The 119072-nt window shown below is 42.3% G+C and overlaps 1 protein-coding gene across 2 annotated transcripts; it reads right to left on the reverse strand.

Annotated features, from left to right (window-relative positions):
* Positions 1-6749: 6749 nt before the first annotated feature.
* JAG2 (jagged canonical Notch ligand 2) lies at positions 6750-74841 on the reverse strand. 2 transcript variants are annotated; one of them, XM_061464161.1, is made up of 26 exons: positions 74541-74841; positions 73966-74289; positions 48817-48871; positions 42242-42496; positions 41164-41224; positions 30374-30504; positions 29882-30001; positions 28834-28947; positions 27848-27961; positions 27154-27267; positions 26553-26599; positions 25511-25684; positions 23071-23221; positions 22662-22826; positions 21950-22063; positions 20470-20583; positions 20007-20120; positions 19028-19144; positions 17958-17985; positions 16862-16947; positions 15239-15352; positions 14919-15034; positions 13049-13294; positions 12503-12634; positions 11281-11437; positions 6750-9052 (listed from the first exon to the last, which is right to left on the reverse strand). In XM_061464161.1, exons 1-26 carry the CDS (start codon positions 74619-74621, stop codon positions 8580-8582), a joined length of 3717 nt encoding a protein of 1238 aa, XP_061320145.1. In that variant the 5' UTR covers positions 74622-74841; the 3' UTR covers positions 6750-8579. The 2 variants fall into 2 exon arrangements, with proteins under 2 accessions (XP_061320145.1, XP_061320146.1); XM_061464162.1 differs by lacking the exon at positions 27154-27267.
* Positions 74842-119072: the final 44231 nt, after the last annotated feature.

The following is a 119072-nucleotide window of genomic DNA, read 5'->3' on the forward strand; positions in this document are numbered from 1 at the left end:
AGGATTTTGAAGTGTAGCCCAGTCATGTAAACATACATCAGTGAAGGGACCACAAAGAGGGAAGGACTAGATAAGCCACGTGGCAAGAGAAGAAATATACAAACTGTCCCTGTATTTCTAATCCATAGAGAGGTCAGTTCCTGGGTCTGAATCTAACAAGAGACCTCACTTGGAGTATTGTGCACAATTCTGGTGTCCTCAACATAAAAAGGACATGGAACTGTTGGAACAAGTCCAGAGGAGGGCCACGAGGATGATCAGGGGACTGGAGCACCTCCCGTATGAAGACAGGCTGAGAAAGTTGGGGCTGTTCAGCCTGGAAAAGAGAAGGCTGCGTGGAGACCTCATAGCAGCCTTCCAGTATCTGAAGGGGGCCTATAGGGATGCTGGGGAGGGACTCTTCATTAGGGACTGTAGTGACAGGACAAGGGGTAACGGGCTAAAACTTAAACAGGAGAAGTTTAGACTGGATATAAAGAGGAAACTCTTTACTTTAAGGGTGGTGAGGTACTGGAACGGGTTGCCCAAGGAGTTGTGAGTGCTCCATCCCTGGCAGTGTTCAAGGCCAGGTTGGACAAAGCCTTGGGTGACATGGTTAAGTGTGAGGTGTCCCTGCCCATGACAGGAAGGTTGGAACTGGATGATCTTAAGGTCCTTTCCAACCCTAGCTATTCTATGATTCCATGATAAAAGGAGCGACATCCCCTTTCTTCACGACAGTTATCATATTCTATTTCAAACCAATGTAACACTTAGAACTTTATATGAAACTGCAGGTCCTAAATATACAAAATGGTAATTTTTAGCCGTGTCTGAGTGATGTCGCTGCTTTTTCCACCACTGGCAGGTACCAGGACCTGGAAAAGCCCTGCCAGGCTATTTCGTCTCTTCCTAAAACCATGAGCTATCTGCAGCAGCTCTTAGATGTGGGCAAGCTTTTATTAACAGGCAGCCCAGTGATGATGAGGAGCTGCTGCTCTCTGCCAGGTAACAGTGTGGAGGATCCATCCAGGCTGCTCTCCTGTCTGGAGCAACCATGTGTCTGCCCAGGGCTGGGCACAGGACAACAGCCATCCCACCAGCCACCCAACCCTTCTTCCTTCTCTCTTTTGTTTCTTCAACAGCAAACCAGGAGTGTTGGTGGTGCAGCATGAACATGGCCACTGCGGCCTCACTTTGGAGAGCACAGGGCTGTGAATACACCACTTTGAGAAAGACTGTGCCAGATGTGACTTGCTGCACAGCTCTTCAGCAGCACAGAAATTGAGGGATGAACCGATGTGATAACTACCTAACCTTCATCTCTGGATCCTGCTGATGTTCCCTGAAACACAGTCCTCTTTCACACTCACTGATGCCCATGTTCTTTTTAGCCTCCTCTCTGCTGAGGAGTCTGTAGCATTAGTTTTTCCAGTAGCCTTCTCTACACAAGTTCTGGCCATTGACATACCTGCATATACACTACCCCCACAATGAATAGGATTGCAGTGCTCAGGCACAGCATGGACCTCCTCACCCCACCTCCTGGTGCTGCTCCTTACAGACACTCATGGGCACAGTAAGCTTCTCCAGGGACCCCAACACTCCAAACTGCTTTGCAACCTCTCTCTAATGAGAACCAGGCACATGAAAAGCCAAGGCATGAAACAACTGCCTTCATTTCCCCACCAGCCTTGAAACCAGAAGGGGCCAAGAAGTGACCAACCCACCAGGACTGTCAGGAAAGGATCTGAACCAAACAGAGAACAGTGCTGGTTTTTGTGGGGTGCCCATGCATCAGATACTGTTCAGTTTGGTCATCCTGACTCAAAAGTGGCAGAGAATAATTTGGAAGAGCAGGAAGACCGGCTAGAGATGTGGAACAGCATCTCTGCAAGTGGAGACATTAGAGACTGGGATTCTGAACCCTAGGATTTAGGAAGTAGAGGAGTGTCTGCACTGTAAATCCTAAATGTGGTGGAGGTGGTAGAGAGGGAATAACTGCTTGCTGTATTTAAAAACACTCTGCAAAGGAATAGGTTCACAACGGAAGCACTTTTCCACCCAATGAAGACCTAAAGCGCAAAAAGATTATATGATGCCCTGGAGAGGCATCAGGAAGCCCCTAAATCACTAATTTATAGAAACTGGATGGCTACAAGGACAGCTAATGCCACAATTTGCTGCTTTCTTGCAGTTTCTGTAAGAGTCTTCCGCTGGCCACTGCACGGCACAGGATACTAGGTAGATGGGCCTTTGATCTGCATCAGTACAATTGGTGGCTGAATCAACTCCCACCCACAGGTAGGGCTTTGTTCATTAACAGGCAAGGTTATGCCCAGAATCATGGGCCAAGCCTTCAAAGGGCCTTATGTAGGCTGCTGCCACAGCAGTTTCCAAACCTGCTCCACAGCTCCCTGCTCAACCTTCTTTCATATGTAGCCTATCACACAGCAAATCTGCCACAGGGAGAAGTCCTCTCTAAGCCAAGCCTCCTTCAGATGGGTGGGAGAAAAGATAGAATAGCAGCTGAGAAAGATCTACAAGTTAACAAGTCCCTCCCTACCAACCAGGGCTGAAGGGTTTGCATTTGGTTGTTTTTTTTTGACAGAACACTTGAAAGCAATATTCTAGCTTGAGAACACATAGACCAGAAGACAGTGTGACTAATCAGTTTTGCATCCTTACAGGATTGTCACACATCTGCAAAGTGATTCTTCTGCCTTATCCACCACTGAAAAAGAAGATTCTTTATATCTCTGCTGTTATGAAGAGTAATATGGATGGAGTCTCACAAGAGCAGAGAGGGAGAACCACCTCCCTGGACCTGCTGGCCAAGCTTCTTCTGATGCAGCCCAGCATAGAGTTGGCTTTCTGGGCTGCAAGCACGCACTACCAGGTCATGTTGAACTTCTTCTCAACCAACACCCTCAAGTCCTTCTCCCTCAGGTCCTGCCCAATCCAGGTGCAGGACCTTGCCCCTGGCCTTGCTGAACTTCATGAGGTTCACATGAGTCCTGCTCTTGAGCCTGTGGAGGTTTCACTGGATGGCAACCCTTCCCCTCCAGTGTGTTGACCACACCACACAGCTTGGTATCATCGGGAAACTTGCTGAGGGTGCACTCAATTCCACTGTCCATGTCGCCAACAAAGATGTTAAACAGTGTTGGTCCCAATACCAACCCCTGAGGTACACACCACTAGCCACTGGTCTCTATTTGAACACTGAGCCATTGACCACATCTCTGAGTGCAACCATCTAGCCAATTCCATATCCACAAAATGGTCCATCCAACACAGAAGTATAACACCTCCCAAACACAGTCTATTTTTTTCCATGATTTTTTTGCCCGTCTAGGAAAAGTTGAAGCAGCTTTATTGCCAGGGGAAGAAACTAAACTATCTCCTATGAGTTTCTAAACACCTGGTCATTTTTCACCCAAGCTAGTTGATTTATATACACCTTTCATAAAGATACTTCAAGGTACTCTGAGGCGTATGTGCTCCATCTGCACAGCTGTAGGAACAGGTTATAGGTATGAACTATGGGACTTGTTACTGGCAGCAAGAATCACAATTGCAGTGTTTAAGTCTTTGGGAAATTGCATACCTTGTGCAAATCATGCTGATTCTCTACAAATAACCTGGATTGTTAACTTTGAGGCAGGAGCATTGGGTCTCTGTCCAACGAATTGGTAAGACTGACTTACCAGTGCTCGTAAGTGCTATGAACACACACACTTCTCTGTACAATCTGTTTTTTTTTTTGTGATTCAGAAGTAGTACATACAGTATAAAAAGGAGATTAATATAAACCACCCAGATTTTAGTAGTTTTTGCAGGGGAAAAGTTGACCCAATGAACCATGAAACTTAGCTATGCATGCAGGGGAAACAGAAAAAACCAAAACATCCTATTTAAGAATATTACTTAGGACATTAATTTATAAACACTTGATCACAAGCAGATGTTTACAGTCAAGTGCTTGAAGAGAGAGGTTTTTGCTCTTAGTCCATGTCCCTATCATGCTGAAAGAAATCACTTGAATACAGAGCAAAAGCAAAAATTTCCACATATTTGTATTGAAACATTGTGTGCATGAGAATGGGTGCTTAAAAGGGATGAACGTGGGAAAGATTTAGTCATATTTTATTCCCAAGGCAACCTTTTGTTCCTTTACTATTTTATAAGTCACCATCTGTGATGAAATAAAGACAAGAGGCTAGTTAGGAACCGCTTTGCAGCACTGAACAGAGCAAGTCTGAGATTTACTTATTTTTTCCTAAAGCAAGAGTAAGATTCCAACCAAGAGTAACTCAAACACCTACTTTACTGCTGAGAACAGAGAAAAAGCAAAGCCAACCTCCAACCCTCCTCACTCACTAGCAGCCCCCAAAGGTTACAGCTAGACTGTCTAATAGAAGGTATGAGAACTGCCTAGGACGGTTCACAAGCTACTCAAGCTTTTCTTCATATTCACCATTCCTCTGTTGCATCCAAAGGACTATGACAACCATCAGCACTTCTGAACAGCGAGACGGAGATACAGTGCATGACCAAATTAAACCTAAATTCCTGTACAATTTAATTCCACAATACCAGAATCCTTTATTGTCCAAGCTACCTCACAACTGGCATTGCAACTAGTGTCCTCTGCAGCTTTCAAGTCAGTGACTAAAATGCCTTTCAACTCTTAGGCTGTTCTTGAAGAAGTATGGGGCAGCAGCAAGCTTGCTCATACAGCAAAATAACTTCCATCCAAGCACTGCTTGGCCTCAAAAGGACCAATTACATGGTCTGCTGGAGAACAAGCCAGACAACAGCAAATAGTCAAAAGAACTGAGCTCACCAAGGGTTTCAGGTTAGCATCAGATCCTGAAAAGAACATCACAGAAAACAAATTTACCCGGAACCACTCTTTACTTAGAAAAATCTCAAAGAGGAGCCCATTCACTAATTTTCCTCATCATGTAGATTTCAAAAGACATTATTCTGAAAGTAACATATTGCTTAGCACATGTGCACCAGCAAAAACTTGACACATACAAGTTCAACATTCTGTGTAAGAATAAGTAAAATAGAAACAAAACTACTGAATAAGGTGATAGGGAGCAAGTGGAGAAGATATGCAATTAATTTAGGAGCAGCACAGAAATAAAATCTGCATTTAAAAGATCCAGGTTAAATAGAGCAAATTGAAGTTTACTTTTTGTTCACCCTCCTCTTTTATTAATCTTATTTCATATAATTCATTTATCTCAGTCTACATAACTTGCCCTTGGTCATCATATGAAGGTGGCATAAAATAATTCTCCATTTTGGCGGGCAAGCAGCACTACCACATTGAACACTTGCTCATGCTGGCTCTGTGAATCCCCAGGGGATCACGTCCTGGACACGTTATCAGCCACAGGGGAATGCTCTGACCCTTTGTTTGGAGCAGAGGCGGATGACCACTGTTGTGATGCCACTACTTTACACAGCATTTCAGTAATGGGCAAGAAGCCAAACTAGTACCTTCAGGAGCAGTGGATGAGCTCACCGCTGCATGACAGAACAGCAACAGCCTCATTTTCAATGTATATAAAACCCCCTACTATTTCTCCCTTTGCTTACAGCAGCGACACGCACTACATTGATTTGCATTCACGTAAAACTTCCAACAAGAAGCATTCTCTCAGCTATTTTAAGTACATTTTGAGTATTGGAAGTTGCTCTCTGGAGCAGGGACACACAAGTAACTGCAGCCTCTGAGAATAGCAAACCTTACAAAAAGACATTGTTCAAACCTGTCACTCTCCTGAGCAGTTATAGCATTGCTCCCGCTATTTCTGAGGAGCTAACAGCAGTCACTAAGTCTTTTTTCAAGGCACCATGGGGTTGATTTTAGGAAGTCACCAATGAAAAAAAAAAAGTTGGTTCTTTATCCCATCTTTAGATTCCTGCTCCCCATCAGCCATTTGTCAAGGACAGGAGACACATTTGAAAAGTGAAAATCAAAAGATAACAATAGAATTTGATTTTCAAGATACAGACATGCCAATACTCCAAGAAAAATAGCAAGGTAACTGTATGATGACCGGAATAAAAGCTCTGCTAAGGTCTAGAATTCTACTTTGGAGGTTGACAGCTATTACAGAAAATTCCACTTTCATATTCCACATTACCCTATGTAAGATTTTACCTTTTACTACAGAGAATATTCTATACAAAAGCTATTGAAGTCACCGTAAGAAACAGGCATAGACCTACTGAACTGAAACATGACAAATAAAAGGCTGGAATGGCTGCAGAATAGAATAGAAAGGTATTACTTTAAAACCCAACTGAATTTGTCAAGAATACCTCACATCCCTGCATGCCTGAACTGCTCTCTTATCACCCAAGGAAGTAAGGCGATAGTGCTCCCACAAGCCTCTATTCAGCAGCTTTCAAAAAAGGCACATCATACACACAGTCAGTACCTGTCAGCTAAAACCAGTCTTTGTGCTTTTTAAAGAGGCAGCGCAGGGAGACTCCTGGGTCAGGTACTGGAGATGTCCATGTCTCTAGACCCATGTGGGATGATACCACGTCCTGTGCAGTCAGTGCTGCAGCAGTGGGCAGAGGACAACACTGCTAAGCTGGCTGGGGAAGTATTGGCACTTCTGTGCAGGCTATAAGGTTACAGGAAGTACCCTGTATTAAATCAGGACTGTCACTCGTCCTTCATTTAGCCTCATCACATCAGAACTCCAAGCGCTTAGAAAGCAAACACAATCTGAAGTATCTTACACACAATGAGGGAATCATTTTATTAGATTATGGAAGACAGCAGCATTACAGTACAAAAAGTTACAAGAGTAGCAGAAAAAAAAAAGAAGTGGTTTTGGTTTAAATACTCAGGATTATACTGGGGAACATGAGAAGGATAGTACCCTTTTCTAAACTAACTCCTAACCAGGTTATCAAAATAAGTTCTGAATATTTAGCACAAGTAAAAAAGTTACAACAAACACCATTATAAAATGCTTTTAATAAATAGTTTCTTTTCTGAAAGTTTTTTTAAGAACATGTCAAAAAATGTACTAAAACAGAAGATCCTGCAAAGCAAATCCTGCGTTCCTGTATAAAATAACTGATTTCAAAACATTCATGTTTACATTGTTCATGGGCCAGAGTTTATACTCTCAAACGTCCGCTTCTCACACTGGTAGGGTAACTAGGTGTACGTAGTGTTATGTTTCTTCAGTAAGTAAAATAAACTTATAGTTTGCCCAGTTAATAGCAATAATAAAAGCCTTTAAAAAAAAAATAAAGCCCCAAGAACAAACGCATAAGCCTTCCGTGACAAATACCCCTCTCTAATGTGGTACTCCCATCCTCTGAGCTTGCCAACCTTTTTTCTTTAGAGCAAAAGATGAATAAAGCACAACAGAAACAAGATTGAGGAAAATATTGTTCCCTTCATTAGGCCTGTATTTAAACGCAAAAAAAGTAATACCACATGTAATTAACATATTCACAAAGAAAAACAATGCCTCGCCATGTTGGTACTGTACAGTAGATGCACCTGTTAGTGTTCTTGAGATGGACTGAACGTGGGGATAAACAAACATTTCTGGATCTATTTACACACAAGTGGTTATGCTCCTAAATACAAATGACCAACAGATTCCTAACATTGATTGTATTAACATCATTTTCTAATCTGGACATAATACCAAAAAAAGTCTTATAAACTGCCATAAAGCCTCCTTTTTCTGCAACATAAATTAAAAGGAATGACATGTAAAAAAAAAGACCAAAATATTTAAGTTATTAAATCAAATATACAGAGTGATTCATTTAATATGTACATATTTACAGAAAAAAAGCACTTTAACTATTAGAAAATAAACTGTGTCAGTTGGGGAACCTAGAGTTCTCACAATTTTACTATATTGATATGGCAGTCTTTGACAGTTGCTATAGAAAAAGTTTAATCTCAAGGCACTTGTCACATGCTTCAATACTGCAATTCTAAAGTAATTCAACAGAAATAAAAAGGCCACTTTTAATCCACAGTTGAAAGATCTCTATAATATTTTTTGTTCCTATTACAAAGTGTGTAAGGCAAATTTGGAAAAATCTTAGAGAAGCTACTAACGTAACAAGTGCAGTGAGCTGCCATTAATAGAGATTTAAAGTCAAGAAAGCAGTTTAAAGTTCACACAATTTCCTCAACCAGGAGGTTTTAAAGCCACCATTAAATTAGAGCAAGTAATAAAAAGAAATACATTCTGTAAACAGTGTACAGTCTTTTGTAATAAACTTTACACATATTGAAAATACAACCTCTCCTCTGCCACACAGCGAGTGTATTATAAGTAAACTTTACAAAAATAGCAACTATCAAAGATTACTCATTTTTTTCATCTGACAGTCATTGAATAATTTATACAAGGCTAAAGAAACAAAATAAATTTTATTTATTATTTTTATTTATTTTTTTTACGCAAAATAAAGAAACTATGAACATTTGACTCCAGATATTTTTAGTCCTTGATGCAAAGTGGAGATGTTAATTTTTCCCCTCCCCAGTAAGGGTAGGCACAGTCTGCCTACATTCCAAATACAGGTTAGTCTCTACTGCCTTCAAAGTTTGATGCATTCACATTTTTTACAGATCTGTTGTCCATTTTGCCTATTTGATGGGATTTCTTTACTGGACTGCTCTCTGATGTGTCAGGTGCCTTTGTGGGCAAAGGCTTTGCAAGTTTGTGAGAGAGGAATTTGTCCATTTCCTCATCTCTTTCCTCCTCTTCATCCTCCTCTTCCTCATACTCTACATACTCCTCTACTGCATCACAAGTTCTTTTTTGAGGAGATATGAAGTTTTTGCATTCATAACGAATGTCTTTGTTACTGTAAGATCTGTCTATAGGATTTCGTATGGGATTTAAAGGTGCCCACTGATTATTGGCACCCTCTTCTCTGGGAGGACGACTTCTTTCTCTCTCTTTTCTTCTCTTCCGAGTCCACCACACGCAGATGATTATACAAGTCAGCCATACAATGCTAAATACCGCACAAAGAATTGGAACTAAATAATCTAGAAGGCAAATGAAAGACACAAAAACATCAAAGACTTGAGTTAATAAAACTAGATATATAGCACTGGGCATCTCCAAAAGAAGTATCCATACATAACTACAGGTTATCACTAGAAAGATTTTTAGGAGGAAGATGCCATTACAAGCACAACAATAACTGTTTGAACACACTACTCCATCTAGAGATGTGCTTTACCAACTTACACCAAGGCAGAGTTTTTCCTGCTTAATGATGTTACACTGGAGATTTTTCCCCTCCAACAGACAAACTGGTTGTATGAGCAGCACCTCTTTGACAAGCATCTATGCTAACCAGCCAAGAAAAACCTCAGTAACATTCTTAAGAAAAAAAATGAGCCTATCCTTGTAGGAGGTAGGCTAAAGAGAGTACTATGCCTCTAAATTGCTCTAGAAGAACTAGCACTTGCAAGAAATATATCCTGCATATCAGAAAGAAGAGTCCTTTGCCATCAAGTCCACAGACATTTATGTATCGGCTATCTCAAAAAAATTTCAGGTTAGAGCTATGTAACCAAATCAGTCATGCACTTTTTAGGGTATTCTTGTTTTACTTCAGAGTAAGACACCATCAGATTTTCACTAGAGATAAGAGTCTTCACTGCTCAATGAATAAACAAAATAAGTTGAGGCAATTGCTTTTCTCCACATTCCAGTTACAAAACCCCACTAGTGCTCTCCCAGCCACACGGACCCAGGTTATTTTTTTTAGAAAACCATTCCTGTATGCATAAAGATTCCAGATTCAGAATATTTTTTTCCTTAAAGCTAGAGGAAATCAATTATGTCTAAATGATCACCCCCATCTAGATACTTGTGCATCCCACAGAAATGAGATTCTCAACACAGACATAGGGCTTTATGCCACATTTTATAACAGGTTTCCACCTACCTCACCCAATTAAGGGCTAACAGGAAAACAAACCAAGTCAGGGAATACTAGTCCAGGTTACAGTTTATTTCATAAAATCTCCTATTAAAGGACTAGGGGCCAGTAGTCAGTACTGAGCATCTACGTTAAAGTGAGGAGTCTGGAAACCATTCTCTACCCCTAGCTACAAGATGTTGAAGTCTATCCACTTCCTTGGGAGAATCTTTGAATCGTATTGAGGTGGGAGACAAAGTAATCCCCATCCCTTCTGGCCTAGCATTTAACACAGAATCAAAAGAAAGCAGCTGAGGTATGTCAGAGACTCAGCTTGAATCTTCATGTCTACACAATTTCTGTTCAAGGAAAGAACAAAGCTGGTACACTCCTTCAGGAGATCTGAAGAACTATCACTATGGCAAAGGCCTTAACAAATTAAAGGCATTCCCTAGAAGGGAAACAGAAGGGAAGCAGAACCTGGCAATTTACTAATTGTTTGGACTATGGGTGGAAGACCTTCCAGCAGATTATGTTTGGGAAGGAGTTGGGAGGGCCTCCCACCATTGTAAGACTTCCACTCTGGGGCTTAGTTGAACTTGAGCCTATTAGAGATCTTCCAACAAGAGCATCTCCCACCTCACCTAGGCAGAGGAACACAAGCATACAAAATCTTCAATTGCTTATTCTGGCATCGCTCTTGGAGAGGCAGTATTCAGAGATAAAGATCTCTCCAATCACACCATATCCTCATTAAGAGAAATGACCATTACTTTTTAAACCAGCTGTGTACTAGTGAGAAGCACATGTTGAAAGAGAACAAAGTTTTACATTATCATGATTAACTATTGGAAGATATTACACATCTTTAACTCTTTTTAAGGCAAAAAATACGTAAGTGCTTCAGAAGACAGTTGGTATCACACTATGTGTCCTTGCTCTCACCATATTTTTATTACTTCAGAGTCTCAGCTCCTACAGCACAGCAGCCTCAAGTGATGAGGTTGGGTTAAGGTTAACGCAGGAGAACTGGAAAGGATTTGAACAGTCCATTAAAAGAACTTCTGATCTTGTGAAAGATATGCTTAGACTGGAGAATAGGGTTGGGAGTCAGGGCCAAAACAGTGGCAAGGGTAGGTGGGAATACTATGTAAGAGACGAGGTTAAGTTTAAACTTGCGCATAGGCACAGAACCTTGATTTTAAAGCCACTCACTTCAATTAGTAATAGCAATTAATTAAACAAACAACCCAACCTATCATTTTCCCCAACATGTAAAGATAAGACTGACAGTAAGGGAATAGAAAATGCTCACACAGAGGATGCATGCATTGGGAATCTTACCTGATGATGAATTCCCAACAACAATGGTCTCTACTTTAACTTCAGTTACCGCCAACATAACAGTGCTGTTTTGCCGCTTAGTGATCGCATTTACTATTATATTAGCAGCATTCTGTATGAGACTATTATCTTCTTCATCTCGATGCGGGACAAAAGACTAAAAGGGAGAGAAGAGGAAAACCAGGAAGTTATTGTGATCGCCTAACTGTGGAAATCTACTTCTTAAATCTAGCTACATCTTAATTGAATTCACTAGGCTGAATTTACAGTAGTTACAAATAGTACCCTCAGAAAGTTTACTGTAGCAATAGCATGGCTGTCTCTATCCAGACTGCAGAGGCAGCATCAAGACCTGGTGGATAACATGCCTACTTGATAATCTAGCATACCTCAAATAAACGGCAGCTGACTTCCATGTTACTTACACTGCTGAGCTAAACTTAGTCATAGTATGGACTACTTCAAGACATGTGGATTATCTAGATAGAAGCTTGGACTAGTAACAGTCTGCTGTATTTATACCATACACTTTGCTTTTTGCATCATGGCTCAGCACATTATTTACAGTACTCAGAGGCAGACAATTCAGCTTTTGCCTGGATAAAACATTTTATAAAAATTAACTCACTCTTGGAAATTAAGCAATTCACAAGCACTGAGAGACTGGGTTCACCTGCTTCTAAAGCAAGTCTTTATCTCAATAGGGCAACGGTTACTTTCATCTCAAATTATACCTCCTTCCACTTCCTACTTATGTATTTCATACAATCACAGAATGGTTTGCATTGGAAAGGACCATCTAGTTAAGATCATCTAGTTCCAACGCCCCCTGCCATGAACAGCTCCAGCAACCATACTGCATATGTACAGCAGAAACTTCTTCATAAGATTCAATCCAGCCACCTGCAACTGTACCTCCTTACTGAGAAGGTCAGTAGCCCAGGATTTCAAGATAGGCAGCTGTTCACTAATTTCAGCTGAATTAGACTTCAGAATAATTTATCAGGAGGTTGTGGTAGCTTTCTGTCATTAATGAAACCTGCAGTTTTAACTATCTACTATTACAGGAAATAGCCAGATCACAAAATTGCTTTGCAGTCAGACTAAGCCACAGATTGCAGCAACTGCACTGAAGTGAAACAAGCTTAAACCACCTCTTCCCCAGCTCAAACTAATAAGAAAAAAATAATTCTATGTATATTAATACAAGACTCATACTTACAATAGCAACTTCCACTGCATTCTCTGTGGAGTACGACAGATCACATAATATTATCAGAGCTCTGTCCCTAGAAACACTCCTAGTAGCTGGTAAATACCGGATTTCAGAACAGATATTTTCAGTTGTAGTACCCTGTTAGAAGCAAAGGAGATTGTATGACTATTTTAACTAAAAAATAGTACAGAAAATTAAGCATCTTCAGGGTTTTTGCAGTTACTGAGACCTGATGAAGGCAGCAAAGAGGGCAGCAAGAAAGGGCTTTAAAATGAAGGGTGAGAAACTGATCTTACACGACTACCACAGTATAGTGTGAGCCCCTCTTGAAATGTGAGAAAGTAGTTATTTCAGATTTAAAGAAAATAAAATATTCAGCACAAACCCTTATTCTGCCTCACCCTTTTAGACAAAGCACAATTAATAGCAACAGAAGAGTCTAACAATAAATTTAGCAAGTTTATGATGGCAAAAATCATATTAGAAACATTAATCTTCCAAGCTTTGACAGGGAACATATCCCTACATATCTTGTCATAATTTTGCCCTCACCTGGGGGACTTTGTTTCCATTAAAAATTAAAGTAATTCTAGCACAGTCATTGTCCAAGTATCCAGAATTAGGCAGACACTTGATATTGGCAGGCAGAGGTTCAGAGGCACTGCATTCTCCCCAGTCCGTGCATGGTGGCTGAAAACATTTCATATACTTCTCCCGGCATTCTTGACCCATGGGACACTGGTTATTTGAATTATCCCAGTGTCTATGTAACAGGCAAGGCTTTTTCCCACACCACACCTAGAAATTAAAAAGAACAAAGTACTTTTGCAGTTAATTGCATTTATGCATCAAATCAAAATAAGCCATTCTCATAAAATGGTCATGATCTACTACTGACTGCAAAAGAAAAAAATTAATTCTATTTCAATACTGCTGCAGTCCTAGTAGGAGATGGAGTTGCTCTTGCACAAAGATACATTCTATGGACAAAAGAGTAAAAACTGTAAGAATTACCCAAAACATCACTGACTGGCCATATCTCCTTGGAGGCTTACGGATTTGTCCCCCATAACAGAGTTATACAGAAGTTCAAGCATTTATTTTAAACTAGTCACCTAAGCTTCTATAATCTAGAAAGAGACACACCTCTCCAAAAGAATTAATTTCTCTTCAATATTTATACTGCAATCCATGCCACAGAACACTGAAGATATTAAGAGCTGATGCACATTGGTGATAAGCACTATCATTGCAACCACTCTCCCAAAAGAAAACAGTATGCTGATACCAAGTCACTGAGGTGTAGCAAGCTTCCAAACCACTCTATTTCATGATGTAGCCTTGAAGATTCTATACAGTAAATTCTATACAGCTATTAGTTTGGGTACTTACGGATTTCTTAAAGCAAAATTGTCAGCAAGAAATCATGTTTATTCCATGAAAGAACTGAACACCACATATGGGCGATTTGCCCATATTTACCACACAAAAATTTCTGAGATTCTAGTTACCTTCATGTACTGTTATCTTCTGAAGATATCTCAAACTTGAAATCACAACACCACAAAGGGTCTAAAATAGTGTTTCTAAATGACTAACTGCAAGAGTTATAACTTTACCTACAGTGCCCACCTAGCTAAACAAAGTAAGATTAAGGCTGGATAGAATAATAATAGGACCCAGAGGTTTTTAAACTGGTGCTTCCAGTGAAATGTGGGAGACTGTCGTGTGAGACAGGGTTTCAAGTGCTATTTCTGCTCATCTGAAGCCACCCACTTAGCCTTACAACTTGTCTTACTGATTTTGTCTCTCTGCATCTGCGATATAAAGCTGCACAGGTACCACAAATCCACTGAGGAAGCCTATCTCAGGAGAGCTGAAAGGCTTAGAGCACACATTAACACGTTCAATCTGCATTTAGGCTAGTCTGATTTTTCCTAAGTCACAACCACCAGGATACAGTTTATAATAAATACACTAAAGAATAAATACACAAAAGTTGCCATTTGTCAATTCATAAACCTTCTGAAGCATAATACAAAAAGGCAACTATTACCTGCTGAAACAACTTTTCTGCCTACATGTTCTTTATCTTGGAACTAATGTTTCACAAGATTAGGAGCTCTAAAACTGTGTTTGCAAAGATTTAGCAGAGTCATTCGTTATCCTTTCAAAGATCACTATTCCATTCGAGTTCATACTTCCTTTTCTGCAAAAGTGCCTTTCTGCTTTTAGACAGCTTGTTCTAGCAGGTAGAGAGTAGGACAGTAGCTTATGATTAGAGACAATCCCACAAGTATTTTTTACAGGAAGTCATTAGATTTTTTAAAGGCAGTTTGGGACACACCAATGAACTTGCACATGAAGAACACTAAGCTTGTTTCAGCCAGAAGGATTTAAAAAAATTGGTCAAAACACCTACCTTGGTGCAGTCAATACGGCCATCCAAACAGTGGCAGCTGTTGCATTCTTGATCCCACCTGCTGCCATGGGGAAATGTCATTCCCTTAAGCCAGCATGGCTTTCCAATTCCAATCACTAGGAAAAAAAAAATCCAAAAGGGAACAGACACTCATTCAGACACTTCACCACTATGAGTTACTGAAGCTTTACAAATTTAAATAAAATAAAAATACTAGCTACTGTTTCTTCCACATCAGACTACTGTATGTAAACTCTGCACTGGCTATATTGTACCCTACTGGGTTTGGGGTTAAAGATTGATAGTAGATATAGGAATACCTTCTTGGCACCTAGGACCAATTCTTCCAGGAGGACAAGTGCATCGGTATCCATTTATTTCATCTATACAAGTGGCACCATATCCACAAGGCGAAGACTGGCATTCATCAATATCTAGACAGAAAGTAGGTAAAACTCAATGGAAAGGGCATAGAACATTGTAATTAAACATTTACCAAGATATAATCTGGTAAATACCTGCTTTCTTAATAAGCAAAAGGCAGTTAAGCTTCAGAATTAATCGCCTAATTGGATAGCTCTACCATTTCAGCAGTAACCCAACAGATTTCTCATAACTGCACCCTAAGTGAGGTTCTGGTGATCAAAGCAGCAGTCATATGCTGACTCACGTCACAGCAGAGGTATTGGACAGTTGAAGGTGCCAATGTCTTCTCCACATTCAGCTACAGAAATTAAGTCCCACATCTTGTTCTGGCACCAATCTCAAGACATTTAGGCTTCTTAGAAAAGCGCATGCTTTCAGGAAGTTATCACAATGCAAGAACTGAACAATGAATTGGCTCAAAAATGCTCAAAAGAAGCGACTCTTATACTGTTCACCATAAGGAAGAAGTAATAGTTGAGTTTGTAACAGACATCTGATGTTACTTTTTCTTAATAACCATGAAATAGCGAGTAGATTAATACATACAGTTAGCACAAGCCTAAAACAAACAAACAATATGCAAAGATTCAGAGATTTGGGCATAGCAATCTATTGAAAGAGGCAAGGAAGCAGAGTTCATTCAAATGCACAGTAATGTGTTGTTATCCTGAGGAAGTGACCAATAGTAATTTATACAACAGTTTACCAACAAAGGCAACAGAAACCAACCTGTCAAGTTGTGAGCCACGGACACCAACTACTTCATTTTCAACCACAACCATTCCCTTGCAAAGCATCTTTTGAAAGGTTTCCTTCTATTGTAAATGAAGGCCCATCTAGTCCCTCAAAAACTGTTTAAACACCAGTTCTTGACTGATGCACAGTATCAGTTCATCTTCTGTGTTTAAAGGACTGGACTTAGAAAGCGAACATGATAAATGTAGTGCAATTGTCACCCATGTCAGCAATACAAAATACCAAATGGTTGTGGAAGGGCATTTGGTTCTATTCTAGCCTCCTTCAGAAGTGTAACAGATTTTATAGCTTTGACGGACCTTCACCACACCCTGCTCCATTATTCATATGCCAGCAGAACACTCCTGATGTTTTTGTTTTCATTTGAGGTGTCTCAGTGTATTTCAGTTTCTGATGTTAAACAGGACACCTGGCCATATTCTTCTTCAACTTCTTTAATAAGTTGCTTATCAAGAAGAATACTTAAAACTTAATTAAGCTTCTATGAAGTCAGTACCCCAGAACATTTAGAATTGTCAAACAAAATCCAGCAAAATCCAAGCTTTTTAAGCAACTCATTTCAGTTCCATTTAGTGACATGAAGAAAGGAAAATAACCTGCCATTATTCACAAGTATTACTACCTGGCTGACTGGCAGGTGGGTTCTGCTTCAGTATTTAGAATTTAGCCAACTTAATGCAAAAAGGGTCACAGGGTGTTCTTTCCGATTTGTACATCAGAATAGTACAGCCTTTGAGGTCTTTACCCATACAGGTACTTACTAATTCTGCAGTCAGGGCCAGCAAACCCAGGTGCACATTCACATCGAAACCAATTCACACCATCAACACAGATGCCTCCATTGTAACTGTAAAAGTAACAAACCTATTATTACACAAAGCATTCACAGAGTAGATTCAGTCATCTAAAGATGAGCAAAAATGACAGTTCTCATGTGGTGTGTTTAAATGCAAATTTCTGTTGTCCCTCTTCGTGTACTTTCTCACCATTCAAGAACACAGAATTAAAAAGTCCTTGCTAATTCAGAATATAAGTCTACTTAATAAGCCTTCTACATTGTTTCATTGGTCTCTAATTAAAGCTTTGTTAATTAAACCTTCTGGTGCTGTTCAGGGGGATGGTCTATTCCCATCAATAAAGAAAGCATAATATTAGATAAACAATATGCCTTAGTCACCTGTTAGAACAGCAACATCCTATAAAAGTGCATGCATGGCGAGGGGAAGTGTATTAACAGAACTCAAGGAGATAAAACCTCACTGTAAAGTGAATACGGAGAAAGCCTAAGCTTATGCAAGGCTGGTTTTCTTTAAAATATGAAGTACAGGTTACTGCATCAAAATGGATGATAGAGAAAGATAAGGTAGCTGGTTCTCTTCATCCACATTTTTCCCCTACAACTGTAATAACAACTTCTGAAATACTCCCATTGCATACTCCAGAAAATTTTGGTTTTAACATATTTATACATAAGATTTGATCTAGCAGGACATTTTTATATTATCTAAAATCATTTAAACTAACAGGTTTTAATTTATTATTTTTTATTCTAAAACCAAGATGCAGGTGCTTGAGATGTTCACAGGTCTCATTCATTTCATATCACAGTAATTTACTCTGGCACAAAGACAGCACTAAATACTTTTTCCTTTTCACATGAATCAAGTAGGATTGTTTTGTAGTCTTTTTTTTCTGCCAAGGAATAGATAAGGCATGGCAAAAAAATATGTTTTAAGACTTTTACACAGGTTGGCTTCAATTATTTTTGGACAGAGTTCTCATCTGGAATGGGAATCCGTATTACAGTGCTCACTTTTATTTTCACAGTAGGTACAGAACTGAAGTTTGCATACTTACCATGGATGGGGGTTGCAGTCATTGGTATCTATAAAAAAATAATACAAGCTAATATAACTGGTGGCATATTTGTTGTCTAACATATTATATTATAGCTCAGGGAAGCAAAGAAGACCAATATAGAAATAAACATTTTCTTCCACACTTGCCAAGAAAGTTCAGTTAGACCTAACAGACCTTAACATTTATGAATAGACTGACAAATGCCTGACTTCACAACTTCAGTGTATTTTGATATATCAACAGCACAATCTTGATAGGCAGCATGATGGCAACATAACAAATAGAAAAAGGTACTGGTTGTATTGGTAGTGGGTAATTCAACCAGGCTCTAAAAGCTTTCTAAAGAACTACTACTGCTTTGGCACTTTATACATAATGTACGTGGAACTAGCCAGATTTCTTAAACAAATCTTTCCCACCATAAACTGCTCCAAATTCATTGCTAGCATTTATACTTAGCACTCGTCAGCTTTAAAACAGATAACTAGGGCATACGTCAATACAACAGTAATTTCACAATAGATTTAGAGCAAAAACAGAGCTCAAATTTAGACTTCCCCACTCCTGCTTTATGTTACACAATGAGAAAAAAAAACAAACAAAACCACAGCCCCCAAAAAAACAAAAAAATTCCCCAACAGTAATAGAAGTTGCAAGCTTTACTCCACCTAACCAGCTAATTGGATTAGTATGTCAAAGTAATTAATTTCTAAATTCAGAAAATGATGGAATATACACTACTGCCTGCCTTCCTACACAGTTTTCATTATTAAAATTAGTATTTCTATAAGGACTTGTTTTTTTCACGCTGCATATTTCCAAAAATTTGTATTTCTGTAGAAAGGCTGAAAGTTTTATTTTGGCACAGACTAGGTACAAAAAAAAATCATGACAAGTTGTTCATTCATTACGTGAGCATCATCATCTTTACCTACCTCCCACCCTGAATGATTCAGATATTTTGGCATGTGAACACTATAAACTTGCTTTGTTTCAGTTAACAGCTCTGTGCCAGACACTCCTAATAGCACAGGGGAATTCAGGGGAAGAAAGGAGAAAACCCTTACTCTGTGTGCATGTACGTCCTTCCCATCCTTCTTTACAGATGCAAGAAAAGGAATCTCCACTGCCAACACATGTTCCACCATTCATACAAGGGTTTGGAATACAGCTGCTGTTTTTAGCTTTGAAAGGAGAAAAAAAAATCTCTATTTAGCACAGAAAATAAATGGTATTTATCACCTAGATATGTTAATATCACAGCCCTGAACAGCATTTAAGTCAACAGTACAAGACTTACAAGATGATTCAAAGACTCCATAAATTCTTACATCACAACTCTCACCTCCACCATCATTTCAATTCAATTAATTGAACCATGAAGTTTCATAAAAGATATTATCTAATTTTTCCCCATCTGTCTAAACATTCCTCAAATACTGCTACATTCTTACTTTAGCAGTGAGTTAAAGTTCAGATTTTGATTGAATGTTGCAATTGTATCTAAAAATCTCTTTAGTATCCCTATTAAGTTACCTTCATACAACTTGTTGGTCCTGATGGAAGTTTCATATTCAGAAAAATGTATCATGGAGACTACATTCAAAGCCCCAAAAGATCAAGAGTAGCTCCCTAGAGCAAGCAGTAACCCTGGAAGTCCACAAGAACCACTTTATTTCCTTTCTCCCAAGTCTGCCTGCACATAAGCTTCTCAGTCACAAACTTATACACATTATAAACCTTCAAGCAAAGCAGGAGACTAAGTTCCTAAGAAAACTTTTACACATGGTATCTAAAGACTAACAGAAGACAAGACACAGGTGTTCCAAATCTGCTTAGAAGATAGTAAAAGACCCTGTAAACAGCCTGAAGAGAACAGTTTCCTGAAAATCAGTACCACCTCAGGTGAGTGGAAGAAATTACTCTAAACCTCAGTCACCAGCCAACTGGAACAGCTAGAACAACAATGTGCCTATTTACAAAACAGGCATTATTTAAACACTTCTCTACTTCTGCCTTTACCTGTAGAAAATTTTAAAAGCTTACCAGTGTTGCAGGTGCTTCCTATCCATTCTGGAGGACATGAACAGCGGAATGTATCTCCATCATCATAGCATGTTCCACCATTGCTACAAGTATTGGCATCACACTGGTAGTCACCTATACATCACAACAAAGCGGTTTCAATTTCCATTAGTGTTGCTGAATTTTAAGACCAGGTACATGTTAATCGCAAAATTACTTTTCATATTTAAATGCAACAGAACTAGAAATGCAGAGTTCCACTTGCTGTATCACATCTAAGGCGTCTCTTGTAACACTTTCACTATATGAAGGAATAGATTTCTTAAATGTTCCATTTTGTTGCTGGGAAACTGAAAGAGGTAATGAAAATATGCCTATTATTTCAGTGCAATTGTTTTATTTTAAATTTCAGGAACTCTTGTCTCATGAGAAGAAAGAAAACAAATCTTTGGCTAAACTAAATATCAAAGTAAAGAACACTTACGTGAATGGCAAGTTTTGCCTTTCCAGTCATTCTTACACTCACAATAGAAGTCGTTTACTAAATCAATGCATCGGCCACCGTTGTGACATGGGTTAGGAGAACAGTCATTGAAATCTATAAAAAGAGTTATTCAAATTAAATGATCCAGCCTAGCCAAGGCCATGAGAAAAATATAAAAATACTCATTTATAAAGACAATACATTGTATACTGTTTAGGAAGAACATTCCTAATTGTTAATGGGGTTATCTTTACATAAGCAAGGAAAAAAACCTCTGATTTAATACACAACAACATGAATTATGAGAGATTCTTTGACAGCTTAGGAGAAAAAGTATTATTCACTGCAGCTTCTTAGTAGAGCACCAGTGCAGATTTATTTTTCCAAAGGGCCATATTCTGCACTTCAGAGAAAACTTTCTAATAGGGACCACAATGTCCTGTAAAAGGAGCCCCAACCCAGGACATCCACATGAGGCAATTAAGTCTCCCTGTCCTGCTTTATTTCTAACACACACCGAGAAAATGCTGTTAGATAGCTTAACCATCTATATACACATATATATGTGTATACATATTAAACATATGCATGCATTAAACACATACATGGATTTTAGAGAAAGTTCTCCTTACTTGAGACAAACATTTTAATAGGTAGAACATTTTTTCCAAGCCAAACTTCATCTAGACCACACAAAAAGCTCTTTTGACAGTGACACCTGCCAAAAGCTTCTCAGTCTTCATTTCATATCTTATCAGTACATGTCCTGTAATACATCTCAGCAAGTCCTTGTAGTCATGTTTTAGAAGCAGCTTCATTCAGAGTAGAAAAAATAACAACTGCAGTTTCCTCAGAGGTAACCATGAACTGGCCTAGTACACTTCTCTGTCAGCTGAGGCCCAATATGTCTCAAGCCAGGGCAGCAAGAGTAAACACCTGCTTCCACAGAACCCAGACTACAAAACACTGACTTATGATATAGAGTAAAAAATCAGGCTTCAGTTATTATTTTCTTAATAAAGAAATAGGTATGAAGATTATAAATTCCTTCAATAAGGTGAGAGCACATTATAGCTTGAACTGGCTTAAAGCAAAATAACTTTAAGTTTGGAAACTACTATGTATGAGTAGTTTGGGTAAGGGACAAACTTTTATGTACAGGAAGTACTAAAAAGTGTATATCCTTAAAGCAATAAAGGCAGTATGAGTTGACCCCTAACAGGGTATATTCACTTTTGCTTCTGAGGAAAAAAAAAAGCAATTCTCTCCTCCTGAGGTCTCTTGTACTATAACCAAGAATCAGGTTACATTCCTCTTAAAGGACTTTTAGAGCTGCTACCCCAGAGTCTTCTGAAAACACTGGGTAGTCTGTAATTGCAGAACAGAGAAACCATCTCATTATTATTACTCATGTGCCAACCATCACTAACTTACAGCAAAACTGTTAATATTTGACCCTGTTATGTTTAGCAGTACTCACTCGTGTCACACAACTCTCCTTCCCAGCCACTTGAGCAGAAACACCTAAATGAATCAACTTCATCGATGCACGTCCCACCATTCTTGCAAGGTTTTCCAAGACAATCGTTGATATCTATGACAAAATCAACAATTATGGCTCATAGCCTGTCTTCACCTACCTACAGGAGTTATACACACTTGTGTCTCTAGGAAAAGGAGCAAAGTTATACTCCATTTGTACCTCCATTACAACAACTCAAACATCTGTTTTCAAGCCTGGTAAGGTATCTAGACTTATTTTCTTTCACATATCAAGTTGAACCAAAAGCATTAAGTTTACCTGGCAAAAGTATCCAGGTGTTCAAAAAAACACCTGAACAGCACTACACATGCTCCTAAGCTGCGCTGTTAATGTGTCTGTCCCTTCTGCATCACTCCCATATTGGAAAAAACCATGGCTTCTCTTAAGACTGTACATAAAGGTAATGGGCACAGACACATTTGCATTCAAGTTGGACTAAAACCAGTTTTCCTTCACAGAGGAAGTATATACCACTACAGAGACGAGACATCTGTTACCAGGAAAAAAAGAAAAGCAGATTTCAAGCAGTACAACTGAAACAATGCTCTACACAAATTTTTTAAAGCCTTGATGTTTCAAGCTTGTAAAGCTTCGTAACAAAAAAAGAGTTTTAAAGCAACAAAGTAATCTAAAAGAAATTCTTACTTACTTTCATGACAGTATATTCCAGTAAAGCCTCTTTCACAGGCACAAGTAAAATTCCCTCCTGGCTGACTAATACACCGTCCATGAGGCCCACAAACATTAGATGAGATGAAACGGATTCCTTCTTGAGTAGCATTAGTGAAGACTTCTATTGTACAGCTGTCTATTACTAAGAATGAGAAGTACATCAGACTATTAATCTGTATCACTATTCAGTCTTTACTTTTTAAAATGTCAACCAAAAATTAGAACTAATCACAATTTAAAAGCTATGTTCAAGTTTAAGTTACCTCTACCTCTTTAAAACTTAGGATGGCTACAAGCATTTCTTCTGGCTGCCTCACTTCCACAAAGTCCAACTGAGTACAATAAAAATGTTTCTGCATTAAGCATTTCTGGAAAACAGCAGGTACCTTTACAAGAATTGTTCTTGCAGTGGTCCTTGAGATGAGAACAATTCTTTCCATCATAGTCATCAGGGCAGGCACAGTAATAATCTCCTCCCAGATCATAGCATTTAGCCCCATTCTGGCAAGGGTTAGGTTCACAGAAATCAATATCCATCTGTAAGAGAGGCCACAGTTAGCACCAGCTGCTTCTTTTCCCAGGAGCAAGCAGCATTATCTGTGCACCAAAGATGCAGATGAAGCTAATGTACAAGGAACCTCAAGTTTTAAGGTTTATGAATCATATATGTTACATTCCATCCTGCAGCTGAGAAATTTCAGGCTACTTTAGTCAATCCTAATATAGATCATTTCTGACACTCCTAAGACAACATTCCTTTGCAGGAGGCTGAATAAGCACATTTGCAATAACTTAGCAAAGAACAAGCCATGAAAAGACATCTTACTGTGATGATTCTGGATCATTACAAGTCACTTCTCCGTCCTTCACACCTACATACTAAGTGCTATAATGCAAGTTAAATAGAAATGCACTTGTCAACTTTGGGTCTACAACACACTTAAAATACAGAGAACTCAAAAATCCTACCAAACAATAAACCCTGTTCTCCACAGCAACTTCTCTTTCCACCTCAAGTAATACATAGAATTTATTATAGAACCACATAGCTTGGAAGGGACCTCTAGAGGTCAACTACTTCCAACCTCCTGCTCAAAGCAGCTCTAGTTAGACCAAGCTGCTCAGGGGCCTTATTCTTGCAAATACTATCATCATACCAATTTACACACAGAAATACTAGGTATGTTTTGAATACTTCTTACCATCTGATTCAAAAAGTAAAATTCAAACCTAGCTTTCATCACCCTTAAAACAGACAAATAGCAAAACAATCCTGCTTCTCTACATCTTAGACTGACATACAAGATCACTGACTGGTGACGCCCTAAACTGGCCTCAAAATCCACAAAGCGGCCCCAAAAGGGATATAGTTACATCACAGTATCTTTCCTCCAAGTTGTTATTCTTAAGGATTGCCTTTTCCCCTCAAGTAATTTTTTCCTACTTCACATCTGTCATGATAATTTTATGTCTGTAGGGTTGAGAAAGCTAAGTCCAGTGGTGGATTTGCTCACTACTTTTAGTAGTTCTTAGCTAAATACATTAAATATCCAAAGCTAATTAAAGCAGAAGGAACACAAATAGTCTTTTTAACTGAGAGCAGCATGTACAATTCCAGCTGCAATAGAAAGATTCTTACATGGCTATTTTATGTTTTCATGTGGACATTCAAAGCAAGCTACACAAAATAGCTAAGGTCTGAGAAAGATTCTCAGATCTCCTCTATCAGATGTCTCCATTTGTTTCCTTCCATTACAGTAAATTTCCCCTTTGCAATGCAAAGTAGCTGGTACTTTAGCATCTGGAATCAATGGTAGACATTTCCTGCAACGCACAAGGCAAGCACAAGGCAAGCAGCCAACTCCCCCCTATTATTCAAACAGATTTGCTAAAACTTTAATTACGTGGTATGGTATGAATCAGCCAAGAGTAGAGCACTCAAGCTATGATCTTTATGTAATGGTACATGAGCTTTTAGGTACTGTACCAGTTTTATTACACTGGTCAGTATCTGCAACCCTTTTTAATTTTGAATAAAAGGAGGGCATTGTTCCTTTAATAATACAAATATAGAATAAAATTACTTCATCATTTAAGAGAGGTCATTCCAATGTCCTCCATGAAAAACTCTGGAAGAAATCCAACAAAACTCCAACCCAGTGTCTCCACTTGATGTCTGTCTTGCAAGCCATAATACTTAGAAGAATTTTGCTATCAGTGAAAGCCAGAAAGTACACATTTTGGGCAATATAACTTTGCATTGAAAAGTCTAATGTTCTCCCTAGGAAGAACTAGAATTATCTCTAGCACTTTAGTATTTCATATCTTATTTAAGCACTAGAACTACATGTTTCTCAAAATGATCTCAAAAAGAAAGATCTGAGAGCTGATACTTGCATATCTGCCTGCTTTTAATTATGTGGATGCTCTTACCAACAGCAGTAGGATTACTTGGAAGGTAATTCAATTATACACTTCAGAGTTATTAGGATGAAGACCTAAAGCATTCTAGTGGAGCAGAAAACCACAGGTCCTGAAAACTGCAAAGGTAAAAGTTTCAAGCTTAAGCAATACTTGCAGTCTTAAACATTTAGGAGTGCCAACATGTATACGCAACAACTTGCACTTTGTCAGGCTGCAAAATCAAGTGTTACAGCTACTATGACAGCACTGCACAACAAATTTACTAATTCAGAGTATCAAGTAACAGCTACATTAGTTAGTAATGCCTTAGCCTTGGGTTACTCCCATTTAAACCTGCTGATATGTTTCTCTAAAGAATTCAATCCATGAGAAGTATCGCAGTAATTTCACCACTGCCCTCACCTCACAGAAGACTCCTGAAAAACCCTGTGAACACAGGCAACTGAATCCATCCACCAGGTCTTTGCAACGGCCTCCATTTTGGCATGGATTGCTTTCACACTCATTGGTTTCCATCTCACAGTTTTTTCCTGTGAAACCACGAGGGCATAAGCAATGGTAACCATTCACTTCATCCTTCACAGAGGGGGGAGAAAAAAGAAAATGTAGAAAGATTTGTTTATTGATAAAACCTGCACACAGGAAGTCAAGTTATTTCTATATTCTGGATTTGTGAACAGCAAGAGCACCACAAAATTATTTTCTGAAATGGTGCAAGAGTCTGCAAATCACAGAATAGTTAGGGTTGGAAAGGACGTTAAGATCATCCAGTTCCAACCTCCCTGCCATGGGCAGGGACACCTCCCACTAAACCATGTCACTCAAGGCTCTGTCTAACCTGGCCTTGAACACCACCAGGGATGGAGCATTCACGACTTCCTTGGGCAACCCATTCCAGTGCCTCACCACCCTTACAGTAAAGAACTTCTTCCTTATATCCAATCTAAACTTCCCCTGTTTAAGTTTTAACCCGTTACCCCTTGTCCTATCACTACAGTCTCTAATGAAGAGTCCCTCTCCAGCATCCCTATAGGCCCCCTTCAGATACTGGAAGGCTGCTATGAGGTCTCCACCTTCTCTTCTCTTCTCTATGAGGTCTCAGCCTTCTCTTTTCCAGGCTGAACAGCCCCAACTTTCTCAGCCTATCTTCATACAGAAGGTGCTCCAGTCCCCTGATCATCCTCATGGCCCTCCTCTGGGCTTGTTCCAACAGTTCCAATCTAAACTTCCCCTGTTTTTACCTGTTACCGCATGTCCTATCACTATAGTCCGTAAAGAAGAGTCCCTCCCCAGCATCCTTACAGGCCCCTCAGATACTGGAAGGCTGCTAGAGCACTATACTTTTATATTAAGCCTTATTTAACCAACCTGCAGTTCCAAACTATAGATTTCATAACTAGAACAAGATTAATTTTCAACATGGCATGAAATAAACAAAAGTTACCTTACAAGTCCCTCCATGTTGACATTGTCCATGACAGTCATTAATATCTATGGATAAAACATGCAAGGCATTAGAATTCACACTGGAACACTAAGCTGTAAAGTACATCTCTAGCATAAAAATGGGGAACAAATGATTTTCAGGAAGGATTTTTCTAGTTGTTTCAAAGGAAAGCAAGGATACTTGATGTCTTAGATTTCTTATTAAAAAAAAATAATACAAAGATACATTTTCCATATGACATTTCTATTACACTAACAGAAATCTAATTAAGTGCTATCAGCTAATTTCATATCTAGCATTTTAACTAAAAAGTATTTTAAATTGAATCAGTATATGACACCTTTCAGAATCAAGGGTGAGTAGGGAGATATTAATATTAATAGTTATGTGTGTGCATATTTAAATTCATACCAAATGCACTTCCAAATAAATTTTCAAACAGTATTTTTAATTTACATTGCTGGAAGTTAAAAAAAAACAAAACCCTGCCAACAGGTATTTTTCTCTTGTATAAGTATGTGTGCTATGTTCATCATAATACCCTTTTGTAAATAATTAGGCACCCTATGGTCAACATATATACTAAAAAAATACTAACTGATATGACAATTTACTCCTGTCCATCCTGGAATGCAGTCACAGTAATATCCACCAATGAGATTTTTGCAAGAATAAGCATTAACACAGGGTTTCCCTTCACACTCATTAGCATCTGTGAAAGAAGATAAAGAAGAGAATAAAGAACAAACCCAGAAACAGATTACCACAGCACCAAGCAAAGTTCCCATGCAGTCCAAGCATCAGAAGCTCATATTATACATAGGTAGGGCAATAAAACCATTTACATACCAGAGAGTTTTAATGCATACTTGTCTGTAGTAGCACATGCATGTTGTTTTACTTTTCCTTTGGCCAAACCTCAAAAAGGTATTATGTTAGTCAGGGCAAATCCCTTCCTTGCCTCCATAAGCTTATAGTCACTGTTTTGCCACCATGAAGCAGGAGCTACCATCACCAATGTAGTATTTTGAAACAGGAAAGTTATCAGGCATTCTAGAAAAATTATTGTAAGTAAGCTTAAGTTGGGGCTTAAACAGTTACAGGTTCACTTGAAACTTCTGGCTTTTCAATCTACTAATGCAGAGCTACAATACCAGTAGCAAAGCACATCTTCCATTTTTTTTTTCAGTGAAAAAAAGTCAGAAATGCTTCCAGAGTTATTAATTATTTAGTAATAATTATTTAGGAATTATCTTCAGTTGTCTTCAAAACTTTAGAAGGCAATTACTTACCAAGCTGACATGTTGCTCCAATCCACTGTTGTGGACATATACACTCAAATGCATTAACACCATCAATACAGGTCCCTCCTTGAGCACAAGGGTTAGATGCACATTCATCAATATCTGGAAAGTCAAAGTGTGCCTTCCATTACATGGTTTAAAACTCGGCTTAACCTGCTTGTTTCTTATTGTGTGGAGGTTTTTGTTTGGGTTTTAAGTTATTTTGAGATTAAGGGGAAGAATGCACAAACTTAGGAAAAGACTAACATTCCTAACCTAAATTTTACTTGGGCTTTTTTCATATCTTTGAGTTTGAAAAATTCAAAGTTCCTTTTTCCCTTATCTGCAAGCAGCAAGAAGATTCAGTTAATCTGCCAGTGATGAACACGCTCATTGACAGTCATGTTACTAGATCATGACACAGTAGCCAGTATTTAGGGGGTTTTTTAGCATAATTGCTGTTGAAAAATGGATAAAACCCCTGCGCTCCAAATCACAGGCAAAATGCAAACAAATAACCACAATACATTTCTACTATTTCCCCATCTTCCAAATCAGGCACTTATATATTTGAGTAATCTACTCTTCTATTACTTTCAGAAGGGGAGAACTTTCACATCTACACAAGATGATCTTTAAGGTCCCTTCCAACCCAAACCATCCTATGATTCTCTATTTCTTAAAATAAATCCATTCTGGATTTTGCTTTAACTAAAGAGTCGGAAATTGTCCTACATACTTTGGCAACAGGGCATTTCTTTGGCTATGGTCCAGCTGTGCTTTTGATAACCTGTAGACCTCAACTCCATCAAATGGATACTGCGGGCTGCACAGTAGTACCTTTAATCTTTTCAGAGTACCCCAAACCATAGCCATTAGAAAACTAAGGTAAAAGACTACCATCAAATCCGTTACCAAGAGAGCACGATATTATCAATTAAGCTGTATCAGCCCTTCCAACCAAACGGGTCAGTCATCAGAAGACGCATACCCACCAATAGCACATGTTGGTCCACTCCACCCCGATGGGCAGTGACACTTGAAGCCTGATGAAATTTCATGACAAATTCCACCATTAGCGCAGGGATTAGATACACAAGCATGCTCCGCTGGAAAGAGAGGAAAATAAATTCTTCCTAATTGCTCTTCCAGTAACAGTTAAGGAGAACTTACAGTTATAAACTGTGTTCTGATTAAAAATGACCAAGAGCACGAGCAGTAGAGAGGTGCCCGTACAGAAGCTTGGAGCCTCCCTCTCCTACCTACAGAGAGCAAGATTCCTAGTAGGAGACCAAAGCACGATTTTACTGAAGGTGCATATCATCCTTCCTATCTGTTGACTAGAAAGCTTAAAGACAGGCCACTACCTCAATATCCCAGGAACTAGAGAAGTTCCCCATTAACCTACTGCTTCCAGCTGTGCACTTCCAGCTCCAGAGTCCTCCAGCACTTTGCTCTCCCACCCCCAGCTCTGTGAGACAAAACAGACATGCCAAGTGCAGAGGTCTGAACGGTAGTAGCAGTTCAAAGTATCAAAGGTCTGTTTAGCTTCATTCTAATACTGTTCCTTGGAAACAACAAAGAACAGAGCTTGCAATTATAGGCAGCACTGCTTGTTGTCACCCCATGTAGGGCTGTAACACTTGCAGAAACTGCACTAAGCAACCAGGTTGAGCAGGACAAGTTGCATGCTGTCACTTTTGATATTTTCTCACTCAGAAGGTAAGGAAGCTTTGGGAAACAAGAAAACAATCCCTTACTAGGAGAGTACTTACTAGGTAATGCTTTCTAATTGTTGCTATCACTTTTCATTTCCCTTCTTGGAAACCAAGCTGGCTTTTGAGAAGAAAACAGCTCCTCTACTCTAAAAAAACAAATGAAACCCAAAACAAAACAAAAAACAAAAAAAACCTCAAACAAAAAAAAAACAAAACCAAACACATGGGTAGCAATGATCATAAAATACCATCTGGCCAACTACGATGTAGCCATGCCTGAAACAGTTTCAGATTTCTGAAGATACACACAATACCCAAAACTTACCAATTTCACAGTTCTTTCCAGAGTAGCCATCTGGGCAAGCACAGCGATACTCGTCCGGTTCAGTATTCATACAGGTTCCACCATTCAGGCAGGGATGATGATTCCCACAGTAATTTAGATCTGGACAGAGAAAAGTGCCAATCAATCAACAGGGAACACAAATCTCACCATTTTAATTCCTAGTCAAACAGATGCCTTTCTGGCTCGAACATCATTCACCCACATCATCCCCATATTCCATGAGCTAGCCTGTCACCTGCGGACTAGACACAGAACAGGGAAGGATAAGCAAGGGCCAACTACATGAGTTGAAGAGTCAGGACAATTCTAAGCCTTTTGTCTTAAACTTCTTACACTTACAATGTTTAAGCATCATCTGCCATAAAAGAATTAGGCACAGAAATACTCAGCTGCACACTAGCAGAAAAAAATGGTTAATGAGTTATCAGTTAATCATGCAACTTTACTTATTTTTCCTGTAATGTTAAGTACCTTTGTTACAGAGCAGGCCACCCCAGTTGGTTTCACAGTTACACTGCCATGGTTCATTACAGCTCCCATGAGCACAGCCTGGGTAGCGGACACACTCATCACAGAACTGTCCTTGCCAACCATAATGGCACCTAAGATGTAAGTTCACATGTTAAAAGTTAGCAACATGATGCTTAATTATCAGCATTACATGTATTTGGAACACTACACTTACCGTTCTCAAGAACAAGGTCAACCACTCAATGTGCAATAGATAACAAAACTTTATTTCTCCTGTTTAGAAGGAACATACTAGTCCTGTTGAACACCCTTATTGGAACTCATTTTGCTCAACCGCACTACATACCATGGCAACAAGCAACAGCAAGTACTATGCGGTATGAGAACTGTACATATTCTTGTACAACAAGTCCCATCTTCATATAATCATCTCATAGTAGGACAAGAATTGTGATTGATATGAAGAAGTTGAAATAACTTTTCAAAAGAAGACCGCTGGCTCACTGCATTAAGCATTAGTTTTTTAACGTCTGCGAAGATTTCAAGATGTTAGCTACCTTCCTCTAGAGTGCTAGTTTTGAAAGACCAGGGTAGCCAGAAACACAGCCATCTTGTCAATTTACTCAGGATGTAGTTTGTCAAGAGAATCTTTTTTACAGATTTATTCTTATACCCTCAGCATTCTCTAGTGACATGGTAAAAAATAAAGTGCTTTTTAGAGAAAGGAGGAGAACAGAAACAAAATCCATCAATAAGTCATTTGTTTTAAACAGTTGAAATTTTGATACAAGATTTTTTCAGGGATCAGCATCTTTGTGTTACCTGTAAGATAATTCTGGTAATAAAGTACCTGCTTATGCTACAGGAAAGGCGATAAAGTCTGAACACGGGGGGGGGGGGGGGGGGCGAAAAATAAAATGGACAGATGCTTTTTTTCCTTAATGTACATTTCATACACATTTTAATAAAAAAAAAGAGACAGTAAGCTTGCTGTACTGGGCCAACAAAAACCTCTTATGCCTGTTGTTTAAATAGTATTTCTTACAAACAACATAAGAGCCATAGTAGCAACAAAGAGATGCATAAAAACCACACTGAATGGGAACCAGGCACATGCATGCCAGTAGAGCCTAAACGCCTAGGGGGAAAAAAAGCCTTAGAAGGTAAACTACTTCTTTTCGGTTTAACACCATTACTCTATTATCAACATGCTTTAAAAACCATAAAAGAACAGAAAATAATTTCTTAACTCTTTGGGGTGTAGTAAGAGAAGACAAGGAAAAGTATAAACAAGGAATCTTGGTTCCCTGAGAATCAATACACTTCCACCCTTTCAGCAAGTTGCATCAATCCCTGAAGCAATAGAGCAGGTTATGGTGGCAGCATATTATTTAAATTTCTACTATTTGCATAGACAGAAGGAGTCTAACATGCAGATCTTTGCAAGGCAATCTTTATTTTCATATACATAAAGTTCTAGAACTCCTTTGAGTTCTTAGTCCCAGTATCTGTTCTTCAAAACCTCACAGTTGTGGGATCTCTAAGACAAGCCTCAGCTGCATACCTAGTCCAGAGGCCTCCGATCGCTCATCTAAGCAAAGCTGTCAGAAGCCTGGAGAATATCCGTATTTCAGAAGCAGCTTTCTTTTGCTGTATTAGCAGTAAGAGGAAACAAATACTGCTCCTGCTAAATTTGATCTCTTCCTCCTCAAGGACAGAAAAATCTTTTCGGGGCTGGTAATAAACAATAAAAAAAAAAAACACTTTAACTCACTTTACTGGCCCCAACCCAAATCTCCATCCATGCCAAACCTGGCAGTACTGCCAGTGATTCACCACAATATCCTAGCCAGGGCCAACTCCCCACCCACATATAACAAGCATTTTCAAGGGCTGAAAGACTGCATCACAAAACAAATAATCACAATAACTTGGTTTGTTTTCCATACCCAATGGACAACAAGTTTCTTTAACTCTTAATCACTGCAGTGGTGATTAAGAGTGCAAAGAAAAATACAGCCACCTTCTTAGAACTTGCAGGCATCTTAAGCACCTACTTGAGTTTGTAGGTATGCTTGACTGAATTAAAATTAGTTTAGCAGAAAAGCTTTGCTGCTTTTTCATGACATTCAACACAAAGTTTATTGTTGAAGTTACCAATATGCCTGAGGGAAATAATTTCTAGAGGCTAAAAGCAGTCCAAAAGGAACACAGTGTTTACAAGTCAAAAGGTTACTATGTGGTAAGCTGATCAGCCTTCAGTTTACAAGGAAGAGTAAATTAGGATTTCCTCTTGAACAGGAAGTCTGGTTGCATCCTACATTAGCAGGTGCTAGAGCAGCTTTAATTCCACTTCCTTCTAAAAAAGATAATGTTTACACAGATCTCAACTCACCCCTATAGCAAGATGTGATCAATAAAGTTCAATAAATTCAGAGATGGGCACAGTCATTTATGAGAGAGATATCAAGACACAAGGATGAGAAAAGGTCAATGATCCACTATGAGAAACCCAAAGGGCACAGAGACAAAAGCAACATCAAGAAAACCAAACTAGAATTTCTTTTCAAGTAACAACCACTTATGTAAAAGCCAAAAGGGAACAGCTAGTGCAATAAACAGCGGGCTAATATTACTTCTTCCCTGCCTCCCTACCCTCAGTTGAGAATAATTTGTTGGAAGTTTCTGCAATCCTAAATTTTTCACATCTGACTAAGTTAGAAAGCCAAATGTACAGAATTCATAAGGATTCCCATTGTTCAATGGACAAAGAAAACTTATTGGAATCAAGATTCTACTTCCTTTGTCCTTCCCCTCTACTGACTTCATCAGCATTAACTTGTCTTTACAACCAAACACACACAAAACAAAATCAGAGATGGCTTAATCTTAGCCCTTGCTGGGTTATTAGCAGTACAAAAGAGGCTACCATAAATAGATTGTTACAGTTTAGCTACTTCCTGATGGAAGGCTGAAGCACAGGCATCTGCTCTCAGTCCAAAGCATCCCTTCAGGTCAGGATTAACACAGAGAGGGTGCAATAGGAACAGAAGAACAATTGCTAGTTATCTTGAAACCAAGAACTTGCCAAGAAGATCCTGGTAATTCTACAGGCACACTTCACAGCCTCCATTTTCCTTAGGTGAGACACTAATGGCAACAGAAAATCAGAATTTACGTACAAGACTGGAAAAAGGGGAGGTGGTAGGAGTTAACCTTAGAAAAGCTTCTAGATAATATTTCAGTATTGAGATCAGAGAAACTGCAACTGTGCTGGAAAAATACTGTATGTAAACAGACTCACCATTTGCAAGAATAAGACCCTGAGTAATCTGGTCTCACTGGACCAGAGGTGGGACAAGATGATCCTGGAGGTTCTTTCCAAACTCCAGGATTTAATGGGAAATCCTACAATAGTACTTACACAAGTGATATGGAAAGGAGAAGAAACATACCCAGATCCTGATGGTTTGTAAACCATGATCCCTCAAGCATTTCACGTGATCAACTCCTCCTTATCCAGAAGGAAGATGTCTGTTACATAGCAAAAAGTTAGAGTGTTCTCAATGGTCAACCAACCTGTATGTTTCATACTATCTATCTTCACAAATGGTTTATTCTCCCCATTCAATCCCTTCTGGTTATTTAAAAGTCCAAAACTTTCTGTGCAGAGAGATTAGATAAGTAACTTCATACTCCAGGTCTCATCCAATCACTAATCTACTCTGGTTAACCTTACAAAAAGGCTCATAATACACTAGAACGAGAAGATACCTAAACAAACTGTCGTATGCCTTGCTGCAGAGCTTTGTCAGCACTTAATGCACAAACACACATAAGGAAAGGAAGGAAATGGAAAAAAAACCAAAAAAAAACCAAAACCAAAACCCAACCCAACAACTAATTCTGAAGTCTAGGTCAGAGTAAGGGACCTAAAAATAAATTAAAATAAAAAAATCCCAGAGAGGATGTAAGCAGTGTAATATAAGCCTTTAATTACCAAAGGTTCTACATACTGGTACACTGCACATCGTACAAACGCCAAAGCAAAGGTCCTCATGACATATTTATACATAATTTTTTAGGCAGGCTTTTTAGAGGGAGCTTCTCCCACTCATATTTCAAGTGGAAACTGTGGCCAAAACACTCAACACAGGAAAAATGAAGCAAAACAGTGACATTAAGAGCAGAAGCAAAATGCATCATTAAGGGGTGGGGGAGAAATAACCCTCTTACATGGAAAACCACTACATTTTCTAATGACGTGAACAGGATGGTGTTGCATAGGCCAGAACAATAGCTTTATATTAGTTATTTACTTAAAATAACTATAAAAAAGTCTGTTTAATCTTTTAAGAGATTGTTGCATAGCAGGCAGCAATATGGCCTAGCTGTTAGATCTTACAATTCTTAGCATCTGGATTCAGTGTTATAGCTAGTATGGTACTCATTCACTAAGACATCACAGAGGCGCTTGCACCACTTTTCTACCTTTGAAACAGGCATGATAGTTTTTTGACTAGGGAAGGAAAAGATGCTCATTAATGAACTGCAATAATTTAGTTACCTGAAAGCCTGCCATTTTTATTTCTCACCACCACCATTCTTGTTAGCTCAAAATACAAAAACCTTTCCCTACAAACTTTTTTCTCCTCTAATAAAGGAAGCTATAAGAAAGGTAACATTCTCATTCCAATACTTTAGAGTTTTGTGAAGGAGTTGATAGAGATGGTTCAAAATTGTTCAGCCGGAATATAGGAGGAAACGTTCAGTTAACTTGCAGTAAGTGACTCTAAGGGTATGCCTACATTTGCATTGGTTCACACTAGAAGCATACTTTTTAAGTGAACTGCCTTATAATTCCTGTTGTTGTGTTGGTTCACAACACAGAGCTGTTCTGGAACAAAAGAATTAGATGCCTTTTAGGTTAAACTAAGGTAATGTAAGACAATGTATGCCAGAAGCACACCTAATGTGTTCCAGCTGCAAACAGGCATTCAGTCCACAAGAACAGACTAAAGCTACTTTAAAATTAAGAAAAAAAGTGTTTTTAGTATGGCCATTGGCTTCTCAACACTGCTTTGATCTACTGTTCTAATTTGTCTGCACTGCCTACTATTGTCAACACAAGTTAAAGCATTACATGTTTTTACTTCCTGTATGCTCACACACTCTTCTGGAAGAGGCATACACCTTTAGGGTATATTCTGTGCCTTCTTACCCACTAACCCTCCAAGGAAGTGAGTGCATCCAAGGAAGCGTGCCTCAGTTCCTTGACCAATAAAGAAACAAAACATGGGATGCTTTGTCTAACTTAGTATGTCTATTTGCAAAATACTTGCCAACAATCCCAGAAGGCTTAAGACTAGGATATAAAAAATGGTAATAAAAGGATACTGGTTATGATAACAAGGAGAACTTACATGATGTGACACATAGCAACTGAAATAATTTTACAAGTTCTTTGAAACTTAAAGCTGTGATACAGCATCTTGCAAAGAGAAGAGAAGATGTCCAGGTACTAGTATGAAGGGCATTCCTGTACGGCCAGACAATAGACCTGTGCTCCTTAGGGATCAAAGCTAGTCCAGGATTGCAGAAATTTAAATGGTGAGATGCCACAGCAACTAGCACACTACTCAAATCTTCCTAGTTTATTGTTTAGAGCAGTTTATGAGATTTCTCATAATCCCATTCTGCAACAGTTGGGGAAGGAAGCCATATTGTTCAGAACTGGCTGATATCTAGCTGGTATGAAGTTCTTCATCTCTTGCTTTCTCTCAGTTTTAAAAGCAGACATTGTATTTCCTTCCTTTATCAATCTCTAAACACTTCTGTTAGTCTTGTACAATCTTTCAAAAGCATCAGATCTCCTTGTACCCAAGAGTAAGTTTACAAGTATTCAGTTTTTTGTTGTTGTTAGTTTAGGCAGAGTTTCCCATGTCATGAAGACAGAAATAAAACAGTGATATTGGTAGGCCTCCTACTGAAAAGGACAGAAAGACTATGCAGGTCTATAATGTTTAACAAAGGATATCTAGAACAACCCCAACAGTCCAGGCAGTTGTAGCTCACAGAATCACAGATTAGGGTTGGAAGGGACCTTAAAGATCATTCAGTTCCAACCACCCTGCCATGGGCAGCGACACCTTCCATTAGACCAGGTTGCTCCAGCCTGGCCTTGAATGTTTCCAGGGATGAGGCAGTCACAACTTTTCTGGGCAACCTGTGCCAGTGCCTCACCATCCTCACAGTAAAGAACTTCTTCCTAGTGTCTGATCTAGATCCACCCTTTTTCAGTTTAAAACTGTTCCCCTTTGTCCTACCACATGTTTGCAACTCAAGCTTTTGTTCCTGCATCTTCATAAAGTAAGTACTGATTTATAGCTGAGGTTCTGGCCCTCGTAGTGACAGATTAAGGGAGCAAAACCCCTTAGGAGAGGCCTACGTCATCTGCAGGCACTGCTGGACACAAATCAGCCTCGCAAGCAGGGCTGAAGTGGAATACAGGACTACAAAAGGCATAGAACTAGACAGGAAGCTTGAAAAACCTGTTTCAACAGGACAAACCTAAGATGTGATAAAATAAAAAAAAACAAAAACAAGATCACCAATCTTGTAAATATCAAAATTTTGTCACATAGCTCAAAAGTAGTTCTAGAGTAAGAGTTCAAAAGCACAAATTCATTTACTTCAAACGTTTTTTAAAAATGTATGCTTGCACAATTTCACATTAGAGTACCATGAATGACTGCATTTCTAGTTCATTTCAGCTACTCTACACATTCTAAAGAAATGTTTTTACTACAGTTGTGTGAAGACTTGCATTTTCCAGGACATAACACGGGTCCTACTGCAGCTCCAGAAGCTGAACGCAAGCTGAGTAGTATTAGGGATTTGACTCCTTTTTTTTTTCTAATTTTTGCTTTGGAAGAGGAATTTAACCATTCAAGGGCAACAAGAAAAGTAGAAAGGCTTCTGAAAATACCATCATCCTGGCAGGAATATGACAATGTAGGCCAGATATGAGGCATATGTGGACTTCTGCCAAACCCATACCATTCTGGATCACAAGGAAGAGAAAGATTAAGTCTTTAAGCCTACTGATGTTCATGCATGGTACCAAACATGCTCAAGTCAGCAGTTTTAATTGAGGAAGGAGACTGCTACTTGTGGTTTCTCTATATTCAACTCTGATAATTTCTTAAGGTGATTGAGCCTAAGCCAGGTATAAGCCATTAGATCAAACTTCAATCTTCTCTAGACAGTTTAATGCAATTTAACAAAGTACTTCAGATGATGCAATAACATACAATAAGCACCAATAACATACAATAAGCACCAATTATCATGGCTTGGCAATGTTGTTTCTTTGACAATCCTTCCACTACTTTGGGCTGGTGAATTCAAACAACACCATTTGGTCTGCCATTGTAGGTTAAAAAAAGATTACACTTGTCTAGATGTAGATTAAGGTTGGTTGGGTTTCACATTAAAAAACAACAAAACAAAACAAACCACCCCCCCCCCAAAAAAAAAACCTAAAAAAAAAAAACCAACCCCAAGCAACTATTTAAAGAGTATAGAAATTTCCAGTCTTTGCAAGATTCAGCCACCTTGCTTTTGCTTTCCTCAAGGATGTATTTCTGCTCATTAATCAGTAAGTTTCTACTTTTGCTGAACCGCCTCCATAATTACACAAACCTATCACCCAGACCCAGCCACACCACAAAATCATTACCTACATCAGGTCATCCCCAACTTATTTTCCATTTCTTTGATGAAAGCTCAACAAAAGGAAGGGCAAACTTTACAATACCATAACTTCCTCAAAACAATAGTTACATGAACTTGCCTAACAGATGCTGTACAGTTATAGCTAATGGCATATTCTTTATTAACAGTCTGCAGTCATTTAGCTATTTTTAAGATTGTTTTGGTACAACATTTAATCCAAGAGTTCCAAATTACACTGGAACATCAAAGTATGGAGGGTAGATCTTTCCTATTAGTTAGGCTGAAGCCTCAGAGCCATTGCTCAAGTTACCTGCATGCTCATGCAAGTTGAAGATTGAAACCACTTTCCAACTTTTCTATTTATAAATGCCACTGCAGATTTTGGCAATCAAGTAGCTATTGGCACCAGCAGATTTCCATACATCACACACACATGTTTTTCTCACATTTTCATTTTCTTTCTGAATTAAAAAAAAGACATTGTTTTCACCTGTTAAATGACAGTGGCAACTGTCCAAAAACCAGGATGAAGGAATCTAGATTATAATTCAATAGCACCAAACATAGCAGTTTGTTTTAAGTAACAGCTTCCTTTGTACTGCTGAAGATAAAGGTCACGTCTGTAAGCCTTGCTTATTTTTAGTTCAGCATCATTTTTCTACAGAAAGTATTATCCATTTGTGTTAAAAGCACATTACTAATTTACCCTCATAACTATTGCAGAATACCGGTTAAAGATATCTGTGTGAACAAGCTCAAACTACCAAATCACATTTAAAGAGGAAGCTAAGAACTTTCTGCAATACTGCAAACAGAGTAGCCATAGAAAGGCTACTCATTTCCTTCAACCTGTTGACCACAGATCTATCACTGAAGCAGATGGGCAGTAAGAAACAATGCCAATAGCATACAAGCCATCCGAAATATTGTTCCCTCTTCCTTCCAAGGTATCTTCTTTCAGATGAGAGAATCCATCCAACAAAATAGCAAGATTTCTGCTCAGACTCCAATAGACTCGATGGAGGGGATTTTTTTTTGTGAGCTTAATTTAACAGGGCAGGTTAGAAGGGGGCACTTGGACTTAAAACACTAGATACTTCTAGTATCAAGTGACATGCTGTAGGGATAGGCTTTGCCCATGAGACTACCTATTAACAGATACCTTAAAGCACCACAGTGATCCAGCCATCTTTAAATGTTTTGTATTTCCTTTTTTAAACCTTCTTCTTCCTCTCCAGCTTCTGTTTTCCCAGATACAGCTGGTATCAGAGAAATGAAAGCCAAGAAGGAAACTGCATCACCACCTCTCACCTCCCTTGTGCTGCCCCTCCCCACCAAGGGTACTCATGTGTATTTGCATAAATGTTGCTTTTCCACCTTTATTCAAAGGCTCCCTGCATTCGAAAAGCAAATATTCCTAGGTTCCTAGGATACTCCTTTGATACCTACTGAACTCTAGAAACCTTTACATGAACCAAAATGTACCAGAATAGGTTCTCAAGTAGAAAAATGTGTTCCTGGAAGGCTCAAGAGAAAGAATACTTGTTACTCAGACAGAAATGATACTGGCACAACTCTCAACCACAATTTCTACTTGTAACCTAAAACAAAATAATCACCAACAGCAGTAGGAACACACAGTACTTTAAATCACACGCAAAATATTTAATGATATGAAAATATCACAAATAACATGAAATAGAAATATTCTCTCTCACAGAAAGGAAGCTGTGATTTAAATATCTGCCATGAAAAAAAAATCTTTTAAGGGAGATTTTATAGCTCTGCAGAAGTGAAGCTGCACATGCACTTAAGTGCTGAACTTCACATACTGGAATTTACAGTTTTCAGTCAGATTTGAGAGCTGCTACACACCACATCTACAAGTCAGCAGCATCTGATGAAAGTTTCAGGGCAGTAAGAAACATCTCTGAAGTGCACTGACTTAAGACTTTGTTATCTGGTATACCTCACTGCCAGAAACTTCAGGCTTTCCAGCAGGATGAGACTTGTTTGTACGTCACCTACCACGACTCAAAACTGGCAGTTCAACCCCAGCATAGCTCTAAGCCCAGCAAAGCTAAGTGATCTGCATCTTATTTCTACCACTTCTGTGATGACTGGCATAGTTCCTAGGAGGAGGAGAAGGCAGAATTGCCTTAAACTATCATGGCTTGCCACAAATGATATTTGTTAGCTCTCAGGGGTTCTTGCAGCCAGTTCTGTTTCACATTGTTCCAAGCAAACAGATTCAACAAAACTTAAGAAGGAGCCACTTCACAAATCTACTCATACAACTCTGACCACCATAAAATTGAGAACTTACACAGGATCCCCCAACTTCCAAGCAGACCTCTCCCTTGTCTTCAACAGCCAGTGTAAAAATAACACTCACTTCCCCTTGTCCTACTACACTGGATGCCTGAACTTTTACAAGGAAACAACCAACTCTTGCTACCGCAGTCTTCACCAAAAAGTTAAGGGAACATTTCAGATACTGTTCTCTTGTATTTAGGACCAAAACCATTTACCTGGGTTAGAAAGTTTAGTTTGGGGTTGCTAATGTGTATCTATTAGTACTAAAAAAAAACCGAACAAACCAACCCTTTTTTTCTTGGAAAAGTTAAGTTCACTATATTTTGGTGAAAAAAACCACATATATTGAGTGTTCTAGGAGTGTGAGCATTTCTTAGTCATGACAATCCAAAGAAGAAGTTCCCTGTTTTATTTGAGGGGTACAATTAGTACATAGAGATCAGAGCTCCTAAGGATTTTCAAAAGAGGGGGGAAGGAAAAATATTACTGTCATTTGATAAAGGTATAGTTTTGGATTACATGAAGCAAATCTGTTCAGTCTTATATGTAAAAAATAGGATTGAAAAACAGTACAAAGTATATGCAGTTCTTACATGAAATTTATTTCAGATCAATTTCCATTGATGCTCTCACATAGATTTTTTTCCATTTTAAGCAGACTTTTAAAAATTAGCAACATACATGGAAAATGCTAGAAAGATCAGCACTCAAAAAGATACTCAAGCACGTAGACTTACTTGCATTCCCCAGGTGTACTGCAACCCCCATGGAGCAAATTACATCCTTGTTTACATACAGCTGTAAACAGAAACAGATTTAGGCATCAGTTTGAGCAGTTAGGTACCCATTTGTACAGCAGCAATGTGGAACTGTTCAGCTAGAGCTTCTGTCATTTATCCTGTTTGTTGTTCATGCAAAGCAGACTGTCTTTTGCCACATTCAAATAGCTTTTGTTTACAGCTAGCTATTTCACAAAACAATCCCACAGCAGCTCTTTATGAAAGAAATAACTTAGGATAACTCTTTGAAAAACTTGCTAATGAACAGGTTTGCAGCAAGACTGTCAGCACTGAAACATTCAAATACAGTTATTTTTTAAACCCGGTATTATTCTAGAAATCCCAAGCTTCCATGCTTCCAAGCACACATGACCTTGCATAAGCCTTAAAAATGGTCTCCCCTGTCATTAACAGGCTTTTTACTGAAAAGAAGCAGAAAAGAAAACCAAAAGTCTCTCAGAAGACTATGTCAAGTAATGTTAGCATAATTACTGAGACTGAAGGCAAAACGCAGAGAGATTTGATTGAGTGGTACATTATAAAAGGGGTGACTACACTTAATTTCTGTTCACATTAAGAACTATCAAAAAGCTTTCAGCTTTGCATACATTACACTAAAACTTTTTCATTTGCAAAAATAGTGCTACAAGGGAATTTTCACAGGATGAATGTCTATAGTACTACTGATATAACTGTTAAATAAAATCTTACATTAACAGACGGCAATACATCATTTTGCTTTAAAGTAACATCAACTCTGAATAAAGTTGATTAGTTAAAAAGACGTTTCATTACTTGGAATACTAGATTTACTATGTATCCCTCATAGCACAGGCCACAAGTAATACTGTATCCTGTGCTGGGCTCCACTCTTCGCAGAGGATTTTTTTTCAGAGGTTCGCATTCAAAGGACAAAGTCCATATGTATTAAAATTAGTATGCTACAGCACCAACACCACAGAAATATCTACACTTTATACCTATTATATATACACACTAAAGCTAACCTAATCTGAAATAAAGCTAGCAATACTACCTTGTTTACATTCTTCTCCCATCCAACCTTCCATGCAGGCTTTGTTTCCATTTTGATCACACGTGTAGTGACCAACAAAGTCATCTCGAGGGCCACAGAATTTATTGCACAGAGCACTGTAGTAATTTTCATCACACTTCACTCTTATTTGTACTTCAAAATGGGCAACAGGACCATTAAACTGTAGTGTCTTCCATCGATCTTCTGGGTTGATCATGCCAGCATGTGCCACTCGTTCTATTAGCAAGTCCTCACCTTTTTGAAAATGGTAAATTCAAGAGGTTATAAGTTTGATAGCACACAAGAGCATATATATTCAAATCAAAATCATTCAAACCATTAAGAGAAAATCTAGTAAAGAAAACATGAAGATGATAAAGATCTACTGTATAACTGAATTTTCCTTTGCCTTGCAAAGTTCATTACAGGAAGGCCAATTTAAAAAAGTGTCCCAAAGGAAATATTAAAAAACCCTGGAACATAAGCCATAGGAAATAGCTTATTTTTCAAGGCAGCCAAACATACCACACCCACATGCTGACAACTAGCAGCTTTATCTTGATTTGAAGCTCTTTTTGCCTCCTTTTTTTTCCTTATAAAATTGCAAAATCTGCACAACTTTGTAACTGAGACATTAAAGTTCTCTGGTGCAAGTTTAATTTTAAAAATAAAGCAAAACATATCTGCTGCAAAACTACTATGCAATAGTAAATGCTCTGGTAGACCTGTATTATATACATAAATTAGCTTGTTTCCATGTAATCATTCTCTCTAAAGGCAAAACATCTTTAATAAGCATTTCATGGAACACTGCGTAGCTAGTATTTGTCATTTTGACAAGAAATATACAGGCGAACCCAGGATTGCCAAGGGGCTGTTCTCAACTCTGCATCCTGCTTACCCTTATCCCCAGTGGAACTACTCATAATTGTGATCAGTGTCTCAATACAGTCTTATAAGCAGCCTGTCTTGCCCTCATAGAAAGCAGTGGCACTGCTACTGCCAAGTTCCATTAACCGAGACCAAATGTGTTATCACATAAGACAAGAAGATTCTAGGACATAAGATTATGGAACTGCCACAGTATTTTAATATTTATAGATATCTACTTTGTATTTTTATTCATTTTACTCAGTATAGAAGCACAGACACTTCAGTACTAGGAGATGAGATGCCATTATAGTCAGCTGAATTAAATTATACAACAAAATTACACAATTGCTTCAGCAAATGTTAAAAATAAGCAAAGCACAGTAAGGATTAAGGGTAGACAGTGAGTAACCCCAGGGACAGAAGTCCTCAAAAGCTTTCACTACTCAAATCTGGTAACATCCTACTGCATGAGTTTTTCTAGGTGACTGCAAGCTGCAGCTAGAACTCCAAACACTATTTCAGGACAAGAAAAAGATATGAAAGCTCCACTGGTATACATGAATTTCATACCCATTTATGAAATAGCTGTAGTATTTCCAGCTTGGAGTTTCAGCATCCACTTTCTTTAATTAAGAGATTCTTTAAAATGCATGGTAAAAGAACCACCAAACCCTTGAACACTAATGGTAGTGAGATGAAGTATAAACTCCAGATTATTAATAATATAAAACATGCCAAGCTCTTAGTAAGCAGTATCAATTTCAGTATATAGATTTGACCTTCTTACTTTCCACTACTCATTAACCTAATTTGTTTAGAAAGTAAGTCAAAGGAGTGACTGTTTCTCACCTAGAAAGTTATTGATGGCATAGGGGTATCCTGTGCATCTGTTACCAAAGCTGCACTTCCCCCTCAGACTGTGAAAGGATGAGCTAGAATTTTCAGTCACTCCAACGTTAAAGAAAAAGAAAAGGTACAGAAGTAGCAGACTCTAGAATGTATTCTGTTAATGTCTTTTTCTCAAGTTTGCTTCTACTGTAAGAAAAAAAAAAACAAACCAAACAACCAACTTTCTCTTAAAATTACTGAGTACTGAACTTTAAAAAAGCTGGTTTAATTAAGCATTGACAGTTTCTCCAAATATTTAGACTCAAAGCATATCTCTGCTTTAATACTAAAGTGCTATTGCCATGTATAGGCTACAACTCATGCTTGTCTGGACTAGTCTTCATAAAACATTTTATGGCTAGACATGACACACTGAAGTCTATCCTTGTTCTTTAATTCTTATACAAGAAGACCTCTGTCATCAAGCAGCACATGGTCAGTAGCAACATGGACAAGAAACGTGCAAACTAGGAAAGGCTGCCTGCATTTTATTTTTGACTGAACCAGATATCTGTTATACCACCAGTCACCATTAAAAGCTTTGTGATTAGATTCAGCATCCTTTTATAATCTTATTCTTCTCTAATGACTATTGATCTGAAAAACTATAAAGAAAAAATGCTGAATCATGAGTGGTCAAGAAATTTGAACAAATAGAAAATGCACATTATTAGAGCTGTTTTCCAGCTATAAGCAACACAGGCTAATGAAAAATGGCTGCAACAGCCACTGCTATAAAAGTGTTTCCTCAAAGTGCATCAGATGGACTGAATAACAGGCCTGAGATTATAAACCACTCCTTTGTAATAAAAATCTTATCAAGCATCTTCAGACTAAATTCAGAGTCAGTTAAACAACTGGAACAAGCATTACAGTTACTGCAAATATACCTATGCAGAACAGTCCTCTTGATACCTGGCGGTCAAGAACAGGGAAAATAACCCAACAGTGCCTTTTTTTTTTTTAAGCACTCAAAGTTTATCTTCACAAACTCCTCTGAAAAAGATTTTGAATCTTAAGAGCTTTTCCTCTATCTTACACAAGTAAAGATAGGGCTTAACAACCTAAATAAGCAAGCCAAATAATTTACCCTGAACTACAAAAGGCATCAGGAAATCAGCTCCAAGCCATCTCATTTCTAATACTAAATTCTTAAGTACTAGAATGAAAATTCTGGTTTACTTTCAATTTAAGACTGATCCCAAAGAGAAGCTGCATCTTCCAAAGAGATCAGTAATTGCAGGGAAGAACATGTTTGTCAAGGTTCCTCCCCCACCATGCCAACGTGTTTCTGAAGATATCCACTCTCCCACATTTAACTGTTTTGATGAAGCAAGTTTTCTCCCTGCATCTGGCTTTCCATTAAAATTCATCTTAGGAACTCCCATTACTTTTAGGTCTCAGTAAAGACAATGAGCTACATAACTGAATTTGTCTGGTTACTGGCACACACTACTCAAAGCTCCCCTCCACGCATCTCAGAAGCAATAAGGCCTATTTTCCTTAATCACTAAAAAAGTTTTCTACAAGCCTTTCTAGAAAAGCAGACTGCTTTTGCACAGGTATTTGCACAAGTCTCATACAGGCTAAGACAAAGGAGGAAGGAAACCACTGCATCCCTGAGGTAGACAATCTAATGGAAGATCACTTTATACATGAAGATGCCAGCTTGCTTCATAATGGCAGTACCAGGTTATGCATTGCTAAGACCTCTGCTAGGGTCCAGAAGTTTACCTAGTCAAATGATTTACCTAGAAAGTAGCATGAACTGCTGTGACAGATGGCACAACAGGCCCTTTACAGTGACTTTGTATTTAAGACAGTTTCCTCTTCCTGTCCCACATTCCCCCAGAGCAAACAAGTGGTAACATTATACTGCCACAAGCTTACTTCCAAGTCAGTGCTGCAGCACAGAGGAGGAAAAGCACAGGAGTAGTTCAAGAACTGGGGTTTGTAAGTCTCTTGGTTTGTAGTTTGAGGTAAGTACTGGGGAAACATTGCCCTGACAGACTGGTTCTTGAGATGGTACTTCACAGATCTCTGAGCAACCCTGCCTTGCTTTTAATGAGCACAAGGAAGGAACACAGGATGCTAGGACAGAGAGGGAGGGAAGAATGGCAACTGTTCTAAAAGCTTCAAGCTGTTCACTGGAAACTCCTCTTTCCAGATTTGGGGATTTTTGTGTTTGCTTGTTACTTTGTTTGGGTATTCAGGGTAGGTTTTGGTTTGGTTCGGCTTTGTTTTGGTTTGGGGTTTTCTTAAATACCCACTTGAAAGTCCAAGCTGGAACACAGGACCTGCATGTAAGTTTCAGCCTTACTCCTCCCCACTAAAGGAAAGCAAAACCTGACTTTGGAACTAACTAATCACGTTATAAACAGACTCTGGCAGTTTACTTTGATTAATCTTACAGTAGCAACAGAAGACACAGGTAACCTGATCCGAAGATCAGCACAGTGTTCAGGATATGATAGGGAGTTCAGATTTCCACAGATACTCTCTTCACCCCTCCAGGATACAGATATTGCTGTCTTTTTCCTGGAGAAGTTGTCATATTCCCTTTCCTGTGCTTTTACACATGAATTTTTACTGATCTGTGCCTGTCTGACAGTTCAGTAATCCTTGCAGAAATACACAGGAAGTGTCTTTGCATCTTGACAGATTCACAAGGCAAAACCTACTGGTTTTGACCTGCCAAGACTGCAGAAGAAGGAAAAAAAAAACCTTTCAGCATTAAGGAAATCCAACATACAAGTCTAAACTGCAGCGTGGCAAAGCAACAGGTCTCTATCATGGAATCAGTACACAGACTACAGAAGCATTTAACAGAGACAAGTGTTTAGCTAGCGTTCTGTCAAATTGCAGGCTTACCAGCCTTCTAGGTTTCAGATGCAATACAATTTAACAGCTCCTCTCTGGTAGCCTATATTATAGGGAAATTCACCTTCCACTAGCAATTTCTCATGCGAGCTAAACTGTGTAACATGACACTTGTATAGACTCCTGTAGTTCATGGAAACTGGTAAATTAAGAAGATGGCCCACTGGGCCTCCAGAAGATGCTGTATATACTGTGGGCCGGAAGTTCAGGAAAAAAAGGGTCACCAATGCAAGTCAACAGATTTGTCAGTGCACGTTAAAAACCTAAAAACTACAGAAAAACTTAACACAAGCCTAAAGCAACTGTCCCCTTATCAAGCGTATTTAAATAGAAACCTGGGTTCTATATCTACAGGCTTGCAAGAGGATTCTGCAGGTCAAAAGACATAAATATAGCAACTTACAAGACCATTATTTATTAAGCAGCTTATTAAAAACCAAAATTCACCACTTAAATGGATACAGGATAGGCTCCTCATGTTCACTCCTTTCTACACCACTTCATGAGCTGATCTGCCATCTAGAACTAAGGCATGAATATTCCAACATTTTCTGTACTATCTACCCCTGGGTAAATTGTTCTCAAAATGGAAACTATTTAAAGGAATTAGTTTCATGTAGCACTTTGTGAACAAAACATTCAAGAGGACTCCTCCAATCTGCTGCTACATAGGATATCTAAACTTACTAAAAATTCAGGCTGACTCTGCTTAGTACTCAAGATCTCATTTTGAATACCATGTCCAGATTTGGGAAGTGCTATTCAAGGTAGCAGTGAACCAACTAACAGCAGCAACATGAACTACCAGAGATCTAACGAAAACATACCTATTATAAAAGGTTGAACCAGCTGTTAAGACAAAAGCTTAATTTTAAGAGAAGGAGGGCTCAGGAAAAAACTACAAACTCATCATGAGGTTGTCTATCATTGGAGATAGAGTATGTTAGAAGAATCTCTTAAGTTAGGAAAGTTTGCCAGGAAAATGCAAGCAGGGCTGATCCCAATCTTCAAGGAAAAGGGCCTCGAAACTCTAACATCACCTTACTATCAGTTGAGCTTCACCAATTTTTTATGCTTGATACATCTTGGTAAGAATGGCCAGGAATGAAGCAGCAGAGAATGGAACCTATTAGAAACTGATCATGATATGGGACATAAATCTTTGCTATCTTAATGTCCAAACACTTATCTTCCTCTATATTGATCCCAGCCAAGATCAAATAGTTCATCATTAACCACAATGAAAACCTGAAATTCACTTAAAACTTGTAGCCAAAAATCCTTATTTGAAGCAGGTTTGTAAACCAGTACTAAGGAGTAGGCTCAAGCTGGAGTCCTACTTTTGTAACAATAAGGCAACCAGCACCTTTCACATGATTTTTGAAGTATTTAGGCAATAATCTTGCTTTTCCTTCAGATCAGTAGCCCTGCTCTGATACCGGGATTACATTTTCAGACTATAAATGCAAGGTAACTTTCAGTACCTGGGGAGAAACAGGAATTATCCCATTACTTTCATCACAAACATCAAGCATGGTTTATCAGAAGCAAGAATGCTTATTTGTTTACCTGATCATGAAAAGTATTGCACAACATGGTTACAGGTAAACTGAGAAAGACTTTAAAATGCAGCTCTGCAGCACAATTTTCCTTAAAAAGAAAAAAAAGGCCTACCATGATTTTTAAACATTTTTCTTTTAAAGCTAATTATTAAAGTATTACAATATTGACTTACTATTCTCCATTCTTTTTCCTATCATCAGTAATTTTTCACTGTTCCTAACCCAATATTCACTGCTTCGATTTATAGATGCCCTTCACTTAGATAGCAGGCGTACATTCAGACAAATTGCAGCAGCACACCACTTCTCCCCTCTCCAATCTGTGTACCTACAGCACAAAGTGAAAACCCCAAGTTTTATATAAATACTCACCAGCTTTTGTATCGTTGTCCCAATCCCATGCTTCTATTATTAACGTGAATGATCTCTGAAAAGAAACAAGACACCAGTTAGTAATAAAAAACTACTGTTATACACCAGACAAACAATGATTTGGAATAAGCAGATACTGCTGCTACAAGAAAGCCAGCTGAAAGCTGTTAACGTTTTCACTTCTCTGCTGCCATGTGAAAGCCCTTGAAGGCATCTTCTCAAAAGCATGGAATGTAACAGCATTAAAAACCATGGGGCAAAGGATGCTAACAGCAAAACAAAAACATCCCCACACACTCCAAGGACTGAATTATTATTCTCCTCCCACTCATCCTCAGCTTTGCTCAGCCACAGAAATAATTTTCATAAGTAGCCCTAAGGTTTGAATGAAGTGAGGGGTTCTTAACACTGGGAAACTAGTAGGATACTTAAGACTTAGCAACAAAGATCAAAAAAAAACAGGGAGTAAAATCAGAGCCATCCTTTAGAAAGCACACAAAAGATCAGTCTACATAACTGATCGATTTGCTGCTTTCTAGAAAAATATGAAGAAGAAACACACAAAAGACCACTCTGCATCTATAAAGAATTTAGACTTCTGATGAAAGGGTTCATGTGAAAAATTGACCTCCAAAAGACAGGAGAAATGTAACTGTTAAAGGAAGCACACCCAGTAGTATACTTTTCCCTGAGGAAAGAAAAACATTTCAGACAACTTAAAAAATTATTTGTAAAAAAAATATTGTCTTTATTTCACACTAAAGCAAGGCTTCAGGCATCTTAGTTTTACAAAGAAATATGCAAGATAGATACTGACATCCAAATACTAAATTTTTCCGAAGTTACTACATGCACACATGTAATGTTTACCTGGTTTGCATTTCCTTGTTGTCCAAGTTAACAATGGGATTCTCACATACATTTAAAACCAAGCAAAATGCCTCTAACAACAGAGAAAGTTACTGCACCACTATCCCAAAACCCTCATATACACATCTCTGCACTCAGAGGAAAGCCACACCAAAACCTGAAACTGAGTACTGCAGAGCCAAGCATTAATGTGCACAGAATCCACAGGCTGATGATCTACAAATTCACATGGAAAGAGCACCTTGTTAGGAGGAGGATTATGTAAGAATTCAGTTATCTTTTCTAGGGTGCTTAGGATTATTTAATTCTTACATCAGAAGATGTATATTTTTTACTTTGAGATAGCTCATCAGCGCTTTGTATGCCCCTCACCTCCCCACCAAGGAGGGTTGATCATAACACTGAAATGTTCCCATTTTAGAACAGCAGCAGCAAGAATAAAGATCAGTGCAGCACCCTAAGCAGAAAGGCTCTTTGCCCAAGGTCTTTCGTGACTACAGCAAGGGATCAGTCTATTCAGAAATGTTACTTAACCGAGTGTGTATTTTCCTACGGCTTAGTTATAGAAACATATAAACCACAAACTATGCCTTTTAAAAAGACTCTCTTCTGTACTTTCAGCTTCAAACAAATATTAGGGAAGGTGTTTTTCCATCACTGAAACAGATAGAAAGTTTAGTGGCAAGCATTTAGATTATGCTGAAGGAAGGAGGGCAAAAAGGAAGCTCAGCAGTTGCAACACTGGACAGAGGCATACTTGAGCTTGAACTGCCTTTGGAAAAGGACAACTGATAGACGAGCTGAGAAAGTAAAGGCCTCTGCTTGTGAGGTATGACAACACAGCACAACCCACAGCTCCACACATTTCTGGAAAACAAATGTTAATGGAGCATTTCAGTATCTTCACCCTCCAACTCCCTGCTCTACCTTGTCCCCCAAAACTCACATTTAGGGAAGGATAGGTAGGGTCCTACTATACTCTGAAAACACTACCTGCACCCCTCTCCCTAAACTGCTACCTGAAAAATAGATGTAGAGTGAATAGTATTAGAAAATAATATGCAACATTGCTCTAATTTTATTTTCTGGCAAGTGCAAGTCTCCTTATTTGGCAAGGAAATTGTTAGCCTAGGCAGAACTGTGCAAATCAGCACATGATCTAAAGCTTTGTTATCCACCTCTCCTGCCTTTAACAACTGATCTTCTAACATATCCCTCAGTTTTCCTGTGTTACACTGATTCATATTTGAAGTACAAAATGGTGCTCAAGTGCTTCCAGATGTCCACTTACTCATCTTATGTAAGGGCTGGTCTTTTCTACTGCAAATTGGCTGTTTCATCTGACTGCCCACATAGGCTAAGGCAGGAAAAAAAAAAATCTAAGCTGGACTTGCTGTCTTAGGAAACAGTTAACTATGCCTTCCCGTCATTCCACTTGAACAGATTTGTATCTTTGCCTAGGATGCTAGGGAATTTTTGTGGGTAAAGAGAGTTCCACGCAATACACTGTTCCAGCATGCTCATGGTGGAAGGTATAAATAGGCATTCTGCTAGTTTTAGGACACTTGAAGTAAGGAGTCCCATAGCCCCGGTGGCAAATCCAACCACCTAAGCTGCCACACACTCTGCAGTTGAAAGTATTCCTCTACTACTCTATAGTTCCACGATGTGGAACAACTGAATTTCTGGCCAAATAACTGGCCCCTGACGCCCACACTGCCTCCTGGTGGCAGGCAGGGCAGGGACACAGCTCTGCAAGCCCCATGTTGCACAGGCCTGGTCTCAAGCTTTTGCCATCCTCCCACTAGCGACCATTAAAAACTGTAAGCCCAGCTATAAAAAGCTTGAAGAATGTACATAACAAAGACAATCTTTTTGCTTACTGCTATCCCACAGCCTCAGTTTCCTCATGTCTACTTATGGGTAAGAGGCTAGCACTTGCCAATTTACGTATGAGTAATGGAGTGCAGCAGCATTTCAGGAAGGCTTCCAGTTATACTTGCAGGATATTAGAGATGTTACTCAAATGGTAGTAAACGGTATTGATGGACAAATGCATATTTCCTGGAAGATCCATTTCAGCTGGGACAGTTCTCAGTTGTGCAACTTCCTGCTTTCTCCTACAGTTACACAGTCACCCTTTAAAACTCCCTTAAAAGAAACAGTAAAAACAATAGTGAGAGAAACTGATTTTTGTGGTTATTCTGCCTCTAGAGAAGACAGTTAAGGTTACCAACCCAACTTGATTATCTCTTCCTCACCTCCAGCTAGTCAATAACTTTAAAGAAGAATTCCTCTCTGTGGTAGCACATTGGATCATCATGTTACAATTACTACGCCTCAAAACAGGAAACTGATTCTTAACCTCCCGATTCAAACACCACCATCACCACTCCCCCCTCAGAAGTATCAAGTCTCACACTAACCTTCTGCACTTCAAAGCAGCTAAAAATTCATGAAGAAGCATCCATGTTGCTGAACACATTCATGGTACGCTGCACTGACAGCTTTCCAGTGAGTGCTCAACTATCAGAAACATGCTTGACTACCAAAAACATTTATTAGTTGAAATTATAATATGCATACACTCACCCATACTGTCACCTTGTCCAATAAAACCGAAGAGCTATAGGCTGAAAAACACTAACAAATATGAATTCTGAAGAATATTTTGAGCTTACATAATGGACACTCATTTATAAAAAGCTCTACCGTTGCCTTGTATTAGCCATTATTTGTATGGAATTCTAATACAGACTACCCAGCACACCCTCTGCTAGCATCAGCTGCAAGTAATTCTCCTACAGTACAGATACTTACACCAGACAACATCTTCCTTCAATTGTACTTACAATAAACAATGACAGAACTCACATGAATTTAGCTTTTGTCCAGAATATAAGGTCTGTCCATACTGCAAAATCTTTAAACCCATCACATCATCCAGTGGTGTATTAGCTCTTTGTGTCTTTAATAAGAACAGGTTAGCTTAAAAACTATTTAAAGTACAAAGTTCTCCACAGAGACTACTGATACAGATGTGTGTCTAGATTCCTGCATAAAGCTAACAGAAAATGCTACAGTTTTCTACCAAGTATCCTAAGAATGCCCCAAATTCATGAGCCTTTTATGAATAATGCACATACACAACTACACTCACTTCTTTTCTAACTTGCACAGAACTTGCTACAGGGTGATATGACTAGCACCTCACAACAGCAGGACATGCACATTCCAGTCTACTCTCATATATCAAAAAAGCTTTGTGAAGTAGCACCTAGTAACAAACAAAATATTTAGAAAATATTTGAAAAGTGACCATGTCACAGACTGGAGTGGGAGTGGATAAGGTAAGGGTGAGCATACAGCACTGAAAATACATTTGATCCTAGCCACCAAAGTCAGTAGATTTGTCTTCCAGAAAGAATTAAACATGACAACATTTGTGCTTATCAAATGAAAAAAAAACAAACCAGAGGACGTTAAGGCTACCAGTCAGAAGAGCATCAGCACACTTCTGCAGAAGAGTACAGCTTTATGAAAGAACCATTTGGCAGGAGTTAAATAAATAGATATGCCAAGGAGTTTGGAAAGATACAAATTAAGCATGTTTGTCCTGGTTATGCTGCTTCTGTTGTTTTGTTTTTTTTTGTCGTGTCCCCCCCCCCCCCCCCCCTTGGTGTTGACAAAAGCAACTTCAAAGCATTATTCCACTGTTTACACTAAACAAAACACTCCCATGCTATCCCAGCGACCTCCTTTCTGGGGAGGGGGGAAACAAGACCTGCAATAGTGGTTTGGCATTGTCTTTTCGTGAACTATTACCTTGGTATTTGCAAAGCAGCATTTAAAAGGTGGGATTTTATTTTTTGCCAACCGGCCATGTCAGATTTTTTTATCCCAGAAAAAATGATCAATCTGCAGACAGCCCTTTCAGTCCAGTATAGAATTTAAATTCTCCAAGTCTGAAAAATGCAAAAAAGGGAAGTTTGAATTTTCTGCATTGATAACATGCTATTGTGTATTAAAATACTTTTATTCTAACAGACAAAGAATTATCAGTTTTGTCTGAATAAAAGGACTGATGAGAGTTCCTACAAAGAAAAACCTCAAATCAGGAATCAGCTATGAAATAAGTGTGGCTCCTAAACAAATCCAGAGCTCACCTTCTCTCCCTGTTCCACAGTCACAGAGTAAACACAGGGTTTCATCAAAAGTCAATATAATTTCCTTTCAAACCTCAATCAAGGATAGGCAACATGTGGTTTTGAACATTCCTTCTGTAAAATCAGGTCCAAAACCTGCAGTGTATCACTATTCTTATTACTAGTCTAGTTTTTTTGTGACTTCTGGAATAAGTAATCAACAATATTCCTTGCAACCAACTCCATTAAGTCTTGATCAGCACAGTCAACTCTCATACTTGGTTTCCTTGTGAAGCAAGCACAGGTCTGGGGGCTTCCCCCCTACCTTTTTTCAGCACTTCTCCCCCTCCCCCAGGCAGTCTGCTTCCCATGGAAAAAGCTGACTTCAAGGCAAGCATATTCCACTTCCTTCCCCAGGAGCACTGCAGCAAGTTCTTACAACTTCCTCATGACTAACTCAGAGGTCCAAAGGGAGTACAGAAGAAATGAAGATAGATTCTAAGAAGGTCCAGGACTCATCATCAACACAAAGATGTTTTAATAGCAGACAGACGGAACAAGCCTGCAGGTCAGTCTTTTAGAAGCAGATGTTATAAAACCATAATGGAGACTTCTACTGAAGGAATAAATGTTCCCCATTGAGGGGAAGTGGAGGAGAGAGGGCTGTTTTTTGAAACCTGTGGGCCACATTCACATGCAAGAATTTGTCTGCTGAACTCAAGAGGCCATTTCACCACACCAAATTATAAAGATGCCTATCCTCCAAACTTTCATTTTTCATTTGAGAAGTAAGCACCACCGGCATAGCAAGTCCTAAACAAAAGCCTTCCCTTTAGAAAACATGGCTAAACAGCCCCATTTTGTTAGGAGTGCTGTGGAAGGCCAGGGCAGAGTACTGCAAACAGCAGCAGCAGACAGCAGAAAGCAGTTGAGCAAGTTGAAGTTTTCTATTTGAGAGTAATTACTGCAGTTATACTCCTCTTGGCCCTGTCACAAAAGCAAGACGATGTTTACAAACTTTGGAGCCCTACTGTTGTGTGAGGGTGACTCCTCATAAATTAGCTCCACCTGATAATCTTTAGGAAGCCTGCAAAACCAGGAGGAGAGGGGGCTACTTTTTGCCAAGGTTAACAGCCAACAAGCTGGTATCTCCACCTACACGAATTTGAACACTTCATTCCCCTCCTCCCCCAAAGTAAGTTAAGTCAAAACTGGAGGGGTGTGTATGTGTGCACACATATGGGGCAGCAGGGGGAAACCTAGATGTCTAGACTATTAAGACTCATTTCATTGCAAAAGGAGCACAAATAAAAACAACAGGTGAATAAGTCAAAATTAACAGCCAGGTAGATACTCACCTTCAGTTAAAGAAAATTACCCAGCAACTAGGTAGAAGAGTCCTACCATCAACCAGCTGCATGCATCTAAAAGATGAAACAACTTCAAGGAGGAACTCAAAGGGGTATGTCAACATCAAATTGGCAGTGCCTACTGCTTTGTGAAACAGGACTATAGCATGCTTCTTTTCAAGGTGATCAAGCTACTAGATCATGACATACCTATACCTTAACAGACTATGCATCTGTAGAAAGATCTTCAAGTGAAGGCTTGAAGATATTCTGATCCTTGTGCAATGGCAGACTGCAACAGGAGTTTCCCAATATGAGGGGGTCTTGACATACCGCAGGACAGCAAACATTTTACCTGTAGGCTCTAAAAATCATCTGAAGACACATAGTAGCTTTAGCTAACGCCTGTAGAAACAATGACCCATTTTCAGGTAGATCACAGAAGGCCAAAATGCCATGACTGACTAGAGCTCCTCAAGGAAGCACATCAATACAGCCACCTCAGACCACACACAAAGCAAAGGGAAAACTCTCTGGAGATCCATCTACGGAAGAAGCTAAACCACGGGAAGAAAGATTCCACAAGCTTCTCATATCCTAGCACCCTAGACAAAAACCCAAAGCAAATCTCAGCCAATTCAACCTTGTGACAAGTCTTAGAAACAGAGTATTTGTTCCCAGTACCTAAGTACTAGCCCTGACCTTTTGCAGCACCTTCTGTCAGACAGCTGCGGCAGGCAGAGCAGCAGTATCCCTGAGTAAATAGGAAGCACACAGCTCACTAAGTTTCCACAGTGCCAGAAGCAAGTCAGTAGCTTCTTTCTTAGAAGGTCTGCAGGAAATATGACCAGGCAGTAGTCATGCCTGGAGTTCATCTGAAGAAAAGCTGTTCTGCTAGCTACTCTCAGGTCACAGGACACAACAGGTTCTTGAAGAGCCCATCCCCATTCTAAAGCAGGGCCTTTCACCATTACACACATAGCAGCAGTGCTAGTCCTATGAAATAGAAGCAATTCCTGCCTCTGCTTTTTATAGCTATCTGCTATTCATCTCCACCCTACTCCATTCCCCCATCCCCAACCCCAGCATATACTCATTTCTGCTGCACTCAAGGAGATTAAGTTCCAGCTCTGAAGTCCAAACTATCAACTGTGGTCACTTCAATTTGAGCGAACAGCATAGGATTGACTTCCAAACCATTTATTTTCCTTACACTTTCAGAACGACAAACAACAACAACCACCAATGAAAACTTAGCTACTCAGGTACACAGGCTCCAGTCATAACTTGACTTTGCTATGATTTTCCAGCAAGAAAGAAGAAAAACACTATGTTTAATACCAATCCATGCTATCAGCTACCACATTTACCAGTTTTGTTGAAACACTTCTATATTACTGCAAATGTCTTCCATTTCTGCCATCTCTAGGGACCTCCTGTGCCACAGGTCTCAACAAAAGTATTGGTTTCTAAAACTAATCAACAATGACACAGATGATTTTTTTCCCCCACTGAACGAGCAAGCATAATGCTTATTAAACAAGTAAACAATATAATCTTAGCTGAATGATCAGGAACTACAATTTTATTCTAGTGACTAGCAAAGTGGCATTCTAGGAAGCCTTTAAACTAGTTCTTCGAATAACATATACAGTTTCATCTTACCATGGAAAGAGAGAAATAATTGGCATCTTTTAAAGAATTCTATGTACCAGCTGTCAGAAGAGCAGTACAATATTTCAAATCTTGTGATTTGAACTTCTGACTTTGCTGAAAGTAAAATGATTTTCAGAGAGCCCCACAGAACCCTGCGTTAATACCTGTGACTTTGTTCTTCTGTGCAAATTTGTACTGATGAGCAAAGCTTCAAAAAAAATATATCTTGTGACCTGTCAATTCCATAAACAGATACTCCTTCAACCCACGAAAGCCAAAAGCTCAACACAAGTTCTTTGATCAGATCCCAGTATGCGATCTGCTTCCCACACTCATCCATGCCTTGACTACTTAATATTCAGAAGTGATTTGGAAAGTACACCCTGGCTAGAACAGGAGACTAGAGAATCAAGGAAGACTACATTCAGTGTTATGCCACTGTATGATTCTGTAGCTGAAGATGGAGTGAAGCAGTGTGGCTCTCCTCCCTCTCCCAAGAGAGGGTATGAGTAACATTGCCCAAGAGGGGAGATGTTAGAAATCAAAGGTCAAAAGAAAAGCAACAAGAACAAAGAATCAAATCACCTCCTTGGAAGGAATGAAAAAGTTGGTCAAAAGTCCTCAGCCTGAAAGACAGACAGCAGAAGTATGTGATAGAGGCCCACAATGCTACAAAAGGCTATAGGGATGGTTAGAAATAGATCACGTCTTCTTGTTCCTGACACGAACTGAAGGGCATCAAACTAAACCAACAGGCGCCATGGTCAGAAGAACAGAAATAAGAGAAGACAGCAGTTCATACAAAGCTTGGCAGAGTGTTACACAGGTGACCTAAGGCTGAAGTGGTTTTAGTAGCTTTTTGGATCCAATGGCAGACTGAGACAAAAATACTTCGGAGAAACCAAAACTAGCTCATGAAATTCCCAGGTTGAAACAAAGCTTGGGAGAAGAGAAATTTTCCATATTCTTGCCCTTAACCTTCCATGAACATTATTTTCCCTGAAGTCTGCTTTCAGCATGGGTGCTGTTCTGAAGCGATTATTCCACTTTTTCTGACATTAGAACAAGGGTAGTAAAAAACTCAAACCAGCAAGTTACACTGTGGAATCTTGCATGCCTGCCTGAGACATTATTATCTATCCCAGGGTAATAAAAATTATGACCAAGGAACTTTACAGGAAAAAGGGAAGCCAGGAGAAACAGAACAGAGTTCTAAGCTAGATTTATAATTATGGACTTAGAACTCCTCTTTGGATTTTTCAATTATGACTTCTGTCACAGATTTTAATCAAGGTTCTCCTTTCTGCAATACTGATGTCACATAAAATTGCAAAAAAAAAAATCAAACCATGTATGCGATAGATGCATAGCAAGCCAAGTACCTGTTGCAGTAGATGCAACAAATGCTATTCAAAAAAAGACAAGCTGAGCTAGAGCTATTAACAGGGAGATCTTAGTATTTGGAATAAAGGGATAGAGGACTATAGGCTTCTGAAAGTTCCCCTAAGGAAAAGGTAATCCAGACTGTCTTTTAAGAGTGATTAAGTCAGGTGACACAAAGCAGAACATACTGTTATCCAAGCCAAGACAAGAGGAATGCACAAATACAGCAAGCATTTATCATTTAATAACTAGTTGAAGATTGCTAAGTGCCAAGTGAAACACTAAGCTTACCGATTTTATAGCATTTTTTCAACACTAAAATCTGTCAGTACATTTGTGATAAAAACCGGTATTCATCTTGCGGGAAATAAAACTGAGCTTTACAGAGAAAGGCAACTGAAATAACTAGGCAATTCGTCTCCAAATTTCAGCTATCTTCTTTACAGTACTCAAAACCTACTGTAAACCTTTCTATTTAGCATGGATAAAGGCTGGTGCTAGCCCTAGTTACTCTTTCTCCACTAAGAAAGTGATTCTGCACTATGTTGCTGAGCCAAGTATCACAGTTCCAGACAGACACTAGCTGTAGAGCAAGCAAGAAGTAGCTCCTGCATTAAAAGCTGGACCTCTTAGTCACTCAGGAGCCAGCCTGTCTAAAAAGGAAAAAACCCTAAAATCAAACAACAAACTAACAGCTTTCAAAAAACCACTTATGTTCTCCAGTGGGAATTAGGGAAAGAATAGAATAGAAAGGGTGAAGATCAGGTTAGTATGAGGGGCAAAAAAGCTGTGAAGTCAAAAGCATCTGTGACAATCTGTAAATACCAGCTAACAAGAACTTTGAAGCTGGAAAGGAATATAAAGCGACAAAAGTCACAGATTTACTGCAGAATTATCCCCAACTTGACCGAACTACCTCAAATGCAACACTGCTATCTATCAAACCTGCCTTCAAATGTTGTAAAGAATCCTTGTCTTTACTCAAGATACCAGACAAACTACAGGAAGATCCAGTCTCTTCAGAGCAAGCCATATTAACAGCCTAGATTTCTAAAAAATGCTCCTAAATACACTGCACAGATACCTAAAGTACTCTCAATAAGGTATACCCACATGGCCCCCTGGCATCTGCTGCAATAGCTATGTACCTGCCAGTGCTATAGGCTCAGTCGAGGCTTCAGACAACACAGATTCAGGATTTGAGTTGAGATCAGAATCCTCAGTGACCGCAGGAAATCAAATTTTGAACCAAAATGAGTAAGGACTGGGAAGCAGGAATAAAGACACCACAAGCCTTCTAGAGTCATAGCTACTGAAGTAAACCTATTTTAGGTAAACTTCTTTGATTTGAACTTTTGCACACTGTCCAGTAGGAGAAAAAATGCCTTTTGTTCAGTACCTACAGAAGACCTTCTCCTTCAGGTCTCTAAAGTCATTAGAAAAGACTTGCAGAAACTCAGTACCACTCAGTAAGTCGGTAAAGCTGTTTTTCTTCTACATAAAGGAAATCCATTCCTCCACACACATTCTAATCTGCAAAGAGCACAGCAGATTTTACTTCCCTCTTGGAGGAGATTCTTGTATCTGTTGGACAAAGGCCTAGTGTCCCCCCCCCAAAAGCTTTAGGCATGTGGAAAACGGGCCTCAAAAAGGACAGCTTCTCCCACTTGCCAGCTCTTCTACATCTGCCTGAGCGCTGAAACGCTCTGTTCATCATGACCACTGTGGAAGAATAACTAACACTACTGAGAAGGGCGATATGTACACAAAGTAAAAGCTACCTGGAAAGAGACTTAAACCACTCTGCTCATCACTTAGCTTTGTTTCAAACAGCTGATCAGAGTGATGAGCACAGAACATGAAAAACTAATACAACCAGCAAATACCGGTGCTCAGAAGCAGCATTAGTTACCCTTCCTACTGCCACAGCTCCTCTCTGCTAGTCAATTTACCTAGCACATCTATATACTTGAAATTTTTAAGCAACCTGATTAGAAGCTAACTGATCTTTAAATATCCTTTAATATAGGTGTTATTGTGTCTGTTCTCAAAAGCAAACTAGGATATAAAATAGCATCAGCAAGCTTTCCTTCTATACTTTAGAAGAAATTACATGGTAGAAAAGCCAGCCAATTACCAAAACTAAACTATTTTAAATATAACAGCTACTAAAGCAATAGAATTTGGTATGGTATACTACAACCATAGCATGCAAAGAAGAGATGTCTTACCCATTTACCTGAATAAATGCCACACACAGTTTGTGCTGTACCTGTCTCTCAAACATAAGAGCCTAGAGCAATCTCCCCAGGTTTTGTTTCTCTTTTGGCAGTTCTAAAGCCGAAACAGTAGGAAGGAAAATTAATCACACCTGCACCAGTATCAACCCTGCAAACCTGATAGAATCTTAATAGCAGCCTACCGTCCCATCCTATTCAGGAAGAACACAAGGTGTTGATTTTTAATTTAAATTAGAAATTGAGATGAAATTGGAAGCTATACACAAAAGAACAGCAATTCCAGCAGATGTTCCTCTGCTAATATCCAATTTTAGTGGACAAAAAAAAAAACAACAAAAAACCCCACTGGTTTAGATAGAGGGTCACAGGATAAGCTTCAATAGTCATTTTGCCTGATCATTACACAGAAGAAAATAAACAAGCTATTTACCTCTTAAGATACTTTCATGATTTCACAACTATTAAGATAGTCCGCTCCACTGCTGGAGTTTCCAGAAATCCACTTAGTTAATCCAAAGAACAGAAGAAAGTATTGATGAAATTAGAGAAGAGAAAAAAGCTTTTTAGAACAATATGTGTACACCACCAGACAGTTTTATTAGATTTAAGCAGAAGCTTTCAGCCTGGCTACCACCTTTGAACTGTTTCAGACAAACCTGATATTAACCAAGCATTCACATCCTACTATTTTCCTAAGACTTGGAAGAAATCCAAGATAAATTAAGCCCGTTATACATATACTTTCTTGCTGCATTAATGAAAGTGTAGCTAGTCTCTTTTGAAGTATATGTAACAACCATGAAGACCCATTAAGAGTTAGTGCAAGACTTGTTTTATGCTAATATTTAGAATTCAAAGATGAACTGGTAATTAATACTGTTCTTCCCCTCCCCTACACACTCCATGTGTCACGGATATTAGTGTCCTCTGGGCACTTCAAGCGAGGCATCATTATAATTTCAACTTGAAGTCAAGAGGGAATTTAACTAACTATGTAATAACATACTTTAATTATTGTTCTAAACCCAGAACACCTGCATGCACTCTTTTGTATTGGAAATATGCATATTAAAAAGGTAGGCAAATACAAAAAAAAAAAGATCCCCAAGTTCTACGTATGCAAAGTTTCTGGGAACAGAGTACTGTTTTAATCTTAACCCTTTTGAATAATGTTAGATGTGATAGTACTGCAATCTTCCCTTTTCTTTTTGAAAAAGCAAATGCCCTCAAAACCAATTCAAGCTAATGAGCTTAGAAGTCTTGCCCAGGGAAGAGGAGAGGCCTGTACTCAACCTTTATTCCTAAGGGAACACAGATTAAGGCACTGTTTTTCTAAATCCTCTTCAAATCTCCCATCAGTCCTAGCCAACTGAATCAACTCTAGAGCTAGCTAGCAGCATCAGTCCCACCTGACAGAGGACAGGTGAGGCAAAGACTTTGCTGTCCCACAGCAATAGCAACAGCTGACTGATTAAACACCCATATAGCTCCAAACAAGATGCAATCTTTTTCTCCAAGGGCATTAGCTCTGAGCACAGGTATCATAGGTGTTTTCACTGTAAAAGAACACAAATGTCTAGGTTTTACTGCTACATGAGTTGCACAACAGTTTCAGTCAATCTGAATTTCACATTTTCAAAAGAGACTTTTCAAACAGTTTGCAGATTTCCTCACAGCTAGTAACAAGTGTCATTAGTCCAGAGAAAGGATATAATGCACTAAGGCTGTCCTTCACTTGGTCTCCCAAATGAACACCAGCCCAGTTCTGAATTTCTGCACATGCTAAAGAGACTGGCAGAGAAACAAAGAAAGAAAACACCTTATTTCATCTTCACAGACACCTGCTCATCTTCCCTTACACCCTCCCTCAGCAATTTGGACCAGGACACTGCAGATGAAACCAAAGCTGTATGTGTGTCTTACTGTTCTCCATGAATTTACAGGAATAAGTTGAGCAGAAAAAAAAGTCACCACTGTAAAACACAGTGTAGTTCTTTAATGTAGACCAACACACAAAAGGAACTTAAAGGATTAAACAGGGATTCTGCACACAAATATGAGCACTTAAATATATGCTGTAGCTCCAGAGTTTAGGCATGAAAATTCTAAATTCATATGTATGCTCTCAAAACAAATACTTGTATCGTATTCAAACAGCAGGACTCAATCTCCTGAAAATACCTCATGGCTGCAGTAATCCTCTATCCCATGTCTGCAGCACCAACCACTATGTTGTATTTAACTACTATTAAAAGCAAACTACTTACACCAGCAAATAAACACAGCATACAACAGCCTATGTAGACTACAATTACATGGTATCCATTTGAATATATGCCAACCAAGGCTTGAAATCAATCACCATAACGGCCTCAGAATTTTAATATCAAATCATGTCTTTCAGATTAACAAACCGGAGGGGATCTGACATAGCTTTGTATTGCTACAAATCAGACAAAACTCACAGACTGGCATGCCTTCAGAAGGAAAGGTTTGTAACAAGTACAGCAGAGTACATGTAACACCCTCTGAAAGCAGGCGCTTGCCCTGTAAATTTACTCTAAGCAAGTGAATAAGAGTGCTTCTCTATTTTTTCCCTTCTCCTCCCATCGACATGGATATGGAACCTATGAAAGGGATATTATCTCAGCAAATCTTCAAGTTAATTTCATCCTTGACCCCTAGTTACTCCTCTGGTGGGAGCCAATCCTACAGCTTTCCTCATAAGGAAGAGCATTAATGGAAAAAAGAATAAAGCCATATAAAATAAGCCAACATTAAAATAACCTGGAGACTAATTTTGCTAGTCCAAAACTGGGCTCATAACTGAAGAATGTTCTAGCAAATACTATTCAGTTTCTTTAGTATTTCATTTGCCACCAACTCTCACTGCTCTGTCTTCTCCAGATTCCTTGGCTAGCTGAAGTTTCACAGACTACCAGATCTTGAAAATCCATCCTAAAGGCTTAGGGACAAACAAAGTATCACTAATAGCAAGCTGCCACAAGTCAAGACTCTCTTTTCCTGCCAGCTAAAGCTTATTTCATTTACCTTACATTTGTGGTGATCTGGGAGTAGATATGAACAGATTGACAAGAGCTGTTAACACGCAACAGTTTGTTCTTCTACGCAAGCCCTGCGACAATTACATTCTGACAGTCCGCAGTTTAAGTCCAGGTCATGCAGAGTTATCAAAAAGGGATCTGAAATCTGGAAATCAACCTCTCAAGAATTGCTGTCGGTTGGGTTTGAGAAACCACTTTCCCTCTAACTCTTAAACAGCAAGAAGAGATATGAAGTGTCTACAAACTGTAAACCATACAATCCCAAAGCTAACACAGCTTAACAGCAAACATCACAAGGCACTGAAGGGGCACTAAATATTTGACAGGCAGCATCTTAAGTATGTATGCAAGTCTAAGTGTTTCAGTTTCTCTACTTCCTTCCCTTTCTCACTTTCTGATAGAAGAAAGTACTGGTCTGTGTGTATGAATCACTGAAACAATACTTTGTTCTACGAAGTTTTCCAACAGCCAAACACAACACTAAAGCATTTTGTGCCTATTTATAAACATATGGTTAAACAGTTTATAACCAACACAGGAGGTGCTATCAGTTCACTATAGTGTACAAAACCTAGTCACTGGTGCAGGGCAGCAGATGGCTATATCTGTTCTTAGTAGTCCAAGTAAACATGGTCTGACTTCCAGACTTTGCTGATTACATGCAGCCAGTTATAGTAAAAGCTCCATGTGAGATAACAAAAATCATGTTATTGTAACATAAGAGACTTGGAACTATCAAAAGCACTCAAAAAATTGTACATGGTGTAAGAGAATAGAACTACCATTAAAATCTATTAAGCAGCAGCATAAGTTATCAGACCAGTGCTATTAAAATTGTCCTCAATCAACAGGAAGAACAGCGAGTGGTACCAAGAACTGCACACCCTAAAAAACCTACTTCAGTTTTGATTGGAGTAGATCAATAATTAAGCTATTGATGTTATTCCTCAACTTACTGCTTAAAGCAAATTTCGGTCAAGCCTTCCAAGTAGGAACTAGCTCCCTAATTAGAATTTCAGTTCTCCAGCTGGAACCTGGACCTTTAATATTAAAAAGGCAGACAGTGTTTTAAGGTAGACATTTCAACTTGACAGTGCTATAAACAGAAATATATTTATTGGGGGGGAGGGGTAAGGAAGACTTAAAGAATTTGATGGTTTAGGTTCACTGCCAGCACATGCAATATTTCACCACAAGCTGCACGTACAGAACTGCTTCAGAAGGAGTAAGGAAAGTTAGCTCTACCTCAAACTAGCATTTTTCTACCACCTGTTGGATACTGCATCAATATTAACATCACTTGCTCACTGAAAGTCCAGAAAGGTAACATTTACCCAATTCAAATGTTAGATACTTAAAGTTACTTAACCTGGTACATTCAGAGAACTAGGAAGCAGCAGAGAGACTAGATACCTAATGGGCTATCTGGAAATAGAGCCATTGGAAGAAAAATTTAAGTGTAATAATAAGCAAATCATTACATACTGAACAAAACCCATGAGAACACACCCTGCTGGAAACGAGAAATGTATATTCAGGACTTTCAAGCCTCAAGCAAGACGTAAACAGACTGCAGTTTATATACTGATATTCCAGTCTTATCTCAAATTTTAAAAAAGGAAAAAAAACAACTTCAGAGAATGAGCACCTGTGCATCTGTCCAAGGGGCATATAATCAGTTACTCAAGGACTATTAGGCTGTATCTTAGCAACCTTTGCAAGCTCTAATCGAGTAAGACTAAGATTGCCATTTAGCCTTGAAATGCCTTGCACCTTCCATCTACAATAGCATACTGTTACCTAGGCTGTCATTTCAATCACAGATAAAAATCCATGCTTACTATGTATTTCAGCTGAGAGTTCCTCTTAGCACTTGCTATCAGATGATCTCCATGTCAAATATGCTTTTTACACTTTATTATCTGAAGCAGCAATTAATAAAATAAACCTTTAATTTTCATGCTTTTTATACAAAATAAAGGCTAACTACAACTACAAAATAAACAGCCTTGAGAATAAAGTTTAATAAATGAGCATAAGCTGTAGCTCAACTCTTAAACAAGATCTTCAAATATCACTACAAGAAAAATGCTTAATATCAAAGCAGCAGTAGACACATTCAGGTAAATAGCAAGCATTTATCTTGGAGCTAGATGGTACTTAAATCTTAGGTGATGCTGAAATCCACTTACGATGTTCTTCGCATTGGTTTTCTAAAATCAAGTATCCGAGCTTTGGCCATCAGACCAGAAAAAAAAAAGCCAAAAGCATTGAGCAATTGAAAAATAAACTCATTGGTTCAGCCCTAGTCTACCATCACTGCTCACTTATAACATCAATGGACTACCAGTGGACAGTCTCCACTTAAGACAGCAGTCTTAAAGATTAAATTTTATATTTTTCCTAATACAGAAAGCAAAGGGACCAAAAGTCTCTGGTTAAATCAGGGATGGCCACTTCTCCTTGACTCAACATCATCTACACAAGAGCTACCACACAGCTCTCTGCAGCTCCCACCCTCCCAGTCTCCCTGGGTATATACAGCAGGGGAAGACCACAGCTCTGAGAGGGTCCCACCACCCCACGGGTTGCAGAAGTTCAGCAAGTGCCCATCATGGCCTAGCACAGATGGTCTTAAACATCTCTACTGGCTCACTCTCCAACCCTGGGGGCAGTGATCAGGCTACATGCCTGCCTCTTGCTCACACAACAGCTGAACGTGCAGCTCAAAACTCACCAGCTGGTTATGGCACAGTACTGTCAGCAGCCACCTCTGGCCAAAGACTGACTAGTTTTAGACACCCAGCAGCCAGAAGCCAGAGCAGGTTTCTAGCAAAAGGCCCATCAAAAGTAGATCAGAGAGCTGAAGAGGAAGAGAATGGTGGAGTTACTGCCAAAAAAAAAATGATAGTGACTATCCTTTGGGTAAGCATCTGGCTAAGCTTTAAGGAGTCAGAAACAATGCAGGTATACCCTTATCCCTCATTCCTTTAAGTAGCCTCTCTTTCTCCAAAGTGAACTCCCAAGCTTGGTCCAGATCAGAGGTTTCCTAGCAGCTAGAACTGGAGAGGTAAATTGGCTCACTAGCAAGAAAGTTATCCCCTTTTTTAGTCTTTTCAGTAGGCTGAGCAGCTCTGAACTAGAGCAAGCAAGGCAAACAGGACCCACACGGAGTTGACAAAACACTGGTCTTGTTTTCAGAACAGGAGGGAGAGAAGCTTTCAGGCACACAGTAATTTAAAGCTTCTGCAGATGACTAAGTATACAGTGTGATCACAGCTGCTTTACAGACTTAACAGTAGTTTCTAAAGGATGTTCACAGAACATATTTCAGAGCCAGCATTTGCACAAAGTAACACCTACGGGGAAAAAAAAGAGAAGATAGACTGCACAAAAAGGATGAATTCCAGTCATTTCACATACAGGTAATGACTTGATGGCATTTCTCAAAACAGGGGGCAGACAGCCATGGGCCCACATGGACAACACAAAAGTAATTTTAAAAGTTAAAAAAATATCATTTACCTTGCACATCTGTCTCAAATACAATCCTCCCTACACAAGACAGACTTTATAACAACTGACTAACAAGCAGGTTAGAAACGCACTACAGCATTTTTTGCCTTTTTTTACATCCAGAAAACTTATTTCATATCATTTATTGTTTGACAAAAGCTTAATTTTCTGCAGTTTTTTGTGCTGACAAACAGCGAACTCTAGTAGTAACTCAAAGTGAACTGTACTCATGCAAGGAATACAAGCATTAGCATCAAACACAGAAGGCACCTTTTACACCACAAAGCTTCTCAACATCTGCAGCAACAGATTTCCTTGAACTTCAGAGGATCACTCAAAGCCTACAATACAGTGGGAAGAGAGCACAATTAGGGCAAACATCACAAGCTTGATATAAACACAACCTATTATGGTTTTACTCCAACCACCTATGTTAAACGTGACTGTTTAAGATTAAAGCTTTAAGTAGTCATGTCTTTAGCAGACCTCTCATATACAGAACTTTTTTTTTAATATAAAACAGTGTTTGAAACATCTTCAAACAACCCAAAGCCAGTGTTACAAAGCCTCCATCCTACTGCAGTGAATTGAACATGCTCTGTTTCTACCTCACCCTCTTCTGCAGCTCACATCCTCTAGTGTAAGAGTAATCCTGACTAATACCTATTCCATTTTCAGTCAAAGATTTAATGCCCACACCAGCTGCATGGCTAAGAGTGTAGCATTTCACAGATAGGCTGGCTGGAGTACTTTCTGGAATAAATATTAGAAAGTTGACAAGAGGTGTATCAGCATACCACTCCCAGTGTCTGGGAGGTAACGTAGCTTGTCTGTGAGTTCTGAGTTCAGCCTCAGTGTTTCCAATAAATAAGCAAGTGTTTATTTAAGGAAACTTTCAAGGAGTATAAATAGAAGTGTTCTTTACTATCTGACCATCTCCATGACATTCAAAAAAACCCCAGAACTTTAAGGTATAAAAGCTTAAATAGCTAGCAGAATACTGCCCTCTGAGGTGTATTAATTTCAAAGACATTAGAAATTCTAGATTTAGTGACATCCACATACAAAAGATTAGGAGTGCAAAGAACATTTCTGATTAAAATTAGAAGATAGATTTTCTATAGTTACATGAAACATAAGCCTTTAGGCTTCCTATTTTGGGCAAGCTGCAAAGAGTTGCTGGCACACACAGCATGCCAATAATAAATCCCTTTTTCAAAGTGTGGTTCTGAAGTGCTCACCATTAAGGCCTTGATTCTTTTTTAGAGGTGACACCTGCAGCTGCTACTGAAATCAACTAGAGTTGTCACTACCCAGCATCACTGAAGTCAGCCCCTAAAACATCACCCAATTACCTTACTTTAAGGCAACACAACAAAACCTGAAAGCCACTCTTTGCATCTGTGTCACTTGACACTAAAGAGATACCACTTTTAAAATAAACCAGTCCCCCAACCTCAACCTTTCATTTATGTTTGCCTTAAAAACTTTTTTGGTCACAGTACTGAGCAGGTAAAAGCATGCAATTGTCTTATCTACAGCCCCAAGACTGAAGAAGCATGAATCCATGTTTTCTAATCCACAATGTATCTGTCCCTGAAAGCAACAGGCAGGGGAATGTTTTACAAGCTCAAGAACCACAGGTGCTTTGGCATGGCAGGTCCACAGAGCCCAAGTCCATGGACAAGCCCATCAGGCAGCCAGCAAGCAGCAAGTTCAGGGAAGAACAAACAACAAAAAAATGTTGAAGTATTAAAAAGGAAGCTTTGTGCCATCAGTAGAGGCTTCCACCTGGGGGAAAAAAGTTAGGCTGCTGACAAGTCAGACACTAAACTTTTTTGTAGCTGCTAGCCATATATTGATGAACTACATTCTTCCCCATCCTGACCTCCTCTTCTAACAGGTGTGATGCATGCACACTAACCTATCGCTGTACCAGGTGAATTCTGGTTGAAGGTCTTGCTCTCACTTATTCCCTGCCCTCAGGTCCTGCTTGGGACTGTGCACTTGCACACACTTTATTCTTTAACAGGAAGTTTCAATGAGGCAAATAACTATTTAGAGGTAAAGCTTGCTGTGTTTAACTTGAGAATGCTTCACTTGTGAAATCCTGATCTTCTTCATAATATACCTACTGCTCCTTAGGTACAGCTGTATACAAGTGCCTTTTTCAGTGCTAAATGGCCAAACTTTAACCTGGCTAATTTAAGTGTATCTGCTATGACTGGCTGTCATTCAAGCTGACAGGATTCATGTTTACTCTGTCAGGGAGCACACAGTAACCTATTTCAGGATATTTTCATGACAAACCCTCAAGATGCTGATCAGAGTAGTGGATGGCTATTAAGACAAGGTAGATCAACTGCGTATCTAACCAGCCAGACAAAAATAGAGAAGAGCATTTCCTGGCTATCTAGTTCCCTACCAGCACCACAGATCCCAGATGACACACTCCAAGACTAGATGCCTTCCAGGGCCTGACCACCTTTGCTTTTCAAATTAGCAGAACTGAGCTTGATACAGAATCTTATACTGAAGCAGACATCTGAAAGTGACAAGCAAAACACTGTATTCATTAAGTAATAAAAGCTATAAGGTCAAGTATTCCTGCTCAGGTTTTAGCAGAGGAGGGGCTGCTTTCTAAGAAATTCAACATTTACTGCTGCAGTCAAGTTATCCTCTCAACAGCTTTACACATATTTGATGTCTCACACTCCTGTGTATGTTTTAGATCAAGACTGAACCCTTCCAGGCATCTGGATGGGATATGTAGACTGCATGTAGATGAAACTCACACAGAACCTGGGTATTACATTTATATACTTTCACATTTTTATCCACCCAAAAGTTAACAGTACTTCAGAAGCTTAGAGAAAGGTGCTACAATCACATCTGGAGTAGGAAAAACGTAAGATCAGTGATTACAAAAATAATAAATTAGTGCCCACATTCTAGTGGGGAAAGCACCCTTTACCCAAGCAAGTTGCAAGGGCTGCCTGAACCTCTACTACCCCTTCTTCAGAGAAGTCCTAGCTAAGTACCAAGGAAAAAGAAGTGAAACTGCTTCTTTCTGCTACTTAATGGCCAAGGCCCTGAATTTGGAACTTAACCTGTAGAGCTCAGTGCACACTGAGCCCCACATGGACACTGCCCTGTCACACTGGAGTATCAGAAAAAGAGGGGCTGAAGGGATACAGTGATGCATACCATAACACACGATTTCAACATCCACAACTTGTCAGAACAATTCCTCTATATGACTAATTAGCTGAAGTAATAGATGCCATACCAATATTTATGGTGCTGGAAAAGCTGTGAATTCCCCGAGGGAAGGAACAGGGTGGAGGGAAAAACCACACACACACACAACTCCATTTCATGGCATCTAGCAAAGGAGTATGAAAAATGGTTCCTCATAACCCATCCCGCAAAATGTCTATAACTTTAAAACATCATCTTCAGAAGCAACCGTCAATTAAATCCACACCTAAACCTTTGCCAATAACCTAACTGTAATTAATATTGCTGTGCAAGGTACTTCTGAAGCTTCAGTCCCTGAGCAAACAGCTCCATTAGAAAAAAAAATGCTGAAGACTAACAAGCCTGAACTGTGTGAGTGATCAGAACCCTTCAGAGCTACTTGAATTCTTTTGTCTTCCTTTGTTTTAGAGTTCCACATATATTTTAATTGCATCATTTATTTGTTAACAGTCTCAAACAAGCATTAAGCTTAAAGTTTTACAGCAGGAGGCAAAAAAATATGAGGTAGGTGGGTGAAGAAGACAGCTGTATTGTTCTAGCTGTTCCTCAGCCTCTCCCACTGCCAGATTTCTGTGGATGATCTATCCCAAGGTAGCAATTTTAAGAACTTTTTGGCAATATCCCAATCTTCTCTTGCAAATCAGAGATCAGATTAATGATATTAAAAAGAGAGACAGGAAATAGGAATAAACTGGATAACTGACACTGTATCAAGAAGCAGAAGTCACTAAGCTCTGGTACTATAGCTTTACAGAAGCAACTTCTCCAAATTTTAGAGAAATTTTTTACCGTATGAAATAAAAATGAAAAAGAAATCAGTATAACAAAACCAAGGCAAAGACTCCACCTTTCAAGATACTACTTTCCTTACAGCTACTGCTAGCTCAGGACACTGCAATATCAAACAGATAAAGAAAGCCTCCCTCAAGCAATTTATACATTTGCCTCCACACATGAGGGAGTTATCATTCAAATGCTGTTTAATAAGAAGTCTGCATACACCAATGCTGGCTTCCATTAGGGTTGGATTCCTCAGTCTTAAAAATCCAATATAGAACTACTGAAATAAGTCCTTTGCTCACTGCTGGTACCAAGGCAAATGTGTTTCACAAGTGAAGAGCATAATTTCTGATGCTATTTAGTCTTGTTCCTTCCCAGCATATTCAATAAAGGAACATTAATTTCATTACAGCTGCACTGCGAAGAAAAAAAAGCATTATATGGAAAGATTATGCCCATATTGTTGTTGTTTCTTTGCAAACGTGAGTAGAGAGAATATTATTTGAGAACAATTTTGAGATTACCCCAGGGAATTGAAACTCAACTGAGGAACTCAATCTACTTTAAAAACCCCTTGTGTTAAACTAGCATTACAATTGAGCATTACTCTCCTTGCAGAGTCTGTATGGCTTATCGACAGTCGTGATAAAGATGCCACATCCCCCAGGATGCAGAGTTCAACGTGTAACCACAACATAAAGGAGAATATCTTTCCATAGGCACATCTGCAGACTGCAGTACAGGGACTGTTTTTAAAAGTACAACTACTCCACAGCTTATTTTTAGAATCAAGGGTGGGCAGGGAGAGTATTCAGTAAACCTTCCAAAAATCAGCCAGCCACCCACTGAACTGCAGTGGCACTGTTTAAATAACTTACAGCCTGACCTGTAATAGCTACACACACAAAAAAAATCTAAAACCAAACAGTGGAAAGACTGACCAAATACCAAGTCCTTTAAAACACTGGAGGCAACAATACAAGAAACAGCAGCAGATGAGGCACTGTATGCTAGAGACACTGTGGCAATTCACCTGCAAGAGGTAGGTCAAACAGGCCTTTCTTCGGACTGGATGAGCATAGAACAACAATATCCGGCAGCTGCAAGGTAAGAATGTGCTTATTCCAACAGAGAAAAGCCAAAGGAGGTTGGGCTTCGGGACCTGCATTGTACGGGTTATCAAACTCTCCTTCAGTTTCAAGTAGCAATAATAGAACTGGCAAAATAAAAGTGCGAGTTAAGTTACCTTTACTTCCTCATGTAGATAACATATAAAGTTTGAGGTGCTAATGGTACAAAAAACTCCTACTGAAGAGTTTACGATTTCATCAAGCCTGCATTAAATGGTCAATAAAGATGAGAAAGAATCTTAATTTTCCCTTTGATCTTGCAACTTGCAAGTGGAGTTCTAAATACCATAGTTTTACGGTATTGACTATACCCATTAACAGAAACCTAAGTTCAAGAGACCACAAGACAAAACAAAGGCAACCAGAACACCCCAACTTGGCAACCAGAACACAAGCGCCTCTGTGCAGAGAAATTTATTGGTTGTATTATTTAACTGTCTAACTCCAGCAAAACCCTTTATTGCAAATAGCAATCAGTTCTTAACTTGAGGAGCATGAGCATCAGGTTGGAGGGTCCCTGGCAGCACAGAAGGTTAAGCAATGTATGTGGACTGGTTTCCTTTAGCACAAAATGCAAGCGAGCAGCAGCAATTTTCTAAGTAGCAAAGATCCCAAACGTTACATGTCTCGAGAAGAAGGCAAGGGCTATTTCACACTGGTCACCAGGTACCAAATGCGACCCGCAGGTACCGGGGCTTCCGATACTCATCTCCCTCCGGAGCTGCACCATCCCCATTCCTCGGCACCTCCCAACTTGCCAGCTTCCACCCCGTGGCCCACTTGGAAGGGCGGCGCGCAGCAGCTGTGAACCTCGCTGCAGGGCCCTACCCGCCTGCAGCCAGGCAGAAAGTCCGGCCCTTCCTCCGGCACTGCCCCTCTCCGCACCCCGCGTCCCCGAAAGGCAGGAGGAAGCGCTCCGTCCTCCAAGGGCCGGGACAAGCCTTGGCCCGCAGCCCCTGCGGGTGTGCGCCCTCGAGCATACGGCGCACGGGAGATAGGGCTAAGCAGCAGACACCCCCTGTACCCCGGGGGCCGGGAGCTGCAGAGAGAGATGGGACAGCAGCACAGCCGCAGCGCCCGCCGCCACGGAGCCGAGGCATGGAGCGCGAGAGGAGCGGAGCGGGGCCCGGCCACCCGGAGGGGGCAGCGCTGCGCAGGCCAGGGGGGAAGGCTGGGGGGGGTCGCTGCGCGGGGCACGCGCCGGGCCCCCGCCCTCTCCGCCCCCAGCGCCAACGGCCCGGCCCCGCCCGCGCCCCAGGAGGAGCTGCAGCTCGCGCCCTTCGCGAGCCGCGGCACGCGCCCCGCGCCCCCACCTGCGCCGCCCGCCAGCGCCCCCTACCGGGGACCGCGCCGAGCGCCGCGGCCGCGCCTCTGCTCCCGGGACGGTTCCCGGCGGCGTTCTCCTCGGAAAACGTTCATTTTCCGCGATTTCTGGCGCACGAGCCGCACCTGCTGCCCGCGAGGGAGCCCGTCATGCGGCCAGCCCGCAGCCGCTCCCCAGCGCCCCCGGGCCGTCTCCAGAAAAGCCCCGCCGCCGCGGCCCCTGCGCTCCTCGGCGGGGCGAGGGCTGCGCATCCTCCATACCGCCGGCCGTGCCCTGCGGCCCCGGGAAGCGGCCGGCCCCGCTCAAGGCAGCGCACCCGGTCTTCTAACGGGAGAGCGGGCAGCGCCTAGGAACCCACACCAGGTAGGGGGGCGGTTATACGGGACACTAAATAGGGTCGGTAACAAGAGCACGATCATCAACAACCTACCGGCCACGCAAACTGAAAGGGAATAACAATCCTGCCCGTCTCGGGGGTTCTGCCTTGATAGGAGTACTTGTTGTTGTTCAAATAGAAAATATTTCCACCGAGAACGGGGGTAGATCCGAATCCGTAGTTGCAGGGTCCGACCGGTGTGATCTTGGCCTGATACTCCTTGAGACAGACTTTCACGTAAGTGTCGCACTCGTCCCGGGCGCAGTCCAGGTTCTGGGGGCTTCTCATGCCATCGCAGCATTCCCCATTGAACAACTCGCCGTTTACATTCCGCACCGAGTTAAGCTGCAGCTCGAAATAGCCCGTGCACCGGGACACCTAAAAATAAAAATCAAAGGGAAAAGAGCCTCGTTACTATCGCGGCCGGGGCGGGCAGCGCCAGGAGCGCGGGGCTGCGGCGAGGCTGCGGCCCCCGCAACTTTCGCCGGCTGGAGATTTAACCCCGCTGCGGCAGCACATCTTTATAAAACAAAAATATCACGCATGCATAGAACATGCGCAAGGTGGAAAGGGAGCGGAGATAACCGAGCCGGCTGCGGACAGGAGCGGAGCCCCCCGCGCTCCCTTACCTGCACACAGGAGCCGAGGAGCAGCGCCAGGCCGAGCGCAGCGGCGCAGGGGGCCCGGTTCCGCTGGCCGGCGCCCCGCATGCCTGCTGCTCCGCGCAGCCGCCTCAGAGGAGCCCGCCGAGCTCACCGGCCACGGACCGGCAGCCGCTCGCGGCATGGGCGGCGGGGAAGCCGCCCGCAGCGCGCCGGGGGGCGCAGGGCATGGGCTGCCGGCGGGGCCGCCCGGAGCGCTCCGCCGCCGCTCCCCTCCCGCGGGCTCCTCTCGCTCTCTGTGCGCCTCAGCTCCGCAGACACCCAACAAGTAGGTGCCAGAGTGACAGCTTCATTACCCATTCGCCGCTGCTGCCGCTGCCTTCATATTAATGAGGGGGACGGCCCGGCCCCGCGACCGGCGGGTGGGGCCAGCGCCGCTCCCGCCGCGGCTCTTAAAGGGCGGCGCATGGAAACGGCACCCCCTATCCTGCCACACTCCGCTGGTAGTGGGGAGTCTGTCACCCCTAGGCGGGAGGAGGGAATGGGGGAACGCCCGCTGGGCGTGGACGAGCACAAGTGGGGTGCGCGCACCCCCATGTAGGTGGTGTGCGGGGTGGTGTGAACGCGCCACCGCCGCGGAGGAGCTCGCAGAATGCGTGCACCCACAGTGTTAGAGTAGCACCCCTGGGGTATGCGCGCCCGTGGCTTCGGAGTAGCCCCTGGCCGAGGTGGAGCACGCGGTATGTGCACCCACTGATGGAGCTGTGCAGGGTGTATGCACTCACAAGCTTAGAAGAGCACATGTAGTGCAAACACATCAGCCAAAAAGCGCTTGGGGTAGGAGTGCCCCAGCATCGTTCATGTACCTACAGCTGTGTAGCAGTGCACAGGGTGGGATCACCCACAGCTATGAAGGAGTAGGATGCACTCCCAGTCATAGAAGATTGTGATGGTTGGGAGTGCCGGCAGCCATGTAGGAGCACGGTACGTGCAAACGTAGCTGTGGAAGAGAATGGCATGGGATTATTCGTTGCAGTGGAAGAGCATGCATGGTGCATGCCCCCACAGCTGTGGAAGAGTGTGTGGGGTGGGTGCACCCGTAGCTGTGGAGGAACACAGGGAGCGGGAGCACCCACAGCACCACAGAGGAGTGTGGGGTGCATGCACCCACAGCTGTGGAGGAACACATGGTGCACGAACACATGGCTGTGGAGGAGTATATGGGGTGCATGTACCCACGCTCATATAGAAGCACAAAGGGTGGGTGAACCCACAACCATGTAGTTCACCCAGGATTGCTTATAGAGTGCTCTTGGTGACATGTGCAGCACAGAGAGCAGATGGCCAAGTAGTGGGATCATGTCCTCCTCCAGTGGTGGCTCAAGCAAGTATGAGAGTAACAGAGCAGAGATTTCTCCTTTAGTTTAAGCACCGTGTGATTTTGATCCCTGATGACAACTATGAAAGCTATACATACAGATATGCTATGGATACGCTATCAAATCCCAGATCCGCATTTAGGACCTAAGTTTGCCTCATGTTTCTTTCCCTGCCCCCTCCCCATTTAACTGTTTAGTGATTACCCACCAAAGTGGACAATTGGGGAACAAACAGCTCAGAAATCAAAGGGCTGTCATGTTCCCCTGTGCAGAAAACCTTTCACAGAGCCTCCCCCTGCCTTTTCAGCGCCCCGGCTGCCTCCCGTCTCTCCAGCAGCCAGCCGGCACGCTGCTCCTTCGCTATTCATGGCCAGCGTGCAGCTGCAGCTACTCTCCTAGCTGACACAGCAGCAGCTGCTATATGTGTGCCAGCTGGCTAGCCGCTCTCCAAAATCCTCTTGTCCGCCCCGCTCCCTTTGCTTTCCTTCTTCCCACCTACAGACCTGCTTCTCCTTCCCCACCCTCGTCTTCCCACTTGCCACATTCTGCTCCAGTTTACTAACTCCCCACTGTCCTGATCCTACCCCTGTGCTGTTCTGATTCACCTTACTTGCTCTCTGGGAAGCATCTCCTATTTTCCTCTCATCCCTCCTGAGCTCAGACAGGAGCTCTCTGAAGTGGAGCAGTGAATATTGCCTTTAATTATTTTATGTGTCCTGTCTTTGTGCTTCCTAACATAACTTCATTCAAGCTTTTTTTTTTTTTTTTGTTAAGATAACCTCTGGTATAACCACCTTTAGAAGGTGGCAAAGGGAAAAGAGGGAGAGCTGAGGGAGGGCTGTTACCTTGGTTTGAGGTGCTATTTGAAAGTTGCTATGTTTTGCTAATCAGAAACTCTGCTGGGCCCATCTTCTTGCCCAGCTGCATGGCTTGCTGGCTTCCAAATGGGCAGGCAAATGCTCTTTAGTTTTAAATTACTTTTTCTGGTGGTGAAGAGAAGGAGCTTCTTAGACAAGCTTTCTGTCTGATTATTTTGCAGTGGATAGCAGCCAAAATATTCTGCAAGACAGGTATTTTGTTTGCATGTAGCATCGTAAACAAACAAAACCTCATAATCTACCTTCAGCATTATGCGGTCAATATCCCTGTGGTGTATATATTTTTATCACCAAGCTAAGCAAATGTAATACCAAAGAAAGATGATCCAGTAGTTACAGCATATGCTCAGTCTCTACAAAGCCAAGCTCGGTTACCTGCTGTATCACAGAATTTCTTTGTTACCTTGAGCACACTCCATCTTGGTTTTGTGCTTTGGTTTCACCTTGGTAAATATTCTACAGTATTCAAAAACTCTGGTGCCATTTTAAGACACCTTTTCTTTCTGTAACCTGACTTCACAGGAGCAGAGAGGGGAGGTGAACCAGGCATTTTCTCTGCTCAGGAAAGTACTCATTTTATTCCTCTTGGTGCTGCAGCCCCATTTTCAGCCTGAACTCCTTAGTTCTCTCACTGTGGTTATTATTTCTTAAGTGTCATGGACTTTCATTCTATTCTCCTCTAGGTATGGAAAGTTGTTTCATTTGCACAGATAGAGATGGTTTTCAGGAAACGCAGGAAAAGTGTTTCTTAACTTATGAACTCTGAGCTTTTTATAAAAGCCTGCTGGCTAGATCTGAAGCTGAATGCTGAGCGAGGCTAAAAGGAGCCATCCCTCTCAGCTTGGACAGCCTCGATCAGACTGCCTCTGCAGGACCACCCCCAAGCATGGTCCCTGACCTCCCATTTAGGGCTGCCTACCACCAACCTTTTAAGGGAGATGAACTTAGGTAGGATGAAAAGCAAAAGGTCCTGCACAGCCCTTGGCATGTTGCCTTGGTAACTTCCAACCGGCCATCCTGTGTGTCCAGGAGAGCAGTGGCAGGATTTTTCCCCCTGCTCTCCAGCGTTTCCCAGGCTCTGGACCCCTGCTGCAGGACAGCTCGCAGGACCGGGCTTCCCCGCGCTGAGCAAGCACGCAGAAGGCGGCTGGCTCCATAACTCATTCCCAATCAGCTGTGCTCTCCAAGGTCTGCTTGAGGTCTTGGCTGCGAAGTGTAACGTGTCTCCTCTTTCACCCACACCTGCAGCCCAGCCTGCTGTCATACAACCCGCCGCCTTTCCTGCCTGTCCTGCAGCTGGCTGCTCCCCACACCGGCAGCTGTCCTTTCTCCATTGGGTGAGCCCAGGACTCTTCCTGCCATTCTCTGGGTTCATCCTCCCCTCACCTTCCTCAGAGAAGGGTCCATGCTTATTCGCATTGAGTCACAGGGCCATCCATGCAGACCCGTGCAGGTGGGTACCTGCCTGCCGCTCAGGAGAGATTGATATTAAATTCCCTATGCCAACCACAAGCTGTGAGGTGCTATTCTCTCATTCTCCACCAAAATAAAGGTTGTCAAGATCTAGATTAAAACTCCATAAATATCCTCCTATTGCTGCTCTCTCCCATCCTCCAGCTGCTGCTCCTTCTTTCTCCAGCAATCCCCGCTTATGGTAGTAAGTGGGAATCAGGGCTGTGCATGAAAGAGTGGTGGAAATAGGGCTGAGAAAATTCATGTTTAACTTTAGCCAGGGTTTGAGCTTGCAGTCAGCAGTTACTCATCCTGCACAAGGGATGTGACCGAAGAACATCAGTCCCTCGGGCAGGGAAGGGATGTGCTCACCGCTAGTCTCAGGCGGGGGGGGGGGGGGGGGGGGGGGTGTGCCGGCATGCCACGCCTCCTCATTCCCAGCCCTCCGGGACAGGATTTTGGTTTTGTGCTCTAGCTGTGTGCTTATGCTAGAGTTTATGCCTGTGTGCAAATCCTTTGCAAGTATGCCCATTAAATCATTTGCATAAAATATCCCCAGAGAATCATAGCAGCTAGGAAAGAGCAAGGTTTAACCATTTGCCTTAGAGATGGCAGAGGTATGGGAATGTCATTTGTCAGTATGTGTATGGATATGGGATATACAAAATTTACCCAGGCCAGAATGTGTTTGCTTGGTAAGGTGAAAGGCAAGAAGATCCTTTTGGATGTTGTCCATCTGAAAACTGGCAGGGTAGGAGTTAACTCTCCCTTTCTGGCCAGAAAGGCTACAGCTGCCTGTCCTTAAAGCAAGGCATTGCAGGACAGAACCAGCTGTGAAGAATTAATTTCTCTCTTTCCTCCTCCATGAGAAGCTTGTGGGCTGGGACTAAGAATGGAGAAGACTGCTCAGGAAGAGAGCAAGAGGGCAACCAGAAGAGAAAGATTTTTGTTTCTCTTTTCTTTGTGGAGTTTGGCTGGAGCAAGGTATTTTGAGCTTTGCTGTAGACTTGGCAGGGTTAGAGACCTGTCTTCTCCCTTGATTGAAGAGTCCTGTTGGATTTGTATGGCTCATGTAATGTTTTCAGTGAGTGTGTACATGCACGTGTGTGCTCTTCATGGAAGCAAAGCAGACTTGAACTGCAAAGGTGGTGTTTTAAAATATCTTCCAGTATAAGATCTGTGAGCCATTTCTCTTAAGGTTGAGCTGCTAGTACAGCCCAAATAGAAGATCAAGTGGAGAAGGCATAAGGTAATGCTGATATTTGTTTTCTTTCCCAACTACTACTAGGAAAGTAAAGTTATGCTTGGTGGAAGTTGTGCCAGGAAAGGAGATGAGATCTTGGCACCACCCTTTTCTATTTCAGTGGTTGCCCAGCTCTGAGCTGGCACTGGTCTCTGTGGGCTCCAGAGCAGAAAGAAAGTGGTTTCCTATCGTTTCAACTTTGTTGCCTGGCATGCTTTCTGCTTCTGGGGCCTGGTGGTCTGCCAGCAGAAGCATATGCTGAGTCTGGCCCAGTAAGTCAGTTTGTACAGGCCAGCAGTATTAATAAAATGAAGGAGGTGTACTGAATGCATTCTTTGAAAGTTCCTCCTACTGATCACCTCCAATGTTTCAAAGCCCTGCCTAAAACGTTAACACTTGGGGTGAGGGTGGATGTGTTAACTGGTCAGTTGGTAGTGGTAAATTATAAAAGCAGCTCACCTGATCTGACTCCTGAGACTAAATCCACTCCCTTAATGTGAAGTTCTTGCTCTCATAGCAGCTTACCTTCTTTGTGGATGTGCAGAAGATGACCCATCTGAGAAGCCTTCTCAAAACTGACTGAATAATGCTGTATCCACTATTCGCAACCAACCTTTGCTCTTCAGGTTCATTGCAGTCAGCCTCAAAAAAAACCCTCTACCTATGGCTTTCTTGGTGTTTGAATCACAGAAAATAAGGTTGAGGGCTATCCTAAGATTATCCCATTATACAAAGAAAGACAGACCGTGCCTGCTTCTTGCGTAACAGATGGGTGTCCGTCCCTTTCCTAAAAACATCCCCAGATAGGAATTTCTTTGCTGTGATAACCTGTTTTAGTGATTAGCCATCAGATGACGTATGTTACTGCATTGCTGCCATTATGTGTCTCTTCTCCAGTCTTCTGACACCTTGTTGGCTCTCTGTGGGGTCCCAGACAGCAGCTAACAGGAGTGAGATTGCTTTAACAAGCAGTCTAAGCACATAATATTTAACACAGGAAATATTCTTCAGTTATTCTTTTTTCTTTCTGGACAGATCTTTCTTGCCATCCATGGCACAAACTGTGTTAACCATTTGGGTGTGAGTGGTCTTTTGACTGGAAGCTCAAGTTAAAAGGCAAATACTTTTACTGTCTTCACATCGTGAATTACCAGTTTTCCTTCCCTGTTGGGTAGTTCTTCCACAGCCTTCATGTCAATGACAACATATTTTATGTTTTCTTGAAGTACCACCTGTTGGTTGTATTTCTTTTTGCATCTTGACTTTTCTTGTTTGGTCCCTACATCTTCAGCCTGTGCATTTACATTCACATGCAAGTGAATTTGGTTTACATTTTCTTAACATGCTATTTCTTGTGTTAGAAGTCAATGAAGTGGTCATGATTTAAGCAAATTTTCCCTTACAACCATTGCTTTCCCTTCTCTGGGATTGTTTGAATTGATGTCCTTACCATTGTTTCTTTAAGGTGCCGCAATCTTTCCTGAGTTTTGTTTTCTCTGAGACTTGTTTCTCATGATTAACAGTTCTATGAGGTTTTTGAAATATGGTTTCTGGAAGTCTATTGTATTTATTTTGCTGTTCTCCTTCTTTCCTTTCCTGTGACTTGTGAACCCTGTTGTTTCATGGTCATTCTCACCCAAGCTGCATTCCTCTTGCATGTTATAAGCAGCTCCTTCTTTTTGCTTAGAGTCAAATTAGCTCTCATTTCGATTTTGTATCAAGGTTTTAATCTCTTATTTATTTGTTATGCATTATTTCATCAAGTTACCCTCTTCAGCATCACTCCAATGATTTTCTTACAAGTAAGGTATTTCCCCTAGTTTATAATGGCTCTGCCCAAGTACTTGATGCTTGTATTTACCTGTTCAATTTTGAAAACAGTCCTTGAGGATGCTGGTTGCATTAATACAGCAGGTCAGGGCTCAGAGATGCTCTTCCTGTCTTCTGAATACCAGCTCTGACCACCAGTTCTTTTACTTGGAATATCCAGGTTCAAGCACGTAAAAACTTTCCTGGTGATACCACCTGCACAGCCATGCATTCACTTCCAGGAAAGTTATAAGTTGAGTTATAAGTAGCTGATGCCACTCATCACCAAAATAGCTTGTGCTTTATTCATGGAAGGAATTTTCCTTTCCTCCTTTTATACATGAACTGGTCTGACCAATGCTAACAAAGCTCAGTTTGGATATGCTGTTTCTAACCAACTGCCAACATGCCAGATCGCTAATTCCCATGGGAAATTCATAGGGAAATTATCCAAGATGCAGTTAGAAGTTATTCTAATTGAAACCTAATCTAGATTCAGACTAAGACACTGACATCTTGGATAATCTGCTGTCAGAGGAGGGAGGCCTGACATCCCCCTCATGTATCTGGATCACTTGGCAGAGCAGGAGCTGTTGTTGACCAGGAGGTACTGTGGTCCTGCTGAGAGAAGGAAGCAGAATTCAGGAAAATGTAGTAAAGTATCCACATCTGTGGAAGAGACATATTTGATGAGCAGGGAGGAAAGCAGGTATCTGTCTATACGATTAATTGTTAAGGGGTAATGTATTGAGGTATCAAACATATGTACATAGGTATAATGGTACATTTCTCTTCATACAAAGACATTTCTTTTACCACTTTAGCCATGTGGTTGGCCTTGACCAGCTCACAGCTTGTTAAACTTAAATGTGAGTAAGGTGGAGAGTATGGAAGATGACAGAAAATATGGTGTTTCAGCTATAATTCAATCTTCTTTATTTGAAAGCATACTTACTACTTGCCATCAGTGGAGTAGGGCTCACACATTCCTCACTGATGTTAGGCTCTTGCACAGCAGCATCCTCAGCTGATACTATCCACATTTATGGTCACCTAGAAAAACTACCCAACACTGGAGGGGAAGGACGTGCTTTTAATTAGGATTCTCTGTCACATAAGGACCACTCTAACACAACGTGCTTAGAAGCAAAGCAGTCAGACCTAAGGAAATGCAGTACATGGCACTGCTGAACACCACACTGGTGATGTCCTAGTGTGAGCCTCATGCTAGTCCAGCCTAAGTAGCGGAGATGTGTAAGAGAAGCTCTTCCAGCAGAAAGCTCTGGTGATGCACTTACACAGTGACACAGATCTTAAAAAAAAAGAAAAAAAAAAAAAGACCAATAGCTACAACATTGCTAGAGATCTGATTTTTTTTTTTCTATATATTTACATTAATTTGAATTGCTGCTTAATTCATAATTTGATCTAATGTGCATGTTCCTGCAAGCTCTCTTCCCTCACTGGCGCCTCCAGCACCTTATATTTTGATAAATAAATTCAGATCTCTTTCAAAAAAATTATCTCTGAACTTCCATATAGCTGAGGTTGTCAGAGGAGTGATCATCCACATCATAGCTCTTCAACTAAAATACTTGTGCCGCTGTCTTCATTAACACTCAGATCTCGGTCAAGCTTTGACTTTTCTTTCAGCCAGTGCCTTCCAGCATTTTCTGTAAGAAGGCAATGTGCAGGAGCAGACCTCTAGCTTGCAGAAGACAGCTCAATTAATTTGAGATAAGTGGCTGAGAGGTAGGACCATGCCATCCATTGTTCTGGATCACAGTCACATTCACAATTCATCTGTTTATGCCCTGATTAAACATTCAAATAAAATTTTTATCACTCCTAGTTAAAAGCAGACATAAATGAGAGCTTCCTCTTCTGAACAAGAGACCTTGCTCTGAAACAGAATTCCTTCTTCCTAGAGCCAAGCAAAATAATCAAGAGGGGCAACAGATGATTCATCTACCAGTACTCTCCATCAAAACCTGTAGCTAAAACAAGATTACTAAGAAGAGTGCTATTGAAGGAGGAAACTGCTGCTGTAATTTTGTTAAGGAACATGAGATTATTTAAAAGCCTTTTAAAAAGTGTGTTTGTTCCGGGAGAGGAGGAGTGAGGGAGGATTTTAGAGAAAGACTAATAATCTCTCTTCTCCCTTTCTTGCCTATAAAGATTCATGCTGCTTTCTTTGCCCTAGCCAGCAAGGATAGTGATTTCAGGAGCTATTGTGAGTCATTACTCCAGCCCTAATGAATAGGATACAGCCTGCACCTGAGCTTTGCAGAGGCTGAAAGCATGGGGGGGGGAAGCTTGTGGGGCATAGAAGATTTGGTGCATTATACAGCACATAACTGCAGGTTAAGATTTTTTTCAGTCTGCATTTTTGTTTCTGGCCATGATGATCCTAGCATGCTCACACAGTCTCACATTGTTCAGTATTGCTCTATAAACTCTCAAAGCCATGAACAAGCAAGCCTCAGAGTGTGTACCTCACTTCTCACTGGTAGCCAATTTTGCACTTGCTTAGCACATGAAGCAGTGACAAAGCGTGAAACAGGCTGACACTGCTTTCAGCGGGCTTTGCTGAATCTTATTCATGGCTAATTACACAGCACATATGTGTTAGTGCAGTGACTCCTTAGGAAGTGGTGCAGGCACCCATGGATCAGAATCCCAGAGCTGGGGTGAGCCGGGATTTGGGTGAGTCTGCTGGCAAAGATCTAGTGCTGGCTGCAGACCTTAGCTGGCGTCTGCTTCTGGAGTTTGTCTGTCTCCAGTGTACCGGGTCTCCACTGAGCCAGGCCAGTACATCTGTCCCTGGGATCTAGGGCATAGCCTTCACCTGGAGATCCCATTCTGCTTCTGAAAGTGGCTTCCTCACACCCAACTGGATGTATTGTAGGTATTATTGAGAGAGAAAGGATTTGTGCCCTGCAGGTGCAGATCACTGGCCAGAATTTACACGTAGCTGCTCCAAATGTGATTCTGTGTAGAAAAGCTAAGGGAATGAAGAGATCCATTAAACCAAATACTTCAGTCATACAAAAAGCATTTTGTGTACAGTGTCAACTCACAGTCAGAGCTGTGCATTTTGATCAGGTTTTCAAGGTCAGATGGAAAGTTGATGGTGATCTGGTCTGACCTCAAGTGGTTTTCAGGCTTTCACTCCATTTGCTGTTACTAAATGAGAGGCTCTGCAGCAGGGCTCCCCATGCTCAGTTCAGGAAGGGCCACTAACCACGCAGGATTTGGCCTTGGGCCTGCCTGAGAAAACATGGCAGAGAAAAAGCTTCAGGACCCAGCACAGGCTGTGTCTGTTTCTCTTTCCAGACAAAGGAAAAGAGCTCTGGAATGGAGCTGATGTTGGTTCCTTAACTGTGTGCTGAAGTTTCACTGTTGTCATACATAAATGGTATGTTTTAAATTCAGAGTTCCACTGAGCAGAATGTTGGAAAACTTTGGTTTTGTAATGTGGAGGCATGGGAGATTTGTGGGAACTGTGGAAGTTGTGGACTTCAAAAAAGGGAATATTTCAAGAAGGCGCTTGGAAGTTGAGAGTGGTTCCAGTGACGAACAATTTTGAGTAAAAATACTGAATTCATGCTGAAAAAAATGTTCAGAATGTGGCTTGTTTTCTGTAGCTTATAATTTCTAAATATTTAAGAAAATAGAAGACGGGTAATGGAAATGGTGCTTTGATTAAAAATAGGATCAGAGGTTCTACTAAACAGATGTAGAAATTCCAATTTATTGTACCCTGGGATCCCTCCCTTCAAACAGGCTCACCTTAGTGCAGTCCTGGAAAGCCAAAAATGAGTTTGCATTTTAAAATGTACATCTAGAATTTGGTAACTGCCTCAAACTGTGTGTCCAAAGCATGTCGCGCACAAGACATGATGTATGTATGCAAGGAAACGGGGAATCAAACCTGTTGTTACTTTAATGTGCAAACTGAGTCCCACACGGAGTGAGATTCCCCCCCTCCCCCCCAGCTCCTGTGTCAGACCCACCATAGGGCTGGTGCAGCCTCCCCTTGCTGCTGTGCCCCATGAAATCGCTCTCCACAGGCCAGCGGCATGCCCGGGGCCTCCGAAACCCTGGATCTGTATAGCATGGACCAAAACACACGGAGCTGGCTGCGCGCCCACACGCAGGGGTTTGTGGGTGCATTGTGTCCTTGCATACATTTCCAGGCAAAACGTATTACACCTAGCTTTGGATGCCAAACTTGTCCAATTATGAGAGAACAGTAATTCACCAAGGAGTAAGTATTCCTTCAATTTCCTTTGCTTGGAAATGATACTGAGAATCTGTTCTGAATGGAGGCAGATGAAAAATGCTACATGTTAATGCATATTCTGGTTAGCTGTCTTTGTTAAATTAGAATGAATGCTGCTCATTTCCCATCTGGTCCTGTTTGACATTACTTCCAGAATACATTCACAGCTCTTATTTGTACAGTACAAATGGCTGGCTGTAGTACCAACTTTACCTTTTATAGGCTGCTAAAATGTTGGTGCCAGATCGCAGAATAACATTCTACTTCTAGGAAGCATCTGTGGACATTACTTGCTCCAACAGCTTTCTTGTTTTCCTCCTCTTAATTTCTTTAAATGTAACCATATATGTGAAGTGAGTTTGTTGTCAAACCAAGTGAAAGTTGACGGTTTGACAGCCCTGGAGCCTGCAATCTTCCTCACAAGGATGCAGCAGTCAGATCAAGCAAGGTGCTATCAGCCTGCTCATCTCTTCTCTACAGGCTTCCCCGAGGGCTGAAAGAGCAGATACTTCTCCATCTGCAGCTGCTTGGTGGTGTCTTTGTTAGCTACTGTGTTGAGGGGTTTTGTGCTCTGGCACACTCAGGGTTGCCCTGAAAATACCAATGAAACGGAAACTAAACAGCTCTCAGCCAGCACTGAATCTGGTGCTGCTGACCTGAGCTGGTTTTCTGATTATTCCTAAATCTTCCCATCTGCAAGTGTTTGTTTCTGGCAGTTTCGTTAGCAGACTTCCTGCTCCAGCAACCTCCACCCACCTCCACCCCTCCCCTCCGGTGCGTTTCAGACCTACCTCAGTAAATAGAGTGTTGTGATCCGAAACGCACACGTCTGTCTTCTTGGAGGGACCAAGAGCTGCAGCACCGCACTGGGAATTCTCACCATAGCAACTACCTGCATTGACAGAATTTGGTGCTCGTTAAATAGGCTGTTTGTTTACCTCTCAGGCTGTGAGAGTAATGGTGAAACACTGTGAGCTGGACAATGCTGGGCTGCCGCTGGTATCTTCATGTGTAAAACAAGTAATTACTGTGTTCTGCAAATGAAACAGAGAAAGCCTGCGTGGGGTAGGAGTGTTGAAGATGTAGGGTGATATGGTAATATTATTGGAAGATCATCAAGCATGCTTGTCACATGCTGCTAGGTAGTCTTGATGGATCCAGCAGAAAATGAATCCTGCTTGTCACATGTATTGGACAGAGGGTCTAAGTGACCGTGTTCACAGAGGTTAAACACTTAGCAAGCAGCAAATGCACGGGTTAAAAAAACCCACACAAATTATTGGTACCCCAGTGGTAAAGAAGGGATCTTGCGGATAGAAGCTCAGCGCTCAGCCTCTCAGGGATCAAAGGTGTGCAGGTGCTATTTAAGATGTATGCTGATGTCCAAAATGCAGAATCCCATAACAGTGCAAAAGTTATTTCCACAAAACACCTTCTGTCGTCTGTGCAACTGTTTCAGTTCTAGCAGTGCAGCATTTGCCAGCCTCTGTGCAACCCCATGCTTCCAGTGAGCCATAACTTGGTGCAGGGCTGTTGTAAGCTACATTCAGCAAAGGATATAGATGATAAACATAGGAGGAAGCAGCCATGGTCAAACTTCTGCCCACCCCAGAGCTGCCCAACCTCATTGGCAGTGCCTGTCAGTGTGACAGGCTTTCAAGACCCACACAAGGATGCTGCTGGGCATCCACCACTGCTTGGGCAGGAGCAAGTCAATGCTCGGTCTCTGCACAAGCTCTCCTAGCTGTGGTGTCCCATGGGTGCTGCACACTGAGTGCAAACTGCCCATGCATACACCCTGGCAGCAAAGCCTCAGGGCAGCCCTGTAAAATCAGCTAACGAGTCCCCAGCACAGCCAAATCCCCAGAGAAGGGACAGGTGCAGGCATGGCCAGAGCACAAACTGGGAGCACTGAGCATCAAACATGCTGTAGCACACAGCTGCAGTTTCTGTCCACCACCCAGATATGTTGCTCACTGTCCCAGATGTTCTCTACAAACCTGTGGTCTGGGTAGGAATTCCTACTTGCCCCTGTTTACCTGCTGCCTGAACACCACTGGCATGTTGTTGGCAGTCAGGGGCCCAATCCAGGCAGCAGGCACAGTGTGGTGCTGTCAGATGCTGAAAAAAGAAAGAGAAGCCAAACTGTGTAACCCCCATCTGCATCCCCATAAAATGGGCTGGAGGTGCTGCTGAGGCCCCTGTCCTAGACAGGTGGGGGAATAGAGGTGAGCTGGAGTCGCTTTCCTAATTAGAGCATTTCTGTGAGAGGGACGGGTCCAAGCCCTGTCCCTTCACCTTTTAGGGGAGCACAATAGATACCCAGTCACAGATGGGATGATCAGGACTTCATGCAGACAGGTGCTTGCAGGAAGGGAGGGCAAAGAGGAGGAATACCTCTGTGACAAAGGTGAGACTGGAAGCCAGCTTCCATAGCTCTGCTGACTGCAAAAAGCAAGGGCTCTACAGGCTTTTATTTACACTTTCCCTCTGGCCTTACCTTGAACTAACCTCTCTGCCTTCCTTAGGCAGTAATTAATTTTTTCCAGATCTTTGCTAATAGCCCTCTGCCCTGTACAGATGCTAACCCTTCTTTCCACTTAAGTAATCAGCAAAATTAAGCTTGATTAATTGTGCTCATGTATCCCTAGACTGGGACTGCTGCTTCTCTTTCAAACCCAAAGATGGGCTTTTAGATGAGAAAACCTGCCTGTTTTTTTCTGACCATGTGAGCTTGTTGATGAGGGACATTATATCTCCATACAAGCCTGGCCTTGCTTAATGGCAGGAAGAGGAAAGCCCTGCAATCTTGTCCCTCCTACCCCAACTCTTTCAGCCCCTGTTTAATTTTAAATGCAGAGTGCATTCCTTAGGGGTGCCCTGAGCATGAGGCTGATGAGTTGTTTCCACTCCTCACCTCCTGGCTAACAAAAACCTCAGTTATTTTTGTTTCAGCACCAGTGGGAAGAGGGATGGAGAATGCTGCCGTACCCCAGCCAGGTGTGGGTGCTTTCCTGGGGGACTTCTAACGGGTTTGGCTCCTCACATGAACTGATGGAACTGCAGCAATGATTTCAGCTACCAGGGTCTTGGGAAGTTTTGTGTAAGCTGGGCCACCATAGCTTTGCTGCCACCACCAAGGGTGAAGCCCTGAGCAGAGCTGATCTTGCCCAGACCTTGTGTACATTGGGGTTCATTTGGACATCACAGCCCCTCATGACTTCAGAATCCTCTGTTCTTGGTGCTTGACTTTAGATGACAAAGATTTCGTTTTCCAAGGTGCTGCAGCTCTTGCTGCACAGCAGGGCAGAGCACTGCAGAAGCATCAGTGTAGAGCCTCTTGTTTAGTTAGAGAACGTAGATAGCAGCAGCATACCTGCAGGGCAGAGGTTATTGCTCTCCCTTTGAAAGGACTTCAGTGAAGGTATGGGGATTAAGCAAATGCTAATGATGAGCATGTGCATGGGCAATCAGATTAGGAGAGCTGCAGGCCCTTACATGTGGGGACAAGCAGGACTGTGGGGCAGCTATAGGCCAGGGGGCTCTTGGTTTGGCTGCTTCTGCCTCTCAGAGAGGTGCTGCTATGCTTTGGTTGGTTGGTCCTGGCAGATTGGTATGTTGCTCTTGTTACACCCTTCCCACTTATTATGACCAGGCACATGTCACATTTCAAAGTATTTTCCTACTGACTGTCATACGAGTGGGAGTATGACCCAAAACACAGCCTTGAGTATTTCAGGGTGATCCTATGAAAGACCTTCAACAGTTAAAATTTCTTCATTCAGACATTTGGTGGGGCTTGAAGTTACAGAGATGTTGAAAGATCGTTTCCTGCCATTCAGTTCTGCAAGGAGAGAGGTGATGGCATGTGTCAGGCTGTGATGGGGTGGTTATTCCCCACTCACCTGGAGGACCTTTCAGTCAGCCTTGTGTGAGGATTCCTCAGCACAGGATAAAATCATTGTTCCTTGGAAATTTACCATGAATTCTCATGGAGAAAAGGACGCTTAGAAAGTGTATCTTTTCTCAAGAAGTAAGCAATGTGCAAAATTAATTACTTTAAGCAGAAAAAAAAAATATTTGTATGTGGATTTTGAACATGAACTAGCTAGGTAAGAGGGTGGGGTTTGGTTTTTTTTTCATAGATTATTTCTGCTTTCCTAATTCCATGTTTTCTGATGAACTGCAGTTCCCTAATTCCACTTCAAAACATTAAGGAGAGCAACTGGAAGCAGTGTGGAGTTGAACACCAGAAGAAAACATCTCGGTTCATACAGGGGTACCAACCTGAGTCTTTTGCTGCTCTCAAACTAACCCTGAATATCAGCAGTCACTTCTGGTTACTGCTTTGGAATAACACCAGTGGCTTTCCGGGGGACCTGTTCGAAGTAGGGCCTGCTCTGCATCTCTACCTGTAGCATTCCCTTGTGGGGAGGGGAGGACTCAAGTTGGTGCACACTGACCTTGTTGTATCCTTCCTACCCTGGCTGCAGTGCTGGGCAGCAAGTGAGGGGGAGGTCAGGACCTGAGCCTCTCTTCCCCCAAACCCTGAGCTATGGGACTGCCTGCACATCCCCATGCTCACTTTAAATATGCCCTTTCCCATTGTGAAGCTGCACAACCATGATTTGAGGCTGTATTGAAACTGGGCTTCAGGGACAGCTGAGCCCAAACCAGACCTGAAGCCCCAGATTTATCCGATTGCTACAAATCAGACAGTAAGTCCCTTTGTTTCCCATTTCTGACTCGTCCTCTTTTACTGCCTCACGTTTCCAGAAATGAATGAGTCCAACTGCCAGTTCGGAGAATTATTTTTGTGGCAGAGTGTGCCTGATGGAAGAGACACCCATTGCTCTCCATTTCCATTAGCAGCCTGTCAATAGAAATTAAATTACATGAATAAGGCACTATCAGTGCCAACATCACTGCAGGAAAACATTAATTAATCCTCATTTACATTAGTCAGTGCTACCATCAAATAGACTCTTCTGTTGCTACAAAAGACATTTCCACAAATGATTGTTGCTGTCTGATAAACAGATTTACAGAACCTCACTGACTCACTTGTTGGGCACTTGCCATCGCATTCGGGGTCTGAACGAAGCACATGCTTTGTGGGATCCTATTCAAAGCCCAGGTTGAATGTTGGGCCTCTCTCTGAATCCCATTCAAACCAACCCAGACACTGAAAAGGTGGAGCTAAGAGCTGTAAGGAAAATAAATCCCCAATTAACTTACAGCAGTCAAAGCAAATTTAGTTTTCTAAGGAGTTTGTGATGTTCTCATCATCATTGTATCTAAACTTCACTAAGGGTCTAATGATTTTTCAGAGCTGATATACAATTGGAGGAAAACAGTGGGGACTGAGCCTTCCCTTCTGGCTCAAGAAGGGAGGATTAAGAGCTAAACTCTTTCCCAAATGAATGTTTAAGTAAGATATGTCCCATATAAATCACAGGATGTCTTTACTTGGCGATTTTTTAGACCTGCTGAAATCCGGATTTGCAAACAGGCCATCTTCATTGCAGACGAAATGAAGCCACTTCATCCAAGCACTGCTGCTGTTTGAAGGGCTTCAAGCCCAGCTCTCCCAGGGTCTCAGTCCCCGGCTGCCTACTTTCCTTCTGGGGAAAAGAAAGCAAGGAGCCGTGCTGGTGCATCAGGAGAGCTGTCTTTTGAGTCCAGCTTTTGGGAGATAATGAAAACACAGTACATGGCCAGATCCACAGCTGGCGCTCACCCAGTGCAGTAGAAGTGACAACAGTGTCACTGTAAAGAGTGACCTCAGAGGCTTCCCTTGTGCTCCCACACTCTCACTATCCTATCCATCCACTGATCTGGCACAACTGACTTCAGAATCAAGCAACCTGGACATCAATCTGTAGTGTAAGCAATGCAGCCCTGCTGCCTGCAAGCAACTCCTGGTCAGAAAGCAGTTTGGAGAGGCCAGGTGCCTGCTTTGGGATTGTAAGCCATGTTTCTGGACCTGGATACTGGGTGCAGCAACATTTACACTATTTTGAATTCCTTCCATGGGTATGGAGGGAGCATTGTGACCTGACAGGCATGTTGTTGCTCCAGGAGCTGTGCAGGTATCGGCTCAGGCTGAGCAGCACAGCAGGCAGAGCTGGGTGTTTCTGCCTGTGGTGGAAGCCAGAAATGAACCCAGAAGTTCTGGTGGCAAAAAACCAGTGGGGTGAAGAGAGAGGGATGAGGGAAAAAGAAAAAGCCATATGACAATCATGACACTGACTTTTTAAATGTGTTGCATTGAATGTCTGGCTATGCTGGCCACTGAGGTGACTGCATGTACCAGTGTCACAAGTATTTTATTCTCCTACTTTGCTGCAGGAGACAAATTGGTCTAATGGGAGGTGGGAATGGGTAGAAATGGAAATTGTGATCACCAGCAGCTTTAGCCAAGAGATAAGAAATGCCATTAGCAGTTCTCCTCCATGGCAGACTGCTGGGTCATGGACACTGCCCCTTCTCCCTGAGTGCTCAGGGGAGTCCAGCCACTACCACTGCTGGGGAGCTGTTTGGAGGCGCAGAGCTGCAAATCTCTGCTGGAGACTTGTGTGTTTGTTCTCAAAGTCTTTCTTTTACCCACGTGAAACAGTAGTATTGGTATGGGCCTGTACATTGAAAAATAGTATTCTGAGCCAGTAATGTATGATACAGAAATAACAGAAAAATCAGCCTAAAATCTCTGGATTTTGGTAGGTTTTGAAATTCTATTCAATGCTTTATCTCTATAGTGTCTGGCACAAACTGCTGGTTACTGTAATAAGTCTCTAAATCTACTGTAAGTGCCCTTCTACTTCTTTCCTTCCTTTCCCAAGGCATGTGTTCAGCTGCCAAATGACTATATGGGGATGTGTTAAGCAATAAACAGCAGAGTCCAGATAAAAAAGTTTAGCTGGGATAAAGATAAGGCAGTATCCACACAATCAGTGCATGCATGGGCAAAACTGAGCAGGAAACGTGGGATGCACTTCACAAACACTGCATACGAAAGCAAATTATACCACATAATCCTTTTGACATTTAGAGGGAGGAAGTGGAGATGTAAACAGCATCTATTTATTGGTCCTGCCCCATCACAAACTGTCCTGGGAGTGTGGGGATGGGCAGTGCTTTCCACCCTGGTTAGAAGATGCAGCAATGGAGCTTTGAAGCAGTGCTGTGCTGGTGCATGTAGTGGCTGCTTTTTGCAGTGCCCAGCCTGGTCCTATTGGGCATAGGTATGCTGATCATAGACCTCCTGCTCCAGCTCTGTCTACACCTATTGATATATAGGGATGGAGCATTTCAGTACATGACCCTCCGCAGCTAATGCCTGAAATGGTCTCCACAGGAGATAATGGTGAGCAGCCCTCAACGAAAGCATGAGTTAAATCTGATTCACAACGATCGTTTGAAATGTGTTACCCAGTCATCTGCTACCTTGTACTGCATGCCAACATTAATATAATGAACCGCTGATCGTTCACTTAATAGCTACACTGTGGCTGAAAAGCTGGGGACTCCTACATAATGTAAATTTGCCTAGATTTCATACGCCTACTGGTGACCTCCAATACCTTTTAAATAGAATGGGTTTATTCTGGCTTTTCAGTGAGGTAAATGAAGCATGAGGTAGGTCCCTAATGTTATGTTAAACTGCATTGAATTACCAATGTCAGAAAATCTCAACTTAGGTAAAATAGCATATTTTTAAATGCTTATCTCTAGCTTTCCTTGCATGAGATGCCTTTTTTCCTCCCACTTTTCTGCTTCAAAGTCAAGGGTGAGGATGCAAGGGCTGAAACTCCACAGGATTCTCATCAGGCAGGACAAGAGTAATCAGATAAAAAATATGTGGCACTATGAAAGACTGACAGTGGTGAAAGTAAGGAAAAAATGGATAGTCTTACACCAGGGGTTTAAAAAGCAGTGATTTAAAGAAGTTAACTGCAGTGAGTGCTAAGAAATCAAAGCCAAAAACCACCTTCAAATTGCTCATGACCTTAGAAAATGCCTATTTAAATGAAAACGGTTTCCCTAATTCAACTCAGAGACTGGTTTCAGTCAAGACCCTGTGCCATCTGGTCAAGGCTTTATTCACCACACAGCTGAGACATCTCCCACATGGCCAATATTCCTATGGCATGGTGAACCGCCTGGTGCCCACATCCCTTGTGCTCCAGGCTTTCTCCCACAGGCTGGGGATGGGCAGCCAAGCAGAGTGCAAGGGGCAAACCCATGCAATGGCAGTCACAGAGGTGATTTCCTTCTCTTTTGCTCTTGGACTCCAGGCAAATCCAGCTGTCTGGAGACTCAGTTGATTGTAACACAAGTTGTGAGACTCCTTCCCTCCATGCGGCATGCAACCTCCCTTCATCCTCTCAATCTTGGTGTTCCAGGAAGGGCTGGGGCTCCAGTGGGAGCACACAGGCCTCTAGAGGGGCTTTTTCATTGTCTGCTGAAGAAAGCAGGTGGTGAGTTAGAAGAGGGAGAAGAAATGGTCTAAGTAGGGTGTTTGAACACCAGGCTGGAGAAACTGTCTTCGCCTGCACCTCCCATCCTGCAAGTTTCACAAATTGTTCACATGCAATTTTTTAGTGTATTCCTCATTTTCTATGTGTGCTGTATGAGACATCCACTTACTTTACTGCGACATATTGCCACCATGCTTTGTAGCACCTAAGAGCCTTCCCCGTGGAGAGCCAGGGTGAAGTCCCTGGACATCAACAATTTTTTGCTCTTTTGTCTCTCCTGTCCCTTCATGGGTCTGCTGAGCATGCATGTATGTATGCAGTGGAGAAGGGAGGAGAGGGGAGATGTAGGAGATACCCATTGACTTGGCTGTGCTTCAGTAGGCATGTAAGGGCGCAAGCACTGGATTAACACCTGACTTCAGATTTCCAGATGTCTGAGTGCTCACAGCCAGTGCAAACTCTTTATGTTCAAAACACAAAGTCTGCTTAATGCTATAAAACACAGAACATTCAGAAAAATCTCAAGCTGAGCACTCCTAGTAATTGGAAAAGTGACAATTTTGACCTTAATTTCCTGGTTTCCCATTTTTTCCAGCTTTCAGAAAGAGGCAATGCCACTAGCTCTCTCGGGGAATCAAGCTGGTGGCCTCCTCAGTGCTAGCAAACTGCTCAGCTACTGCAAAGAGCAACTGTTAGCAATGGGGCAAGAAAATTGAGGTGATTATGTAGTTGAAGACATCCTTAATCCAGCTGGTTTACCTGTGCAGTACTTGGTTTTCCAGTTCCATTTGTAGTTTCAAAGATATTAACAGTTCCTTATCAGTCCATGAGAAATAAGAAGGAAGAAAAAGGTCATTCAGAGATTGCAGTTTCATGGCTTGGTTCTGGGATGGTTGTTCATTGACTCAGAGTAACTTGAAAGATTTTCTACTTTTAATGTGAGTTACATCTCCAATGAGACACAGCAACATGGTGGCGTGAAAAGCTGCTGTAGAAAGGAGATAGAGAATTGCCGGAGTGGTGAGATAGTGAGTACGTTTGGCTACACACACTCCTTATTTGTGTTGCTCTAATCCTTTGAGGCCTAGCTGTGGTTCAGCACCCCATTTTGTAAAGTTCTTGTTGGTTCTCCTCCTTGGTTGTACATTTGCTTTGAGATAACAGGTAATTGCATGGGAAATAGAAGTTGGGCAAGAGACCAGGACTCTTGCTCTCAAAGGCTACCCAGAAGAAGTGAGGCATATCTCTGGATAAGTACATGCCAGGAAGCCCATCAGGATCATGTTTAATCAGTCAACAGTGATGACCCCCCTAAAAATTGCCATTTGCCTTAGATAAGACATATCTCTCTGATAACCTCAGTATTTGCCTTATTCAAGATATGTCCCGTAACAAGTACAATGAACTAGATGCTATTTGTTTAAGTGAAATTATTTATGCAGGGAAGGCCAGTGCTGTGATTCTCATACTCACAGGCACTCTGGGGTAGCTGATGGTCACAGCAATGTCCTGTTTCAAAGGAGCCATTTCCTGCAGGGTGGTCCCCTGCTCATCGGGCAGTGAGCACAGCACCTCTTGGCCCTATCCAAGCACTACCCCCAGGAAGCTCACCCAGATCAGATGTCTGCCACAGCCCAGCTTGCTATGGAGAGACTGAGCAAAGCTTCCAATACATTTTTATTCAGTGTTTTCAATGTCTTCTTTCAGTTTTGAGCTAAGGTCTTACCTGGTTTTCAGGTGCTTTGATGGCTGTGGCCAGGAGAAGGTGGTGGGCAGGGAAGGGCAGTGGGTGAGGATGTGACTGGGACCATTGTCTGGGGGAGGTGGAGGTTGACTTACATGGCTGGGAAGAACAAGGTTATGTCCCCAGCCTGCATCTTACTTGGTAAAGCAAGAGGTTAAATGTAGAAGATGTTTCTATACAAGCCAAGAAATGGAGAAAATGCTATGGAAGGGAAAAGGAAGAGGAAATATACTGAAAGGAAGGCAAGCTGTCACCCGCAAGAGGATTTCTGCAAAGAAGCAGCAAAGATTTTAACTTTTTCACTGTAGTTTATAAATATATATATGCATGATGTGTGTGTGTCTATGTCAAATCCCCAAGCCCAAGCATGGTATGCTGACCACTCAATTGAACCTGTGAAGAACATTATACAGACCTACAGACCCAGGAATGACAAGGATTTTACAATGGGCATATACACACAGAGGACCCTGAAGCCTAATAAGGAAACTCTTTACCATTTGTTTAAAGACTACATAATTTATGTTTTTCATCATCTCACAGAGGAGAGAAGGCTGTTTACTTTGATTTGTTGATGCAGCAATTTTAAACATACTGTATGGTATGCGGAGTCTATCTGGAGACAAACACACCTTACTGATTGTGGTGTAACCAACCCAAAATCCACAGCACACACTGAAAAAAAACTGTGTGTAAAGGGTAGAGAGTGTACCATTCTCGCTCAAGTTATCCACCAGCACCCTTTATGTAATGTTTGTGATCGATGACTCTTCACAGAAAGAATTACAGGAATAATAAAAAAAAAAAGGTTGAAAATGACAGATTTGAGGTGTGCTTTAGGGTCAGAAGGAGGGAGAGGTATGCACAGGGTCACCACAGGCTGCACAGCTCCCAGAAGCCATGGGTCATGGTTCAAGCTCTTGGGGGCAGGTAGCTGTGAAACCAGAACAACAGTGGGGCAACTCCATGGAAAATCTGCAGTGATAAATTGTTTGTTCTTAATATAAGCAGGTTCATAAACCAATCTGATCCCTGAAGCTTGATAGAGACCAGATACCAGAAAGCACGTTTTCAGCTACAGAGCTGGCAAAAATCGTACCTGGGATCCTGACCCAGGTATAGTGTTACATCATGCTTCAAACAGGTTTGATTACTTGCGATGTCCTAGCTAGATTACCCAGCACTGTCACGTACAGTGAGGCTCTCAGTGGTAAAACAAGCTCTGGTTTTGTCATCACAGGCAGAGTACTGTATTGTAGGTGCACACAGTCTGTCTGATGGTGCTTTGGGAGCATGGTGTGCACTTTGCTGGGTTCCCAAGCAAAGCACCATCAACTGTGGGACTGAGCATGGCTCATCACCACTACCTCAATCACAGAGGTGGGCAATGTGGAAAAAAACCCAGGATGCAGATCTCCCTGCAGCTGCCCTTTCTCCCAGGGAACGTGGCCAAAAGGTCCCCTCTTGTTTGTGGAGAGAGTGCAGCAGCAATGCTCACTGCAGCTTGGCTGTGAGTATCAAGCTGAAGCCGGGTGACCCCATGATCTCCCTCTGTGTGCATCTCATCTCCCCATCCACCCCTCAGTCCATACAGTGAGGAGTTTAAAGCCCTTCCTTTCACTCTGGTGTCCTTGCATCTTCTCTTGTTTTCATTTACAGTATACGAGTGTACTGCTGACTGTAAGTGGGGACAGCAGACTTCCAATTCTTTAAACTTTTTACAAGAAAGGCTTGCACTTTGCCTAATATGGGCTGCTCCCTGGGCTCTTTGCTTACATCTATAATTTTAAACAGAAGGAGTGGGTTTTGCTGGTGGCTTTTATTCCCTCCTTGCTCTCGTTCGTTTTACTGTAAGTGAAATGTGGCCATGTACTTCTTTGTGCAAAGGGTTCACATTCAGGCAACAGATGAGAAGTAACAATTTAAGTTTGATAACATATTTTCATAGACCTGATATGCAAATTCTAGAAATACACTGAAAAAGCCAGGCTCTGCCTTCAGTTCCTGAGTGAGACTGAAGTAGGTAAGCTAACCAAACTAAAGATCTAATTCAAACCTCTGGTTTTGTTTATAGCAAGTACTTTTTCCATCCTGAATGCTCTTAACATAAATCATTACCTTTTTTTTTTCCCTTGTCTTTTATGTTTACACCCTAATACAGCTGGGAATTTATTGGCAATCTCTCTTATCAGAACTTCTTGCCTTGTGCTAAACATTTATTGAAGCATTTTGTAGAGATGGAAAAAAAATAATTTCATTGTGCTGGGACTTTTCCCTGTCTGTAGCTTAAGTTTTTTATTAGAGGTCATGAAATCAAGATATCAAAGCAGCAAAGTTGCTAATGGCTACAGTGGACTAGGAAAATCCTCTCCTTATCTCTTCCTTCCCTTTTCCAACTAAGATGTTTCTGACACAATGAAGTTTTAGCTGCATTGAAGCATTTGGCTTTCTTCAGGAAAACTTGGATTTCTGTTATGGAAAGAGAAATGCTTTTTAATGTAAAAATTACTGTTTCTGCTAGCAAAAATGTCTCAGCAGAAACGTTTCAACTAAATTTACTTATAGCAGTGTGTCCTCTCTTCCTATCTATTAGTAGGATATGTGTCAGTCAGTACTTGAAATTAAATAGACAGCTATTAATGCAAAGCAGTTTCAATCTCTGAATTCTTATGTTTAGATGGTACAGTCTGCATTTTCTGTGTTCATGCAATAATCCTTATTCTCCTGTTTGGGAGATACACTTGGCTTACCTTCAATGTCCATTTTACACTGAAGACCTAATCAGTTTCCAAGTGTGAACTGCATTAAGATGAAAATTTTTCAGCATCTCATCCCTCTGTTCCCTTGGTTTATACTGTAGCGATACCCAGGTTGTCTTAATAAATAGATATATGACATGCTGTTATGACAAACAACAACTAGAGGAGCATCAGGCAGTGTGAGGGAGGGGAAGCCACTGCTGCATTATCTCCTTTGGAGACTTTGAAGGCCTGAAAGTGATGCCTGCATGGCTCAGCACGGTGGCCCAGGTACTGCTGTGGTACGGGGTGGTGTGACACCTCGTACGGATGCACCGGCCCAGGCCAGTGGCCAGTCTCTGGGTCATTAGCCCAGACACATTGAGCTGCAAACAAACAAACCCTTCCCACTCCTCCCTTCCAGTAACTTGCTTCTGCCCTGCTCCATCCACTTAACCATGCTTGCAGGAGGGTATCAGGGTCTGGTGAAGACAGCAGCAGAGATCTGGCTGTGGGGAAAATCCTCTTGTTTATTAGATGCCAAGAGAATGGTGCCAGACTCTTTTCAGTGGTGCCCATAGACAGGACGAGGATCAATGTCCGTAAAACACAAGAAATTTCACCTCAACACGAGGAAGAACTTCTTTACATTGAGAGTGGCAGAGCACTGTAACAGGCTGTGAATCTCTGGAGACATTCAAACCCCACCTGGACATGTTCATGTGTAACCTGCTCTAGGTGGCCCTGCTCTAGAGGCCCTGCCTTGGACTACTGTATCTCCAGTGGTTCCTTCCAACCCCAATGATTCTGTGGTTCTGTGATTTATTTTTTTTCTCCTTCCCTGTTATTTTCCAGCTGGATCAGCATCCTGGGCTGGCTCACAGAGATACCACACAGGCAGGTACATGGCTGGAGGGTTTCCCTGGTGCTGGCAAGGGACTAGGTGGGGAGAGGCACAAGAACCTCTTGTTGAGAGCCAGCCATGCTCTTGAGCGAGACCCCTCACCCCTCATCTCAGCCTGGGTGGCCGAAGCAGCCTCCAGGAGCTCTTGATTGAGCCATAGTATTTGTGACTAATTTCTTAAATATCTGCTTTCCTTCTTATACTCTCTCAAGAGCCTCCCGCCCCGCAGTTGACTCACACACGAGCAGGTGCTGCTGGCAGACACGGCAAGTGCCACCTTGTCCAGCCCTGCCTCCCTACCGAGCACCCCAGCATCCCCCATCCACAGCACTGGTTCTGCCCAAAGCTTTCCTGCTGCTGGTGGGGTCCCAGAAATGGCACTGTGCAATAGCTCACAACAGCCAAAACCCTTCCTAGGTGGAAAAAACAGCAATTTGTATTCTTTCTTTTGCCCCTCGTAAAAGAAAGGGGTTTGGTTTGCGGTGTTCATGGGGAGTCTGGCAACAGAACAGAAAGCATTTTCTACCCAGAAACTGTCTCATTATTTCTGTGATGCATCCATATTTCTAAAGAAATCACTGTTTTCAGTGCTGAGTGCTGCATGGACTGGGTTATGGTGTCGTGGCCAGACGATCAGGGTAGGCCTGTGAACAAGTTGGTCAGCTGCACGGTAGGGAGGAGAACTGTGTTTAACTGCAGCTGTTCCACCACTGACAAATGAACCTGCCCTCCTAACCGAGTCAGTCTTTCCTAAAGGAATGACAGGAGGGGCCGAACTCACATGATGCTGTAATGAAATAGTCATTGAAGCAGTTGTTTGAAAGTTGCAGATCTTGCGTTGTCTGAGAGTAAAGTAACTCAGGAGCCTCAGCTCTGTGTACAGCTCACCTTGCACTGAGACAAGGCAGACACCAGAGGTGAACTTCACTTTGCATTTAGGGAGAGGTCAAGGAGGAAGTCAAGGGAAGGGGTTGAGTTTCCTTGAGTCAGGCATGGGCAAGGAAGGGGGTTTCTGTCACGATTAAGGCATGATTTGGGGTGCTGTGAGCTATGGGAGGGGAGAACAGGCAACCATGTGTCACAAAACCTCTTTGCAGTGAAGTTCCCTTGGTGGCCCACAGGTCACATCCTGGTGCAGCAGCTCCAACCATCTGGAGAAGACAAGGAAGTGTTGTGCAAGCCACAAACGTTGCCCAAAAAGCTTCCTGATTGTTCCACATAGATGCTGGATTTGGCCTACTGGGACTGAAATGGCACAACCCAACTATTTTGGGAGCCACAGTTGCTCCTGTGAGTCATTTGCCAGCCTTGTTCTGGCTTCTCTCCTACTGTAGGCCCTGCATGGTGTCAGCAAGGGCCATGAAAACGAGCCACAACAGCAAAAACCATCACCCCAGAGAGCTCTGCAGTGGGAAGACAAAGGGCAGCAGTTGCTTGACTGCAAGGACCTCACACCACGTTATTAATGTTTGGCGGCAAGAAAAACATCACCAGAAAGTCTTTTCTCCCCAGCGCAGGGGCAGGGCTGCACTCTGCATCAGGGCTGTGCTGAGCCAGCTGGTGGATCTATACAATTTCCAGACCCCTTCCTTGCTTGCCCATAGCCTAGGAGATCAGATGCAGCACCACTGAGCTCATTCCTGCTTTTTCTTCCATATTAGGCAGACCCCTAAGTGTCATGCCCTTCGCAGAGCTAACATGATCTCCAGATAGCAGCAGATGGCACTCAACGGCTTGTGTTGTGTCCACAACTCCTTACGCGTGTTTCACCCTTCTCCAGGCTTCAATTCCCTCCCCCAGCATTGTGCCCCATCACACCATCTCTTGAGGGTGCAACCGCTGGACTGTGCTCTTTCCCCTGCTTAAAGATGCCACTGGTTCCAGCTGCACTGGTGCATACGGGCTCCTACCGAGCGGATGCCACTTGGATCACGCTAGTGATGCTGTGGAGAAGCATTCCCCAACAAGGTGTCAGAGATGTTTCTGCCTTGGCCAGTGGCCTCCCTGTGACCTACACCAAATGATGAAAAAGACAGCAGAATAACTGAAAAGTGACATATATCCTTTGTTCGCCTTGGCCTCCGCTGACACCTCCTCCTCCCCCTCACACCATTGGGCTGCAGGGGAGTGAGATCACCCATGGTCTCACTTGCAGCAGGTCAGCCCTCGCTGGCCCACCTGGTGCTCATGTTGCTAAATATAGTGAGGATGAGTGGCACCAGCAAACACATCTAATTGTCTTGCAGCAGATTTTTACAGTAGATGTCTCATGCTGGTTTACCACAGGAGTCATCTGAAAGATGGAGCTTGCACACGGTAAAAGCCTTAGAGGTGCCTTACAGACACTTGTCTGTAACAAGTGAAACTCATACAGAAACTCATCCTGGAAACAGTTGGATTTCGAGCCATTGCAAATGTTTGAAATATCTATGCAACATATTTATCTTAGCTTGTGGCTTCAGCACTGAGTGTGTTCTGCAGTCTGTAACCATGGAGCAAGGGGGTTCTGCCTCTGCCTGGCAGAAGAAATGACCTAGCAATCAGTTTTGTGTGATTAATGTAACCAAATATTAAGTGTGTGCTGAAATGGAACAAGGCATTACTCGTGCAACCCACCCCTCAACCTAGCAATCAATCTGGGTTAAGAGTTGTGAATTTATTTTCTGGTGGGTAGATAGATAAAACCTGCTTTAATGCACAGAGAAGTGACTTAACCCAGGTATGCGAAAACAAAGACTTGATTTCACGTGGCTTATTCCCACAAATGAATCCATCATTTTGGCACTTGTTATAAACCAGAAGATGGGAAACAATGGGCTTGCTTGATAACAAAGAGTAGATTACATGGGTCACCTTCTTGGGCTGAAATATACCCTCTGCCTCTGTGGATTATCTTTATTCCCCAGCTGCTCAGAAGGTATCCTCAAGCATGGATCATGGCAAATACCAGCTGGCGTAGCTTCCTGGGCCTCTTTTGCAGACCTTGCCTGCCCCACAGCATCTTCTGACTTTGCTTTCTTATCTCTGAGGGTATTTGGCCTTGACATCCATTTCTTCAGAGCTTCAGCAGTGAGTTACACTGCTACCTGCCGAAACTCCCTGTTTTCCCCTGCTATTGGGTAGTGGTGGTGGTGGTGGCACCCTGAGGTCTTCCAGCCTAGTGGGAAGGTTATTTCAGATCTCATCCTTAATGCCTGTGAGGCTAACTTCAATGTGGATGCTGTGCAAGAAGGAATAAGGTGAGATTTGGGACAGCATTCAGACATCTATACTTTTCCCTCCCATCACAGAGCAGCCTTTGCAGCAAAGGGGAGAAGGTGTGCACTTACTTAGCTCATAAAAATAAACAGTGTTCTCTGCTGCATTCCTGGACGTAATGTTTGCAGATCTGATATTCACTTGTGCCACTCTGGCAAGCATTAGTTGGCTCAAATACTAAATATTTACATAGTGTGTGTCACGTGCAGACTGTGAGGAGGGAAAGCATCATTGCTCCCACTTACGGGGGAGCTAAGTGACTTCTCCATGGCTGCTCTGGAAAGACCCTAGCAGGACCTAAAATCCAGCAAAGCCTCAGGGCACAGGGCTGCTTGTTTTCCCTGGGACTTTAGGAGCTGTCCTTTTGGGGAAAGGTGCCCTTTGCCAGTGAGAAAGGAGCAATAGGGAATTCAGCACAGGCAACTGGGTAAAGCTTTGGATGCCCCATGGAGAATCAGGCCCTTGCGTGTACTGTGATGGCATCACTGAGACCAGGAAGCTGGACCTGGTGTACAGCTTAATTTCATGCAGGAGGCGATGCCAGAGGCTTTAAAGAAGCAGCTGCCCCCTAATTCCAGAAAACACCCAGACTTCTGAGAAAACTCATCTCCTGTAGCCTGCACAGCAAACAAATTGTTGCTCTTTTCTTGTTGATAACGAGCCATAAATCATCCTGTTATATAAAAAGGAGCAGCAGCCCAAGGAGCCATGCTCTGGCCATCTAGCAGGCATTTTGTTTTAGCAGGGAAGGGCAAAACCCTCATGTTTAAGTGAGATGCTCCCAGCTTACACAGATTGAGTCCCAGCAGCCTGCTGGTTTTCTGTATGTTTCTACTGTAAAGGTCACATAGATGGCTTGAGAATCCACTCGCCTTGGTGCATGTAATGCGGATGGAGCTGAAAGTCTCTCAGGACTGGTTGTCTCCTGCATGTTTATTTTATTCAGTGGTATCATGTCAGTGTGTCTGCCTAAATATAGCTTCTGTGAAGAGCATTTCGAAGTTTCCTGTTACAGTTTCACTCACAGTTACCTTACAGTAAATGGAGGAAAATCAATGTAATCTCCATTACGTACTGCATCTAAATGTGCCTTGCTGGAAATTCTACCTGGATTGATTCCCCTCTTATGGAAACTACCTGTCCTCTATGCCTCTCTCCCTCCCTCTCCCTCCATTTTTGTGGAATAATCCACAATTTTGTCATTTAAAGCCCCCTTACTCCTTTGTCATGTGCCCTGCAGAAAAGGCTCTCGCAGGAGCTGACAGTGCAGAAACCATGGAGCCCCTGGACAGAGTTGCAACCTCAAAGCCCGGATTAATTGACTCTGTGGCATTTGGACATGACCATTTCAGCAGCTTCTACAGAGTAAATTGAGCAGAAGGGTCAAATTCAAGGTAATCTCTGAATAGCAAGCATTAGCCTACAGCTTGCTTCTTTTGTCTTTTACAGACTAGATGATCCTACAAGTAGCAAGAAAATTACTGTTTTAAGAATTTATTCCCTTTGCTGTCGTGTTTAAATACAGGTCTTTTACCTGTCCCCACTGCTTCCAGAAACATGTATCTACAGCTACACAGAAAAAAATACTATTACTGAATCCCTGCAGTGTCAGTGTCAGCCAGTCACCAGTAAACAATATCATAGCTATAAAATGATCCAACAGATGTTATGCTAGAGATGAGTAGTCCAAAATAGAAAGCCTAAAAATACATCTGCAGGGCTAAATCACACCCTCTTTTTTTATGCCATGCTCTGCTGTTTGTGGCCCACAATTGGTTCCTTGGTTCCAAATGTTCCCATGGCCTCCAGCAAACAGTAGGATAGGGCAAGCTGGGGGGACATTGCCACGTGGGGCCCTGCCTGCAGTGACCACCCAAGGAACAGTCGTTATCCTAAACAGTCCATTTGAGACACGGTATTATCATTATTATTATTTGCCCCTCAAATATCTCTAATTCAACAATAGCAGCTTTGCAGATTCCAGTAGGCTTTCAGAAATAGTGCGTATTGATACATATTTTTAAAGACTTGTACCTGAGGTAGGATTTAATACCCAGAGGGGTTGTGTTGGTATGTGCAAAAAGCAAAGCACCAAAGCCTCAGCTGCCATCAGAAAGTGGAGTGGGTTATGGCAGAGACAGATCAAGTCACGAAATGGGATGACACCACTGTGCTGCCCGTGGCAAGCTGGGGCTGGGGCTGGGGGCCCTACACTCCTATCATGGGTCCCCAGTCCAGCAGAGATAGTTCATCAGGAGATTTTTTTTAATCAGGCTTCCACATCCTGAGACTGAGCCAAAAGGAGAGCCCTCAGGGGTTAAGCAGCTGTTTTACATAATAGTATCTACCAGCCTAGAGACAAATCCAGTGTTATTTTGTGCTTTTTTGAAAGGGGGGACCTAGAAGATGTACCAGATCCTCTCTGCAGAGAAAGGTGCTGTGGACAGAAGGACCCCAAAGGGGAACCCTACAGGCCTGTCACCATCAGGTCTTTGGGTTATTGTTCCTACAAGTGAGGAGCAGATGACACCAGTCGTTTTGGCCTGTGCTTGTACTATCTCAGGCTGTGATCCTATCAGACCTCGTGAGCCTAGCAAGACAAGGCCACGGCAGCAGCTGGCTGGGAGATTTCCAGGAAAAAAAGCAAGCAAGCAGCCTGGACAAATCTGACCCTCTGCTCAGCTCAGTGCAAGCAGATTTGGACATGGAGCAGGATGGGGCATTAAAGCCTCAAATCTGGGGTCAGCTCAAAGACCCCAGGTCCCAGCCCAGCTCTGTGACATGGCCTGGGCAGGAGACAGCATTTCCCAGCTCTTTGGGGCTGTTGATAGAGTTACTTTGGATGTTTAAAGATTGTGTCTTCTTGCTTGGACTACCATTGAACAGAGATGGACAGACCCCACGCAATCCCTGAGCAGAACTGGGACCTGCAGAGCCAGAAGGGGGGGCTGGGATCAGAGGAAGGAGGAGGAGCAGAAAAGCTTGGAGAGAGCAATATGTTCTGCTCTCATCGCTGAAGGCAAGTGACCAGCTGCTTTGATAACAAACAGCCCTGGCAGCTTCCATCTCCTGCCTCCTCTGGGGCAGGAGAGGATACCAAGGATACAGGCAGCTGGCACGGAGGATATCCCAATGCCCAGGAATGGAGCTGCCTATACCTCCAGACTGTTTGGCAGGACTGGTGTGCGATGGGCCTAACCCTCCAGGCATACTGGTCCATGCCAGTGTGGCATATCCATCAGATGCATATTGGTGGAGCAGCTGCCCTGCGTGCTGCCACTTCCCTGTAGCAGACACCTCTCCTGGAGGAGGTATGGGAGGGCACTGTCTGGTTCCCTGGGCTCCAAACACTCCCCTGGCTCTATGGACAGAAGAAACGCAAATGATAAACACAAGGGAATAGGATGAAGCTGCGTCAGGGAAAGTTCAGATTAGACATCAGGAAAATGTTCTTCACTGAGAAGGTGCTCAGTCACTGGAACTGGTTCCCCAGGACAGTGGTCACAGCACCAAGCCTATCAGAGTTCAAGGAGCACCTGGACAATGCTTTTAGTTATATGGTTTAGTATTATGTAGTCCTGTGAGGAGCAGGGAGTCCAATTTATGATGCTTATGGGTCTTTATGATGCTTATGGGTCCTGCTCCCTCCCCCATGATCCTTATGAATCCTTTCCAACTTGAGATACCCTATGATTCTATGTATTTTGATGACTCTTAGAACATCTTCCCATAGGAGATTGTCACTGTTGTTTGTCCCAGTCTGTAGTGGTGCAAAGGCAGCCTTTATGTCCCCAAGCTCGGGACGAGATGGGGCCCAGTGACTTAGCAGCTCCCTGTGGGCATTGCTCCAGTGAGTGCTGATTCCTTGTTTAACAGCTTTAATAGACAATTTGTTGTGATCACGGGGTGTGTTTATTTTCATCTGAGACGGCTCGCACATCTCTAGCTTTTCACAGATTAATTCTTGCTCTCTGTGTTGTTGGTTTTTTCAATTTTACAGAAACTTGACGCTGAACTCATTTACTCTAGAAAGAATGCTTCTCGCTTCAGCTTCCCGACATGGGTTAAAATCAATAACATTAAAGTTTATTTTAAACACTTTAGTTTATCAAAGCAATTTTCGCAGCATTCCAGCCTGCTGTCAGTTTTTTCACTGTTATTTGCAATGCATTAGGTGTAGTAAAAGAGTGTTTCACAATCCCATCTGCTTTCAAAGACCTTTTTAACAGACCCTGCAATGAGGATATAATTCATTTGATGACCTTGGTCAAAAACAAACACAGGCCCCAAGGTGCAGCATGTGCAAAGGGGTTGATACACTCACAGGTTTTGTTATAAAAATGGTTTTATGTGTCACTGTCTTGCTGAAGCTGACTGGCTTTGTGTACACCCAGCAGCACTGGTGCTGCTGCCTGGGAGGCTAGGTATTTCTTTGGCTCATTCAGAAACCATGAAATATATTTATGCTTTTAAATAAACCCCATAGCCTGGCAAATTTCTGTGCCTGTGAGCTGAGGTTTGCAAGAACATGATGCTGTTATCAGCTGAATAAATACATGTGCAAAGCTGCCCAACTGCAGAACCTGAAAGGGATGATCAGACATTTTTGCCAGTGAGAAGAGTTTGGAGGAGGCAAGGTGGGCTAATAAATTTGCCACAGATGAAACACCTCTGCAGGTAAGTCCCCTAATGAGAGGACAGTTGGGTTTTATGTGCATGGTTTCCTTCCGTGTTGCAGACCTGCCCAACTGGTACAAAACAGGGTTTAAGCAGCTGATTCAGCTGCAGACTCGGCCGCTTCTGTGGAGTATCACACCATACATGGATCAGGCTTTGAAATTTCTCCACTTCTGAAAATCAGGTCACCTCTTGGGTGCTGGCTGTGGCATTAAAAGTCTAATTTTAGGCTCTTGGCTGCAGCAAGCAGCCCTGTAAAGGCTCAGCTCTGCTGCCAAGCTTCTGTAGGCTGGAGTGGAAATTTGCATCAGCGAGGCTTTAGAGTTAGCTTTCTGAGTTGGGAATTAAGAAAACAAGAGACAGAAAGATCATCTGGATAGAGCTATCTCTGACAGGGCAACATATGCAATAGAGACAGAATTAGTTATTTTGTTTTTCTCCACAGTTTTAGGGCCAAACTTGTGACTTTCCCCATATTTCCACTCTCCTCGCATCAGCTCCTGGCACCTGCAGGCTGCCACTGTACTGACTGTCCCTTGGAGTAGGCCATGCGTGGTGTAAGCACCAGCAATTGCATGTAGAAACAAAACTGAACCAGAGGGTAGGTGTGAACAGAATGAGATGCCCTTGGGCCTGTTGTCACATCTGCTGCACATGGGGAGGGCAATGGGGACAGCAGGAAACCTCTCTTCTTGTGGGAAGGAGGTGGGAGCAGAACGGATGGTGGAGGCTTAGAGGAAGGAGCGGATGGCTGCTTGCCACCCTATACCCATGTTTTCAAGTACATACTGTTACTCTGAGATGACCCCTGGGTTATCTGAGGATGCAGATCAGCTAAATACTGGTTTGCAAAGGACAGTTCTTTTACAGTGAGTTATCTGAGATGCAAGCTATATGCACCAAAATACAATACTTTGAGCTCCTCAATTCAAAGCACTGTGATGTGATAGTGAGATACATATTATAGTGTCTTAAATCATGTCCACAGCACTGATTACAAATTTACATAGTCCTGTCTCAGCATGCACAACAACTGAGGTCAGACCTGGAAAAGATTCTTTGGGGATGGACTATTCGAGTGCTCCAAATTCCTGCTTGGTCTCTAGGAAAGGATATTGCTTAAGTGTTACCTTCATTTTCCAAGCCTTTCAGCTGGAAGAAGCCTGTGCCACTTGCAGAGAAGGTCCTGCAGATGTCTGGGACACAGCAGTTACATCCAGCCACTGCCATACTCCTTACACAGGATTACAGACACAGGGCAGCTGGCAGAGTCAAATACTGGCCCTATCAAAACCAGTGGACTGACTTGTGCAGGACAGGGTTTCACCAGGCACATTCCAGCTCTACTTCATACCCTTTTTCCTGGTTTGTTAGAACACAAAATCCAACTGAAAAGACCAGCCAGGCACCACTCAGAGAAATGTAGATGTTTTCCAGTGTTTGAAGGAACAAGGATGGTTACCATGTCCCTTAGACCTGGATCTCTTGTGCCCATTTGCAAGGCAGCATCTCAATAGCTAACCACAGCACTCCCCTCCAGCTTTTTATTCCCCATTTTACAGGGAACGTCTGAACCACTCATGCATTTGCCCTCACTGAGGGAATTTTGCTTCTCCAGGGATTCTGGAGGATAAACTTGCAACTGAGCTATCTAGTGGGAATGGGTAGCCTCATTTTCAGAGGATCTGTTTGTTTATTTGTTTGATTTGTTGGGTTTCTTTGGTTGTTGGTGGTGGTTTTGTTGGGGTTTATTTATTTATTTATTTTTATAATGGCTTTACACTTATATGACAGTATTAAATTTTTGCCATAAGTTCTGGTCCAATATGTCATATTATGGGGGGAGACACATGGGATGTTTGAGGCAGCCACTCTGATGGAGGATCCAGAGACATCAGGTAAGGAAGATGCTGTAGGTCCATGGAGGGAAGTTAAATGACCACCCATCCTGACCCCTCCTGTGGGGCCAATACGGCCCCATGCACAGGGACTGCTTTCAACAGCTGTGTTTTCCAGGGCATATTTCTAAGGGAGATAAAAGCACTCAAATCTGAAGACTCTGACTTAGGGGCAAAAAACTCTTAATCTCCCCAGACTTCTCTGAAAAACCCTACATGTATGACGCCCAGTACTGCTACTGAGATGCTCCTTTTTAAACGAGCCTTACTTAAAGACCTCGTTGGTGTGCTGAAGATGACTTTAGATAGGGGAGTTAATTAAGTTTGCAACCTACAGCTGCGAATATCAAACGCTGGGAATAGCTTCTTGTCTCACCCAGCTCTGCAACTCTATAGAGGAAATAATGGCCATGCATTGTACTGGGGTAGCCTCCAGCCAGGGTTGCTGATAAGCAGCAGAAGCAGCAGTAGAGCAATAAGGCAGGCAGACAACATCTCGAGAAGCCACAGGGCAGGGACTTGCTGCCAGATGCTGCTGCCGCCAGTTGCTGCAGACACTTTCCTGACCAGAAAAAGGTTCTGAGCAAAGGCAGGTGTGTCTCTGGAGGGAGGGAAGAGCAATTCCTCTGCATGTTCCCATCCCCATGTCCTTTTTCTGGTCAGGTTTGTGGTCAGAAGTCCTGGACACCCTGCCAGTGCTCCTTTTCTTCAATAGCAGATCTGAAGTTTGGTGTTGACAGTTCCTTGTAAGCCAGACACGTTGCTTCATGAGCTGTGCCAAAACAATCAAGGCAAAGAAAAGTCATGTTATCTTCCTGTGCAGTGTAAGTCAATATAGACACTTCTCTGACAACAATGGAGCTGTATTTATTTGTATCCAACCTAGTTTGGCCCCGAGGCTACAAATAAAGCCATGTCATTTCCATCAGGACAGCCAGCAGCTGAAGATCTCCCTGTGCTTTTGGAGACCTATTGAAATGGGGATACCTCATATTTCCAAGAAAATTAATGAAATTTGAAAGGATTAAGCCACAGTCCTTTATCATTACAGTGTGGGACACCTGCACCTCTCGTGTGGATGGCAGGAGAGGGATAGAATTTGAAATGAACAGAAATCTCTATCTCTGTTCAATCAAGGTCATCTGTATATGACCTTGATTGCTAAGGTCATATACATGTCATAGCTGAAAGTATGAGGACAGTGAGGCTCAGGCTCCCTGGCCTGATGCCACTAAACCTGAAAGCATGTCTGTGCTGGGCTCAGTGGAGCCACCAGCTCCGTGGTTGCTCCACCTCCATCCTGCAGGAGCTGTACTTCCACATGAGCGTGGAGGAAAGGCTTTCATGGTGGATATGTATGGAGTTACGATCCTTTCTGTGGCCCTGGGTGGTGTGGGATGCTTCATTTGTGCTATGGCACAAGTCACCTCAGGCACTGCGGGGTGACAATAACAGAGCTCTGTGCTCCCAAGCACTTTCCTCCCATCCCTGCTTGAGTGGACCTGATCCTTTGGCATCCTGTGTTCTCTGATGATTTTCATTGGTTCTGAAAAGCAGCTAGGCAGTGAATTCAGTAAACACCCCCTTAGATGGGTACCAGCACGCAATTTACTGGGAAAAATACCGTCCTGAAAAAAACACAGCTTGGTTTAACTCTGCCTGCTCTCAGTGCAGGAGCAAAGCTCCCACTGATGGCTATGAGCAAAATTAAAAGCTTTTGGCTTGTGTGTCTATAATTAGACTGAGCAGAAGGCAAAATATTCTGTTACGACAACTTCAGAGTTGAAAGAAATAGGTCTGAGCAGATGTTGATTTGCAGGATAAACAAATTAATTCAATTCAATTTAGTCCTCTCTACTGTTTTAGTCCTTTGTTCCTCGATTTAAAGTGTCAAACACAGCGCTCACACTGTACGCATGACAAGAGACACATGTTAGGACAGACACATAAATCTGCAAATAGAAAATGTATCCAGTAGCCGTGTAGGTCTGCTGTATTTCCCTATCGTCCTTTAACCTCCAGGACCTTGGCTTTTACCCAGGTCTGGTGTTCGACAAAAAAATACTCCATTTACAAAGCTTTAGCAGCTTACCAGTGAGATGATTGCCTTTGATGCAGAGACCTCTCAGGATTACAGTGCTGCATTAGGCTTATAAAAGGCTGTTAGATGGCATCGAACCGACCTGCACGCACAGGACGGGGCACCCAGTCCGTCCCTGCACATCTATCTGTTATCACCTAGGATGGCACAGTCCTTGAGGCTGGAGCTTTCCTTGAAGCACTTGGAAGAGTGTTCATGCAAATCACTTGGAAATAAGTTTGATTGAAAACAAACAAATGAGAGATCCTGAAGTCATATGTTCATTCTGAAAATCTGAGCTTGGATCTAAAGGCGTTTACTTGCTTCAGAGGTCTTGGAGAGGTCTGTGGCTCCTCTGGCTTCCAAGTTTAGATCGAGACATAATTCATCCCTTTTAATAATTGAAAGGCATTTGAGTCCTCTTAGTCCAAAGGAACAGATAAGCAGCTTTCTGAGTACTCAAACTCAGGCTGGTTTTATAAAGGGCATTAGTGCAATAGTCTTTCCATGCTTAATAATCTGTTTTCTAGCCTAATAGGAATATTAGTGTACACACAGGCTTAGAAGAATTGTCTAATATTTTTATTGTTCGGTATTTACATTTCTTTAAATGTGAATGCCGAGCTATTGTAGGCTAAGACAGTATTATGAGCTGAGATTCATTACCTTTGTAGTGAAGATGTGAATACACTGGTACTTCAAACAGCAACAGCTAAATGTTTTAATTGGTAAGGAGGAGGTGAGCACATTCAAAAAGTCGGTGCTCAAACACAGATCCCACGGCAGAGTATAAATGGATGGATCAAAGAGGGGAAAGAGGGATCCTGACTTTTGTGCTGCAACACAGCTCCTGAAGTCCTGGTTCTTTGCTGACCCTTTTTTGCTTGTTGGTGTTACGTATACAAATGTTGAAAACTACAGAAATATTGGAAGAATTAATTTGATCTAGAGCATCTGTGATCCGCAACCAAATGGCTGGTGCATGGGCTGAGCACTGCAACACTTTAATGACCTGGAATACCATTGAGGCGCTCCATATCAGATGATGCTTCATGAGATCTACCATCTCCAGGTGGTGTGAAGGAGCAGGCACACCTCTGTGCTCCAGAATGACCCATCTGGCCCAAAACTAGTTGAATAGTTAGTTTCTAACCTGCACAGATGCCTCCTATGACTCTCATCCCTACAGCTCAGCCTGTGTGACAAGGCAGAACATGTTCTGCTTTGCTGGCAAACAAGAGGAGCTGTGAAATGACCCAAGCTGCATTTAATTGCTTTCCTACAGGTGAGCACTTCCTTTTGTTTTGAACAGCTTGTAGGATAGAGCAGCAGGTGAAGGATGGCTCTACTGGTAGGGCATGTTGCATGAGACCAGACTACTGCCCCTACAGCCTCGTCGGACTCTTCTAAGGACGGAAGGCATCCTTGTGCCATGGGAGTCTTGGCTGGAAGTATGTCCTACATCCCTCAAAGAGTGCAGAGTGGTCCTGCCTGGCTCCAGACTCTCCTTCCAGACCCATCTGCTTCCAGGGGCTCAGCACAGTGTTTCTTCTTGAAAAAGAAAAAAGAAGCCCCAAAATTCTTATTCCACATAGCAGATCTAAATATAGAACCTGAGGAAATATAATGTTCCCCATTTTTGTATCAAGAGTAAATGCTCTGTGTTAGTTCTGCACTGCTGTACGCATCTTCTGGATGTGCTTTATGAAGCCAGTGAGGTAAAGCCAGACCTGCAAGCACCAGCCCTGCAAAGCCAAACCGCCACACTCAGCTCTGATCACCAGGATCCTCTCTGATCTTCTCCAGAAACAAAGTTTTACAACAGAACAACTCTGAATGTACAAATGAGTCACTTCAGTTAACATTAAACTGGTTGCACTGTGTATTTCTATCTCCTCTTTCTCACTACCATGCAGCCCTCGGTAGGTGACCAGAAAGTAGCAGAGCTTGGGGTTTGTGCCCATGGGATGCTCATGTCTCCACTCTGTGGGCTTGCTCTCTCCAAAAGCACTGTTAAACCCATCCTGAAGCAGCTCCATCGAGCATGGAGGTGCTGGGGGGTGGGCAGTAGCTGCACCCCCCTCACACTCGGGGGCAGGCTGCATAATCCCTGTTTCTCTTGAAAAAGCAGCTAAAAATAGCCAGGGGAGATGTGCCAGAGGCTGTGCTCTCCCAGTGCCAGGCCTGGTTTATATTACAGCAAGCTGGGACTTGTGCCCAGGCTATGCATAGTGTCTGGGGGCAAGGGCCAGGGATCGGGGGGGCACAGGGCTGGGCAGCCACAAGCCAGCCCCCACAGCTGGGGCCAGCTCCATCCCTTGACCCACACCAAGAACTGCTTGGGATGATCATTAGTTCTGAGGAGGTAACGAGGAGGATGGAGGCAGTCTCAGTTTCTTTATCCCTTGTAAGAGGGTTTGCACTATAAGACGATACCTTACTCCAGAGCAGCCTGGTCAAGTGGAAATCAACACTAGCTAAGTAAATGCTGATCATCCTGCTTAGAGACTTGAATTAAAAAGCTTTGCCAATCAGCCTTGATTGATAGAAAAAGGACAGGGCATTAGGATCAGTCATGAGGCTTTAGAAGGCAAGAAGGCAATTTTTTTCTTTCCTCATTAATCCAACTAGGAACAGCCATGTATCATTAACTGCAGAATATTTACACATTGCTTTTGCCAGTGACAAAAAACGAATTACACATTAGTGTCCATCTAGGAGCTAAATCCTGAGCTAGAGAGAGCTGTCACTCTACTGAGATCAATAAACCCGTTAGCCTTCTCTCAGTGCTTCAGCTCTGTGAGAGCCCCTGGAATCAGATGTTATTATTTTGATGTATTGGTGTTATTTTGGCTGTGCTCATCTGAGAGATGGGATCAGATTGTGTGGAAGAGCAGTAAAAAGAAAGAAAAAACAAACAGAGACCAAACAGACCTGAACAGACATTAGAGGTAAAAGAAAGCCATTTGAAAGTATGAAGCTGGCAGCATCACTTGGAAGACACACCAGAGGAGAACACTGGGTACGAAGCTGGTACCTGACTCAGTTGTCCCCTCTGCATTGCTCGGCTGTGTGCAGCCTGGAAACTGCTGAGCATGGCACTGCTGCTGCAAAGGGAGGCTGCTGCAGATGGGACAGCCTCCACCCTTACACAATCAGCTGCTGTGCGATGCAAAGGGTCGTGGCTGCTTTGCTTTGGAGAGCCGATGCAGGGCCATGCAATTTTCATACACACCTGGCATCAGCCTAAATCTGCTCTTTTTTTGCACTGGGAGCCTGTTGTAAGCTCACCCCCACTCCTCCCTCCCCACTCTTTAAAGATACGGCATAAATATCAGTCAAAAGTACTGGAGGCAGAGGTTGCTCACCACAGCAAATGGGTTTTTCCTAGGCACTTTCATGACTAATTACAAATCTCAAATGCAACCTCAGCTGCTTTGCCCATTCCTGAGGTGCTGGTCCCTCGACTTCTGCTACTTTGATAGGAAGAGACAGAACAGATCCTGACACATGGCCCAAAGACCAAGGAGAGTCGTTATGGATGTCTCCCTCCCTCTCCTGTTGCTCTGGGCTGTTCCAGCTCTGGGAGCTGTATTTAGCCTCCCAGTGCTTGGGGCTCTCCTCTGCTACCAGAACCCTACAAACCTGCCAGAGTGGGGGCAAACGTGGTGCAAACCCGCCCTGGTCTCCGTGCATGATTGATAGCAGCACGGAGCAGTGGGGCTGGCAGAATGGATTACCAGCTGATGGATTGCTGTAACTCAAGCCCTTGCATTCCTGCGGCACCTCCAGCTCCAGGTCAGCAGCATTCAGGCTGCAGTACGAACCTGAGCGGGCCACGAGGCTTCAGCTTAATGTCTGCTGAAGTTGTGAAGCCATGGGGGGCAAAACCCAAGCTATGTCTCTGGGAAGACCTGTGTGAAGTGTTGAAGTCCTTACAAAGTCCGTTGGTTTCATATTGAATAGAAAAAAGGAGCTGGAGATCGTGCAGCATGGGCTTGCAATACCTTTGGTTCTTTTCCTGGTTTTACTGCACAAGGAGCACCCTGAAACCCCAGAGAGGGTGCAGGGGCAGCCTGAAGTGGGGGAGCGAAACGAAGGAGGTTAAGAAAGGAGCGGAGCAGGTTATCGGTGTGAGTGCATTCCTGCGGGGCCGGGCTGCTGGGCCCCTTTCCCAAGCCCTGGGGAGCTGTTTGCACAGCTCCCAACGATTGTCCAAGGACATTTCTTAAATTGTTCCTAGCGCTCTCAAGTGTGTGATTGTGCCTTGTCCAGTTCTTTTAGTGATTGCTGAAAGTGTTACCTGAACACCCCATCCCCACTGAGTGCTTTGGAAAGGGCTGGGGATGGGACCAGTGCTGTGCCAGGCACCCTGAAGCAGCAGGGAGAAAGGCTCATCACCCATGTCTCCATTGCACCTGGTGCTATGTGGGATGTTATCCTCCGAGTCTTATTTCAGGGGCATTCATTACTGCTTTTTTTTTTTATCTAAGGCCCTCTCTACAGTCCAAGGGAATGGGGTTAAACTCAGGCTGTGCTCACAGTGTGGTGGACACACACTTGGATGGCATCACTCAGAGGGCTCAGGCTCTCACAAGGGTGGCCTTGGCCCCAGGAGGTCCCCACGCACACACACGCTGCTCAGGGCTCACACAGCATCCCCAGGTTGTTGGATGTTCCCGAGTTGGGGCTGGCTCCTGGCTGCCACCAACATATTCATACTGATCACAGCAATGTTTTGCTCTGGTAAAATGATAAAATCTTATTTCAGAATGCTCTACTCATCACACCCATATCCTGAGCACTGAACAAGAAATGCCCAGGGATTTTCCTGTCAATTAGGCTGAGGCATCAGGTTCACACCCTGAACTGATGGTGGTTGACAGCCATTCCTGCATTGCCCATTCCCAGGCCATTGTCATCATATCCATGTGTCCAAAACAGGTTTCTCTGAGCACCAGTGCTTTTGAATGTTTTATTAGAGACTGAAGCCAGCACAGGATATTGAGTACCTCAGCAGCAAAGCAATACAGTCCATGGCTGGCAGAGTTTAATGTCTATCTGATTGTATTTCCAATTACGAGAAATGCACTGAAGCCAGTCCTAAGGCAGGCCAGAGAGCTCCAAGTGCTGCAATCTGGGCCATTTAGCTGCGTTATGACTTCTTCTCCTCACTGATGATTCATTTGGAGAGCAATTACAGCTCTCATAAAAATGTGTTCCCAATTAAAGACTGAGACTGACTCTGAAGGATTAGACAAATTGAGAAGTAACCTTTGCAGTAGAAGTGGGATTTGTACAAGCATCCCTTTTTTTGTTCATGTCAAGCTAAATCCTGTGTGAACCAGTGGGATGAAAACTCCTGCTGAAAACCTTCTCCAAAGTCCACAGTGTCCTTCCTTACACGAAAGTCAAGTCTGAACTGGGGATGTGGTTTTTTGAGCTGCACCTTGCTGCTGCACTGTTTGAGATCCGGCATTCCAAAAGAGAGCAAGCAAAACCCTTTCCAGAGAGGATGAGCCCAAACAGGAGCTAGATCGCAAATTGCTGGTACCTACTGGCAGGGCCACTTGGCAGCATCCCTGGGACTGAGCGATGGGGACCATGCAGCAATGTGGACCACACTGTACTGTGTCCCTGCTCAGGCAGCAGCCTTCCCCTGCCCTGCCTGTTACCTCCACCCCGGCGCAGCCACCGAGGCGGAAGCTGCAAATCCATCCTGTGTGCACAGGCCTTATTCTGATCCCACTGAAGCCGATACATGCTTCAGGCGGTGGCTCCTAAGAGCTTCAAACAACCGTATTAATCTGTGACAGCCTCCCCTGCCAAAGCATGCGGGTTGGTGAAGGAGCAGAGAGCACAGCAGGAGCTGCACAGCCAGACTTTTATGGCCACAAAGGCCAAGTCGCACCTGCTAACGGTTGTGAATAGCCTTGCAGACAGCACCAGGTGTGCCATTTCAACAGATTTCACAACTGGGTGTGCCTTTCATCTATGTATAGAGCCCCAGCAAGGGGATGAAGCATGCTCTGCAATTGTCCTTATTTAGCAAAACCCCTATTTGGCCAGTGGGTCCCCCTGCTCGGTCGGCACATGTATTTCAGGAGCAATTATCCCACTTGCCCTTGGCCTGGCCCCAGCCCTGGCCCTGCAGGGAGTGAGGAGCACCGCAGTTCTCGTTAGTAGAGAGGGATGGTAATGAGCGAACAGGTGAAAAGGCAAGCGGCCACTTGCCAGGGGAGCATGTTTCCAGTGGCACTGGGAGCATCCCACACCCAGGGAGCAAGGGCAGACAGGGCACCCCATGCCCCATCCCTGCGCCTGCTTCCCTGGCCCTGTGGTGTAATTCAGCTCTTTTAGAGAAGGAGCTTTAGTCATATCAGTGTCCAGTGCTTAGTGCCACGAAACCTGAGAGTAGCTCTGGGCTTGTAGATACTTTACAAACGGGCAAAAAACAGTAATAAATGAAGTCCATGTACTTGCAGGGTGCTGGTAACATCTCTTCTGCCACCTAATAGCAAGCCTGACAGCAATATTGCATTCAAGATGTTATAATTTTAGGCTTTATTAGAAGCCTGAGTCATAAATTCAGGTTCATTAGATTATCTCTACATCCCAAAGCTGCATTGTAAATGTGAGAGAGATGCAGTGATTTGTTTTTTGAATGCAGACCACTCAATTGTACTCAACAAAAGAAAGACACTGATCAGATAAGAGTTTTGCAGGGTAGAGTCAGTACTCATTAGCAACAAACAGGACCTTGTTTCACGCTGAACTGTCTTCTCCCCATGGACATATGTGTGGTGGCACATCCAAAGGATGGGTCTAAAATGCAGATGTGATTTCAAGATTCCATTAGAAGCACATTTTTCCTGCCTGGACTTGGTTGATGTATATCAGATTTGCTCTAATTATAATCTTTGAAGTGAGCCCTGACGAGAGAAATGGCATCCGAACTGCTCTGGTTTTATTTTTATAAATATGAATCATCTGCTGGTTTGAAAAAATTTCAGGACCTTTCTCCCACATTTTCAAACCTTCCTAATTCCTTATTAAAATACCCACCAAAATTAACCAGATATATGTTTATATTTAATAGCGCAAATCCAAACACCAGATACAACACTGCTTTATGTACAACTTTTGCTATATTGCCCTGCAGCTCTTTCTGTGGAAAATTCCCAAATTGTGGAAGGAAACTAAACCAATCTCTTGTCCCTTTTGTTCCTGTTTGAGAACTACAAATTGTGGGGAGGCCGGGCAGAGCACGGGGCCAGGTGCAGCATTCCTTGAGTGTGAAGTCTTCAGAGGAACCACAGTCCCCCAGGATTTTTTAGGTGTCTGCCCAATAGACCCCATGGACCAGGAGGCATAGACCAGGAGACAGCGGCAATCCTGTTCAGCTTCTTGCCTGGCCTTCTGAATTGTGGAGGGATGCTGAGGGACTGCTTAGCTCATGCAGCTGCCCTCTGTCACAGTTATCTGTAAAAGAAGCCATCTGAAGCCTGTACCTTGTACTGGCGAAGTCAACTCGGAACACAGTGGAGGGCTGCCTGTCCCTGTGCCTTTGCACCTTCCCTCCCTGCCCACCCTTCCATGCTGCGCTACCATGCGCTCTCCACCCTCCTGTCTGAGTGACCGGAGCCAGCAGCAGCAGTCTGGGCCAGATTTTGGCAAGTCTGGAGCTGCCCTTGGTGCTCCCCCACCACACATGCTCTTGCAGCAGGACAGTAC

Source organism: Pezoporus flaviventris, unplaced genomic scaffold (assembly GCF_033815535.1).
Source record: "Pezoporus flaviventris isolate CSIRO_AGI_PZ_B2104156 unplaced genomic scaffold, CSIRO_AGI_Pfla_v1 ptg000036l, whole genome shotgun sequence".
Taxonomy (NCBI): domain Eukaryota; kingdom Metazoa; phylum Chordata; class Aves; order Psittaciformes; family Psittacidae; genus Pezoporus; species Pezoporus flaviventris.

What these genes read in the sequence shown, in the direction of transcription:
- JAG2 (XM_061464161.1), bottom strand. Translation starts at nt 74,621, where the DNA reads ATGCGGGGCGCCGGCCAGCGGAACCGGGCCCCCTGCGCCGCTGCGCTC. An exon ending in CCTTTCAGTTTGCGTGGCCG is followed by an intron (nt 48,872 to 73,965) that starts GTAGGTTGTTGA and finishes GTTTCTTTTCAG; the next exon opens with AGATCATTCACGTTAATAAT. An exon ending in TGGAGCAACATGTCAGCTTG is followed by an intron (nt 27,268 to 27,847) that starts GTAAGTAATTGC and finishes CTTCTTTCACAG; the next exon opens with ATGCTAATGAGTGTGAAGGG.